Source organism: Grampus griseus (assembly GCF_964374135.1).
Source record: "Grampus griseus genome assembly, chromosome: 3".
In the NCBI taxonomy this organism is placed as follows: Eukaryota; Metazoa; Chordata; class Mammalia; order Artiodactyla; family Delphinidae; genus Grampus; species Grampus griseus.
This window is the reverse complement of record NC_139019.1, coordinates 164,354,474-164,478,289: the sequence shown is the minus strand read 5'-3', so window position 1 is coordinate 164,478,289 and position 123,816 is coordinate 164,354,474. Positions and strand designations below refer to the sequence as shown.

Here is a 123,816-nt window from a genome sequence, read left to right as displayed (position 1 = left end):
TTCCTTGAGATAGGAAAAGTGGTTGAGAGGGAGCACAGTAGGGAGCTTTGAGTGCTGACTGGCAAGGGTTACCTGCACACAGGAATGCAAGGGTCATCGCTTCTTCCAGGTATGTGTAACCTTAACCTACCCCATATCAGGGGCTACTTGGTTCAACAATTAGCTGTCTTTCCCTTCTCCTCTTTCTTCTGCTCTGCTTTGAACACTCTCCTTTCACCCTTGGGTTATGGTTTCCTTCCTCACCACCCTCTTCAAACTACGCTCTCAAATATCCCTAAAATTGTCCTTACGGTCAAATCCAATGAGCTGTTCATCTCCCTCTTCACAGGTCTTGTTTTGTAACTGATATTCTCTCCTCCTTGATAACTTCTGTGACCTAGCACTGCCCTGATTTTCCTCTGCCTCTCTTGCTATTCTTTCTTTCTCCTCCTTTTGCCTTTTCCTGAATACTAATAATAATAACCAAAATTTTCAAGCACTCACTATGCACCTTGCATATTAATCCATTTAATTCTCATAATGGGCTCATAAGGTGGGTACTAATATTATTTCCATCTTATAGATGAGAAAAACTGGAGCACAGAGAGGTTATGTTACTCGTCCAAGGTCACACAGATTGTAAATGGCAGAACCAGGATTTGAATCCAAGCCTCCTGGCTTCAGATCTTTGTTAATATGCCTTTGGGTTTTTTCCTTCTCTTTTTCTACTCTCTCTCCCTAGAGGAATCTTAAGATCCCATGGCTTCAACAACCACATCTGTGCAGGTAGCTCTCCAACTCTGAAATCCCTTCCATTCTCTGGCTCCAGATCAAATAACAATATCAATAGCTACAATATCAACCAAAGCTAACATATGTTGAGCACCTGGTATCAGGCTAAGATGTTCTATATTCATTATCGCACAGTACCTCCACATTACAGATGTAAAATGGCATCACAGAAATGGTGCTCAAAACCTCACACTTATTTAGTTGCAGAGGCAGGTAATAGATCATAAAGTCTATCAAAATAATATAAGCTACTTGAAGGCAAAGGTCCCCTCACTTTTGCAGCCCGTTCTGCAACATCTTACATATAAGAGGTATCCAGTATATATCTGTGGGGTCAAATTTAAGTGAGAGAGCGTGCAATTTTTTATATATCAATTATGCCTCAGTAAAGCTAAAAAACTCTTTTAATGAGAGAAGCTCAAAAAAGATGTTTCCTGCTTTGGGGCAACTGCAGGCAGAGTCCTGGAAACTTCTGAGATGGATTATTTGTGAATTTCAGTTATCCATGACCTCTCTGACCACATCACTAGATGGAACAGACAGTGTAGTAGAATGAGTATCAGGTGAAGAATTTAAAAATAGAATTCTAGTGCAAATAAAATGATAATAGAGGCAGTTAGCATTTATGGAGTGATTTCAGCCAGACATTGTGCTTTACACAATTCCCTCATTTATGTCATCACTCCAACCCCAGGAGGCAGGCAATGCTATCACCCTGTTTCATATATGGAAACTTAGAGTAGTTAAGCAACCTGCTCCAATTTGCACGACTGGTGTCTGAGGTACTTGACCCCTGGGGACCTCTTTTCTCATTAACAAAAAGAGTCAGCTGATGATTTCTAAAGCCTCTTAGAACTCTGGGATTCTGGCATGCCAATGACTCTTCGAGAGCTCTAACTTAAGACTCATGCCTGTATTATTGAGCACAGGATTGCTGGCTGGGCTGGAAGGACACCTTGAAGACTAGCCTTGAGGAAATGTGATGGTACCCAGACTGCCTGAGTTTTAGGAACCAGGAAGTACTTTTCAGCCATATGTTTTGCTAGCTGCCTCTGCAAGCTATAGTCATCATTGGGGCAGCTGTAATGTTAGTGTAGCTGCTGCAAATTAATCATCATACAAAGTAGGAAAAAGGGAAATTTAAATGTATTAAGAAATATTCCAGGATCCTGCCATTAAGCGGTTCACATCCCAGCTGAGAATATATTCATTGGACCACTGGAAATATTCAAAATGCTCCATGAAAGCAGTTGCATAAGTAATTGATCACGGGACAGACCTGGCAATTTAGAATAAGAGCCTGGGAGGAGGAGTAACAGCCCCCACCAAAGATGTCAACATCCCCTGAAACATGTGGATATGTTACCTCGTATATACAGGGGAGGTAAAAATTCTCCTCTACCCTCTTATGGTCTCTAGCTGGGAATAAGAATTAAATTGACATAAGATAGATTAATAGGAGAGAAGCATAAACATTTAATTAAATTTGAACATGTACATGGGAGCCTTCACAAGAAAATGAAGACCCAAAGAAGTGACCAGAGCACAAAGTTTTGTACCTTTTAGACAAAGAAATGATAAATGTGTGAGGAAACAAGACAGACAAAGGGATTGGGGCTAGATGCAATAAATTGTGAGGAAGTGACTAGGAGATACAGAGGAGGGGAAAGTATTGGAAGATAGGGTTATTTTAGTAAGTTTGTTTGTACAGATCTGTTTCAAGGTCCATTCACAGTCTCTGGGAGTAAAGATGCTCTTCTCATCCTGGTACAGGGAGGGCACCTTTCTTGTGGGAAATTATGGCCAGTTTTTAGGTAGAAAAGGGTAGATCATAAAGGTCGTCCTGCATCTTCTGCCTCTCAATTGCCTCCAGCTCAAAATAATGAATATGCCAAAGTGGAATATTTTGGGGTGGCATGTCCTGAACCCCATCACATGGTCAAAGGGACTTTGCAGATGTGCTAAAGATCTTGAGATGAGCAGATTATCCTGGATTATACTGGTGGGTCCAATATAATCACAAGGGTCCTCATCAGAGAGAGACAAGAGACCAGAAAGGAGAGACGTTGCTATGCCACTGGCTTTGAAGATGGACCAAGGGGCCGTGAGCCAAGGAAGGTGGGCAGCCTCTAAAAGCTGCAAAAAGCAAGGAGATGGATTCTCCCCTAGAGCTTCCAAATCAGCCCTACTAACACCTTGATTTTAGCCCAATGAGAGTGATTTTTGACAGAATTGAATTTTCTACGCAATTGTAAGGGAATATATTTCTGGTTTTTTAAGCCACTAAATTCAGTTTTTTTTTGTTGTTGTTGTTGTTGTTGTTTTTTCGGTACGCGGGCTTCTCACTGTTGTGACCTCTCCCGTTGCGGAGCACAGTCTCCGGACGCGCAGGCTCAGCGGCCATAGTTCATGGGCCCAGCCGCTCCGCGGCATGTGGGATCCTCCCGACTTGGGGCATGAACCCGTGTCCCCTGCATCAGCAGGCGGACTCTCAACCACTGCGCCACCAGGGAAGCCCCCATTTATTTATTTTTGTTTTTATTTCCATTTCTCTAGGAGGTGGGTCAAAAAGAATCTTGCTGTGATTGATGTCATAGAGTGTTCTGCCTATGCTTTTCTCTAAGAGTTTGATAGTGTCTGGCCTTACATTTAGGTCTTTAATCCAATTTGAGTTTATTTTTGTGTATGGTGTTAAGGAGTAATGATGAAAAAACTGAAAGTGATATTAAGAAAACACTCCCATTTACCATTGCAACAAAAAGAATAAAGTACCTAGGAATAAACCTCCTGAAGGAGACAAAAGACCTGTATGCAGAAAATTATAAGACACTGATGAAAGGAATTAAAGATGATACAAAGAGATAGAGAGATATACCATGTTCTTGGATTGGAAGAATCAACATTGTGAAAATAACTCTACTACCCAAAGCAATCTACAGACTCAGTGCAATCCCTATCAAACTACCACTGGCATTTTTCACAGAACTAGAACAAAAAATTTCACAATTTGTATGGAAACACAAAAAGACCCTGAATAGCCAAAGCAATCTTGAGAAAGAAAAACAGAGCTGGAGGAATCAGGCTCCCTGACTTCAGACTATACTACAAAGCCACAGTAATCAAGAGAGTATGGTACAGGCACAAAAACAGAAATATAGATCAATGGAACAGGATAGAAAGCCCAGAGATAAACCCACGCATATATGGTCATCTTATCTTTGATAAAGGAGGCAAGAATATACAATGGAGAAAAGACAGCCTCTTCAATAAGTGGTGCTAGGAAAACTGGACAGCTACATGTAAAAGAATGAAATTAGAGCACCTTCTTTTTTTTTATTCCATGTGTTTTTATTTTAAAATAAAGGACAAAACATACATCATATTATTTTACATATACTTACAAATAGTTTTCTGCAGATATTATTGCTTTTATTGTTTGATTGAGTGTGAGTCATTTTTAAAAGTTCTCACATTTCTGTCCAAGGCAGTGTTTGGCTGACAGCAGTTACTCTTTCTATATATTTGAGATATTTTATGGGAATTAAAAACTTAAGAATTTATGTCATTTGTGTTCTCTTTCTCATGAATATTTTAATGATCTGATTTAGTAACCCCTTCACACTAAGATCACTCATTTTTTTAAAAAGCTATATATCAGGTTTTTCTAGTTTATAATATAAAATAATTTAGATTAGAATGTGTAAATCATTGTGTAATTTCAATATTTCCAACTACAGATTTACTATGGAAATAGCACTCATAGTCAGCTTTCTGGTTTTGTTTTTCTTTGTTTTGTTTACCATTTAAACTTTTTGTCTTATATTGGAGTATAGCCGATTAACAATGTTGTGATAGTTTCAGGTGCACAGCAAAGCGACTCAGCCATTCATAAACATGTATCCATTCTCCCCCAAACTCTCCTAGTTTATAAGATAAATTCAACTAAAATATCATTAAAACAAACAGAAGCCATAATTTGGTGGCTCAGAAAAAAATAATTTTGAAGTTGAAGTTAATAAATGCCAAACATAAACTTTTCCCTGCTAAAAATAACACTAGAGATAGTACAAAGAATATTATAGGATGATGGTTGAATGACTTTTAAGCTTTTAAAAGAGTCTCAGTGATGCAATTTTAGTTATATTGGAAAGTATTTTTATTCTTTATAAACCAGTTATTATTCCTTATGTCTAAATTTCTGGTTGAGAGAAGAAAACATTTGTATATGTCTCCAAACTGGGTCATTTCTATATTTTGCAATTCTCTGTTTTAAAAAATTGCAATTAAAAGGAAAAGTCAGAAGTATAACCTGAAGAGCAGGAAAGATTAAATATTTAATGCTGTTCCCTAGAGTTTTTCTTCCCAAATTGTCCCTCCAGTTCATAATTCTTTCATAAGGATTTTGAATGTTCACATGTTTATTATTAAACATTATTTCAGGGGACAGTAATTTAATTACTATCATGAGTATAATTTTTCAATATACTATTTTTTATTTCAGAATCTTTTGCAAAGCATTGTTTAAAACGGTGCATGCAAACGAAATCTCCAAACTCCTTAGCAACTAGATGCTCTCAAAATTACTTCCAAAAACCAAAATCTGCCAGTAGATATTTGCTAAAAATTAATTTTTCTAGTATTCACCTTCTAAAGTCGTTAGAAAGCTGAAGTATGTTCATGTACCTAAAATGTTTAGAACAATGCCTGGCATGTGGTAAGAGCTCAATTCCTCTTGGATATTGTGGAGGCTGCCCTTAGAACTTTGCCCAATTTCCCCCACCCAGGATATCCTCTCCCCAAGACATGAGTCTCTCTCTTCAAGAGAAATTTCACTGATGTGCTCATAGGCAGGATGGAGGGATGTTTTCATCACAGGGCATGCCGCATTTTAACCCCAAAATTCCCATCTCCTCCAAGTCTTGCTCCACAGACACCAGCCACCACATCTTCTGAACCTCCCCAAGGAAGCCAAGACATCCCCCCCACCCATTTCACCAGACTCTCAGCCTCGAGTCCTCCAATCCCAGTCCTTTACCAACAGGAATCAAAGTTTACCAGCTCCACCAAACTAGTCCACCCTCACCCAACCTGTCATCCAACTTGGTAACCTGACACCTTCCATGACCAGGACCCACTTTCTTTTTTTATTTTGGCTTTATTGAGGTGTAATTGACATACAAAAAAATTGCACACATTTAATGCATACATCTTGATGAGTTTGGACATAAGGATACACCATACACCCATGATATCATCCCCACAATCAAGATATTAAGTATATCTATCACTTCCAAAATGTTCATTATTTGTGGAAATGTTTTTCTTTTTCTTCTTTCTTTTTTTGTAAAATGACTAACATGAGATCTATCCTTTTAGCATATTTTGAAGTATACAACACCAAGTTGTTAAACGTATTTGCTATGTTTTACAGCAGACCTCTAGAACGTATTCATCTTATATAGCAAAAACTGTATACCCATTGAAAAAGAATGCCCTGGTAACTGCCATTCTATTCTCTTCTGTGAGTTTGACTCCTTTTCATATAAGAGAAATCATACAGTATTTGTCCTTCTGTGTCTGGTTTCACTTCACTTAGAGTAATGTCCTCTAGATTCATCTATGTTGCTGTAAATGGCAAGACTGCCTTATTTTTTAAGGTTGAATAACATTCCATTGTGTGTGTGTGTATATATATATATATATATATATATATATATATATATATATATATACCACATTTTTTATCCGTTCATCTGCAGGACCCACTTTCTTAGGAGGTAACCAATGTTGCAAATAAGGTTACTAGTCACTGGACCTGTGCACACTAGAAGAGCCACATTGGTTGTTCATATTGAAATGTTTCCACACCATGTGTAAATAATTGTTTCCCAGAATCAGCTCCCAGGACACTCCTGCCAGCCCAGACCCTTTCCTGGGACCCCATCGACTGCCTCACAATTCAGCAGCTGAAAGATTAACACCTGCTGCCTCAGAGAGGGTCTCCAATGTCCATTCTGATTGGTTGGTTCCTGAAACATACCAGTTGTTAAATATTTTGTATATTGTACTTGCAAGTGGCAAATTATTCTAGACATTACTATGTTATAAGAGAATGAAAAGAAGGTAAGGAGAGAACTAACAATCAGAGTGGTGTAAGATTTATTAAGAAAGGAAGAGAAAAGCCACCCATCTATCCAGCACCTTCGGGTCTTTGCAGAAGCAAGAACATGGCTGATGATACCACCAGATGTTGGGAAGGTTTGGGGAAGAAGAAAATAGCACTTTAGCAGCCACAGTAGAAGTAGCCTTCACATAGAGGCAGCCTTCATCTTTCAAAAAGGCAGAAACAATACTTCCCTTCCAAGACATGTTTCTGGAATTTTGTCTATCCTCCATCAAGAGAAAGACTCTGGTTCTGGTCCACTTGAATCTGGGTGGACATGTGACTTTCTTGTAACCAAGAGAATACGGTGGAATGGAGCTGCATGACTTCCTGGACTGGATCTTGAGAGGAGATGTAGACTGGTTGGCCAGAACCCTCATGCTTAGAGCTCTGAAGCTGCCTGACCAAGGCTGACATGATGGGAGGAAGCCCAAACTACCCTAGGCCCTGAGACTACATGAAGCCATGTCCAGCCGGTTCCCAGATGCTCCAGCCCCATCACTGTCTAACAGCAACTGTATAGGAAGCTCCAAGCCAGAACTATTCAGCTGAGCCTTTCCCAGATTCCCAAATCATAGAAACCACAAGAGATAATAAAATGAATGTCTGCATTTTGTGATAGTTGTTATTCAGCAATAGATAACTGATACCCAGCCCTTGGAGAATATCCTAGAATCTTTCCTCAATCGTTTCATGTCTCCCTTCTGCTTCCCTGTTCCAGGACTCTGCTTTCTGCTAAGCTTGTCAGGAGTCGTGGCTCAGAAAACCAAAGGTGAGTACTTAAAGCCTGACTTTTCCATAGCCAGAGATCAGGGAGGGTGTAGACCAATAAGGCACCTGGGCCCACTCACATCCTCCAACAAGACAGAGGAAGGGGGCTACTTCTGGGAACAGAAATGGGGCAGGTTTCCTCCTATAATTCTTTTTAAGTCATCATTTCATCAAATTTGGGTATATTTTAAGTTATCTTTTTTTTTTATTTTACTGTTATTTGTCTATTTATTTGTTTTTAGTAACCACAGCATGACCAAGGTAGAGGTAGAACAGTGAATAAAACACACCAATTCTCATGAAGTAAACATTCTGGTGAGGAGAGACAGAGCATGATGAAAATCATTTCATTCCGATCACAAGCAAGTCAACAAAAAATGAGCAAGTTCATTCCAGGTTAACTTTAATCCCTTGGCGATCTCACTAGATTCTGAATCAACAAGCCTAGGGTGGAGCCTGATATTCTACATTTCTAGCTAAAAGCTAGGGATGCATTCTGAGTTGCCAGGCTCTGCACATTTTCCCCCCATCATGTTCCCTGCCTCCACTCTGTGTGAACCCTGGACAGCTCCCAGAATTCTCCACTAGACTTAAGCTTGAGATATTTCCTCAGCCCCTGTTATTTCCATTCATTTTCAAGGGGCCTCAAATTAAGATCCTTAGTGATCTCCATCTAAATGAAGTTACACATAGTGTTACAAAGATAACATGTACCCTTATCACCATATACCTTCTGTGGTACCCTACGAATTCAAATTTTTGTAATCATAGCTGACATTTAATATGTTCCAGGCACTGCCTGAAGAACTTTATACGTATTAATTCACTTACTCCTCACATTAACCCATTTTACAGATGAGGAAGTTGAGGCACAGAGAGGGTAGGACACTTGTGCAAAGACACACGGGTAGTAAGTGGTGGAGCCAGAATCAAACGCAGTGTCCCAGGTCTTAACCAAGTCATTCCCCTTTTATATATTCTGCAATGATCTTGAGAATAACACAGTTATATTGCATTGAAATATTTGTGTTAAAATTAACTTGTTTAATGCCAACCTCAGTCCTTTATCATGCATAAGAATCACACTTTTTTCTGTAGCTTGGTATCTTTTAACTTTTTAATGTACTGACGTCTCACAAAAGGAAAAAGGTGCAGCTTCCTCAGCCTTGAGAGGCCTTTGCTCAGAGGCAAAACCAAATGATAACAGGAGAGATTTTGACTCTGGTGACATCTGACCTGCCTCTCTTCTCCTTGCAGGGACCTGTCATTCGTGTCCCCCACATTCTTCCTGTGTCAATGCCACTCACTGTACCTGCAACCATGGATACATTTCTGAATCCAGGCAGAGATACTTCACATTCCCCTTGGAGACATGTAAAGGTAAAGGGATAATTTTCAAATCACCTAGAGGTAGATATGGAAAGAAGGCAGGATAAGGGCTTTGAGGGGGTAACAATAATATGCAATACTGAAACCTCTGCCAACTCAACCTTCACCAAGAAAGAAATTCTTCCATGAAGTCAGAAAAGTGGGCTCTTCCAGAACTTAGTTAGGTCTCAATTCTCTCCTCCATAATGTAAGGATAATAATGCTGACCTCATGATAGCAGTAAGGGGTTTGAATAAGGTAATAATAAATGTAACTATACTTCATGAATCATAAAGCATTGTGTAATTTTTTGTACAATTTTTTAAGGAGATAGATTATGTACTGAAGTCATGGCAAAGAAAGAATAAAAGCTTGGGCAGAAACTTTTTTTAATATAAAGTCTGTGGTCACCTAAGATGCAAGATGCTGCCTCAACTCAATAATTTAAATGTCCAATCCTATGGAAGAATGAACACTCTAGAGCTGAGTAAATATTAGGTTTTTCCCCTTTCCTACTTTTCAACATCCCTCCCGGTTGGAAGCCTACAGTTGGGAGTAAGGTGTATAATTGGTTTCTTTCCTCTTTCCCCACCCAACATTCTACTTTCCTTCACCCAATCTTGCAAGAGTTGTAACCTGGCAGGGAGATGAGGAAAGGGGAGCAGGGAAGTTTTTCCTTGACAATACTATTGTTGCTATTTAGTCTCTATGTTCCTGAGATATAGCACTTTCAGTCGTGACAGCTTTTGTGGGTTATTTGAGGACAATTCCCCAATCACTCCCCTGAAATTCCCCTGATAACAGCAAATTCATCCCTACACCTTACTCATCCTGGAGGAATCCTGTGTCTTCTTTAGCTTCTCCCTGATAAAGTCCATTTGCCACTCCATGTGGCCCTCTCTGAAAGAAACTAAGCAACCCCACACCCAAAACTTCTCACACATGACCCACATCTAGCTCTTGGGAGATATTCACTCACTCTTTGCCCAAGAAACTTGAGATGAGCAGGTACAGCAGATCTCTTTTCTGCCCAAGTGGCTCAGTATTTAGATTTTTCAGGAGGAAACAGGCACCAATCAACTGGGTCCCCATAAAATGCAAAGACAGTGTAATTAGCTGAATGAATTCCTTAAAATCCCTCTCTTGGATTAAGCTGAAGAGAAAAGCACCCACACACACTTCTCCTCTTGGGTGGAAGTAGAGGGGCTCACAGGACAGCATCAGCTCTCTCCAAATAAATCCTTCCTCTCTTACTTACCAACTCTTTTTAAACCTCACATGAATGAAGGCTATAAAAATCACACGGCCAGATCCCAGACATCTCCTTCTTTGCAAATATAGCATCATGGCTTGTTCCTCACTTGAAATGCTCCCCTTGTGCTTTTTCTAATGGTAGACCATGAATTATCTTTCCAGTTCCTACTGATTCAATGGGCTTATTCTAATTTTCTATTTCTTCTTGGAATAATATTTATTATTTATAAGAAATCACTTATTTTCCCTAATTTTTAAATTTGTGACCATAAAGTTACATACAGCATTCTCTTATGGTTATTTTAATCACCTCCTTGAAACTGTGGTATGTTCCCCTTCTTGCTATTTTCCGTCAGGTTTTTTTTCATCAAACTTGTGTGGGTTTATCTGTCTTATTGGTCTTTTGAATTTTTTATCCTTTCTACTATGTTTTTTGTTTTCTATTTTATTGATTTCAGCTTTAATCTCTTCTTAATTTCTTTTTTCTGGGTTCTTAAAATGAATACTTAGATGCTTTATTTTGTCACCTTTCTTTCTTAAAAATAAAGACATATAAGATTATAAATTTTCCTGAGTATAGGTTTAGATATATTCTACAGGATGAAGTATTCTTCTTATTGATCTGTGGATGGTTTGTAATTTCCTTTTGATGTTTTGCTACTCCAAGAATTATGTGGGAGGGTGCTTCCTCATTTCCAAAAGTTAAGATTTTTTGTACATTTTTGCATTATATATTCCTAATTTTATTAGATAATTAAAGAATCATTTCTACTTTTAAAAAATTTATTAGAATTTTTAAACTAATGGCTGAAAATCTCTACTTTATAAGTTTTTATTAGAGATATCTTTGTGGAAGCATATGATTGATTTTATGAAAGAAAGTATATATTTTATTTTCAAGGAATATAAAATTCTTTCTCTCTGCATAGGCTTCTATCTTCTATTTCAGTCTCTATTTCTGTGTGTGTGTGTGTGTGTGTGTGTGTGTGTGCGCGCGCACATGAGTGCCTTTGTCTGTCTCTCTGACTTTCTGTATATGTGTATTTATTAATTTTATTTACTCATTAATTTCCCCATATCTTTACTTCTTATCCACTAGATCTTTCCTCTGTTTGTATGTGCTTATTGATTGTGATATCCAGTTCTTCTCTACTCTTATTTATTTTTTATCTACTAGTTCCGAGAGAAGTAAATTGAATATCTGAGTATAATCGTATTTTGATTGCTTCTTACATTTCTACTTGTTTGTGCTTTCTGTATTTATCTGTGTTGTTTGGTGCATACATATTTGTGAATGGAATATAATTTTCTTCATAAAATGTGTTAAGTATCAATACATAGTTTCCCTCTTTACCTTGTTTTACATATTTGTGAATGGAATATAATTTTCTTCATAAAATGTGTTAAGTATCAATACATAGTTTCCCTCTTTACCTTTACATAGTTTCCCTCTTTACCTTAAATTCCACTGAGTCTGATATTAATATTATACATTGTTTTATTTCTGTTTGAATTCTCCTAGTATCTCTTTGTGCACCTCTTTATTTCCAATATTATCAATCTCCTGAAAACAGTATATAGTTGGGTGTCATTTTTTAGCCCATTGTTCCGCTTACCTACTGCTGCATAATAAAACCCAAACTTATTGGCATAAAACAACCATTTTATTATGCTCATATGGGTCAGGAATTCAGACAAGCAAAACAGTGATGGCTCTTCTCTGCCCCTTGATATCTTAGGCCTCAGATAAAAGGCTCAAATGGCTGGTGGTGACTCAAACAGTTGAGGGTTAGAATTATCTGAAAGCACCTCTCCTCACATGTCTGTGCCTGGGATGGGATAACGCAAACACTGGAATCATCTAGGATTGTCAGCTGGAGCCCCTATGCTAGATCTCTCCATGTAGCTTCGGCTTCTCACAGTTGATGGTTGAATTCTAAGAGGTAATGTCTCAGCATGGAGTTTCCAGAGAGTGAGGCTTCCAAGAGACTCAGGCAGAATTGCACGTTTTTTATGACCTTGTCTCAAAGTCCCATTGTAACACTTCTGCAATAGTCTTCTTCTTTTTTTTTTTTTGCGGTATGCGGGTCTCTCACCGTTGCGACCTCTCCCGTTGTGGAGCACAGGCTCAGGACGCGCAGGCCCAGCGGCCATGTCTCACGGGCCTAGCCACTCCGCGGCATGTGGGATCCTCCCAGACCGGGGCACGAATCCGTGTCCCCTGCATCAGCAGGCGGACTCCCAACCACTGCACCACCAGGGAAACCCTGCAATAGTCTTTTGACTAAAGCAGTCCTGAGCACACTTGGACACAAAGAGATAAGACAATGTGCCCACATCTCAATGGAAAGAGTGTCAAATAATTTGACAGTTTTGAAACTGTCACACTCAATATTCTAGTCTCTATTTTTTTCTCTTTTTTCCTAGTCTCTATTTTAATAGAAGATTTCCATTTATATTTAATGTATATTAGTCCATTTATATTTAGTGTAATGACTGACACAGTTACTCCCACGGTCTTACTTTACATTTATTATTAATTTTATATTATTATGATTTCCTCATTTGCCTTTTTCTTTTTTTTTGCATAGGATTTTTTTAACGTCTTTATTGGAGTATAATTGCTTTACAACTATGTGTTAGTTTCTGCTTTATAACAAAGTGAATCAGCTACACATATACATACATTCCCATGTCTCTTCCCTCTTGCATCTCCCTCCCTCCCACCCTCCCTATCCCACCCCTCTAGGTGGTCACAAAGCACCGAGTTGATCTCCCTGTGCAGCTGCTTCCCACTAGCCTTTTTCTTATTTGTGTTTGTTTTATCAAGTTGCTATTAGTTCCATTTTTCCCTTTACTTATTTAGAATTTCTACTATACTTTTCATCCTATTAATGGTTACTTTCTCTTTTCTTAATTTCATAATCAAACACATATTTCTCTCCTAATATTTGAAACACTCATCAATTATTTTTCCCACCAGGTTGCATTGTTTTCCCTACCAAGATGCTTAATTTTACCCTTACTTCCCCTCCCCCAGTAAAGAGATGACATCCTTAAAATACTCTCATTTTACTCCTCTCCTTTCCTCCTCTTCCCTCCAATCCCCCCCCCCCATGAATGTTAATTTTATTTCAATGTTCATTGTGAAACCCTGCTTCCTCTTCCCTTCATCTTCCTCCAAGTTGAGGTTTCTGTACTTGCTAATTTAATACTTGTTAACTTGTTGTTTGCTTGGAGCATTTCTTTGCATGTTTTCTTCACATTGGGTACATGGGTAATATCCCTCTCAATTATTGTATAACCTCACCTTTCTTTTACTCTAACCAGTAGATTCTATCTTGGCTGTGTAGAGAATTTTTTAACTCCATCCTCTTACCCCAGTAATCCATCGATACATATCCCAGTAATCACAGAAACCGTCTTCAAGTTTATAGGTTTGCAGTTGGGAATTCCAGTACCAGATTGAGTCTCATTCCTTTGTAGTGAATTGTAACTACTTTCTATCTCACATTTTGTAAAGTTTTTCTCAGGAGACCATCCTTACTTTTCATTGGTTAAGTGTATGTCACAGGACAACCCTATCTGAAAGGGAGGCTGAGAAAGAGAGCACCTGAGAAACTGGAACAAGATTGCCATGCTTGGCCTCCCAAACAAGGAATAGCTATTGAATAAGCAACAGCATCAGCCACACTATGTCACACTCTGCAAATCCTAAATTCCCTGTTTCCTGTAACAGACAGGGAAATCCCACATTTTTACTTCCCACTTGACATCATTGTAAAGGGGCTACAGTGACCCTGAAGACTGGAGACATATTGATTTAACAAAAATATTCTAACTCAATTAGTTAGTTTAGCAGATGTATTAATCTGCTCAGGTTCCTATAACAAAATACCACAGGCTGGTGGCTTAAACCACAGAAATTTACTTTATAACAGTTTTGGAGGCTGGAAGAAGTCCATTATCAAAGTTCTGGCAGATTCTGTTTCTAGTGAGACCTGCCTTCTTGCTGTATCTTCACATGGTCTTTCCTCACTGGGCATAAGGGCAGAAACAATGGTTTGGAGTAGCACTCCTGTGTCTCTTCTTATGAGGATGCTACTCCTATCAGATCAGGGCCCCTTTCTTATGATCTCATTTAACGTCAATTACCTCCTAAGAGGCCCCATCGCCAAAAACAGCCACGCTAGGAGTTAGGGCTTCAACATATGAACTGGGGGTAGGGGGGAGATACAAACATGGTCAGTATCCCATCTATATGCCCTTGGCATTTTTCATTCCTTTGTACACCAAGTCCTAGGCTTTCTCTGGCTACTGAAGACCACTCAGTCCACACTCAGGACAAATGGAAGTACTGGAGGGTTTACATTCCCTGGGAACATTCCTCCACCAATAAATAAGATTTTGTGGATAAATACCCCAGCTCCCTCACCCCTCAGGTAGGCTTACCTGAAGTGCATGCTCTACACTGCCTCTCAGAGGTTCCCAGAGGAATTGAGCCTCAGTCGCCCACAGTAGAAATTTCCTGGATAATACCCCCTTTATTTTCTGCCTTCCCTTCCCTGTTTCATTTCACCATTTCCATTCCAGTGTTTTCTGGGACCATCTCCCAAATAAAGTACTTGAACTTGAATCCTTGTCTCAATGTCTGCTTCTTGGAGAACCCAACCAAAATCAACGAAGAAAGGACAGAACAAAGACAACCATTACCTTAACTGAGTTGTTTTGGAAAGCCAGGATAGACCCTGATGGAAAGGATATAGCTTCTGGCACATATTTAGATGTTCAATAAATCTTTGTCAAATGAATAACCAAATTTCTCCTTTGTGTTCCAGATATTGATGAATGTACACCACCCATTAGTATATATTGTGGTGTGAATGCTGAATGTCAGAATACCAAAGGAAGTTTCTACTGTCACTGTAAGGCTGGATATGAAGCCCTCTCTGGGAAAGCACAATTCAATAATTCCAATGAGAACACTTGTCAGAGTAAGAAAATTCTTGTCTTCTTGTCTCCTTTCTAATTTTTAATTGAGTCTAACACCAGAAAATATATACTTGTGGTGGGGCCAGGACATGTCTATTTTCTGGAGGGAAATGGGTGATGGAAAGAGGAGGGGAAAAGGAAAGAAGGAAGTTTAGAGAAATAATGGGGTTAAGAAGCCAAGTGAGGGAGTTCCCTGGTGGTCCACTGGTTAGGACTGGGCCCTTTCACTACCATGTCCCTGGGTTCAATCCCTGGTCGGGGAACTAAATCCCACAAGCAGTGCAGTGTGGCAAAAACAAAAAAAGAAGAAGGCAAGTTGGAGATGGAGGTGACAGGGTTGTGGCTGAGAGAAGATTCTTTGAATTGCAAAGTAAAGAAACCCACTCAGGCTAACTTAAGCAGAAAAGATGGGTTTATGATAAAGATGCGTGGAAACGTCTTGGAACTCAATGGCAATAATACAGCTGGGACTATGGAATGAACTGAAGCTGGGGACCAAACACTGTCAGGGCACCCCAGTCTCTCATACTCTGGGTCTGCTCCTTTCCTCTCTTTCATTGCAAACTGCCTTTTCTGACTCCTTGTCCACAAGACAGGAAATCTGGCCACCAACAGCTCCAAATCTTACCATTTTTATTGATCCAACCACCCAAAGAAGGGTCAATTGATTCTCTCTTGGACATAATTGCATATTACTTGGAAATGTACAAATTGGCCCAATTTGAGTCATATGCCTACCCTCAGATCTGTGACCTTGGATAAGCATGATCACTGTCATAGAAATCATATAGATGGAGAAGATCTATACATAAGAAAATGGGACTTGGCAGACTATCCATGAGGTATTGACTACAGTTGAAATCATAAGAGAGAGGGTCTTTAAAGCTAAATTCTAGGAAACTGATTTGTGGAGAAACAATAATACTGATAGATAATATTTATTTCATTTGTACTATGTGCCAGGTACAACACCAAGTGCTTTACATTCATTATTTCATTTATTACATGAGGTAAGCACTGTTATTACAGATAAAGAAACTGAAGCGGGCTTCCCTGGTGGCGCAGTGGTTGAGAGTCCGCCTGCCGATGCAGGGGACACAGGTTCGTGCCCCAGTCTGGGAAGATCCCACATGCCGCAGAGCGGCTGGGCCCGTGAGCCATGACCGCTGAGCCTGCACGTCCGGAGCCTGTGCTCTGCAACGGGAGAGGCCACAACAGTGAGAGGCCCACGTACCGCAAAAAAAAAAAAGAAAGAAAGAAACTGAAGCACCCAAAAGTTAAGTAACTTGTTCAAGGTCTGCCAACTAATAAGATGATTTTTAAGATGATAGGCTTAGGTCAGCCTATATTGAGAGTCCACACTCAGCCACTTGCTACACTGCAACATGGGTCTCAGGGAAGCCATAAGAGGGACAACACATGTTTTTTTGGTGCAATAATAATAATAATAGTAATAATCAGTTATTCCTCTTTATCAGTCAAGATCAAGCCTGGAAAACAGAAACACACTAGGTCTTTTAAACATAAGTAATTTCATATAGAGAATTGGTGCTGGTGAAGGAAGAGCTGAGAAGTCAAAAGGACAGTGAAGCAACCCAGGGATTAGCAAGAGCAGAAATCTGTAGCCATCCTGTACCTAGGGGGACAGAAGAGGAAGTGGTGTTAGCAGGATCCAAAAGCTGGGTCCATCTGATGAGAGCTGGAAATTTGGAAGATATACAGCCCTCAGAGGGCTATTGCAGGGATTAAATGAGATAGTACCATTTAAAGCATTTAGTGCAGTACCTATAAGTATTTGCTAATATTGCTAGCTTTTCATCTGATTCTCAGGAAAACCAAACTACATTAACACCCCTGCTCCTGTTAGAAAGGTCTGGGAAAGTTCAGGTTTCTCTTTAATATCAAAAGTATGTTGTCCACCAATGGGAGGTGCTCCTGCAAGATTCAGGCCCAGGTTACGCTATTTCCCCAAGTCTCAAGCTGGAGCCCACACCAGGGTCTTGGAGCTGCACGTGCTCCAAGTGTGAGACTGAGGTCCAGGTGGGGAAGGTGACAGAAATGAGCATGGGGTGCGTAGGAAGGGGTTGCTGTGCCATAAGTCCACCACTAATTCAGACAATCAATAAATAGTTGTTACATGAATTAATGAGTAAATGAGTGAAAGAATATGATTGAAGCCAAAGTGAATTAGCGTTTTACTAGGCAGCAGGCACCTCTGTTGACAATGTATAAACAGGCTGAGATTTTGCCTGGGTTATGATGTTAATCTGTTAAACTCACCTTATCTAACAAGAAAGAGAAATGCCTTAGTTATTTTCCTAATCTTAAGACATTTTCTAATTTTAATAGCTCTTTTATATGGATTGAGTCCATCCAGGGTTAGTTATCACCAAGGTTGGTAGGTCCAAGAAAGCCCTCACAAAAAATGTATACCGCTTTCAGCCAAAAGCATGTTTTTCTACAATGAACGTGGTTTCCAATAACAAACATTTTCAGACTCAGGCTGTAAGTAAAAGTTCTTGAACTCTTAAGACAAAACCTTCAATGTACAGGAAAACTCTTTGCTCTTTTTAGCAAATAGACTCAGCTGAAAACCAAGACACAGAATAAGTATAGATTTAACCTCAGTATGATGGTAACAGGTATGTAAACATTTGCTAGACTTTTCTCGTCTTTCTAAAATAGAGATGATTATCCTCACAACGTACAATACAAGAAGCAATATACCAAGGTCCCATTAACAGCTGAAGATCATAAACTGACATTCTAGTCTCAGTTATAATTCCCAGCCAGGCTGAATTTTAAAACCTGAAGCACCTAATTTTCTGTTTCCTCAGCCATTTCAGTTATAATGTTCAGCCAGGTCTGAATGAAAGAATTTGGAGCTTGCAAATTTCCACTTCCTCTATGCTAAGGTATCTCTACCACAGCAGTATTGACATTTGGGCCCCATAATTCTTTGTGGTCAGAAGCCATTCTGTGCACTGTAGGGTGTTGAGCAGCATCCCAGGCCTCCACCCACTAGATGCCTGTAGCATCCCCCACCCCAAGTCATGAGTGACCACCAAAAATATCTCCAGCCATTGCCAGGGTCCCCTGGAGGCAAAATAAGTTGAAAAGCACTGCTCTATGCCACAACAGGGAATTTGGACTCTGATCCCCCAAAAGAGCAAATGACCTTGTCAGGAAACATAAAGTGTATGAGTTCAGACCTTCTAGATGCAAAGTTACCCACCTTACCTGCCAACCTCTCCACCCTTTAACTTTCAATTCCGACAGTAACATCCTTTGTTGTCTCTTTCAGAAACCACCCCCCCAGAGACAACCAGTGGCATGAAAGAGGTGAGTGGAAGCTGAATCCTGGAACCTAGTCAGGTAACAAATATTTACAAATCTCGAAGCTAGCAAATGGAGGTGAATACTATATATTATATGTGTGCTATATGTCATATACCATATATATGATAATATAAAATATATGATATATATTATGACAACATATTTTGATATATGTTAATTATAATATGTGTTAATTATATTATTATAATGTTATCTAATATGTATTATGTATAACTATGATATATACATGTACATCACTATGTTTATTGCTACATACCTCACTATAGAGATAGATAGATACAGCATGTATGTGAATAAGGGTGTATGTGTATATATATATAGGTATGTGTGTGTCTGCCCCCTAAAGAGAAGATCTATCCCAAACCAAGAAAGACAGACTAAGCAAGACTGTATTAGGATATGCTGAGCTGTTGTAACAAAGAGGCCCAAATATCCAATGGCTTTAAAAAGATAGATTTTTATTATTTTCTGACTTATCAGTCCAGAGGCAAGGAATCCAGGCTGGTGAAGGGATTCTGCTCCATGAGTCCATTAAGTGTGCCCATGGTCTTTCCATACTGTTACTCCATCATCCCCTGGCATCTTGTCCTCAACTGCATAGCCAAAGCTGGGTTGCTGCAATGCTGCATTTGTACTGGTGGACAGAGGGAAGAGGGTGCTCAGGGCAAGTTCTCGGGAGTACAAGGTGAAGAGGGGAGAGTAGAGAGAGGGCCTGTCTCCTCATCTACTCACTACATGATATGCTAATAATGTCAGGATAACTTCCTTGGAGACATGTCTTTTTTCTTTCTTTTTTTTTTGGATGCATTGGGTCTTCATTGCTGTGCACAGGCTTTCTCTAGTTGTGGAGAGCAGGGGCTGCTCTTGGTTGTGGTGTGCAGCCTTCTTATTGCAGTGGCTTCTTTTGTTGCAGAGCATGGACTCTAGGCACACGGGCTCAGTAGTTGTGGCTCATAGGCTCTAGAGTGCAGGCTCAGTAGTTGTGGCTCACAGGCTCTAGAGCGCAGGCTCAGTAGTTGTGGTGCATGGGCTTAGTTGCTCTGCAGCATGTGGGATCTTCCCGGACAAGGGCTCGGACCCATGTCCTCTGCATTGGCAGGCAGAGTCTTAACCACTGCGCCACAAGGGAAGTCCCTAGAGACATGTCTTAAGGTGACAACCCAGAAGTCGCATATATCATAGCCAAACCTAGCTGCAAGGGAGGCTGGGACAATATGGTCTGTGGTTGGGTAGCATGGCCCAGATAAAATTTGAGGAATTCATTCAATTATTAAAAGTAAGAGGGGGAAATGGATATTGTAGGACAATTAAGAGAGAGAAACCAAAAAGATGCCTGATAGGTAGTAATCATTTAGTGTCTGTAAACTGACTCTGAATTTTAACAAAAAGAATGATCCATGTCTCTGAGAATCTATAGTCTAGCAGAATGGACTTGTCCCTTATTTGCCCTACTCCCCACCCTCACCCTGCTCTACTCCAGAGAAACTGTTCATGCCTTGCCCTCCCAAGCTCCAGGCCTCCAAGTACATGCTGTTCTCTCAACCTGAAACTCCTTTTTCCAGTTCCTCACCTGGCTGGTTCCTCCCATTCTTCCTTACTCAAGACTCAATTCAGGGGACTTCCCTGGTGGTGCAGTGGTTAAGAATCCACCTGCCAATGCAGGGGACACATGTTCGAGCCCTGGTCCGGGAAGATCCCACATGCTGCAGAGCAACTAAGCCCATGTGCCACAACTACTGAGCCTGCGCTCTAGAGCCTATGAGCCTATGAGCTTAGTTCCCTGGTCTGGGAACTAAGATCCCACACGCCTCGAGGCAACTAAGTCCGTGCACCACATCTACTGAGCCTGTGCTCTAGAGCCTGCATGCCACAACTACTGAAACCCGCACACCTAGAGCCCATGCTCTGCAACAAGAGGAGCCACCACAATGAGAAGCACGCACACCGCAACAAAGAGTAGCCCCCGCTCGCCACAACTAGGGAAAGCCCACGCGCAGCAATGAAGACCCAACGCAGCCAATAAATAAATAATTAATTAATTAATTTAAAAAAGACTCAATTCAGGTGTCGTGTCCTCCTGGATGGCCTCCCTAAACTCCTCCATCTTAGTTAATATCCCCCCACTATGTTCTTACAGTAGGGGATGTGGGGTTTAGAAGTGTAGAAAGAGGTTTGAATCCCAGCACCACAATGGCAAGTGATCCAGAGAAACAGAACCAATAGGGGAAAAGATATAAAGAGATTTGTTATAAGGAATTGGCTGACAGGCCCCAAAATCTGCAGTCGACAAGCTGAAGACCCAGAAGAGTTGATTGTGTAGTTCCAGTTTGAATCCAGAGGTCTGAGACCCAGGAAGAGCCGATGTTTCAGTTCGAGTTTGAAGGAAGAAAACAATGTCTCAGCTCAAGGCTGGAACTGTCAGGCAGGCAGGAGGAAAATCCCTTCCTCAGAGTTCTTATTCTAGTCAGGCCTCCAACTGACGGGATGATCCCCAGCCACAACAGGAAGGACAATCTGCTTTACTTCATCTATCCATTCAGATGTTAAGTTCATCCAGAAACACCCTCACAGACACACCCAGAATGATGCTTGACCAATATCTGTGTAACCCATTACCCAGTTAAGCTGAAACATAAAATTAACCATCACGCTCTTCAAGATCAATTTACTCATCTGTAAGACAGGGGTGGTAATGGCACCCTTGGATAGATGAGCAGTTTAGATGAGATAATATATGTGTAGTATTTAGCACAGTGCCTGACCCAGAATACATGTTCCATCTATGTTATCCATCATTATCTCCATCAGACTGATAATATTTACATGGTGTGCTGTCACCCTCTAGACAGTGAGCTTCTTGAGGGCAGGAATCAGACCAAGCCCACATTGGGAGTTCAGCAACTGTTCATTGAAGTAATGAACAAATAATCATGTTATCAACAGGAGCATTTCTTTATAAAATGTCATTGCCACGTTCCTCAAAAAATTAAACATAGAATTACCAGGTGACACGGCAATTCCTAGGAATATACCCAAGAGAACTGAAAGCAGGGACCCAAACCTATACCCGGACAAAAGTATATTTCCAAAAGATACATACATCCTTATTTCATAGCAGCACTATTCACAATAGCCAAGACATGGAAACAACCTAAATGTCCATTGACAGATGAATGAAGAAGATGTGGTATATATATACAATGGAATACTACTCAGTCATAAAAAGAATGAAATAATGCCATTTGCAGCAACATGCATGGACCTAGAGATGATCATACTAAGTGAAGTCAGTCAGACAGAGAAAGACAAATACCATATGATATCACTTGCATGTAGAATCTAAAGTATGACACAAATGAACTTATTTACAAAACAGAAACAGACTCATAGACATAGAGAACAGACTTTTGATTGCCAAGGAGGGGGGAGGGCAGTAAGGGAGGTACGGAAAGTGAGTTTGGGATTAGCAGATGCAAACTATTATATATATTGTAGAATGGATAAACAACAAGGTCTTACTTTATAGCACACAGAACTATATTCAGTATCCTGTGATAAACCATAATGGAAAAGAATATGAAAAAGAATGTATATAAAACTAAATCACTTCGCTGTACAGGAGAAATTAACACATTGTAAATCAACAATACTTCAATAAAATAAAGAAAAAGAAGAAAAAAAGAAGAAAGAAGAAAGCAGGGACCCAAATAGATACTTGCACACCTATGTTCTTAGCAGCACTATTCACAATAGCCAAAAGGCAGAAATGGCCCCAATGACCATCAACAGATGAATGGATGAATAAAATGTGGTATATCCATACAGTGGAATATTATTCAGCCATAAAAAATTGAAATTCTGATTCCCACTACGACATGGATGACCTTAAAAACATTGTGTTTAGTGAAAGAAGTCAGACACAAAAGATCACATCGTGTATGATTCCATTTATATGAAATGTCCAGAATAGGCAAGTCCATGGAAACAGAAAGCAGATTCGTGCTTTCCAGAGGCTTGGGGAAGGGAGAATGGGGAGTAACTCTTTAATGGGTTTTATCTGGGGATGATGGAAATGTTTTAGAACTACATAGAGGTGATGATTCCACAACATCATGAATGTCCTAAATTGTCACTAACTTGATCCCCTGGGGATCAAAATCACCCCCAGTTAAGAACCACTGGTCTATTTCTAGAAACCTTACCACTTCCTTGTTGGTAAAAGATGTTCATAATAACTAACACTTATATGGTGTTTACCAGGCACAGACACTGTTCTAAAAACGTAACATCTCTTCACTTATTTAATCTTCCCCAAAACTCTATGGGGTCTTAGTTCTGTCCTCATTCTAAACAGGGTATCTGAGGCACAGAGCGATTGAGTGACTTTCCCAAGGTTGCTCAGCAGGTGAATGGTGGGGTCAGGAGTTAAACTAGTTGTCTGGCTCCAGCACCTGCTTTCTTGTGTTTTCTTCTGACCCTCTGTCAGATTGGATTTTTTTAAATTCTTTCTCTCTTCAAAATTGCAACAGGTTGTTGAGAATATCGAGTCACTTCTCACCAATGAGACTGTATGGGGAACGGAAAAGACGAAAAACACAACCACGTTCACATCTATTCTCCAGAAAATTGAATCAGTTGTTCTAGAAGCTGCCTTGAAAGCCCCAGACCAAAAACTCCAGAAAGTCCAAAACCGTACTGTGGGTAAGAAGACAATAAGGCATGATACACACAGGGTGTGGTTACTAACTGGGGTCTGGATTGAGCAATTAGAAAAGTAAATAAGTACTGCCTGAGTCCATTAATATAAAATTCTAGAAAATGCAAACTAATCTATAGTAACAGGGAGGAGAGGAAAGGTGAAGGGATGAAAAAAGGGCATGAGAAAAATTTGGAGAAATTGTTGGGGGTGATAGAAATGCTCTCTACCTTGATTGTGGTGGTGGTTTCACAGATGTATACACTCAATGAAACTCATCCAGTTGTACACTCTAATACATGCAATTTTGTGTACATCAATTACACCTCCATAGAGCTGTTTTTAAAAATTGCCAGTGGGGGAATTCCCTGGTGGTCCAGTGGTTAGTACTCAGTGCTTCCACTGCCAGGACCCGGGTGGATCTGGGAACTAATATCCCACAAGCCGCCTGACATGGCCAACAATTTTTTTTAATAAAAATAATTTTAAAAAATTAAAAAAAATTTTAAATAGATAAAAATTGTCAGTGGTTTCTAATCCTGAGTCTGGGATTCTGGCTTGAAGTTAGGTTTTTGGTTTTTTTTCAACCAGTGCTTACATAACTCAACAGCACACGTCACAGGGATGCTACTTAAACCATCCCAGAAGGAACATCTTACGACATATTTTTAAAATAAAAATACTTTTATTAGGGAATTCCTTGGTGGTCCAGTGGTTAGGACTCGGCACTTTCACTGCCGGGACCTGAGTTCGGGGAACTAAGATCCCGCAGCCACGCAGCGCAGCCAAAAAAAGAAATACTTTTACTATACTAGTCATACATATTCATTATATATCTATGTGATGAGATGATATGTCAATTAGCTTGACCTTGGTAATCGTTTCACTATGTATATGTGTGTGTCAAGTCTTCATACTGTACACCGTAAATATATACAATTTTTGTTTTTGAAAATAAAAATAAATAAAATACCATAGCAAAGCCAAGTATTAAATTTTTTTAAAATTAGGAAAAAACATGTACACAAAACTAAATTGAGACCAGCCAAATCTGCCCACAACACAATCCTCCAATCTGATACCCATGTAGTTACATGTCTGATGAAGAGACACATGTTTGTTGTGTATGTTACAATTTACATACGGTTGCACAACCTGCTTTCTCACTCACTACATTACTAACATCTTTCCATGTAAATCATATACATCATCATTACCTATGTTACTGTCTTCAATGGCTTATAGAGTTACATTGTATATATAATTTATTTATATTATATATTTATTTATACTATAATTTATTTATTTCCCTATTCTGGTAAACGCAGGTTGTTACCAAACAACCCTGCGACAAAGACCATTGAAAATTTATCTGTGTGTTTGTTTGATGTTTTCTTAGGATAAATTCATAGAAGAGGAATTGTTAGGTCAAAGGGAAAAAAACATTTTATAGACTTTTGATACATATCACTATATTGGCCTCCAGAAATGCTGTTTGCTGTGCTTTTTATTCAGCTCAGAGATGTCAGTGTATTTGCGTATGCCTAACTAACCATTTTGTTTTACCAACTTGCATGATAAAGTACTTTATACTTTATAAAAATAATAATTTTTTAAATTGCTTTAATAAAATAAAATTCAGTGTCTAACTTTCCTGGGAAACCAGAATCTGCACAATTTCTTTCAAAATTAAACCAGATTACGAGTAACTCTCATCTTTCCTGATTTGGCCAGTTCCTAACTGTTTAATCGATGACCAGTACCCTTACCTCAGGGGCTTCAGTCTTTTCATCTATAAAATGAGATAATAATGCTGCATATAATACACTTACAACCAGGGCTGGTAATTGCTATAACTTTGATTATTCTACTTTCCACTCTTTAGTATTATAAAGTTTTATTTAAATAGTATCATTTTTTATATTCCTATCTACTTTATAATAGTATCATTCTTTAAGTGCTATTTTGTTACTTGCTTCTTTTTAACTTTTTTTAAACGTAAAAAAAGGAGACATAATAAGCCTACTGCACTCATCATCCAGATTGAATAATTTCCAACTCATGACCAGTCTCAGACTGTCTGATTTTTAAGATAAATATTTTCATGAGCTTATTTCCTGCTCTTTTTTTTTTTTCTTTTGGCCATGCCATGTGACTTGCACGATCTTAGTTCCCCCGACCAGGGATCAAACCCTGCAGTGGAAGCGTGGAGTCCTAACCACTGGACCGCCAGGGAATTCCCTTATTTCCTGCTTTTCTGTGACTTCATTTTTATTGGAAGCATAGTTCCCCATTAAAGAGATAAGCCATAACTTATTTAATCAGTTCCTTCTTAAACATTTAGGTCACTTCCCATTTTTCACCATTATCGTCTTTGCTGTTGTGAAATTAGCTACATCTTTCTTGTAGCTAATTCTGTCCTCTTATCCATGATTGTTCTCCTAGAATAAATTCCGAGAAACAGAATTGTTGCTTCAAAGACAATATGCTAGAGAATATTATTTAAGAACTTGGTTTCAGGAGTTAGAGTCGTACTTAAATTCTGAACTTCAGTTTCCTCATCTGAACAATGGTTCCTCATGGCGTTATATGATGCTGTTATAAGATGATGATGTATAAGGATCTTAGTCCAGTGCCTGGCACATCTTAGACATTCAGTAAATTTGAGCTGTTTGTGTAGCTATGCACATTTTTAAAACTTATAATAATGGTAAGCTTGCCCGTTGTTTTTCCTACCAGCTGTTGAAACTCGAGTTGTTACAGACAATTGCTCCACAGGAGTCATCTTCAACTTGAGCACCCTAATGAACTCCATGACTATCCGCTGCAGTGACATCATCCAGGGAAATACACAAGGTACATGTGGTGGCTGCATGCAGAATCCCTAAGACATGCAGAGCAATATCACTGTGTGAGTAGTAAGGAAAGGTCCACAATAGGCTCCTCCCTAATGGGTCTGTTACCCTAAAACTGTGTCATTTGAGTCTTTTCCTTAAAAACAAAAATCTTCTTAAACTAGAGGCTTTCTATTCTTCAGCATGAAAGAGACTTCTTTGCAGTTGAGGGGCTGTTCTACCTGGGTCTCAGTTTAGGTTCACTCAGAAGCAGTCCATGGACAAGTATAAGGAGTTCAGTTGTAATGATTTTATTTGGGAGATGATCCCAGGAAGCATCAGTAGGTGTATCAGTCAGGGTTCTCCAGAGAAACAGAACCAGTGGGGGCTGTGTGTGTGTATGGAGAGAGAGACAGGGACAAAGACAGAGATTTTAAGGAATTAGCTCCTGTGATCGTGGAGGGTAGCAAGTCTAAAATCTAGCCAGCAGGTTGAAGACCCAGGGAAGAGTTGTTGCAGCTTGAGTTGCTCCGCAACAAGAGAAGCCACCGCAATGAGAAGCCCGCGCACCACAACGAAGAGTAGCCCCCACTCTCCACAACTAGAGAAAGCCCGCGCGCAGCAACGAAGACCCAATGCAGCCAAAAATAAAATAAATAAAATAATTTTTTTAAAAAAAGAATACCCAATGTAGGATACCATTTATGTGAATTTTTAAACACAGAAAACAATACTGTATATTATAATGGAAACATGCTTATGTAGTAAAATTACAAATGTATTCATGGAAAGGTCACACTTCCACTTCAAGTCCGTGGTTATTTCTCAAGAAGGAAGAAAGAGAATGAAATAATAGTGGGATCTTTAGCCATATCTAAAACATTTTATTTCTTAAAAAAATACATAATTCTGAAGCCAATACGACAAAACTATAATATATTTTAAATCCGAGTGTAAATGTCTGTATGTCTTTTTTATAGTTTTCTAAGTGTTTGAAATATGTTAAACTTTTTTAGAAAATAAAGATGTTTTCAAAGAATTCATCATTTACCACATGCTTGGCACTGTGCTAGGAGCCCTGTGGTTTCCAAATGAAGTATCCGGTATTAGTTACTCAGTACGTTTAGTGCCTGTTGGAAAAATAGGATTAATCCACAGGAAATAATTAATGGACAGTTGAATTCTCTTTGGCACGGCAGGGACTGCACTTGAAATACGAATTTGGAGAAAGACACATCAAGCTGCCAGAGGATCTAGGGAAGACTTCCCGAGCCAGAGGCTGGGTTGCAGATGGGTCTTTGAGGAGGAGTTGTGAATATTTGGGTAGGAAGAGCAGGAGAGGAAAAGTAAACATCCTAGGCACAGCTGAGCACAGGTGTGGCGATCATGGGAGTCTGTCAGATATGGAGTGGGAAAGGGCAACAGAAGGAATGGTGGCACTTTTTAAGACTCCATTATTCTGTTTCCTCAGGTCCCAGCGCAGTTGCCTTTATTTCATACTCTTCTCTTGGAAACATCATAAATGCAACATTTTTTGAAGAGGTGAATGAGAAAGATCAAGTTTACCTGAACTCCCAGGTAGTGAGTGCCGCTATTGGACCCCAAAGGAACACATCTCTCTCCCAGCCTGTGACTCTAAGTTTTCAGCACGTGCAGGTGGGTGAAAGCTACAATTTGTACTTGCTTAGGTTTCATGGATGTTAGACCAAACAATTTTTAAATACTCCCAAGTCAATCATTCTGGACCTGCACTGTGCAACATCATAGCCAGGAGCCAACTACAGTTATTGAGCATTTGAAATATGGTGAGTCTGTACTGAGATTTTGAAGACTTAGTATTTCCAGGTTTAGATTCAGTATTTCCAGACTTTGAAGACTTAGTAAGAAAAACAATCTGTTAAGCATCTCAATAATTTTACACTGATTACATGTATTGATTTATATTGACATATTAAAAGATATTATTTTGAATATAGTGCTTTAAATAAAATATTTTATTAAAATTAATTTGATCTGTTTCTTTTCCTTTTTTTTTTTTTTTTTTTTTTTTTTCGGTACGCGGGCCTCTCACCGTTGTGGCCTCTCCCGTTGCGGAGCACAGGCTCCGGACGCGCAGGCTCAGCGGCCATGGCTCACGGGCCTAGCCGCTCCGCGGCATGTGGGATCTTCCCGGACCGGGGCACGAGCCCGTGTCCCCTGCATCGGCAGGCGGACTCTCAACCACTGCGCCACCAGGGAAGCCCTCTTTTCCTTTTTTAATGTGGTAGTAGAAATTTTCAAATTACATAAGTGACTCATATGATATTTCTCTTGGGCAGCATCATTCTAGTTCGTGGAATTTTTTTAATTGCCGGTACCTCCTACATCTGTGAAATTTGAACTGAGACATAGTTTTTATTCTTGCACAAAAGCCTGGAATTAATTATTAAGACTACATAATTCAATCAGAAGAAAAATTTTTATATAATTCATTGCCTTTTCCCATTCTCTGCCCAAACTCTTAAAGGCAGGAGGGTTAATAGCCAGACATAGTAACTGTTTAGAAAGTAAGAGTTGAAAGAAATCTTGCCGTTTTTTTGACAACATGGATGAACCTTGAAGACCTTATGGCCAAGTGAAATAAGTCAGACAGAGAAAGACAAATACTGACTGATCTCATATATATGTGGAATCTGTAAAAACAAACTCATAGAAACAAAGGACAGATGGGTGGTTGCCAGCGACAGAAGGTGGGAGAAAGAGGTAATTGTGATCAAATGTTACAAACTTCCAGTTATAAGATGAATAAGTTCTGGGGATGTAATGGAGAGAATAGTGACTCTAGTTAACTCTAGTTAACAATACTGTATGGTATATTTGAAAGTTGCTAAGAGAGTAGCTTTTAAAAGTTTTCACCACAAAATAAAAATTGTAAATATGTGAAGTGATGGATGTTAACTAACCTTGTTGTAATAATCATTTTGCAATATATACATATATCGAATCATTACATACACCTTAAACTTACACAATGTTATATGTCAATTAAATCTCAATAAGGCTGGAAAAAATAAATCAAACTTTTTTTAATTTTTAAGAAAATAAGAATTAAGTGGGAGAAGGTGAGGAAAGGTAGGTTTTCTCCATCTGATGCATAAAATCTAGGAATGGAATTTTTGATGTATGGCATGGAGCAATGGAAGTGGAGCAAGATATCTGGGGATGGTCCAGTGGATTATCAAAGGAGATACAGCCGCCAAATAGGATAGCATCCAACTCACATCCTTGGCCCGATCAAGTGTTGCTATGGACATCCTGGGGGCAAAAAAAAAAAAAAAAAGAGAGATTGAAAACTAACTTCATTGTCTCCTGGTAATGTTTCTTCCCTACACTACCCCTGTCATTGTATGAGCAATTATTGTGTTGTAAGCGGTCAGGGCAGAATTGATGTGAAGACATCAGGGAAATTTGGCTTAGAGAGTATTTGGGAGAAAAATTTAAGTGAGCCTTATACTCTATTTTTATTTGACTCCCGTGTTGGAGGATCAAGTCCTGAAGCCAATGACATCTTGTAAAATTCTGGCTCCCAGAGAGAGGTGGGTTCATTTTCTGTTATGTGGAATCCCAATAGAGTTGGGACTACGCGGACAGGTTCCTGGTGGTCATCCTCTTCACTTAAAATAGAAATTACCTGATCTCTCCTAACCCATGGTGTCACCTCTTTGCACCCCACCAGCATAGACTGACACTCTGAGAGCAGTCCCTCCCAAGGAAGGACATGATGAGCCTGTTCTATTTTCAGATAAAGCCCAGTATCAAAAAGGTCTTCTGCGTCTACTGGAAAGGTACAAAGGAGGGCGGCCACTGGTCCACGGAGGGCTGTTTCCTGATACAAGCAAACAAGACTCACAGCATATGCAATGCCACTCACCTGTCCAGTTTCGCTGTCCTCATGGCCTTCGACACACAGGTATGATGTAAACATTGAATTCCTCAAGCTAATCCTTTTGGAGGCCCTGCTTAGGTGGCCATAAATGCTATAAGGACAATTTTTAAAGAGCGTGTGTCTGGAGTGATTGCAGAAGTGTGCTACTTTAGATAACATGGTTAGAGGAGAATTAACTATTCAGGCTGAAATCTGAATATTAAGTCAGTGGGGTTACAATGTGGGTGAATCTCAAAAATATCATGCTGTGTGAAATAAGTTAGACACAGAGGCCCACATATTGTAGGATTCCAGTTATATGAAATGCCTAGAATAGGCAAATCCATAGAGACAGAACAAATTGATGGTTTCTAGGGGCTGGGAGAAGGGGAGAAGTGGGGGTAACTTCTTAATGGGCATGAGGTTTTATTTTGGGGTGATTCAAATGTTTTGGAACTAGAGAGAGGTGGTGGTTGCACAACACTGTGAATGTACTAAAAGTCACTAAATTGTACTGTGTAAAATGGTTAGTTTTATATTATTTGGATGTTACCTCAATGAAAAAAAAAAAGGTTTCAGGGAAGAGCATCCCAAAAAGAGATACACGTATGTGTCAAGGTCCTGAGAGAGAACAAACTTGGTGTGTTCCAGAAATAAATGTGGTTGGAGCAGAGTGAATGAGAGGGAAGTGGAAAAGTTCAGGTTGGAGAAAAGGGCACAGGGAAAATGCATCAGACTTCAAATGCTATGGTCAGGAGTTTGGATTTCATTCAAATTACAATGGAAAGGCAAGAGAGAATTTGAATCAGGGATGCTGCATACTTATGTTATTAGAAGAAATCTCTGGCTCCTGGGTCAAGAATGGATGGTGGTGCAGCAGGAGTGGACTGGTAGAGAGATGATGGTGGTCAGGATTTGGGTGGCAGCAGCAAAGGTGATGGGAGAAGGTCAGACTGGACACATATCCTAGACGAGGGGTCAGAGTACTGATAACACAGGCTGGGTGACAGCATACAGGAAGTCCTGCATCCCTCCCCTCCTTGCAGAGATGAAGGTGATCTGCCTATGTTGGGATGCCACATTCCAAGGGGTGGGGGAGTATAATCCCAGAGCAGGAAAGGGTGACTGTGATGTCCTCTCTGATGTGTCCCAGGAGAAGGATCCCACACTGACTGTGATCACCTATGTGGGGCTGAGCCTGTCTCTGCTGTGCCTCCTCCTGGCAGCACTCACCTTCCTGCTGTGCAAAGCCATCCAGAGCACCAGCACTTCGCTCCACCTGCAGCTCTCACTCTGCCTCTTCCTGGCCCACCTGCTCTTCCTAACAGCCATCGATAGAACTGAGATCAAGGTACTTGTACTGTCGCAAAATACCCCTGCCCTGCCTCCAGTGTTTGCTGAGTTCATGGAGCCATGCTGCATTGGACACCTTAATAAAATAGCCTTGGGCCCCAGAGGGAGGTTGGGGGAGATGTACCAAGGTGAGTAGTGCTGCCGTTGATTATCAACCACCTTTACCTTCAATGACCTTGGTCTAATACCAGGTGTTCTGAACTCAATGTCAGTATAAAAGAGACGCCCTGGGGCCATGCTCCACCCTGACAATCCCTCCTGGTGACACCTTCCTCCTTCCCCAGGTGCTATGTGCCATCATTGCAGGTGCCTTGCACTATCTCTACCTGGCCTCCTTCACCTGGATGCTGCTGGAGGGCCTGTACCTCTTCCTCACTGCACGCAAACTGACGGTGGTCAACCACTCCAGTATCAACAGGTTCATGAAGAAGCTCATGTTCCCAGTGGGCTACGGAGTCCCGGCTGTGATCGTGACCATTTCCGCAGCATCCAGGCCTCATCTTTATGGAACACCTGATCAGTGAGCTTGACTCTCACCCTGTGCCATGGACATATTTGAGGGCAGTGTTAATAGTGATGATTGGGATATTCACATCAAATGCACTCTACTTTCTCCTTGAGTATAAGGGTTCTAATCTCTTTCCCAGTGAGGCAGGGAAAAATGATGTAAGAGGCTCTGGAAGGGGAGTTTTTTTTTTTTTTTTTTTTTTGCAGTATGTGGGCCTCTCACTGTTGTGGCCTCTCCCGTTGCGGAGCACAGGCTCTGGACGCGCAGGCTCAACGGCCATGGCTCACGGGCCCTGGAAGGGGAGAATTTTGCAGTTAGGTCCCAACTTTATCTCTCCCATAATTTGTGACCTCAAGTCCTTAATTCTCAGTCCCCTCATTAGTGAAATGGGGATAATGGTCACCTCCATGGTCCCACCTTCAGAATACTAGTGTGAAAATTTAACAGGACTGTGCCTGTAAAATGTAGCAGTAACACATGGTAGTGAACAATTAAAGCCTTCATTGTCAGCTGACATTTTCAGGAGACATTGGAAAATTCTCTGTTAGGAAAAGGTGTCATTTCATATCCATTTCATGTGCTTTCTCTGATCTCTCTTTGCGTCCCTTTTCCCATTTTTCCCAGCTGCTGGCTCGACCTGAACCAGAAATTCATCTGGGCTTTCCTCGTCCCCGTCTGTGCCATTATCTGTGTGAGTGAATATGTGGCTCTGATGTTCCTGACCTAAGAAGAAGCACCAGACATGGGTGCAAGATAGCACAAGGGACATATATTTTCTCGGTTGTATGATTTGGTTTTTCCACCTGCTACCAATTCAAACCCATGTTCAGGGAGGTAGGAGTTGTGTACAATTTACAGTGGACATAGTACATCTTAACTTGTATTCTACATGGTCTGTGTCATTCCTGCAGGTGAATTTTGTATTTTTTATCTTGGTTCTTTGGATTTTGAAAAGAAAACTTTCCTCCCTCAACAGTGACGTGTCAACCATCCAGAATCTAAAGTAAGATGAAGCAAGTGGTATTTTCTAACCCTCTTTTCCTCTACTCACTTCCTACTGGTCCCTCCTACATATTGACACAGACATACACCCCACAGCCAGGCTCTAAGGACTAGCAAGACCACTACCATCTTCCACTATCACAATTAATGAGAAGCGGTATTCACTAGAGTACAGGCTAGATTTCTGTGACTCAAAAATGGGAGTGAAATAGAAGTTTATTTCATTCTCACGCCACAGGCCAGAGGTAAACAGTCCAGGGCTAATGGGAAGCTCGGCTCCACAGAGTGATCCAGGGACTCACGTTCTTTCTATTGTGTTGCCCCACCATCCCCTAGGATGTTGTCTTTATCAGTATCCCATATGCAGGAAGGAGTTGACATGAAAGTTGCAAGTTCCACATTTGCTCATATCCCATTGGCTAGACCTTGGTCACATGGTGACACCTAGCTGCAAGGGAGCCTGGGAAATGTAGTCTCTAACTGGGTAGCCCTGTGTCCTTGATAAATCTCAAAAAGCGAAGCGATCTAACACTAAACGGAAGAAGAGGAGAATGGAAGAATACAGCTTTGGCCACACAGCACAAGAGGCAATAGGTTCAGGGAGGATTTAGGTTAAAATATATTTTGTATAATACTATTTCAAAAAACTGGGAACTATGAGTATTTCTTTTATTTTTCAGCATCCATCTTTTTTTTTTTTTTTTTTTTTTTTTTTTTTTTTTTTTTGTGGTACACGGGCCTCTCACTGCTGTGACCTCTCTCATTGCAGAGCACAGGCTCTGGACACGCAGGCTCAGCGGCCGTGGCTCACGGGCCCAGCTGCTCCATGGCATGTGGGATCCTCCTGGACCAGGGCACAAACCTATGTCCCCTGCATTGGCAGGAGGACTCTCAACCACTGCACCACCAGGGAAGACCTCAGCATCCATCTTAATTTGACATGTAATTTGTTGAGGTTTTCATTGTAATCACAACAATAACACATTTGTTATTTGTTCATTACTTGTCAAAAGTTTTCAAAATATATAAAGTTAAAAGTGAAAGTTGCTTACTCCCTCTTTTCCTGCTACTTTTACCTCCCAGGGAATCCAGGGGTAACAAACTGCATGATATGATATGTCTGATATTTTCCCAGGACTTTTTCTGTGCATTTTCTGTAGAACAGACAGACTTACATACAATAGCATCACTACATAAATTGTTCCTCAACTAGCTTTTCTCACTTATGTAATATGATATTTTAAAATTAGGAATATATAGATACAAAAGTAGGGTGACCTTACATCTCAGTTTGCCTGGAATGGTTCCAGGTTATGTTTGTTGATGCATTGTAATTATTAAAAACACTCCTTTTTCATTGAAGCATAGTTGATTACAATGTTCTGTTAGTTTCAGGTGTACAAAAAAGTGATTCAGTTACACACATACATACGTATATTCTTTTTCAGATCCTTTTCCATTATAGGTTATTACAAGATATTGAATGTAGTTCCCCTGAATAGCACACATTTTGACCCCTCCATCTATAAATGATATATAGAGAGAGAGATAAAGAGCTTTATCTTTGCAGTTTTAGAATGCTTTACGTATGTATGGTACTAATTTTGTTCTATATACTGTCCTAAATACTTTACATATGTTAAGGTCTCATTTAATCTTTGCAGCAACCCTATGAAATAGGAGTATTACAAAGATTAGGGAACTGAGTTACAGAAAAGTAGGGATTCCCTGGTGGTGTAGTGGTTAGGACTCAGCGCTTTCACTGTCATGGCCCAGGTTCGATCCCTAGTCAGGGAAATAAGATCTCCCAAGCCACATGATTTAAAAAAAACAACAACAAAAAAAAAAACAAAACACACGCCAGACAGTAACTTGCCCAAGGTCACACAGTTAGTTAGTGCTGCCTTGGATTTAAAGCCAGGCATTCTAGCTCCAGAGTCTTCACCGTTAACAACAATGCTGTAGAAGTATTCATGTCCATCATTAGCTTTTTTACATTATTGATTACTACTTCCCTCAGGATGCTGACACTCAAAGCAACAGCTCAGCTCTTCATCCTGGGATGCACATGGTGTCTGGGCGTCTTGCAGTTGGGCTCAGCTGCCCGTGTCATGGCCTACCTCTTCACCATCATCAACAGCCTTCAGGGTTTCTTCATTTTCTTGGTCTACTGCCTCCTCAGCCAGAAGGTAAACTGTGACCTCTTTCTTTATTGTTTTAAAATTAAGAAACATTTGGAGATACACAGTTTAATAAACATTCAAATCCACATTCTCTAAATTTTCATAGGCACTTGTGAGTAGTGTGTAAACACTCCCTATATGTTCTCTACTGTGAGATGCTATTGATTGTAAGAAATATTAATTTATTAATGGCTTTCAGAAAGTAAATAATTGCTGCATCAAGGAAATACCATGTTTTTCTTCAACTATCCCATGCGTAATAGTCATCTATTGCCATGTAACAAACAACCTAAAAAATCTCAGTGGCTTAAACACAAATATTTATTTTTCTCATTCTGGAGTCTGCAGGTTGACTGGGGTTCAGCTGATCTTGGCTGGGCTCAGCTTGACCTGGCTCCAGGATGAAGATCATGTTCAGGTCTGTTCTTTGTGACCCTGAGGCTTGGGAGAAAAGGGAGCATCTCCCTAACATAAGTTCTTCTTATAACAATGGCAAAATCACAAGAAGGCAAGCTCTACTGAGCAAGGCCATTTCAAGGTGATTCTGTTTGCATCACCTCCACCAATATTTCATTGGCCAAATAAGATCCCATGTCCAAGCCCAAAGTCAATTGGAGAAAAACACTCCATTCACCACGAAGCTAAGACAGGGTGTAATGCTACTACAGAAGAGTGAATAACTGAGATCAATAAAGCAATCTACCACACCACTTAACATGAATTCTTAAACACATTTCCATGTGATGTATATCCTCTCTACTAATGTTTTAATAGCTCTATAATGAAATTACATAATGATATAGTTTTTCTAACATTTGATCATGAACATTTTCAAATATACGAAAAAGTTGAAAGAATTATGTAGTGAACATGCAATACCGATCACCTAGATTCTGTAAGTAACGTTGTGCTATGTTTGCTTAATCACATATCTGTCCATATACCTACCCTTCCATTCATCTACCCATCCATCCACATGTACAGCCAAAGAAAACTGTAAGCAACTCTTCTCAGTGGATGTATGCACTTGAGTGAGCACCATGCAAAAGACTTATTTGTACTCTTCCCCCAGTTCATCTCAGTGCCTGAGGCATCTCACAGTGTGAGCCTCCAGTTTTTCAAGATATATATTTTGTATTCAATATGGCTACTAAGCACAAGCCAATTCATGTGTCTGCAGCTGAACAAAAGAAACAGTGTGCGTCTGACACTTGGGAAATACTGGCTGCTGTGGGCTTGTTGAGATAAATCTCTAAGATGGTTCCTTACTAAGGGGTGCTCAGGGGTAATATGAACTGCATGCTGGATCTAGAAATGAACCCCAGGCAAGATGCTACCGTGCTGTATACTACTGAACCACGTTGACATACTTCTACTTAGATTTAGTTAAGTTATACTCATCTATAGAACAGGATACTATGCAACTATTAAATATAATGTAAAAGACTGAAACCCCAATGAAACTTGGATCTACATGATCCAGGCCAGGAGGTGCAATGGCCAAATAAAGATATTCCAGCAGCCAGAAGAAATACAAAATCACCCAAGTTCTTTATTTGTACTTCTCAAATACCATGAAGAAGACACATAGTCCAGCTGAGCTTTGTTGAGCTCGGCCACTAAGATTTTGAGGTCGTTTATTACTGCAGCAAAACATGTCCTGACTGATATACTTCTTCCTCTTCCTTCTCCTCTTCCTCCTCCCTCCTTCTCCTCCTCTTCCTCTTCTCTCTCTCTCTCTCTCTCTCTCTCTTTCTCGCGCGCGCGTGCGCTCCTTCCTCTCTCCCTCTTTTCCTCACTCTGCATCCACACGCCCAAAGAACCAAACTAGGAAAGGAAGAACAGCTCCTCTGAGGATAAGAGAGAGGAAGAAACTGAGCCGACAGAGCAGCCACTCCCTAGAGAACAAAGGATGAGCATAGGCATAGACCATTCAAATGTTAATTTTTGTCTGGGCACAAGAATACTTTATGACCGGAAGGATATTCAAAATATATTAGTGAATATATGTGGAATCTAAAATATGATACAAACGAACTTATTTACAAAACTGAAACAGACTCACAGACATAGAAAACAAACATTTTTACCAAAAAGGGAAAGGATGGGCAGGGAGGGATAAGTTAGGAGTTTGGGATTAGCAGACACAAATTATCATATATAAAATAGATTAAAAACGAGGACCTACTGTATAGCACAGGGAACTATATTCAATATCTTGTAATAAACCATGATGAAAAAAATGTGTAAAAGAATATATACATATGTATGTTTAAATGAATCACTTTGCTATACACCAGAAACTAACACAACATTGTAAACCAAATATACATCAATAAAATACATAATTTTTAAATTTTTAAAAATATATTAGTGAAAGAGTAAGTTTCAAAACATTGCTCCAGAAGGGTTCTATTTTGTTTATATAACATATATAAATATTCATTTCTTATGCTATGTTATCTAGTTATTCACGTGTGGGTAATGGTGTATATGGAAACACCACTTATTCTCAAGCAATTTTGCCACTCCCGGGGGGACATTTATCAATGTCTGGGGACACTTTTGATTGTCACAACTAGGGGAAAAGGTACTACTGACAATTAGTTGGTAGAGGCCAGAGTTACTGCTAAACATCCTACGGTTAATAAGATAGTCCCCACTACAAAGGATGATCCAACTCAAAATGTCAGTAGTGCCAAAGTTGGAAACCTTGGTGTAGCAAATGTTGTTGATGACTCTCTCATATCACTTTGGCATTATATTCTACATGCCCAGGGTTGCTTATTGTAAACACCTGTGACTCTGTGCCTGTGGGCTTCTTACTGCCCACAGGACATGCCTGCTTTATACACAGGGCAAGCTGGTGGTGCCAGAGAGTAATGGCCCTTGAGAGCAGCCATCAACCAATGACTGATGGGAGCTGGTAGATAGTTGCCCCAGCTCCCTTGTCCCTGAGGTGGGATGACTCTGAGGTGTGTCCTCTGTTGTCTCCAGAGCCCCCGAGTGGCACTGAACCCCAGATGTCCACAATGGAAAGGATTATGCATCCTTTACTAGCTGCCTTCCCTTCTCAATCTCACTTCCCCACTGATCTACTGGTGTTTCCTGGGATCACCCCTCGAAAGAACTCTTTGCACTAGAACCCTTGTCTCAAGGTCTGCCTCTGGGGGACCCCAAACCAAGACACATGGAAGGATACCACCAAAACATGATCAGTGATTTTTCGCTAGATTGAGCAACTATGTGTGACTTCTATTTTCTTCCTTTGCATATGCATATTTTGTTGAGTTTCTACAACAAATGAAAAAATTATTGTGATAAAGTATATATAACAAAATTTATCATTTTAACCATGCTTAAGTGTACAGATCAGTGGCATTAAATACATTCACATTGTCATGCAACAATCACCACCATCCATTCTAGAACTTTTTTTTTTTTTTTTTTTTTTTTGCGGTACGCAGGCCTCTCACTGTTGTGGCCTCTCCCGTTGCGGAGCACAGGCTCCGGATGCACAGGCTCAGTGGCCATGGCTCACGGGCCCAGCCACTCCGCGGTATGTGGGATCTTCCCAGACCGGGGCACCAACCCGTGCCCCCTGCATCGGCAGGCGGACTCTCAACCACTGCGCCACCAGGGAAGCCCCTAGAACTTTTTGATCATCCCAAACTGTACCCCTTAGGCAATAATGCCCCATTCTCCCCTGCCAAGCCCCTGGTAACCAGTATTCTACTTTGTCTCAATTAATTTGACTATTATAAGGATCTCATTCATGTGGAATCATACAATATTTGTCCTTTTGTGTCTGGCGCATATATTTCACTCAGTGTAATGTCTTCAAGGTTCACCCATGTTATAGCATGTGTCAGAATTTTATTCCTTTTTAAGGAATAAATAACATTCCATTGTATGCATATATCACATTTTGTAGGAAAAGTTTTTCATAATGTCTCTCTCGTCTTTCTCACTCACTGACTTTTCTCTTCTCCATTGTTAACAAAAACAATCCTAGCCTTTCCTTTGATGTTCCAGGTCCGAAAGTGGTTTGGTGAGATCATCAAATTTAAATCTGAGCCTGAGACTCATACACTTTCCAGCAGGTTTGGTCCTGACTCAAAACCCAGTGAGGTAAGAAGACTTGTGACTTATTCTAATGTTTTACCCCTTGACACTCCGAACTTCCTCTCCATGTCTTAGTACAAACTCCCTTTCTTGCAGGGTATGGAGAAGAGTTCTTTTCCTGATGACCTGATTTGCATTCCTCATTCCCATCATACTGTTTCTCAGTGACTCTTCCTTGCCCGCTAACAGTGCTTAAGCTGGCTGTTCAATATATTCCTGTCATTTAAAGTATGGGTACAGCACCACTACCATCTAATGTAGAATCCTTTAGCGGGAGACTTACAATCATAGACATAGCAGAGTGGTCATCATCCCCTGAACTCTCACTGTCTAAAGAGAGGTGGACTTGAGCCCCATGGAGTTAGTGGATACCACAGAAAGGATCCAGGAGAGGAACCCCACCCCAGATGCTCCACATACCTATAGAGGAGGAGTGCATGTGATAATGGGACCTTCCTGGGAGAGGAAATGGTCCTGTTAGAAAGGGAACCTCTCTGGAACTTGGTTGCTGGATTTTCGTCTGTTCTTCCATTGAGCTAACTCAGGACCAATGCACTGAGGAATAAGCTCCCAGTACTATCTGAGACTTCTCTCCACAGTTGTCCCCTAATTGCTCTTTTAGAAAAATGGGAGAATATACTTGTAAGAAACCATGTCACTAGATGAGCCAGATGGGCTCCAAAGCTCAAAATCCATAAAAATCCTCCCAATCTCATTTGGTTTTATGCCTTCCATGTACATGCCTACCACATCTGCTAGCCAAAGAGTCTTAGAATATGTTGTTTTTAAGCTAAACAAAACTGAGAAATTTCTGATACATTGTCTTCTACATTTCTTGAGAAAATATGGGATTTTCTTCAGCCGTGGAAATATTGAGGTCACTGAAGAAACATCTATTCCATACTGGAGGGAGGGAAAGGGAATTCATTCTAAATCTTTCCAAAAGAACCAAGAGGAAAATGGAACCATTTTTAGGACAAAAGTTTTAGGACAGTCACGTCAGCTGATTGGAAAATTTTTTAATATATATTAAGCTTAATCATTCTCAATAAGAGTAAAATTGTGGTAGGTGCTAACCATTGGCTGTGACCTTTGAAACGTTTCCCAGACAATCCAAAATAATAAAGCTGCCAGCACTCCAGCTACTGGTTTCCCACAATGAATAAGAAAGCTTTATTATTATTATTATTATTATTGTTTAACATTGTGGAACTTGAATGAGTATATCTTTTGAAAGGGAATTATATATTATATATTTATATATGATATATTATATATTTAAAATATATTTTATATGTAGCTGCATTTAAGAAATACATTTGCTTTAATTAAAAGAATTTCTGAAGCTTTTATTTTTTATGCACAGAGTATGAGTAAAAAGCTAACAAAACCCTCTGTCCTTTACAGACAAATTTGGTCTTGGGTTAACTTTCTAGCTCTGTTCCCCAGACATTTGATAACATTGGAAGGTCAGCTGTATAACCAGGGAATACTGTTTATGGGAAAAGTCATATGCTTGACTGGGTGGGAAATTCTGTGAATGAACCATAAATACCAGGAAGGAAGGCATAGCTTTGGACTTCCTGCATACAGTGACTCTTATAACTGAGTCAGGAATTCCTATCCTCATTGGCTGTTGTACAAGATATTTGTTCCTCTGGGGGGCCTGAGGCATCTAAACCAAGCTGGAGCTTGTAGGGGGCAAAGAGAGTATTTGTTGAGTTCTACAATGTGTAAGACACTATGGTAGGCAGTGGATGTACAAAAAGCAATAAGACCAACACAGTACCTGCCTTCAAGGAGCTTAGAGTCTAGCCTTTCTTTATGGACAAAAACCAACATCCAGGGGGCTGAAATTCTAGAGTAGGATACTATATCCAAACTTTTTTTCAAAAAAAGAATTCTTCAACCTGGATTTTTGAGAAGTCCTCCCACTGTAAGCTAAAGAAGGCCACACCTTTCCTAGGATTCCAAAATGCTAGGATATCATGCCATCATTGCCTGCTGGATGGAGATTTCTGGCTTTAACCCACTCCTGCTGTTTCTTTCTGTTTTGTTGTCATTCATTCGTTCGTTCGTTCGTTTGTTTGTTTGTTTGTTCTATCCTTACATCTACCTTTAATCTAAACGTCTTGTTGGGGGGGGGGCATGTTTTCCAGGACAAGTGAAAATACTAAAACTAGAACATTCAGCTCCTCATGGAAAGCCATACATGTGGATCTGGTTGGCATCATAAAGAATGAAGGTGGGGACAAGAAGAATCATTATACATGTCATTCCTGGAGAGGAAATGCTTAACCTTTACTTCCTGAAGTGTTTGTTCTGCATAATGTACTTTCAATAAATGTGTATTCAATTGGACTTCTCTTCACTGATGTGTTCAATCCATGCTTGTTCCTGGATACACAAATCATGACCATTGCAAATATTCCCTGGACTTTTTGTAAATAAAGAAGCCCTTTTCAAGGCCTTTTTTCAGTTTCTTACTCTCTCTCCTCCTAAACTTGCTCTAAACTATGAGTTTAAACTAAACGAGTTTAAACTCATTGAGTCCCTCAAACCATCAGCTTCTTCCAAACCATCATCTTTACCTCCTCTCTTATCCAGGCTAAATCTCGTGATCAACGATGTCAAATGATCCTCTCCCATGCTCTCAACACCATTGCTTCCTCATTCTGATTCTACATTTAGCTGGGAATACCCAAATCCAGGACTGATCCAATCATGGCAGGCACTGTGGATTGTCTACTCAGCAGCCATCACCACCATCACATGTTCCTTGTTGACAGAACCTTGATTGTTTTCATATTGGGGATAGCACTGTACCTGGGTCCAGAGGTCCATTGAGATTGGTCTCAGCCCAGTGATTCTCAACTGGAGGTGATTTATCCCCACCATTAGGGACATTTGGCAATGTCTAGAGACATTTTTGGTTGTCATGACTGGGGCAAGGGGGGATGCTACTGACACCGAAGTGACAGATGCCAGGGATGCTGTTGAATATCCTACAATACACAAGACAGCCCCCACACATACAGCAAAGAACTGTCCATCCCTAAATATCAGTAGTTCTGAGGTTGAGAAACCTCCCAAACCATTTGCGATGGGCATTTGGATCAATTCTACCCACTGAGATATAAGAAACACCTACTGGAACATATATTCTGTCCTTGATAAAAACAAATACAAATTCAAGAAGAGCTTGCCGATTACTTCCTAGTTTTAGCTGCTATCATATAATAATATGAGGCTTGGAGAGAAGATATCATGGAAATACTAAGGGTGGAAGAGTGAAAAGACAGAAATAATCTGGGCTTTTATGACACTGTTGGGTTGCTGAACCAACCCTTGAACTTTTTCATATGTAAGACAAATAAACTCCTTTTGTTAAGCCAGTTGGGTCAGGTTATCTGTTACTTGCAGTCCAAAGCATCCTTCCTTATGAACCAATCATGTCTCTTCTCTGCTCCCCATCAAGGCAGTGAGCTCTCAGAATCACTCAGCTAGGAGCCAATACAAATGTGTGTTTTCTGGTCTAAACAAGACCTTCCAGGCTACCTGGAACTCACTCTTCCTCTCCCTGGTCAACTTCCCCACATGGGGAGTTCTAGTTTTTCAGTTCTTTCCCCAATCTGCATCCTCTTTCTCTATATAAGGTAGAAGACTGTCTCCTACTTCACAGAGAAAATAAACACCAGCTTATGAAAACTCCCTCAACTTTCTGACATCCCTTACAATTATACCCACATCCACACTCATCCTTGATTCCTTCCCCCACTGATTCTCATCATCTCCTCCATTCTTCCACAATGGCAGAGAGGGTCCCTCTTCTTGTTTGAAACTAACCTCCACCGCTGTGCTTTGGATCTTGTCTCCTCCTGCCTCTTTGGGGACCTTTCTCCATTGATTATCTCCTCTCTCCCTGAGTCTTCCATCTCTCTCACATCCTCACATTCCTCAGTGGCATTTAAATATGCTAAAGATGGATGAGCGGGACTTTCCTGGTGGTCCAGTGGTTAAGAATCCACCTTCCAATGCAGCAGACACGGGTTCGATCCCTGGTCGGGGAACTGAGATCCCACATGCTGCATGGCAACTAAGCCCACGTTTGCAGCTACTGAGCCTGCGTACTCTGGAGCCCATGCACCACAACTAGAGAGCTTGCATGCTACAACTACTGAGACTGCGCACTCTAGAGCCCGCGCACCACGACTAGAGAGAAGAGCCTGTGTGGCAACAAAGAGCCCATGCACCACAATGAAAGATCCCGCATGCCACAACTAAGACCCAACACAGTCAAATAAATAAATAGATAAATAAATAAATACTTTTTTTAAAAATGGAGGAGCAAACTTTTTCTGTAAAGGGCCAGGTATTTTAGACTTTTCAGGCTAGATATAGTGATAGATAGGAAGATAGGTGATAGATAGACAGACAGACATAAATACATTTGTGTGATATGTGTGTAAAGGGATATATGTGTATATCACTTTAGAAATACAAAAACCATCCCTAGCTCACTGGCCATACAAAAACAGGCTGCAGGAAGGATTTGAGACACACACACACAATGCTATAGTTTGCTGGCCCCCATGATAAAGAAAGAGAGATGGCAGATTCTAGGAAAATGGCCATCTGCACACATCTCAGTTCCCCTCCACGCTCTACCTTAATATATCTGCCTCTTTGAACCAAAAGTCTGCTGGGACCCATGGCAGCTGGGTGGGCATGAGAGTGATATCTCTGGGGGGAATCCCCAAAGGGAAATCTGGGGTTGAAATGTCTCCCCTAGGCACCAGGTGGAAAGTTCCAAGGTAAGCTGAAGAATGCTCTGGGTGGAAGTCAGACAGTTCATCCTATGAAGAGTCTGATCCACCAGGGTCCACAGACATCCTGGGATAAGGTCAGCATCACTCCTGTGTGTGTGTGTGTCTGATCCATCTGGCTCCCAAGGACTCCAAAAGGAGCTCTGCTCCTGAATCTAGAAGAAAGCAAGGAGATTGGGGAGCAAGGAGGCACCTCTGCACACCTGCCTAGTGCACACATAGACCCCTGCAGGGAAGAATCCATCTCCTTTCATCACTTGGGAAACTGTCACCACTTAGAGTTCTCAACCCCCACATCTGAGCCCCAAAGAAAAATGACAGCCCGTGAGAGGCCCCCAACAGCCAAAAAGAGGATGGTCCAACATAATTGTCACCCAGGAAAATCGAGCTGCTGGAGTAGACAGACAACAACTTTAAACAAGAATAATAAAAAAGAAGAATGCAAGGAGGTTCAAGTACAGCACCAAAACATTCTATGGAACCAAATAAAAAGGGAATAAATAAAAAGATGAATTTTACTGGATGAATTAAAGAAGAGGATGAGACAAATTAGTGAGTTAGAAGACCATGTGGAAGAAATATCTCAAAAAAAAAAGAAAAAAACAGAGCAAAAAAAATGCCAAAAGATGAAAATCATGAAGGAAAATGATCAGTCTTGGAGACCCAGGAGATCTACTATGGGAATAGTTGGGGGTAGAGGTTGGAAGAGTAGGGAGGAAGTATGTTCAGGTCTCTTCCACCCCAGAAGTTCCCCCTGCTACAATAACCATTCTATCTACTTCTCTTCATAGCCAAAATTCTAGAAAATTTGTTTACACCCTGCTGTGCCCACTTCCTCCCACCCTTCACTGCTCAGCCCACCGCAGTCTGATTTCTGCTTCCAACACACCCAAGAATGACTCAATGTCCCAAATACTTCCGCAGTGCTAAGTTCACTGATGGCTTCTCAGTCTTTTCTAACTTGACCTTTGGGTCACATTTCACTCTGTTGGTCCTCCTTTCTTCTCTTTTTTGACAATCAATTATTTTTAGGTATTTTTTCCAACTTTATTGAGATATAATTAACAAACAAAATTTGTATATATTTAAGGTGTACAACATGATGATTTTATCTATGTATGCATTATTCCCTTTCCTTCTTGAAGCATTCTCTTCTCCTGGCTTCTCTAACACCACACTGTCCTCCTATAAGTGTGGTCAACTCATCCCAGTTCGCCCTGGACTTTCCCAGATTTGGCACTAAAAGTCCTGCATCCCAGAAACCCCTCCATCCCAGGAAAATCAGAATCATATTGCAATCTCATCTTCTCCTGTCCCATAGTGTCTTAGTTTGGGTTCCCCCAGGAGCAAATTCTGAAACAAGGATTCTAATGCAAGTAGTTTATTTTGGAGGCGATCCCGGTGAACACCAGCAGGGTTGCAAAGAAGTGAATCAGGGGAAGAAAGGAAGCCAATACAAGATGGGAGCTTAATCCCAGCAGGGACCTCTGGGCAATCACTTGGGACCTGCATCTCAGACTCATCTCACCTGAGGGATGAGGGAGCTGGGGCATGGGTATACCAAGTTCAGGCTTTGGTCGAGGATTGTTCCGGGAAGCATTTTCCCCCTGATGCTTCTCACCTGCCTTCTGCCAGATAAGGTGTTTTTCCAGTGGCAGCTGCTGGCCAACAGAAGTCACTGAAAATGTGAGGACTAAGGATATAAGCAGGGCATGACCACATCTGCTACATACAAGATTCTATCCTTGACCCAAGAGACGTTCTTAGAACTTGGCAGGAGTTCATGAACCACCTAAATTTAACTGTGTTGTTAGCATAAGTACTTTTTCTTCCCCATCTCTAGTAACGATAACTCCTTCTTTCCTGCTAATGAAGCGGAAAACCTGGAGTCATTCTTTAGGCTTCTCTTTCTCTCACACCCGACATCCAATTCATCAGCAAATCTCACTCGCTGTATCTTCAAAATAGATCTAGAATTCTTCCTGCCTTCACAATTAGCTCCCTGGTCCCCATCATCCCTCACCTGCGTTATTGTAATAGCCCCAGGAGAGCCACAGAGATGATTTATCAACAGACTCAGAATCCAACTCCTGCTCTCCTACCTCAGTCCAGGATGTCTGTTCTATCATATCATGTTGTTCCTTTCCTATAACTGTGGGCTGAGGCAAGAGCCACAGGGTTAGAGTTTTCAGAGATAATTCAGGTTTACGGACAGTCCCTTGAATGGCAGCAGGTGCTACAGAGAGAGATCAACCACTGGAGGCACAGACTGAGTCCAAATACCATCTCTGCCACTTATCCACTAAATGACAATGGACAGGCCATGAGACCCCTCTGGGCCTCAGTTTTCCCAGCTATAAAATGGGGTTGGTAATTATTCCAACCTCACAAAATCATCATGAAGATTAAATGAGAGCTACTCCATCTATCTAGTGCATAATATATGCTTGACTAATCATGGCTTTTTTTTTTAACCACCAAGAATGCCCAACCTTTGGTCCCCTAGACCCAAAGAGGTAAAGAGAGCTTTCCCTGGTGGCACAGTGGTTAAGAATCCACCTTCCAATACAGGGGACACAGGTTCAAGCCCTGGTCTTGGAAGATCCCACATGCTGCAGAGCAGCTAAGCCCGTGCGCCACAATTACTGAAGCCTGCACGCCTAGAGCCCATGATCCACAACAAAAGAAGACACCGCAATGAGAAGCCTCCGCACCGCAACAAAGAGTAGCCCCCGCTCGCCGCAATTAGAGAAAGCCCAATGGCAGCAAGGAAGACCCAATGCAGCCAAAAATAAATTAATTAAATAATTTTTTTTTAAAAAAAAGAGGTAAAGAGGACCTCCTTCATGTTTTCCTCTCTACCTGAAATTAGACAATCATGAGAGATGCAGAAGGGAGATAGGTTTGGACCAGCTCCACTATGGACCACTCCCCCACAGCATGACTCAGAGATGTGACCACAGCGCTCCTGCTTCCCCATTTCTCAGCACACATATTCGGGGAAACTGAAGTTTCCTCTTCCTCTTCTGACAAAAACAGTTTCTTGGGCCAAAGTTCCCCTGGGTAGAGGGCTTAGAACAGGATGCCCACCCACTCTGCAGTCTATGGGCCATATGGAGGGTTAGTTTCGATACTGATGAGTTGGGGGGCAGGTGTGGAGGTGGGAGGAGACAAGTACAGAGGGAACAGGAAGTGAGGTGAATGCCAATCCCCTGCTCCCACTGCTTCCCCTGCTCAGAGTCTCCTTGCCTTAATCACCCCCCCCCACCCCCGCTCTCAGTCAAAACAGGAACTATTGTGCTATTAGTCAAGGGCACTTGTTGATCAATAAATTGACTGGCTTGTACCCACCCCTGGACACAAACGCAGGGATTGTCTAAAGAGATTGATGTGTTGAGTTGTGCTCAGCTGGGGGTAGTACCAGCCCTCTAGGGGGTGTTTTTGTTTTGTTTTTTGTTTTGTTTTTTGCGGTACGCGGGTCTCTCACTGTTGTGGCCTCTCCCGTTGCGGGCCGCAGGCTCCGGACGCACAGGCCCAGCGGCCATGGCTCATGGGCCCAGCCGCTCTGCGGCATGTGGGATCTTCCCGGACCAGGGCACGAACCCGTGTCCCCTGCATCGGCAGGCGAACTCTCAACCACTGCGCCACCAGGGAAACCCTAGGGAGTGTTTTTGATTAGCACAATGACTGGGAAGGACACCTCTGGCATTTAGTGGGTTGAATTGTGCACCCCCCTCCCAAAATTCACATGTTAAAGCCTTAACCCCCAGCCCACATAACCTCAGAATGTGGAGACTTTGGAGATAAAGTGTCCAAAGAGGTAATTAAATTAAATCATGTCATCAGGGTGGGCTCTAATCCAATATGTCTGGTGTCCTTAAAAGAAGAAGACAATGGGAATTCCCTGGTGGTCCAGCGGTTAGGACTCCTCACTTTCACTGCAGGGGCCCAGGTTCAATCCCTGGTCGGGGAACTAAGATCCCTCAAGCCGTGCCGTGCGATCAAAAATAAATAAATATTTTTTAGAAAAAAAGAAGATGAGATTATGACACAGACACTTACAAAGGGAAAACCACGTGAAGACACAGAGAGAAGACAGCCCATCTACAAGCCAAGGAGAGAGAGCTCACCAGAAACCAGCCACGCCAACACCTTGATCTCAGACTTCCATCCTCCAGAAATGCGAGACAATGCATTTCTGTTGTTTAAGCCAGTTGATGGCATTTTATTATGGCAGCCCCAGCAAACTGGCACAGTGGGCAAGGACCACACAATGAACTGGCATTTTGAGAAGCTTTAACATAACTCATAAGTCAAGTGAATTCCTTCATCAAAGAGCTTTACAGACCAACAAACAGCCTAAAGGCACATGTGGGTAGATATCGCCATTGTCCTGAGGATCTGACCAAGACGTGGCCTGCCACACTGGATGATTCAGCTGGTCTGTCTTTCTAGAAGTTCCATGTCTTGGCAGAGGTCTGATGCCACCACTTAGCTTGGGCAGACCTCACCCAGGACATCGAAAAAGCTTCATGTCAGGAATAATTTTGCCCCACCTGCTTCCCAGAAGCTGGTCCGCATCAAGTAGGCAGTAAGGGATCCCAGTCCCAGCATATCATGGTCCAGAGGAGCCAGGGTATTTTCTGTTCCAGCTCAATCAGTGCCAGACCTGGAGCTCCCAGAATCAGTATCATTTCCTAAGAGCCAGGGACTTGGTGACTTTCCTCCAGACCCCAGAACTGGGAGACCATTACCAAGACCTGGTGTCTCTCCAGCTCACCATCCGCTATAGACTGAGTTTTATGTCCCCCCCCCAAAAAAAAACTCATATGTTAAATTCCAACCCCCAATGTGATGCTATTAGGAGGTTGGGACTTTGGGAGTGATTAGGTCATGGAGGTGGAGCCCTCATTAATGGGATTAGTGTCTTTATAAAAGGGACCGCAGAGAGCTCTCGCCCCTCTCAGGATGTGAGGACTCGGTGAGAAGATGGCATCTATGAACCAGGAAGCAGGTCGTCACTAAACACTGAATCTCCCTGAGCCTTGATCCTGGGCTTACGAGCTTCCAGAACTTTGAGAAATAAATGTCTGTTATTTATAAGCCATCCACTCTACAGTATTCTGTTACAGCAGGCTGAACAGACTAAGACACCATCCAACTGAACAAGCCCTCACGTCCTCGCCCTAGAAACGATCTGACTTGCACCCCAGGGAACTCGCTACATCCAGGCTGCTGGTTCCATCTTGGGCACGTCCACATCAGTTCTCAGAGGGCAGGAGGTTCTCATGTCCAAAAGCCAAGGGGTACCGGGTACGGACCCCCACCCAACCTCAGCTCTTGGGTTCAACAGGAACATTTCCGCTCACAAATCCAATATGTAGTTTTGTCGCAAGAGAGGTCATTCCAGGTGCCACCTTTGTTCATGCTGGCACAGTCCTCATCATGGAGGTTGTTGGGTTCCTGTGGGTCCCAAAAGCTGGATAAAGGAAAAAGTGCATATAGGGAGGGATGAATAGGTGGAGCACAGGGGGTTTTTCAGGGCAGTGAAACTATTATTCTATATGATACTGTGATGGTAGATACATGACATCATGCATTTGTCAAAACCCATAGAATGTACAGCACAAAGAGCGAACCCTAATGTAAACTATGGACTTTAGTCCATAATAATGTATCTATATTGGTTCATCATTTGTAACAAATGCACCACACTAATGCAAGGTGTTAATAATAGAAAAAAAAGTGTGAGGGACAGAAGGAATATGGGAACTACTTCTCTGTACCTTCTTCTCAATTTTTCTGTAAATCTAAAACTGCTCTAAAAAATAAAGTCTGACTCAGACATAAAAAAAGAATGAAATTTTGCCATTTGCAACAACATGCATGGACTTGGAGGGTATTGTGCTGAGTGAAATAAGTCAGACAGGAAAAGACAAATACTATATGATATCACTTATATGTGGAATCTAATAAATACAACTAACTAGTGAATACAACAACAAAGAAACAGACTCACAGATATAGAGAACCAACTAGTGGTTACAAGTGGGGAGAGGAAAGTGGGGAGGGGCAATACAGGGGTAGGAGAGAAAGAGGTACAAGTCATTAGGTATAAATAAGCTACAAGGATATATTTTACAACACAGGGAATATAGCCAATATTTTATAATAACTATAAATGGAGTATAACCTTTAAAAATTGTGAATCACTATATTATACCCCTGTGACTTATATAATACTGTACATCAACTATACTTCAATTAAAAATAATAATAAAAGAAAACAGAAAAAAGAATAAAGTTTATTAATTAAAAAAAAAAGACTATCGGGAAAAAAAAGAAAAAGAAAGGCCTTCATTGTTCAGGGCTCTTTCTGCCATCCAAATCTTTTCTCAGCCTTTCAGAATTACCTAAACATGCTGCATGATCCCCTTCACCTCAGCAGCTTGTCTGTTCTAACTCAGCCTCACCACCTGTTCACCAGAAATTCTCCCAGCCCCTGAATCAGTTTCCTGCATCTGGTCAGTTTCTGCTTCCTCTTCCAAAGAACACTTCTGTTATACCACATTCCTCCCAACCTTCTAGGTATTGTAATGTCTTAGGTCATGTTCCCTTAAAGCAGAGCCAGATTTGGCAATTCGGGTGCAGAGGATTTATTAAGGGCTGTTCTCAGGAGATAGGGAGTGAGAGAAACAGGATGTGGCAGCAGATAGAATTGAGCAAGGATGTAGGTTCAGCCTGATCTAGCCTCAGCCTGATCCCACAGGAAACTCTGAAATTTGAATAGCACCACAGAGTTATTCCAACTTGAAACAAGGGGTCCAGGCTTCTCTTAACTGGTCACTGTCTGTGGCATGACCCCAATGGGAGTGGAGTAACCTCCTAGCTGAACAGGCTTCCATTCAGCTGAAGCCAACTCTCTGGAGAAAGCATAACTGTGAACTTTTAGCAGTCAATGCCCCCTGCTGGAGGGAGCCCTCACCAGCCCCATGAAGGGATATGAGCTGAGCACCTGCAGTGCCACACCATGCCATGACACCTCAATTTGCAGAGCTCTGCCTCCTTCCAGGAATCTTTAATAAAAAATAAAATCCCCAGACAAAACACTAATATCTCTAATATAGAAAGAGCTCCTAGAGATCAGTAAGAAAAAGACCAAAACCACAATATAAAAAAATACACAAAAGATATGAATAGATAATTCACAGAAAAGTTAATACATGTGGCTATTAAACATATGAAAATACACCCAACCTCAGGGATAAGAGAAATGCAAATTAATACTACACTGGGTTTCCATTTTTCACCTACATATAAACCAACAAAATTCCAAAAGTTTGATGAATGTGTGGGCAAAAAATTATAGTCAAGCTGGTGAGAGAATAAATTGGTATAACCAGTATGGGGGACAATTTGTTAATATTTATTTAAAATACAAATACATACACTCCTTGAGAAAGTAAAGCATAATGGCTAAGAGCATAGAGTTTTAAGCCAGGTTGGGTGGCACTGCCACCTGCTAGCTGTCTGACCTTGGGAAGGTTGCTTAACCTCTCTGTGCCTCATTTTCCATACCTTCAAAATGGAGATAATAATGGTACTCACTTTACAGAATTATTAAGAAGATTAAATAAATGAGCTAATATAAAGAGTGCCCAAAAAATGAGATCCTGTTCATCCTTTTAGCAAATCAAAATCTTCCTCTCCCTCTTGCCCTATAGCCATGCCTCCTTTTCCTTTTTCTCCCCCCAACCATTGGTCTGGGGACTTGATATGTTTGAGCAGTTGTGCTAAAGGTTGAGACGTTTCAATGGAAAAATTTTTCAATGGAAAAATTTTTCAATGGAAAAATTTTTCAATGGAAAAATTAAAGTACAGGCACCAGAAGTCCTATCAGAAAAAAAAGCACCCTTGTGCCTCCCAGTCCAGCTCAGCCTGGAATTCTAAAGAATCTGCTGGTTTGGACTTCACAAGGACTTACAAGGAAGAGAGATCCCAAGAGCCCTGGATACTTGCCTGAAAGTGATGGGTGACCCATCCAGCCACCTCCAGTCCCCTTCACGGTTTTTGTCGTTCAGCCCCAACCAGTATACCCGAGGAGAGCCATGAGCCTTGGCCACAAAGTTCTGCAAGTACAAACTTCATTCAGCCATCAGCTCTTCTACACACCCTCTGCTCTGTCCCACACACATTTAGGGCTTGTGAGTGCCACCCCAATACCCTTCCCTGTCCCCATGGCCTGCAGAACAAGATCAACGCATTCCTCCCACTTGAGCATGTTCAGTGGTAATAGTCATGCCACCTTCTTGCAAAACCTATGAACCACTCTGTGCCTCAGTTTCCACCTCTGTAAAATGGGACAATAGTAGCTACCTCCTCATAGAGTTATTGAGAGGGTTGAATGAATTAGCATGCATAAAGAGCTTGAAAGAGTGTCTGACATGCAGTAAGTACTATGACATCTTAACATTTAACATTATACAATTTAAGGAACATTTTAATAATAATAAGTGATATCTTGATTTCCCTGGTACTTTCACGCCACCCTGCAGTCCTCATCTGCATCCAGGCAGAAGAACTTGGGTGGCGGGGGAAGGAAAGGAATGGGGATTCCTGGCTTTTATATTTCCAAAGCCCAGGCCTTTGGGAGAAAAGAAAGGACTTGGGCAAGATACAAAAGATTAGGAAGAAAATGAAAATATCATGATTTAAAGCAACTCCTCTCCAGGCAAACTGATTTATGGTAAGGGAAACCAGATAAGTAGTTCCCTAGGGTGGGGGTGGCGTGACTGGGAAAGGGGCATGAAAGAACTCCCTGGGTGGTAGAAACATTGTAAATCTTGACTGGGTTGACAGTTACACAGGTGTATACATATGCCAAAACTCAGTGAATGTACACTTAAGATCTGTGCATTTTACTGTATGCAAATCATATCTCATTCACTCAACCTTATTCAAGACCAAGATTCCCTAAAAGGTAGAGAGGAAAGATTGCAATATGAAGGAAATTATGGACATGTAGACATGGTGGGTGCCAGAAAGAGGGCTCTGCATTTCATTCCCTGGTAGAGTCCGAGGTGATGGCCAAAACCTCAGATGGGTATGAAAACTCTAAAAAGTAGAGTGTACCTCGACCCTGTTGCCTGGGTAAAGCCCCAGAGAAGTATCAGGAAAGCAGAAAGAGAAAAGAGCTGCTTGGTCCATCAAATTAGAATAGTGCCTAGCACATAGTAGGTGCTCAAAAATTGTTCGTTGAATTAATAAGTTAATAAGTGATCTACACACTTTGCACAGATATCTCATTTGAACTTCATTATGACCTACTGAAGCAAGGATTGTTAACCCCATTTTATAGATGAGAAAATTGAGGCAGAGAGAAGTTAAGTAATTTGTCCAGGATCATTCATCCAGTGGATGCCCCAGTGGATACCAGCTTGGAGTAAAGACCTTGAGGACCAGACATGTACTACCCTCTGCCTTGACCCCATATAAGCTGTTCCTACTCAGAAGAAAGATAGAAGATCTCAACTGACAGATAAAATTTCCACCCTCCTGGTATAATGGGAGCTCAAAAGAGGCAGGAAATGAGTTATTTAAAGAAAACAAAGTTATATTTGTTATGCACCTGAGTTTAGGGAGTATGACTTATACCTCCCCATCATCTTATTACATCTAATTAAATTACATCATCTAATTTAATCTCAAAAAAAACCCCTCTGTACTACCTACTCATACAAATGATGCTATGAAACAGAAAGATTTTTTCAAAATAGAGGGAAAAAAATAGGATGGTAGGCCTAAATCTAACCAAATCAATAATTACATTAAATGTAAATGGTCTTAAAACACCAATTAAAAGCCAGAGATTGTCAGATTGAATTTAAAATATATATGTAAGACCCCACTATATGCTATCTACAAGAAAACTACTTTTTTTTTTTTTTTTTTTTTGCAGTACACGGGCCTCTCACTGCTGTGGCCTCTCCCATTGCAGAGCATAGGCTCCAGATGCGCAGGCCCAGTGGCCATGGCTCACGGGCCCAGCCACTCCGTGGCATGTGGGATCCTCCCGGACCAGGGCATGAACCTGCGTCCCCTGCATCAGCAGGCGGATCCCCAACCACTGCACCACCAGGGAAGCCAGAAATCTACTTTTAAAATAATGACATAGACAGGTTAAAAATAAAAGGATGGGAAAAGATAAATCATGCAAACACTAATCAAATAGTGCTATGAAGCTTATGGCCAAGAACATGGACTTTGAAACCAGCTTCCTGGGCTCAAATCCTAGCTCTGACACTTACTAGTTGTAATAAGCAAGTTGCTTAAGTGAAATATGCCTCAGTTTCCTCATCTGTGAAGTACTGATATGTAATGATATATACTGTGTACAAATGGTCTTACCACCTAGCTTTGGTAGTATTAAGTCATTAAAGTTATTTACACATATTCCAATTCTCCTTCTACATAAACATTGATGAAACCATCTTTCCCTGCATCTTAAAGCATAGCAGTGCCCATGGGACTTTCTTTGTGAGTGCACATAGGTAGAAGTTTTAAAAGTCAGTGTATGACTTGCCTCATACACTTCCATCATTGAGCTATAGGGACTGTCTGTTACTTCAGCATAACATAACGTCTCCTGACTCACACACTAATTTATAGAGCTGTTGTTAGAATTATGTGAATGCATGTAAGATGTTTAGAATACAGCCTAGAGAATAGAAAGTGCTACCTAAGAGATAACCATTATATTATATATCCATGTTAGAGGGAAAACTGAGACTCAGAGAGGATAAGTAAACACAATCAGGATTTGAACTCAAGCAAAGCATACCCCCTTAACCTTCATATTAAAAGTTTTAGTGGGGACTTCCATGGTGGCGCAGTGGTTAAGAATCTGCCTGCCAATGCAGGGGACACGGGTTAGATCCCTGGTCCGGGAAGATCCCACATGCCATGGAGCAGCTAAGCCCGTGCACCACAACTACTAAGCCTGCGCTCTAGAGCCCATGAGCCACAACTACTGAAGCCCACATATTCTAGGGTCCGTGTGCTGCAACTACTGAGCCTGTGTGCTGCAACTACTGAAGCCCGCATGCCTAGAGCCCATGCTCTGCAAGGGAAGCCACTGCAATGAGAAGCCTGCACACCACAATGAAGAGTAGCCCCTGCTTGCCGCAACTACAGAAACCCCATGTGCAGCAATGAAGACCCAACATAGCCAAAAATATTTTTTAATTAAAAATAAATTAAAAAAATAAAACATATTATTAAAAAAGAAAAAGTTTTAGTGACTCAAAAGCAATTCCAATTTCTCTACATCCAGGCCTGGGAAGGATATTTAAATCCTAGAAGAGAGGCAGGCTGGCCCTGCTGGTTCTCAAGGGCTTGGTAGGGACAGCTCACCTGCTCAGCAAAGTTACTGATGATGACCAAGTGAGAGTAATTCTCCTGGCAGAACTTCCTGGCTTCATCCCATGACTTGGTGCTTGGAGAGAAGTAGTAACACTTACCCTGAAAAGGGAGCCAGCCCTCAGGGCAGGTGACCCTGGTACAGTCTGGGGACAGGATAGGATTCTGTCAGAGTGGGCCCAGAACCAGAGTAATGTACATAGTATGCCATGTACAATTGTGCAGGCTATGCACTGCTCCACTCCAGGTGGGCACCACTCACATAGATTACACTGAGAATCACTTCCATGGATTTATGCAGTGTAGCAGCTCTGCCATGTCCCCCATCTCAGGGAAGTTCCCCAAGTCCCACTCACCTAATAAGCCCCGAAGTTCCAGCAGGGACTGGTTGGTGTCAGCTCTTACTCGTTCAATGTCCTTCTTCAGGCCGGCTAGCCCCGCCATGCCAGTCACTGTCAGCAGGGATGGGCTGTAGGGTTAGAGACCCAAACCCCCACCTACCCACCTACCCATCACTGACTGCAGACACACCAGAGAACAGCAAGAGCTGTGTTCCCCCACTGCACCCATGTTCTACTGGGTGGTGGTAAAACTCAAAAACACATGCTCAGTGCCCAAGAAGAGCCCTAATGTGACTCCAAGGAGAGATTAATCCCTGAGGCATGGGGAAGAGTAAAGATGGTGGGCTTCTTGCAGGAGGTGGGTTTTAAAGGAAAATGGTGATTCCGTATCTCTAAGGGGATGGGGAGGCTCAGTAGGCAGGAGCCACCTTGGAAGCAAAGGTCCAGAGACAAGCATGTTGGGAAAGACTGGTGCAGTAGAGGTCAAGCAGAACCTCACAGGAGCTTGAGCTCAAAGGGGGAAGAGGTCTGGTGTCTGGGTCCTTAAATGCAAAGCTAAAGGTTTTGTGTTGGACTCCGGGCAGTGAGAAGCCATTGATGGGTTTTGACTGGAAGAGTGGCTTGGTCTGAAGTGTGGGGTGAAGGATTGTGGAATGGAGCAATTTTCAGACTTCAGGAATCATACTGAAAGCCTCTTCTACAACTAATGTATGTGTTCCCACTACTTTCACACAAATTTGCCCTCTCCCAATACTCCCCAGGGCCACCACTAGATGGCCCTTCAGTTGGACAAGACAGAAATCTTAGATAGAGAGATGATAGACAGACAGATAGATAACATATACGTTATCCTTGACACTCTTCCCTCTCACTCACCACCATTCCCACTCACTCATCCCCAGTCTGGTCAATTTTACCTCCTAAATCTTTCCACTCCACCTACTACTCTTCATCCCCACAACCACAACTCTTATCCAAGCATCCATCATCTCTCAATTACCCAATTTCACCATTCTCCTCCCTTGTACTTATGTCGCCTCCTACCACAGGGCCTTTGCACATGCCTAAGACCCTGAACTCCTTACCAAGTTAACTCCTCTCCCTTCACACAGCTATAGTACCATTTCCCTAGCGAAACTCTATATGACACTCTCAAAGATAAGGTCAAGACCCCTTGTTAGATTTTTTCATAGAATTGCCTTCCTCTTCCTTTGGACTATTCATCAAAACTTGGAATTTTACCCTCATTTGGATGATAATTTGGTAAATGGCTGTCTATGCTTGTACTGTCCAACAGAAACAAGATGTGAACCACATAGGTAATTTTAAATTTTCTAGTGTTTTAAAAGTCAAAAGAAAGTAAAATTAATTTGAATGCCATTTTTGTTTATCTCAATATATCCAAAATATTAGCATTTCAGTGTATAATCAATATTAAAGATTATCATTATTATTGATATATTTGACATTATTTTGTAGCAAATCTTTGACATATGTATCTTTTGGTTGGGTTTTTTGGTTTGTTTTGTGGTTTTGGTTTTTTTGTTTTGGCCGTGCCACGTGGCTTGTAGGATCTTAGTTCCCCAAGCAGGATCAAACCCGGGCCCAAGGCAGTGAAAGCGCTGAGTCCTAACCACTGGACCTCCAGGGAATTCCCATGAAATCTGTATGTATTTTTTTTTAAGATTTTTTTCGATGTGGACCATTTTCAAAGTATTGAATTTGTTACACTATTGCTTCTGTTTTACATTTTTGTTTTTTTGGCTGCGAGGCATGTGGAATCTTAGTTTCCCGACCAGGGATGGAACCCGCACTCCCTGCACTAGAAGGCGAAGTCTTAACCACTGGACTGCCAGGGAAGCCCCCCGTATGTATTATAGGCTTACAGTATATCTCAATCCAAAATGACCACATTTCAAGTGCTCAACAACCACAGTGACTCATGGTCGCCATATTGGACAGTGGAGGTCTAGACACACACACACACACACTCCACAGGGACAGGGACTATGTCTGATGTGTTCACCATCTTACCCACCCATCCCCCACCCTGCTACCTAGCACAGTGCCTAGCAAAGATGGCATTGGGGTTGGTCATGTTCGTGCTCAATACGCATGGTTTGAAGGGATGATTGAAAGCACTCACCATTTGCTCGCCATGCCATCTGCTGAAAGGTTAACATCCTCAGCTCTTCCACCACCTCCCGGTCTATGAGAAGGAGTCCAGCTTGAGCCCAAGTCCTCCCATACCCCTTCCCCAATTTCTCTGCATGCCCCATCCTCACCTTACTCACATTTAATCAGGGTAACAGCCAGACCAGTGCAGCCCATGAGCAGTGACACCACCACCAGCAGACACACGTACACCATCAGTCTCTCCTCCTGGTAACACCTAAGACCTCCGGACTTCTGACTGATCCAGGGCACTGGAGTGGCTGGGGGGAAGAGATGGGGACAGAGAGACTGATGCTGGTGCTTCAGATGGTGAGGAATGGACCCTTGAGCTTTCCTCCAAGAGCAGGGGGGGCAAATGACTATGGTCATGACTATATCACCAGGTGGGGTCAGCAAGAGAATATCAGGGAGAGAAAATGCTAAAGAAGCCCAGAGCATTTGTGGAATATACAATACGCCACACATTCTGTCACACCCTTATTATTTTACTGGCTCCTCCCCCTTATGACGTAGATATAAATAGTATTCCCATTTTGCAAATAAGTGAACTGAGGGCTTGGAGAGGTCATGCATAACTTGGACCCAGCTCTTCTCTTAACATTTAGGATGCACTCCAGCAGCCCCTGCCCAAGCTGCTCCCCGGTGGCCCAAGCTGTGGACCCTTGCATCTGGGGCAGAGAACATTTCCCATAACTTATAGGCAAGCGGGAGGTAGGGCTTGAAGAGTACCTGGTGGATATCCTGGGTCCCTGGGGGTCTGGTTTAGACTCAGAAAGGAGGAGCTTCTGAAAGGAAATGTTTCTCTACGAGGGTCTCACTCCAGAGCTATAGGTCTCAAATACACTGGCCACCATGAGAGGGGAGATAGAGGTAAACCTAAAGGACTTACTGGCTATAGGCAGCTGGGATGGAGGATGTACAAGATCAGTGCCTGGGAGAAAGGCAAGAGAGGTTTATTCAGAAGTCACTGAAACACTTCGTCTTCCAAGATCAACAACCTCCCCCCAAGCCCTCTGATTTGTTCTTTGGTCAGAATTGGGGGACTGGAGGGAGGACTTCCAAGTGTCCGCTCTCAGGCTTCGTAATGGGTATTCCCACTGCTCACCCAGTTGAGGAGTTGTGCAGGTGACAGGGGTGAGGTTCAGGCCTGGAAGGGGTCAGAAAGACAACAGTCATGCAGAGCAGGGCTTCAGCCAAGTGAACAGGAAGGTCCCAGCCCTAGATGCTCACCTGTGCTCTTCAGGAGCTTGCAGGGAAGTGGGGGGTTCTCTGTTTTCTTTCCTGAGGAGGAAGGAATGGTTGCTCAGGCCCAGATCAGGATAAAGCCAGCACTGGGTCTCCTGTACCCCCAGCCCCAGCTCACCTGCCCTTGGAGGCCTTGGTGGAGCCGTCCAACCTGGCGAAGAGAAGCTCAGCATTACAGCCGGTCCAAGGATGGGAATGAGGTGGAAAGGCAGTGATGGAAACAGGATTGACATGTACGCACTGTTATATTTCAAATAGATGACTGGGACTTCCCTGGTGGTGCAGTGGTTAAGAATCCACCTTCCAATGCAGGGGGCGCTGGTTTGATCCCTGGTTGGGGAACTAAGATCCCACATGCCGTGGGGCAACTAAGCCTGCGTACTGCAACTACTGAGCCCGCACCCTCTGGAGCCCATGCGCCACAAATAGAGAGGCCACGCACTACAACTACTGAACCCACGTTCTCTAGAGCCTGCATGCCACAACTAGAGAGAGGCCTGTACGCTGCAATGAAGAGCCCGCACACCACAAGGAAGATCCCGCAGGCCACAACTAAGACCCAGTGCAGTCAAATAAATAAATAAATATTTTCAAATAAATAAATAAAAATAAAATAGATGACCAGCAATGACCTATTGTAAAATTAATTAATTTATTATTTTTTTTAAAAAAAGAGGGACTTCCCAAGCGGTCCAGTGGTTAGGACTCTGCACTTCCACTGCTGGGGGCACAGGTTCAATCCCTGGTCAGGGAACTAAGATCCCGCATGCCGCATAGTGTGGCCAAAAAAAAGAAAACAGAAACAGGATTGAGATTGCAATGGAGGGTTAGGGATGGGGTTGTGCATGAGAATGGAATTGGGCTTAGGGATAGGGACAGGATTAAGATACAGTGACCAACCATCCTGAATGACCCAGGACTTTCCTAATTTTAAAACAGGAAGTCCCACATTCCAAGAAATCTTTCATCTCTGCACAAACTGGGACAGTTGATCCCCCTAAGTTAAAGACACAAGTGAGTTTGGGTATGGGAATAGAGTCAAGGTTAAGGTTGGGATGAGGGTTTGGATTGAGATGATGGGGTTGAAGAAGGGTCAGGGATAGTGATGGACATGGGAGTAGGTTTGTGATTCAGAGTGTAGTTGGGGTGAAGAATGGGGCTGTAGCTGCATTGGGGAATGGGGGAGAAGTTGAGGTTGGGTTGTAGTTGTGTTGGGGCTTGGGTGATAGTTTTGATTTGGACAGGAGATGGGTTGGAGATGGGGCTGCATTTGGAGATGGGAGTGGGACCTAAATTTGGGGAAGGGGTGGCCTTGAAGACAGCGATGGGGTGGGTCTTCGGGTTGGGCTTGGGGACCATGCTGGGACCAAGATGGATTTGGAGACGGACAGGCAAAAAGCAGAGCCCAGGGGCTTCCCCTGGTGGGAGTTTACTCAGGGAAACCTCAAAGCCTCCACTGTTTTTTTTTCGTTTGGCCCTGCCACGCAGCTTGCGAGATCTCAGTTCCCCAACCAGGGGTGAAACCCAAGCCATGGCAGTAAAAGCACCCAGTCCCAACCACTGGACCCAAAGCCTCCACTTTTATATACACTTATTGGACTCTTGTTGAGTCCCTGGCCAGGCATGGCCCACCCAAGTCTAAAGGCAAATTTGGGCCCTGGGTGTGAATGCGAAGAGGTTGGAGAGACAACAGTCCACTCACAGCTTCTGAAATACTGGCTTTCATGTCTCGGGGCCTTTGCATCCACCTGTTCTTTTCTGGGCTTCTCTTCTTAACAAACTCCTGTTCATCCCTCAAGTCTCACTCCAATGTCCCCTCATCTGACCCCGAATCCTCCCACTAGTGCAGGCAGACCCCTCAATTACCCTCAGGATTTCCCCAATTTCATAATCCCTCCCCTCTCAGACCTGCTCACCCAAGACTATGACCAAAACTGCCTCCCGCATCAGACTGAGAGACCCTCAGGTGGACGCATGGATACTCCCACCATCATGGTGCCCAGTATGGGCAGGCTGACCATGTATGTCTGCAGTGCCCAGCTAGTTCCCCCTGGGGAGTCTGTTCCCCAACCTCATCCCTCAAATCACACATCTCTTCACCTGGCCTCTGAGAGGTCCTCTTACCTGGCTTGGGAGGAAGGTCCTTGTACGGTGGTGCCGTGTTCTCATAATCATCATCATCGTCCTCTTCTCTGGGCCCTTCCAGAGGAAAGGCAAGTGAGAGCCCAGCCCATTCCCTCCTCTGTCCCTCACACCCTGGTCTCTGGCCCCAAGGTGGGAATACTGTAACCTGGGTCCTGACCACCCCTGGTCCCCAGCCCATGCCTGGCCAGGGCCATACCTGGCAGGTCCCTGCACCCAGAGTTAGTATACAGGGTGCACATGACTGCAGCTAACACAGGAGCCTGAGAAGAAGCAGGCAGAGCTCGACAGCTTCTTCTCCTTGTGTCCTCAACTCAGGTGACTAGGGTTTTTCTCAGTTCCTTTTTTCTTTAAAAGTCAAGAACATGCAAATCTATCTTGAGGGGAACACCACAGACCGCACACACACACACACACACACACACACTTATTCTTCTCCCCAGTTTGGATTCATGCATAGAAATAACAATGACAACAGCTCCTGCATTTGAGTTCCTACATGGCACCAAGCCCTGGGTGAAAAATAGATAAGCTCCTTCCTTCATGAAACTTCAATCGAGACAGGAGAGACAATAAACCTATAAAGAAATATAGAAATAAGCAATATGGTTTGGTTTTTTATTTCCAATAGTAACTAAGTATTATCTTAAAATAAAATAAAACAGGGTAAAGGGATAGGATGGGGGCTAATGTAGAGAGGTGGTCAGGGGAGGCCTCCCAGAGGGGTTGACATTTACAACAAGACGTTAAAGTAATCGCTGCTAAGGACTCCCACATTCACAGTGAAGTTTTAGGCTCACTGTGGCTACGTAACAAATTACCCCAAAACTTCATGACTTAAAAAAACAGTAGGGGGCTTCCCTGGTGGCTCTAGTGGTTGAAAGTCCGCCTGCCGATGCAGGGGACACAGGTTCGTGCCCCGGTCCGGGAAGATCCCACATGCTGTGGAGCGGCTGGGCCCGTGAGCCATGGCCACTGAGCCTGCGCGTCCGGAGCCTGTGCTCCACAACGGGAGAGGCCACAATAGTGAGAGGCCTGCGTACCGCAAAAAAAAAAAAAAAAAAAACAGTAGGCATGTATTATCTCACAGTCTCTGAGGCTCAGGGATTCAAGAGCAGCTGTGTGGTTCTGGCTCGGGATCTCTCATAAGGTTTCAGTCAAGATGTTGCCCAGGGTTGCGGTCATCAGAAAGCTGGGCTGGGGCTAGAGGATCTCCTCCACGATGGTACACTCCCATGGCTGTTGGCAGGAGGCCTCAGTTCCTCGCCATGTGAGCCTCTCCCAAGGGCTGATTGAGTATCCTCACAACATGGCATAGGCCAACATGGAAGCCACAAAGCCTTGTATGATCTAGCCTCACAAATCACAAACTATGATCTCTACTATATCTATCACATGGACCAGCTTTGAGTCACTGTGGGAGGAAACCACACGAGGACATAAATACCAACAGGTAGGCATCATCTGGAGGCCATCTTGAAGGCTGCCTACCACAGTCATATGCACAGAACTTGCAAAGGAGTGTTTTTCATCCTGAACTTGACATCGACTGGAGGGTATTTAAAAAGTGAAAGTTAAAGAGAGAGAGAGAGAGATCTGTCTACCCTACGGGGAAACCAAGGGATGAGGTTTTGATTCACACCCAAAACAGCATGAAGTGAAATGACGGACATAGGGGAAAGGGCTGCAATAGGAGTGGCTGCGTCTTTTGGTACATCAAGGATGTGGGAGTTTCCTGTGAGCCTCGTGAAAGAGGTGGAATAACCAGACTGAGGCCCAAGAAAGCAGCCTGCCTATGTTTCTCAAAACAACCACCATCAGCCTTTGGGGCCAACAGCTCTAGAATCATCCGTGACGCCTCCCTTCTCTCTCATTCCACGGCTGTGGCACATTACGTTTTCAAAAGATGGCTGCAACAATACCTCATGTCCTACACGTTCTGATGCAAGGTGACCATGCCACTCCATCAAGAAGTAGAGTCTAATTATCCTCCCTTTAAATCTGGGCTTGCCTTAGTGACTCTCTTATAACCAACAAAATGTGGCACAAGGGACAGCTGCCACGCAGCTTCCACCTGGCTCTGTCAGAACATGTGCTCCCAGCTGACATTTTGTGAGGAAGCCCAAGCCACATGGAGGTGCTTGGCTCAACAATCCCAGTTGAGGCCAGATTTCGAGTCATCCCAGCCCAGGTGCCAGACATATACGTGAAGGCACCTCCCAATGATTCCAGCCCCCAGGAGAGTTAGAGTCACCTCCAGCCCTTTGGGTCTTCCCATCCAAGGCCCCAGACGTCATAGAGCAGAAACAAGCTGTCCCTACCATGCTCTGTCCCACAGAATCCATGAGCAGATGAAGTGATTATTTTATGCCACCACATTTGGGGTGGTTTCTTGACACCCTAGATAACTGGAAATGTGACCAATCTGTTAGTAATTCTGGTTGGCTCCACCTTCACAGTATATCCAGCATCTGAGTCCTTTTCACCTCCTGGTCTTAGCCATCATCCTCTTTCACCTGGATTGCAGTAATAGCCTCCACCTAGATCTACCCACTTCTGCCCTTGCCCCCTTTATGGAGGCAAACTCATAGAAGCAGGGAGATGGTTGCCCATGGCTGGAGGGAGGGAAAAAATGGGTAGATGTTGGTCAATGGGTACAAAGTTTCAGTTGGGCAAGATGAATATGTTCTAGAAAACTACAATGTGACTATAGTTGACAACATTGTATTGTGTACTGGAAACCTGCTAAGAGGGTAGATCTTGGGTGTTCTTAACACAAAAAAAGAATAAATAAAAGGAAAATGTTAACTCTGAAGTGATGGATATGTTGACTGGCTTGGTTGTGGTGAATATTTCACAATACACATGTATATTGGGTTATCAGGTTGTACACCTTAAATACATACAATTTTGACTGTCAAGAATATCTCAGGACTTCCCTGGTGGTGCAGTGGTTAAGAATCCTCCTGCCAAGGCAGGGGACACAGGTTCGAGCCTTGTCCGGGAAGATCCCACATGCCGCGGAGCAAATAAGCCCGTGTGCCACAACTATTGAGCCTGTGCTCTAGAGCCCACAAGCCACAACTACCGAGCCCGCGTGCCACAACTACTGAAGCCCACGCACCTAGAGCCCGTGATCCGCAACAAGAGAAGCCACTGCAATGAGAAGCCCACGCACCGCAATGAAGAGTAGCCCCCCACTCGCCGCAACTAGAGAGAAAAGCCCGTGCACAGCAACAAAGACCCAACGCGACAAATTAATTAATTAATTTAATTTGAAAAAAACAATACCTCAGTAAAGCTGGAAGAAAAACAACCATAACTGTTTTTATTTAAACTTTTGATAATTTCTTTACCACAATTTTCTTTCACTTTTTTTTTAAACATTGCATTAATATATAATTTTTCTTGGGAAAAAAATAGAGTCTGAAATCAAGGTGTGGGCAGGGCCATGCTCCCTCCAAAGGCACTAGGGGAGGATCCTTTTTGCCTCTCCAGCTTCTAGGGTTTCCTGGCAGTCTTTGGCTTGTGGCCACATCGCTCCAATCTCCGCCTCAGTCTTCACATGCCTTTTTCTCTGTGCATCTCTGTGTCTCAACTCTAGATGCTATGCTGGTGGTTTTGAAGATGCAGGAAGGGGCCATGAGCCAAGGAAGGCAGCTCTAGAAGCTGGAAAAGGCTAGAAAACAGATTCGCCCATTCTCAAAGCCTCTGAGGGAGAGTGGTCCTGCTGATAACTTGGTTTCAGCCACATGAAACAACTTTGAACTTCTGACCTCCAGAACTATAAAAGAATTCATTTCCGTTGTTTTAAACCACTAAATTTGTGGTAATTTGTTACAGCAAGCATAGCATATTACATACCCCAAAGGGCAAGACCCCAATTACTCTTTTGAGGGGTTTTCCATTAAAGTAAAAGGAAATGCAACTCAGATTGGCTTAAACAACAAGGAAATCCCGTCAGGCCCGTCCATGTACAAGTTAGAAAATTGGGCGGGGTCGCTGTAACGGAGATTCAGAACAAGAGTGGCTTAAATGAGATGGAATTTATTTCTCACCTCACAGTCTCAATATAAGCAATCCACAGTCTCCGCCAGCGGAAACTCTTCCCCAGCACATGCGGAGGGGGGTGGCCCCAGCCCTATTTGAGGTGGGAGGGCAGCAGCAGACCAGCCTCCCTCTCCAGGAAAAGCTCACCCCAGGGGCTGGGCTTCCCCCCGCTCCGTTCCCATGATGTAACATCCTGAACCTCTCCCACCTGCATGAGGTGTGGGTGTGCTGTTCCCATTCTACAGATGGGGAAATGGAGACTTGTCTGAGAAGGAAGAGTCTGTCTGCCCAGCAAATACTTACTGAGCATACACAACAAGTATCAGATTCCAGATGGATATGGCGGGGTCAGGGTGGACGGATAGGGAAGGGACGGGGGGATACACCAACCAAGAGGACTGATAGCATCTCTAGCCATCAAGGGCATCCTTTAAGGTGGGTGGGCCTGGGCAAGGTAAGTGTGGTGAAGGTTGGATGGTCTCACTATGTGAGGGTGACGGCCACATGGCCAAGGCCATGTCTCGAGACTTGGCACACAGTAGGTGTGCAGGAACTGGTAGTGAAATCCAGTCCTGTCAACTGGGTATAATAACATAAAGCCATGGGCCCAGGCTGACCCGGCTCTGCCCCATTCTTGCTACGTGACCTCAGGGAAGTAGAACAACATCTCTGAGCAGAGGTCTCCTGATATGTCCAATGGAGATTGGGGATTCAGTTGTTCATTCATCTATTCAACAGATATGTACTGACCACCTACTATGTGTTAGGCTCTGTTCTACGTACTAGGGAGACATCGGTGAATAACAATAAAAATCCCTACCCTTGGGTTTAGAAACAGGGAGAGATATAATGAATAAAATAAACAAATACCTTATATAGAGAACAAACTAGTGGTTACCAGTGGGGAGAGGGAAAGAGGGGAGGGGCAAAATAGGGGTAGAGGATTAAGAGATACAAACTACTATGAATAAAATAAATAAGAAACAGGATATATTGTACAGCACAGGGAAATTAGCAATTATTTTGTAATAACTTTAAATGGAGTATAATCTATAAAAATATTGAATCACTATGTTGTACACTTGAAACTAATATAATATTGTAAATCAACTATACTTCAATAAAAAAACATACCTTAGAAATGTTGTTAGATGGGCATAAGCAGAAAAAAGAAGAAAAATAAAGCAGACAAGAGGAATCAGGTGTGCATGGGGCGGGACTGTTGCAATAGTAAAGATCACAGAATGGAAATGATACAAAGCATGGTCTTGGACCAGAACCAAAGTATACTAGAAATCACAGAATGATATCTGGAAAATCCATACGTATTTGGAAATTAAATCATGGGTCAGACAGGAAGTCAAAACTAAAAATAGTTTTGACTGAATGAAAGTGAAAACGTACCCTATCAAAATATGTGGGGTGCAGCTAAAGCAGTGCCAAGAGGGAACTGTAGGGCATTAAACACTTATGTTTAAGGAGGTGATGGGGGAGTTCCCTGGCGGTCCAGTGGTTAGGACTCAGCACTCTCACTGCTGTGGTTCTGGTGGGGGAACTAAGATCCCACAAGCCGCAAAGCACTAGGTGTGACCAAAAATAAATAAATAAATAAATAAGGTGATTGGGTCTATTTGAACGTTGCAAATAGAGTTTTTTTCTTTCTTTCTTTTTCAAGTAACAGTTTTGGGAACATCTTTCTTATCTGTGTTTCTAGGCACTTCTCTACATGCATTACAGAACTGTCTGCACATCCATTCACTAAAGTAATACTGTTCACAACTGGATGACCAAGGAACACTCAAAAAAAAAAAAACGTTTTTATACATGAGCTGTTAAATACACTTCTACATGCAATGAAAAATGGTCAGCACGTTATTTACTGATGTAAGACTCATCTAATCTTGCTGAGCAATTAGCACTCTTAGAACCACCTTGTGTGTCTACAAACACTTCCTTATATGCATTACAGAACATATACCTGATCCATGCCCTGAAATAACACTGCTTTCACAGAGTATCTCTTGAAAGTTCTCATTACAAGAAAAAAAAAAAAAAAGGGTAACGGTGCCGTAATGGATGGATGTTAATAAGACTTAATTTTAATTTAATAAGACCATTTCACAATATATACAAACATTGCATCATGTTGTACACCTGAAACTAATATAATGTTATATGTGAATTATATATCAATTTTAAAAGAAGGAGGGGGGAGGAAGGGGGGGAGGAGAAGGAGGTGATCAGGAAAGACCTGACAGTTGAAATCAACTGAAGAAGGTGGGGTAAAGCCCTGTACCTATCTGGAAGAAAAGCATTCTAGTCTGTGCAAAGGCCCTGAGGACAGCAAGCTCCTGGTGTCTTCGAGAAACAGGGAGTCTGAGATCCAATGTCCCCTTCTCAGTGAAACTTTCTAAAACTGAAGTTCCAAGCCCACCCTTCTCCATACACTCCATTCATTACGTTTGTCCTTAACAGTTATCACCATCTTATCACACACATTGTGTCCAATAGGATGTTTGTTGAATGAATGAGTGACGGTCCTGCCCACCAAACCCTAAGGCCAGGCCACTCCAGGCTCGCTGGTCCTCCACCACCAGCCAGCAGCCCGACACGCAGGCAGCAGAATCCCGGGGCAGCTCCTGGATTACAGGCGCGCCTCTGGTCACTACCACGGACCGAGGCCAGGTCTTCCCCAGGGACTGTCTAGGCCAAGCTAATTTATTTTTCCTCCTCTCCGGAACTAAAGTACCCAGAGCTTCCGACCTCCCATGCAGCGGACCGAGGCGAGGCGCAAACTCCGCCCAGAATGTTCTTCTCCATCCCCGGCCCCACCTGGGGCCTCCGAGGCTGTTCCGCCCACAAAATGCTAATGCAGCCGCTGCCCGGGGCAGAGCAGAAGCCTCTGCGCAGATGGCAGTGGCCCGGGAAAGAGGAAGGAGGGGCGGGGAAGCTGTGGGCAGTGATGCAGGGCACCTGGGGATGCGGGCGGGGAACACAGTAAGGTCTCATCAGATGGTTGGTAGAAGAAGAAAAACAGGAAGACTGTGGGGCACGGGTGACTGAGGCCCGGCCCCTCCCTCACCCCTGAATACCACCCTCACTCTAATGTTATCCCCCCTCAGATCTCCAACTCTGAGTATGGACAGACCAAGCTGAAGCATCTGCGTCCAGGGACCTCAGGACAGATGTAGGTCCACATCCCCACCCACCCAGAGTCATCCCTGGCTTGGACCTCTTCATCCTCTAGTGAAACGACTGGTCGTGGGAGTCCCCTCTGGTGGGCCTTCTAGTTAGAGAGCGCCACCCAGATGAAAGTGATAATAGCGCATGCGCGTACTGGATACCTCCTAGGTGCCCGGCAGGAAGCGCTTTTCAGGCAACCATCAACTGGTTGACCGACTGGTTCTTCCAAACCACCCTGTTCATTTATTCATTTGTTGATTTTTGACAAGTATTTACTAAACCCCCGCTGTGTGCCAGTACCCTTCTAGGTGCAGAAATACAGCGGTGAACAAGACAGGTAAAATTCCCTGCTCTGCAGAGCTGACCTTCAAGAGGAGAGACCAACAGTTAACAAGTTAAATACTAAGTCAAATATATAGATCTCAGGTTAGAGGGCAGTAAGTGCTAATAAGGAAAATAAAACCATGAAGGGGGTGGGAGCTGTTTAGTAGGGACCCATTTTACAGATGAGTAAACTGCATCTCTGAAAGGGAAGTCACTTCCCAAGATCACGCAGGGAGAGTGAGCTGGCACCGTGATTTGCCACTCTGGGTCTCCTCCCAGCTCTGGCCTCTAGGTGAGCAGCTGACACACAGAAAAAGAGAGGCAGAGGGGAGACACACAGAACAGGGTAGGGCTGCCTGGTATAGCCGTGCAGGTTGGGCACTGCACAACTCCAGGAGTGCCATTCACAAAGACAAGAACGTGCATGTTGTCCCCTGGAGTCAGGAAGTGCGCAAGGATCACAAATCTATACCACGTTCTGGGGACAGAACTTCCTGGAAAGGAAGTCTCAATCACCATCGGTCTATCCTCCATGGCTTGCGTTACTGAACCAGGTGTGTTTGCCAGATGCCCAGCAAGCCAAACCTGAGACACCAATTTTGCAGCAGAGAAAGGGTTCACTCACAAGGCAGCCAAGCAAGATGGGAGAACATATCTCAACTCCACCTCCCTGAAGGTGAGGGGCTCGGGATATTTATGGAATAAAGCTGAGGCTTGGGGAGCATGGGGAAAGGTGATTAGAGATCTTTTCTTTTAAGTGAGGTAATCATCATTCTACTCAGGCCAATGTAAGCTACATGCTTCTCCACGGGATGCAAGTCCAGAAAATGGCAGGGTTAGCCTGCTCTGAGGGTGGAGTTTTGAGTCCTCTGACGTCAAAAGGACACTGATTGGACACCTGTGCAGACCCAGTTGGCGGGTGGGTGGTCCCAACCACTCTTAACTGGCTTGAGCTCAGACTGGACACAGCTGACTCCAAGTTCCTGAAAAACAACCCTGGTAGACATCTTATTGTTTAGGCTACGTGACACTTGGAGGACATGCAAGTTTTTATAAAAACAATGAAAGCAAGCTTGATCCGTGAAGGGACGTTACAGTTCACTACTTATTAAGCAAGTTACAGTTTAATGGATCTAACTGATGACTTTCTGTTTCACTTGCCTTTTTGAGTTACCAATATATCATGGCTACGTCCCTGTGTCAGCACATGAAAATCTAGCTCAGTAGTTCTCCCAAGGTTGGTCCCCGGACCAGCAATATCTCTGTCACCTGGGAAATGCAGATTCTGGGGCTCCAGACCTCCTGAGTCAAATGCTTTCAGGTTGGGTGTGGCTTTTGCTCCACATAAATGGGGAGCCACGGGAGGGTTTCAGCAGAGGAAGGACATGATCCAATTTCTGTTTTGACAGGTGCAACCCGAGGGTGAGAGATTAAGGAAGGTGGGGGCCGGGAGAAGCCTACTGCAGTTGTACTGGAGATATGGCCATGACCTGGATGGGGCTGGTGGCCATTGGAGGGGGTAGGAATGGGTTGTGTTCTTTATCGGTTTCTACAGTGCAACCAAAGAAATTTGCCACTGATTTGGATGGCTGGAGTGAGAGGACTAGAGTTGAGTATGACCAAAAGGTTTGGGGCCTGACACCTGGAAAAAATGGAGCAGACATTGCCCAAGACAGGAAGACAGAGGGAGGAACAGATTTAGGAGAGAGCAGAGAGAAATCAGGAGTGTCGTTTGAGCGTGTGTTATAGACTGTTTGTATCTCCCCACCACCACCACCAAAAAAAAAAAAAAAAAAAATTCATATGTTGAAATCTAATCCCCAATGTGATAGTATTAGGAGGTGAGGCCTTTGGGAAGTGATTAAGTCATGGGGGTGGAGCCTCACAAATGGGATTAGTGCCCTTAGAAGAAGAGACATGGGAGCAAGCTCACCCCCTTTCCACCATGTGAGGACACAATGAGAAGCTGGCCGTCTGCAACCCAGAAGAGGACCCTTGATGGAACCCAACCATGCTGGCACCCTGATCTTGGATTTCCCACCTCCAGAACTGTGAGAAATAAATTTCTATTGTTTATAAGCCTTTATTATAGCAGCTCAAACGGAATAAGCATGTGAAGGTGCCCAGTCAGTGGCTGGATATATTCATGTGTCGGCATTTCAGGGGAGAAGACATATCTAGAGACAAATTTGGGGGTTATCCATCTATAAGGTGGTGTATTCATTTCCTAAGGCTGCTCGACAAATGACCACAAACTGGGTGGCTTAACGCAACAGAAATTTGTTCTCTCACAGTTCTGGAGGCCCGAAGTCTGAAATCATGTTGTCGGCAGAGCTGTGCTCCCTCCAAAGGCTCTAGGGGAGATTCTGCTCCTTGCCTCCTTCAGCCTCTGGTGGCTCCAGGTGTTCCTTGGCTTGTGGCCGCATCACTCCAATTTCTGCCTCTGTCTTCACACGACCTTCTCTCTTTCTCTGTCTCCTCTTCTGTTGATGTCAAATCTCCCTCCATCTTTCTCTTATAAGAACACTTATTGCATTGGAGGCCTACTTGGCCTACGATCTCATCTCAATACCCTTCATTACATTTGCAAAGGCACGTTTTCCAAATAAGGTCACATTCACAGGTTCCCAGGATTAGGGTATGGACATACCTTTTTAAGGGGGCAGCACTCTTTAACCCACTACAGATTGTATTTAAAGCCCTTCGTAGGACGCGTGTGAGTGGAGAGAGATACCCTCCACCCCCACTCTTTTCTTCTTGTTCACCTCTGTGTCCTCAAGTTCTGACACAGCCATTCATAATAGAGGGATGTAGTAGTAACAATAAGTAACACTTATCTAATGCTATGTGCTAAGCACTGCTATAAGTACTTCATATAATTAACACATTTAATGCTTAAAACATTAAAATTGAAATCTCGATTTTACAAAGAGCTAAAGGCACTCACCCAGACCAAACAAATAGGGTTCTATTCCAGGACATCTGTTCTCTCAAACAGCAGGAAACCCCCTTGGCCCAAGTAGAGGAATCTGGCTTGCTTTAGAGAATCTCACATATTACAAACACAAAATAAATTTACTGAAGAACACCAGATGCTGCTGTCACCTGATATCCTGTGTTTGGAGCTGGCATAAAACAACCGTAACTCTAAACATGACATCTCTCGGTATCAATGCCACTCAGGCCTCCAGGGAGCACTTCCCCGCCACTCTGGCTGATGCCCTCCTGTGTCTGAGTGTGATTCTGGTTGTGCCGCTGCCAGTGCTGGAAACAGATGCTGCTTTGGGGTGTGTAGGGGACTTGAGCACCAGACAAGTTTAGGTAGGAGAAAAGACAAATTATCTTGTGTATTTGTTTCCTAGGGCTGCCATAACAAGGTACCACAAACTAGGTGGCTTAGAACAAGAAAAATTTATAGTCTCACGGTTCTGGAGGCTGCAAGTCCAAAATAAGGTGTGAGCAGGGCCATGCTTACTCCCAAGTCTCTGGGGGAGGATCCTTCCTGGCCTGGGATCCTTGGTGTTCATATGCTTGTAGATGCATCACTCCAGTCTCTGCCTCCAGCGTCATGTGATGCTCTGTGTGCATGTCTGTGTCCAAATTTCCCTCTTATAAGGACATCAGTCATTGGATTAGGACCCACCCGAGTCCATCATGACCTCATCTTAACTTGATTACATCTGCAAAGACCCTACTTTCAAATAAGATCACATTCACAGGTTCCCAGGGGTTAGGATTTCAACTTATTTGGGGGAGGGGGGGTGGACACAATTCAACCCACAACACCTTGTCAAATGAAATCTAATCATGCAGCATCCAAGTATCATTTCCCAGCACGGCCAAGCACCCAGTGAAAGGCTTCTCTTTTGTGTTCCAATGTGCAGGATTCCAGAGAGAGTAACAAATTAACACAGCATTTGTTACAGCTGCACATTGGGTCAAGAAGTATTTGGCAGTATTACCAATGTATTATACTTTTAAATATACATGTGTAGAAGCTCTAATGTAACAGGGGTGAAATGTAATACTCATTCTTTACAGGGGCAACTACAGGGATACTACAATCACAGCTCGTTTTATTTTTACAAAGTACTAAATTGGATTTATTTAAAATCTCAGCTTATAAATAGTTTATAAATAACTTTTATTTGCTTATTTAAATTAAACTTAATTAAAATGCTTATTTTAAATAATTTTATTTAAACTTTTGATATTTGCTAATTATGTCAGCTCTGTGCAGGGTTTTTTATGACAAATTCGAAAGTTTTAGAATAAAGACTTTTTTGAAATACGACATAAGAATAATTTTCATTTGCGCTCTAGCTTCGGGAGAAGCTAGAAATACGACATAAGAATAATTTTCATTTGTGCTCTAGCTTCAGGAGACCAGAGGCGCCCAGGGAGGGTGGGAGGAAGCCCCAGGCTCACATCGTCCACCCTCTCCTGCCCAGATGGATTTCCAGAAGCAGGGAGGCCCCCTCTGGCGATCACCAGAGTAGGAGGCGCGCACCTTACTATCTCAGCCCAACCGCAAGGTGGCGCCAGAGATACCTGAAGTCCTCCGGAGTCGTTCATCTCTATGATCCCCGCTGCGGCCTGAGCAACCCGGAAGCCGTCGCTGGCCAAGGAGTGCTTCCGGGTAGGAGCTGGGTGACCCTGTCTGCTGCAGGAACCTGCGGCGACAGCAACCATGGGGGCGCACCTAGGTCGGCGTTACCTGGGCGATGCATCGGTGGAGCCCGACCCCCTGCGGATGCCCACCTTCCCGCCAGACTACGGCTTCCCCGGGCGCAAAGAACGCGGTGAGTCCCAGTGCGCAGGCGCGGCCGGCGGGAGTTTGGGGTGGGCGCCGGAACCCCTGAACCCCGGGGTCGGCTGGGCTCGAGCGTCATGCACTGTGTCTGGGTTCAGCCCTGACCTCGGCCCGGAGGAGTCCAGGGGGCGCGCGTGACCCTGCCTGAGTGTGGAGGCATTCCAGGCAGAAGGCACTGTTTGAACAAAAAGCCCGGGGGCAAAAGAGAGTGGCGACACAGGACCTAATGAGGCGGTAGTCCTGGAGTGAGTGGGGAACTATGGGAGGGTTTATCGCGGAAGGGATGTGCTTATTGTACCTCTGTCCAGATGTCGCTATTTTTAGGTATGCTAGAGAAAACACGAGGGGGGCTCACGCCGCACATACTGTTCTGCACGTTGCTTTTTTTATTCGTTAATATCACAAGCATATCGAGCGCCAGTCCTGGACCAAGTCCCGAGTTGGGCACCGAGGATGCAGCAGGCACTGACTAAGGGGGAACTCACAGCCCTGTAGGGAAGACAAAGGAACCTGGCGGATCTTGATGATGGCCCCTGGGAGTATCAAGGCGGGCTTTTAGGAGACTATGACTGGAAGCGAGGCCTGCGGGAGATGCGGAGGAGTTGGCCCCACCGAGACCAAGGAGAGGGGAGAGCTAGTGCTTCAAAGCAGAGGAGGGACACGATCAGATTTGCTTTATCAAAAGGTCACGTTGGCTGCCAGGTGGGCGACGACTTGGAGACAGAGAGATCCCTAAGGGAATGGGGTGGTGCAGAGAGGTGTGGATTTAGGAGAATGTTGGGAGGTATGGTCCTATGGTGTCTCGAGTCCTTGTAGTTCCTTTAGCCCCACTGGAACCTGCAGTCCATCAGTACCCCCACCTCCTTATCCTGTCAGTACTTCCCACTGCCCCTCACACCCTGCTTTCCCATTAATGTTTTGCAAACACCCAGAGCCGCCCCACCCCATCCCCTCCTCTGTCTTGCTTAACCAGAACCCTGGTTAAAGCCAGCTCTCCTCCGTGGCTCCTGTCCCTGTGCAGCTGAACATCGTGGGAGAAAAACACCCATCCTCCCTGACTGGTCTCCCAATTGCTCCCCCAGTTGACTCTTCATGCTGCTGTTTTCCTGTCACATTCCCTGGCCCTTCGCTCTCTCGGGCTCCTTCCTAGACCATGGTCTCACGCCTTCTCTCTCAGACCCTAGCACCTCCTTTCAGCTAGTCACTTTGTATCCTCTTAAGAAAATAGAAGCAGCCAAAAGAGCTCTTGTGGGCTCCCTTCATCCCTGCTTCCTACACACCCTGGACTCCACCTTCTCTCCTGTTAGCCCAGATGATCTGCCCCGGCTTTAGCTAAGCCTCTGCTCCAGGTGAGCCCTCTGATGCCCTCCATCCCAACCACTCTCCCTCTCTTGCAAGGTTGGTTCAACCACTCTCCCTCTCTTGCAAGGTTGGTTTTCCCATCAACATGCAAATACGCTGTTATTTCTGCTGTCGTAATATCTTCTCCTGGGGCTTCCCTGGTGGTGCCGTGGTTAAGAATCCGCCTGCCAATGCAGGGGGCATGGGTTCGAGCCCTGGTCCAGGAAGATCCCACATGCCGCAGAACAACTAAGCCCGTGCACCATAGCTACTGAGCCCGCGCTCTAGAGCCCGCGAGCCACAACTGCTGAAGCCCGTGCGCCTAGAGCCCGTGCTCCGCAACAAGAGAAGCCCCCGCAATGAGAAGCCCGCACACCGCGACGAAGCCCGCACGCAGCAACGAAGACCTGACACAGCCAATAAATAAATAAATAAATAAAATTAAAAAAAAAAAATTTTTTGGGGGGGGGGTTGTGTCGGGTCTTCGTTTCTGTGCGAGGGCTTTCTCTAGTTTTGGCAAGCGGGGGCCACTCTTCATCGCGGGCCTCCCACTATCGTGGCCTCTCTTGTTGTGGAGCACAGGCTCCAGACAGGCTCCAGACGTGCAGGCTCAGTAGTTGTGGCCCAGATTCTCAGGTCTAACTCCACTATGGCAGCAGCAGGCACGGCTGGTCGCTGGCACTTCCTGGGAGCCCCTCTTCACGTGGTTCCAAGACCCCACAGCTCCCGCCCACCTCCCTGCCTTGTAAATGCCAAGGCGCCCCACTGCGTGGGTCTCTCCTGTCTCCACCCACTCCCACCACTCCCTGGAGGTCTTTGCTAGTCCTCTGGTTTCAAATGGCTGCTGTGCACCAGTGCTGGAGTTTTTATCTCCAGCTGGGCCTTGACCCTGAACCCCAGACTCATGGACCTCACTGCCTGCTTGGCATCTCCACTCCACATTTAACGGGCATCTTGCACTCAGCAGGCCTGAAACAGAGCTCCTGACCTCCCCTACCAACCCTGTGCCTCCCTCCAGCGCTGACCACCACATGCTCAGGCCGAAACCCCTGAGGCATCCCGCCTGTCCTCCCACTTCAGGGCCTTTGCACCTGCTGTTCCGCTCTTGGGGATGCCTTACCCGGGTGTCTATGTGACCCACTCCCTCACCTTCGTATGCCACCTTTTGACGGCCCCCTCCATCTAAAGTTGTGACCCACCTCCCCACACTGCCTCTCTCTCTCCCTTATTTTCCTCCCTAATACTTAGCATTGTCAGGCATCCTACAACATCTAGCTCTACCTGTTTGTTCTGTGTCTCCCTCCAAGAGCAGGGTGGGATCCTTGCCTGGCATGTTCCCTTGTATATCCCCAGCACCTAGCACACAGTTGGTACTCCATAAATCCTGGCTACTGACTGACTCATCAGGCTGGAGCATCAGGTGTGAAGTGCCACCTTGACATGGAAGCTATCAGGGGCTGCAGGTGGACACAAGGCCTGGGACTCAACGATATACGGGGTGGAGACGGAAGCCATGAATTAGAATGAGTGGACGGCTCTTAGCAAGAACCACCGGAAGCCAAGGCTTAATGTTTGGGCAGCTTAATGTTTGGACAGCCATAGAGATGGCAGGAAACCTGGGGAGGGTGTGGCAGAGAGGGGGGGCACGGGAAGAGAATGTTCGAGAAAGGAGGAGCATCTAGGACCAAGAAAGATGGGGTAAGATGGGGGGGCAGGGGTTCCCTTGAGGATGCAGGAAGGTTAGGTCCTGTGTGCCCCGTGCTAGGTGGGGACAGAGCTCAGGATCACCAGCACAGCGGGCGCGGGCTGGGGTGTGTGCCCACGATTACTGACGGCCCCCAGATGGGCCCCAGTTGAAGTGAAGGTTGATTTCATCCCCGTGGGGTTTACCAGGTGGGTGGGGCAGCAGGACGAGGATTATTAGTTCAGCTTTCTATGAGGCGGGCAGAAGCTGTGCCTCCACTGAGAGGACAGAGCTGGGATCCAGGTCCCCCAGGCAGACACACAGACGCACACACACCTCTGCAGGGTGGGGCTGTCTGGGGAGTGACCCCAGGGGGAGGGGAGGCAAGAATCTAGCGTGGATTTCGAGGTGCTCGGTGATGGCGGGAGAGGGACCCTGCCCATCTGGGCCTCAGTGTTGGGGGTTGCTTTCGTGCAAATTAGAAAGCTATTCCTGGCCCTGGCTGAGCCCCACCCGTCCCCCCCGCAGAGATGGTGGCCACTCAGCAGGAGATGAATGACGCACAGCTGGTGCTCCAGCAGCGGGACTACTGCGCCCACTACCTCATCCGGTTCCTCAAGTGCAAGCGCGACAGCTTCCCCAACCTCCTGGCCTGCAAGCACGAGCAGCACGACTGGGACTACTGCGAGCACCTCGAGTGAGCCCCACGCCTGCCCCGAGCCCTCACCCGGCCAGGCCCCACCTCAGTAGAAAGAGGAATCCCAAAGGGGCTGTGGGGTGGGGCGGGCTGCTTTGAGGTGCCTACAGGAGTGGCCACGCCTAGTTCAGGTGGGAGGCCCAGCTCTTGCTCTGGGCTCACTGGTGTCCACCCCAGGGGAGGGGGCAGACCCCAGAGTTACATCACAGGCACGCAGGTCTTCCCTACCTGCGACCCCCTCAGAGTCCCATCAGCTCCCCAGGCTACCCCTCCCTCCTTGTACTCTGCCTGCAGCTACGTGAAGCGCATGAAGGAGTTTGAGCGGGAGCGGCGGCTGCTCCAGCGGAAGAAGAGGCGGGAGCAGAGGGAGGCCAGAGGCCAGGGGTCCGGTGACGTGGGCCCTGAGGTGGCCCTGTAGCGGCCCCGCCTACCACCCTGTAGACCAGTCAAAAAAATAAAAGCCTCCAGGGCCCTCAGCCCAAGCTCCGCCTCTTTCTTTGGTGTGCTGATCCCCGAACCGACCCCCAAAAGAAACACCGCTGAGTCTCAGTCCAGCTGGGCAGGCAGGTTTTATTCCAGACGCTGGAGAGCAGTGGTTCCCACTCCTCGCCCAGAATGACACTGGGGCGGGGGGACACGAGCCTGGCTGGCTGAGCCTGGGTGAGGGGATGCCATTCAGAGCAGGAAGGGGATGATGGGCATGCGCAGGGGCGGGTAGTCTCGGAACTCCTTCAGGTAGCTGCGGTGCTTGCCCTTGGCCCAGATGGTCATCTGGGTGAAGCCCACCAGGGAGAAGAGGGCCACTGTGGGGTGGAGCAGGGGAGTCAGGGAGGGAGGGCTGCACACAGCAGGGACGGGCGGGGCCCCCTGGGGAATGGGCAGCGGGCTCACCTGGGAGGCACTGTGTCATGATGGCAAAGCCAATCCAGGACCCCACCTGTGGGCAGAGCAGGCAGGGTGAAGGCGGGCAGGGCTGGGCAGCCCCAGCTGTTCTAGTAAGGGGATGGGAACCACACGCCAGAGCTAGAGGGGCCTGGAGTAAGGGGGCACTACACGATGAAGCTGCCCCTCAGTCCCCAACAGCCACAAGCCCAGCTGGACACCTCCCAGGCCCCCAGAGGCCACAGTCTCTCCATTTCCAAATGTTCCAAGTTCAAACTGCAGAAGCAGCTACGGAGCCAGGCACCGCCCCCTCCTAGAAGCTAGCCCTCCACATGGGACCCCAAGCCCCAGGAGGGAGAGGAGAGGAGGGCAGACCCTCACCTCGTAGGTGTAATTGGGACAAGACACCAGCAGGAAGAGCCATGTGAAGGGGTTCTTGGTGGGGTATGGGATCTTCCTGGTCTTAGACCCTGGGAGGACAGGACAGGAGTGAGACCCGCTGGCTCAGCCTGCCCAGGTGGCCATCCCCCCTGCCCGGAGCAGGCCACTCACCAGCTGGCCGCAGGTCCCGCAGGGCCATGTGGATGGAGAAGTTGCCGAGCTGGCAGATCTGTTAGAGAAGCAGGGTCAGCTCGGAGCCGCCCCCCAAACTCCCCGCACCCTGTCATCCGTCCCAGCCCGCTTACCACAAAGATGGCGAGCGCCAGTTTAACCTGCTGAGCTCCGTAGGCTGAAGAGGAAGCAGAGAAGGGAAGCCCGTGAGGGGAGAGCCTGGGTGAAGGGGTGTTCAAAGGGGGAGCAGGGTCCAAGGCCACTTACTTGGCGGTGTGTAGAGAGGGTGGTTGATGTAATAGGCCATCCACGCGGCGAAGCCCCAGTAGTAGGTGCAGTTCTGAAAGGGAGCAGGGCCGGGATGGAGCCTGGCCCAATGGAGGGCAGGACCCAGGTGAGGGGGACCAGGGAGGGTAGGGCCGGGGGTGAAGGACCTGGACAGGCAGCTGGGGGCTCACCTTGAAGATGTTGCGCAACGGCATGGTGCCGTGGGAGAAGCGATGCACGAAGAGCGTCTCCAGCAGGCGCTTGATGTAATGGAATGAGTGGCAGATGCAGGCAAGGCTGGGGGCGGGGGAGCCAGTTCAGCGGGGGCAGGTCCGCAGGCCTTCCCCTCCCCCTGCCACCTCCTCCCACCCGGCCCCACTCACTGTACCACCGTGTGCCGACTGGACGTGAAGTCATATTTGTGGCCATAGATGAAGGGCACCCGGAAGTAGAAGAGCAGATAGATGAAAAGGGGACCGGCGTACTCTGTCAGGAAGACCTGGGGAGGGGAGAGGTGAGTCACCCCAACGCGGCAGATGGGAGACGAGGCTGCTGGGAGAGGGGTCTGCACGCACCGTTACCCAGCTGATCTGGGCCCCCAGGTCCCGGAAGTAGAGGGTGGCCGTGGTGCCCACGGGCAGCTTCTGCAGAACATCCTCATCCTTCAGGGACTTGCCCTCTGCGGAGAGTCGGGCCAGGGCTCAGGGCCTGCCTGGGCCTTCGCCCAGGGCCACCCAGGAGCCCGGGGACAGCCAAGCAGACAGCTGTACTCACTGGGGTCCAGGCGGAGGGACTGGCGGGCGGGGTACCACTGTGGATCTGTAGGGAGAGTAGGGTGTCACAGCACACAGCCTGATGGGGCCCAGGGTCCCTACAGCTCCTCCGGCCCCCGGGCAAGATCTCTGAAGTTTGTGTGGCTCCAGAACACAGACCGGAAGAGCAGGCAAAGCGGGATGTTGTCCTTCCCAAAGCCCAGCAAGGGCGTTCCTGTTGATGGCCACACGGGGGCGGGTGCCCCAGGCAAGCCCAGAGAAGCCTGGGCCACACTGGGGTTATCTCTGCAGGCCCTTGCGGGAGAGGCATGTAGGACAGGGTCCTACCTAGAGGCCCCTGCCCAGAGGGGTCGCGGGGGCAGTGTGGCTGGGCCCTGGACTTACGGCTCTTGGTGAAAAGGTTCTTGATCTCAGCAATGGTGGCTTGGGGCTCCACCTGGGGGAAACACAGGCCAGGCACCAGTAAGCCGTGGGCGGGGAGCCCGGGACCCAGAATCCCTCTTGGTGAAGTGGGATGGACTGGGGTCCCAGGCAACTGCTATGGGAGGGGGGAGCCGACAAGGCAGCCATGGGCCTGAGGGCCATTTTAACCAGGCAGCCAGGTCACCCCTGGACTGGCTGGGAGATGGTGTGAGCATGGGAAGCCAGGCCCACCTCGCCTCTCCTCTCCACCCCCAGCCGCAACTCCCCCCAGAGAAAAGGCCCTCAACCTGTTCCAGACCTCCCTGGGATGGGACGAACCCCTTCCCCTGGCCTGGCCTCGGAGTGGGGCCGGTCTCAGGACTCCACCTCCTTCCCAGGCCCCAGAGCCATGCAGGGTCCACTGAGGCTGCTTCACCTCCTCTCACACTGGGAGGCCAGCTCCCGGCCACACCCAGGGGCCAGGGTGCTCTACCCTGAGCGGCAAGCCGGCTGGGGCAGGCCCAGGGACAGTACGCCTCCTGCACACCCTGAAGGGCAGGGGCTGGGTGTCAGGACCCAGGTGGAGGGGCACTCCCATCTCCCTGGTCGCAGGCCCAGCACCCTCGGGCCAGCGCAGTCTGCACTGCGGTCCTACCTTGTCCAGGAAGCACAGCTTCTCCCGGGTCTTTGCGTCCAGAATCTCCACCTCAAAGAAGAGAACGGCCTTTTTAGGTTTCTTGATCGTCTTGGGGGGCATGGGCCGGGGGAGGCCATTGAGGCCAAAGACGGGGCCAAGGCCCTGGCTGGTCTCCCGGGCCACCACGCTCACGCTCAGGTCCATGCCTGCCCCGCTCTGCCCGCTGCGGCCAGAGGCCCCAGCTGCCGGCCGTCAGCCCCCACCACAGACCTCCCCACGCGAAGTGCTCTGGGCCGGGCCGGCGAGATCAAATTCTGCCGCGGTGCTGGAAGGCAGCCCGGGCCTGCCTTGGCTCGGCCAGCTTCTGTGCAGATGTAACCCGAGTGGCCCAACAGCCACGGCCCAACTAAATATATAACTGCCCCACACTGAGCCCCCCAGGAGCCATGCCACAGACCTCCTGGGAGGGGGCACCTGGGGGCAGCCCTCCAAGGGCTGAGTTGCCCTGACTGTAAGGCTTTCGAGGGGACACGGACCCCCAACAGCACGGGGGGGAAGGGAGATCCCCAGAAGAGGCATGGAGGTGCCTCCTGGCCTCCCTGCCCAGTGCAGAGCAAGGGCCTGTCACCAGGAGCAGGGTGAGAGGCCAACGGGCCGCCCAGGCCCCAGCTCAGGCGCACAGAGTTCACTGGGCTTGGAGAAATCCCAGCTATTTTGAGAATCCGCGAGATAGATCATCCATTTCCCCTTCTGAGCTGTAAGACACACTCCGGATTATTGCCTTGTGCATCTGTGTTCCCAGGGAGGTGACAGATTCCGGCGTTATTGGTGCAGAGAGCCTCTCTCTAAGTGTGGAACGGGTCAGGAAACCAGGAAGTTTCCAGCAAGCGCCCCCAGCCTAGGCCAAGACCTTGGCTCACACCTCCCCGGCCTCCCTCTCCACCCAGTTCTCACTAGGTCCACCCAGGCCTCGTTCAAGGCCACCTCCAGGGCAGTCTTCCCACCATGTCAGCCCAACATAGCACCCTCGTCCAGGCCCTGAGCCCCCCAAAGCCCAGGGCAGACAGCCTGGGCACCCCCACCCCACTCCACTCTCCCTGAGCCCCAGGCAGTGGTGGGACCAGTGGTGCAAAGGGGCAGTGCTGGGAGGGAGGAAGCCCCCAGGGGGACGTGACCCACCCATCCTAAGCGGGTCCGAGAAGCCACCTGGGCCAGCTGAGAATGGTGTGAACTGCTGGTGGAGCTGGAGTGAGGCCCAGTAGGGCCCGAGCCCACCACGCAGGCCTGAGGGCCCCAGTGTAGGGCTTGACGCAGATCTTATTAGACATGGGGACGTGGCAGGCAGGGCTGGGTCTGACCCCAAGTCGGCCACTGGGCAGCAGGTGCTGAGGACCCTTCCCGCCTGGCAGGCCCTCAGTCAGAGACAGCATGGAGAAAAGGAGATCTTAGAGCCCCAGGGCAGGGCCCCAGACAGGGCTCTCTGAGGGCACGCCCACCCACCTAGGGCCACGCCCCCCAGGAGGAAAGGGCTCCCCTCACACACACTCCACCACCAGTGGGAGAGGCAGGGGGCGTGGTGGGCAGCACACAGGACTGAATCCGGCCCTGCCACGCTGTCACTGGGTGACTCTGGCGCTGTCACTTCTCTCTGAGCCTCAGGCCGGAGGCAGGTAGGAAAGTGTGTACCTCGAGGGGCTGGCGTGGTACCTGACAGATGGGAAGTGCTCCCCAAACCTCAGGCTGTGAGGACAGGCTTGACGGGACCCTGGGCGCCTGCGATGAAGGGAAGGGGATGGGCCTGGGTTCAGATCCCGGCTCCCCTACTGGCCAGGGGGTCGCTGCAGCACACTGGCCTGTTTGCCCACCTATGCTCTACCCACCCCACGTCATGGACGGAGGGCAGGAGAGAGCCCAGAGCCCAAGAATTCCTGGCCGATGCTACTGTCACCACGCTAGAGAGTGCGCCTGCTGTCAACTGGGGGCTCTGCATAGCCACGTGGCCTTGGGGGTCAGGTTACTGAACCCCTCTGAGTCATGGGGATAACAAGGCCAGACAGAAGGGCCAGAAAGAGGGCGCTGCTCACACTACCCCGAGTGTCTGGCCCCACCAAGGGGACTCGGAGGAGGGAAGGGGTACAGGCAGAATGTGCCCAAAAAGGCGAGGATAGCACCGCCCCGAGCAGGCAAAGGGCCTGCTGCCCTGTGGCGGCAGGTATATTAATAGTTCCTGGGTCCCAGGCGGGCAGTGCCCACATGCCTTCGGAGCTCGTGTGGTCCGCAGGAAGGCTGCACCACGTCTATTGGGAGAGCAGGCCTCCGAGTTCCTGCTGAACCACTCACAGCTTAAAATACAACCAGCCCCTCTCCCTGCCGGCCAGCTGCTGGGGGAGGGCTGAAACCCTACCCTCTCCCCCCAACCTGGGCACCAGACCAGAACCCAGGAGGAGAGTATGGGACGTCGGGGCCCCGACTGGCTGCTGGGAAAGGAAGCTGGGCAGCAGGAGGGGACGGCCGGGACAGGGGCCACCCTCCCAGCAGCCGCTGCTGCAGCTGCTACGGCTGCCACCGCCACCAACACACCCAGGCCAGCCCGAGGCTGCAGAGGAGCAGCGGCGCCCTCACAGAGGTAAGCCCGGCCCGTGCGGCAGCACTCAAGGCCCCGGGGCCACTGGGGAGTGGGCTGCCCCAGCTCAAGGCCGCTGTGACAGGTTTGGTCCTCATTTCCCATTTCCTGTCCCCAAATCTCCACCACAGGAGAGGTCTGAAAGGCCCTGGGCAGGGCAAGGGGGTGGGGATGCGGTGCCGGGGGGAGCCACAGGGCCTCTCTACCATCGTACAACTGCCTGTGCCTCTCTAATTATTTCAGAAAAGAAAATTTTTAAATTTTAAAAGCCAAGTGGCAAGAAAAAAAATAAAAAATAAATAAAAATTATACATATATATATATATATATATATATATATATATATTTAGGTGAGAGAAGCCAGGTACAAAGGGGTCACATGTTTATGTGAAATGCCCCAAATAGGTAAATGGAAGGAGACAGAAAGCAGACTGGTGGCTGCCAAGGATGGGGTGAGGGGAGATGGGAGTGGCAACTAATGGGGACCGGGACTCCTTCTGGGGTGATGAAAAGGTTGTGGAACTAGACAGAGACGGGGGTTGCACAACACTGTGAATTAAATTCCCTTTTAAATGGCTAATTGTACGTCACGTGAATTTTACCTCAATAAATCTTTTTTTTTAAAGGGTGGGGCTAGCAAACCGGTCCCGATTACCCATAGAGAGAAAAGGTCGAGGGGCAGGGAGCAGCAGAGGCTAGCCACACCTCCACCCCACCCGATGAGGGCCTAAATATGGGGGAGCCCATCACGCACTTCCCAATCTTCAGTCCCTGAGCTTACCCCCTACTCCCCACCCCGCCCTGCTCTGCGCCCCAGCACACTCCCGTCCCTACGCTTGTCACACACACTCACACACCCCTGAGCCTGCCCGGGCCTGAGGCCAGCCTGGGGTGGGGGCCCAGGATAGGCCCAGGACTGGGGTGAGGGGCACAGGTGGCTGCTGGGCAGAGCCCCAGGCAGGGGTCCTGAGCACAGAAGGGGAGGTAGCAGGCTCAGGCCCTACCCCAGAGAGAAGGCAGGCAAGGGGCAGGGGAGGAGTGAGTGGTGGGACTTTCTGAAGGAGCCGGGGACAGCTCTTCCTGTCCCCGTGGAGGGAAGGGGCTGGGGGGACAAGGGGGCGGTGATATGTTCGAAGGATGAATGAAGCAAAGCCCGTGAGGGTGTCACTGACTTGAAGTCCGGGCACTGGCCACAGGCAGGGGGTGTGGCCCCAAAGCCTCCGGCACTGTGGCCAGACAGAGGGCAAGGACAGGCAGGAGCCCTGGCCTGGGGCACAGGACGCTGGCTCTACGATGACAGTTCCCCAGCCTGGGAGGAATTCTCACCCAGAGGCCCCAGATTCCAGGGCCCAGCCAAGGGCAACTCATGGCACCATGAGGTCAGGGCTGGACAAGGGGCAGGGCACAGCCCACCCCGCAGGCTGCAGCCCTGCCCCACCCAGAGGGGAGTACCCAGAGCTACTGCCGGGCAGCAGGGCCCACACGCTTCACTGCCTTCATGGGAATAAATATGGTGCTGATCAAGGTAGCCATAGTAGAAAGGGGGGTGCCCACTTTCTGAGCACCTGTTTCAAGCTAGCATGGGTGCCCAGAGCCTCAGGGAGACAAGGCTCCTGGGATGGTCCCCACGTGGCAGATGAGAAAACCAGGGCTCAAGAGTAGGAGAGGGCTTCCCTGGTGGTGTAGTGGTTGAGGGTCCGCCTGCCGATGCAGGGGACACGGGTTCGTGCCCCAGTCCGAGAAGATCCCATGTGCCGCGGAGCGGCTGGGCCCGTGAGCCATGGCCACTGAGCCCGCGTGTCCGGAGGCTGTGCTCCGCAACGGGAGAGGCCACAACAGTGAGAGGCCCGCGTACCGCAAAAAAAAAAAAGAGTAGGAGAGGCTAAGGGCCTTTGCACATGCTGTTCTCACTGCCTGAATCGCTCTCCCCCAGACCCCGCAGGGCTCCTCCCTAACCTCGTCAGTGAGGCCCTTCCTGACTGTCAACTTAAAATAGCAACCCAGACATTTACCGTCTGCCTCCCACTGGATGGTCAGCTCCAGAGGGCAGGGACTGTCCCGTCCTCAGTCACTTCCCAGCACCCAGGACAGAGCCTGGCGAGGAGCTGTTCTCCATAAGCACCTGCGAGAGGCACCTTGCCTCAAAGCCCCCACCCCACCACCCTCTGAGCCAAGGCCTTTCCCTCACTCCTCCTTCACCACACTTGGGGGGATGGGGGCCTGCCCACCACACCAGACCCCAGAGCAGAGGTGGGCGCCCCAGTGCAGGAGCTGCTGCAGGAGGGCTTTCCCTAGCCTGGGCCGGCGGCCTCGCTCCAGGGAAGCCTCTGTGAGGCCTGCAGACACACCCACCCAGCTCCGGTGACCCTGTGCCGCCCAGCATTCTGGCTGCCAGACCCTCCTCCAAGGAGCGGGGCACTGCTCACCAACGGAAAGGGTCTCTGGTAGGCCAGCTCTGGCTTCTAGGGAACCCTGTCTCTCTTCACCAGCATCCCCAACACAGAAGGGGCTCCACACCGACGGGCTCCACACACCCTGGGCCCTTGGAGGCGGCAGCAACACAGGCACAGCGGCCCCTCACAAGGAGGCTCTGAGGTCAAAAAGACTCACCTATTTCCTGGCTGTGTGGCCCTGGACGAGTAACCCAACCTCTCTGAGCCTCCATTTCCTTATCTACAAAGTGGGCTGCCCCCACCTTCTATCTCACAGGGTCACTGTAAGATTTACACATAATAACAACCACCATTCTGGTCTGTGTGAGGTCCGGGGCGGGGGGTGCTAGTGCCCGCGGGTGCCCGAACAGAGAACAGCGGCACGTTCTGCACCAAGAATTGTGGGGAAAGACAGAGAACAGGGGGCGGGGGGGTCAGGAGTTGGGAGGAGGGCCATTTTAGACAGCGTGGTCAGGGAAGGCCTCCCTGAGAAAGTACACAAACATGTCCAGTCTAGGATAATTCTTATAAAGAATAAATGTTATCAGACCGATACTAGCGAAATAGAAGTGGCAGACGCACAGGGAGCCAGGCCCCTCCTCCTCCCTGAGTCCTCACCACGATCATGAAGGGGCCCAACCACACCAAGGTCAGAGAGGTGATGCAAGGAGCTGATGACAGTGAGCCTGAACCCTAACAATAGCAAGACACGTGCGGATGGCAGAGGCTGGGCTGTGGCGAGCGTCCCTACTGTAGTTCATCACCGCCCCAGCCGGGGCGGCAGCCGCCGAGACTGCCCCGCTCTCCACTGCCCCCTTGTGGCCGCGGCCTCTGCTCCCACCAGCTGGAAGGGTGTGCACAGCAGCTGGAGCTCCAGGTGAATGAACCGGGCACATCTGGTGCAGGATGGGAGCAAGAGAGTGAACACTAACTCTGGCTCTGCCACTCACCAGCCAAGAGGCCTCGGGGAGCCACTGCCTCACGCTCCTTCCTTCATGCATTCATCCTTTCCTGCCTCCCCTCTTCCCCTGGGCACTGCAGTGAACAAACCCCTGCCTTCACAGAAGCTGCATTCCAGGCGTGGGCTGGGGGTGGGTAGGGACACACAATAAATAGTGGCATGTTTTGCACCAAGAGCTGTGGAGACAAAAAGAGAAAGGTGGCAGGGGTGGGGTGGGGGAGTATGGCCGTTTTAGACAGAGCGGTCAAGGAAGGCCTCCCTGAGGAAGGGGCATCTAAAAAGGCCAGTGGAACTGAGGGAACAAGTCGTGCATACATCCAGGGGAAATGTGTTCCAGGCAGAGGGAACAGCCACTGCAAAGGCCCTGAGACTGGACTGTGCCTGGCATGTTTAAGCAGCAGACCACTGTGGCAGGAGCAGAGTGTGGAGGGGGAGAGCAGGAAGACATAAACAGGGAAGTGATGGGGCAGATCTTGCAGGGGATTGTGGGCCACAGGGAGGACTCTGGCTTTTACGCTGAGTGAGGTGGGAGCCATGGAGGGTTCTTGAGCAGAGGAAGGATGTGACCTGACTCAGCTGTTCCTAGGCAGCCCCGTGGGAAATGGGAGACCAGGGCAGAAGCAATGATGAGGGCAGGAGTAGGGAGATGGCCATGGAGTGGGTGAGAAGTGGACAGACTATGAAGATGGAAGTGACAAGATGTGCTGATGGTTTGGATGTGGGGATGGGGGGCAGGGGTGGGTCTGAGGTTCTGACCTGAGCCTCAGAAGGGAGAAGCACCAAGGAGGAGGGCGGCAGGAAGGGTAGGCACCGCCTGAGCCCAGGCTGGAAGTTTGCAACTGCTGCTCTCCCCTGTGGGAGCTGCTGCACAGGCGGGGCACCTGGGGCCCAGGCACCAGTGCCCAGAAAGCCTCCCAAGCCAGGAGCCTGGGCCCCTCTCAAGCTTCAGTTTCCCCATTTTCATAAACACAGCCAGGCCCGGTGTTCCTCAGGCCCCTCCCACCTGTAAACGAGACGCAGTGGCCTCATGGCAGAGTCAACATCCCCGGGCCTGGGACAGGGGCGGGCACGGGCCTGAGAGTCAGCTTGGACTCCTGGTCACCCTCACCACCTCCCGCTTCCATGCGTCCTAAGATGGAACCTGCCCAATGGGTATGGGTTAGAACCGCAGCTGCTTCCCAAATGCCTCTCCTCACCCTCTCCTTTCAATCCCACGGCAGCCGAGGGAGCTGGAGCCATTAACTCCATTTCACAGATGGGGAAGCTGAGTTCCAAGGGGTGAGGAGTGCACGCAGCTCATGCAGCAGTAAACTCCTGAGCCCACACCCCCACCACACGCCGGCCTCTGGGGCTGCACCCCCAGCCAGCGCGCCCCGCAGAGGCCCCCACGCAGTGAGGGTGCAGTACAGCGCACCCTGCCTAGAGCAGGCTCGCTGGGACCCCACGGGGTCCGCCTGCCAGAAAAGGGCTCTTCAACCGGGATGCCTTGTGCTGGGCAGCCTGGCACAACCCAGTGAGTGCCTGCAGGGGAGTGTGGGCTCCGGTGGGTGACATCTCCCGAGGCGGGGGCACAAGAGGCCTGGCTGAGGGTACAAGCCCTGCTCAGTGCAGCCTAGAACTCCAGGCAAAGATGCAGAGGGCCCAACAGGTCCGTCAGCCGGCCGACCCGGGCACTCTCGGCCCCCAGAGCGCCCACACGGGGCACGGGAGGGCGGAGGCCCGGCCTTGAGCAGCACGTGCCAGACTGGCTCAGCCGCTTCACAAATGCAGAGGCTTGAGCATGTTCGCCTGCGCTCCGCGGCTCAGCACTTTCAGCTCCCTCTCCCTTCCACTTTCCAGAAATATCGAAGTCACACTACTCTTGCCAGGGCAGCTGAGAAGAGCTGCCAGGACGCCAGCACAGGCCACACCTGCTCGGCCAGAAATACCTCCTTCCCCAGTGGCCTCACTCATGACCCCATTTCTCCTGGGGGGACTGCACAGCCTCCCTGAGGTGCCACAGTGGTTGGGGGGTGGGGGAATGTTGCCCAGGGGAGAAGGGGCAAGAGAGAGACTGACCACCCACTCCCAGGTCCTCAACCAGCCGGCTCCTGCCTCCCACCCCTGGTAGCCAGAGGAGAAGTGGCAGGGTCTGAATGCCAATGTCCCTAGGCTCTGGGATCCGGGGCCAGGAGAAGCTGGCAGAGCCCCAGGCAGCCCAGTAGCATCCAGCCTTGAAAGACATTCTTCGGGTGCTCGGGTGCCCCGGCTGGTTGCTGTGACCACAGGAGGCCCAAGATGAAGGAGATGCTGGGCCAACACAGCAGGACTCTGGGTCTTGGGCCTGAGAGGGCCATGCTCTTTGACCAGCTGTTTGCTGGTTGCCCACAGCCCACACACCTCCCTGGGCAGTTACCGGCCTCTGGGGCCTCCAGGGGGCGCTGTCCTGGACAGAGCTGGGCTGCAAGGGCCTATTCCATTGGAAGTGCCGTCACTAGTATCGTCTATCAGATGCTTACTTTGGGCCAAGAACTGTGCTAAGACCTTTACCTGCACAACTCACCTAGCCTCACCTGCGCCTGTAAGCTAAGGACTGTGACCCCAGTTAGGTGGCTCAGAAAACCAGGGCTCGGAAACCAGGGGGCCCTTGCCCAAGGCACGTAGCCCAAGGAAGTACCAGAGCCAGCACCGACCCCGCCTACCCGGGCCCAAAGTCTCTCACTGCTCAGCGTCACAAAGTAATACCTCCTCCACTCTGGAGAACAGGGCCAAATGCTAACAGAAAACAAGGAGGAACAAACCCTGGACCCAATTATCTGGAAGGCAGCCCCCCACCCCCAGCTTCCCTGCTGACATTACAACTCCAGCACACCTAGTCTCCAGAGGTCTGAACAATGCAGAACATGTCACCTCCACAAGGAGCGCCCTTGAGAGGTTGAGTCTGCTTGTCCCCGGGCCCCAGCATCCCTTGGCCCCAGCAGAGTCTGGCCATACCAAGGGCGAAAGGCCTGTCACCCCGATACCACCCAGAGGGGCTCAGGCAAGATTAGCAGCTCTCTCGACACTTCCTGCATGGTTTCCTGCCCCAGGCTAAAGCCACCAATGAGCCTGGAAAACCAGTGCCATAGGGGTGGGGGGCTCCCCCAACCCTGAGCGAGAGGCGGTGCTGCAGAGGCCAAAGTCAGACAACCTCCCTGCCTGAGCCCTGTCTTCTCCATCTGGTAAATGGGAATGTTTGTAAGAGGACCTGACAGAGATGATTCCCGTGGCGGATGTGGCTAAGAACCCCGCCTAGTGGTCCTGAACCCTGCCTGCTTATGAAACCCACCGGAAGAGCCCTGGCCTGGACAACTCAGACAAGGAGATCGGGATCTCTGATGGAGGGCCAGGCATCCACAGCTTCAAAAGCTCCCAGGTGACAGATGGAGGTGGCCAACTCAACCCGGACTCCCTTCCTCAAACAGGGTCCTGCCCTTTCGATGATGCCCAAAGCCCTTACCACAGCTGACGGACACTGACTGACGTGCCCTCCCAGACCCTTCCAGCGGAGCCTCAGCCAACCCCCTTGGTTGCTCTGTACCCCGTCCCTGCTCCCTTCCCCAGCACCAGCCAGCAGGGTGCCAGCAGCCAGCCTCCCCCAGCTCATGCTGGCCTGCTAGGTTTGCATTGTCACCCCACTTTACAGACGAGGCAGCCAAGGCTCAGGAGCCCCGAGGACACGAGTTACAAGCTCCAGGGGCAGGGCCCTGCCTGCTTTTGCTCCTTAGAACTGAACGCTCTTCCTCCAGGGCTGCCCCCTAGCCCCAGACCCCCGGAAGATGGCCCAGATCTGCACCCCTGCACCCCTGGCCGGGTCAAGGTTGGTGACCACATCCGGTCTCTCTCCATCTCTGGGCAGGAAGGCACTGTCAAAGCTGGAAGAGGTGGTGAGGCTGAGCTCTGCGGACACAGGCTGACTGGAGCGGCAGAAGGCGCTCATCCAGGCCGACCTACGCGCCCAGCACGCCCAGCCCAGGTTGCAGCAGGCAGGTCAGTCTACACCGGGGGAGTGCCACTTGCATGGGACCCAGGTGGCCAGCCTTCTACCCGCAGCAGCAGCTACCACCTCCTGCACGCTCACAACGTGCAGGCAGGGAGGCAAGTCCTCGACACAAATTATCTCCTTTCCTATGAATCCCCTTCTCCAGGTGAGGACACTGAGGCTCACTCATTCACTGCATAAACAGTGACTGAATACCTGCTACATGCCAGGCACTGGGAAGGACTCTGGGGGTTCGGCCCTGGAAGGAGAGAAAAAAAATCCTTGCCCATCACTTTCACAGGGAACAAAGACAATAAAATAGTCACACACGATATGTGCCATGGGAAAAACAAATCAGGAAAAGGGGACAGGGAGGGACAGGTGAAGGGAGCTGGCAGCTTCGTGTAAAGTGGTCAAGAAAGGCCTCCCTCGGGCTTCCCTGGTGGCGCAGTGGCTGGGAGTCCGCCTGCCGATGCAGGGGACGCGGGTTCGTGCCCCGGTCCGGGAGGATCCCACATGCCGTGGAGCGGCTGGGCCCGTGAGCCGTGGCCGCTGAGCCTGCGCGTCCGGAGCCTGTGCTCCGCAACGGGAGAGACCACAACAGTGAGAGGCCCGCGTACCGCAAAAAAAAAAAAAGAAAGGCCTCCCTGAGGGGATGTTGAGCCAAGCCCTGAAGGCAGTTAATTAAGGAAAGGGCAGTTGAGAGATCTGAGAGCATGTAGGCAGAGGAATGGCCTGTGCAAAGGCCCTGAGGTGCAGCATGCTTGGTGTGCTCAAGCAACAGAGCCGAGGCCCCTGTGGCTGGGGGCAGGGTGGGTAGGAAGAAAGAAGGAGGTGAGGGCAGGGAGGTGATGGGTCATACAGGGTCTCCTGGGCCAGGTGAGGACTGTGGCTTCTACTCTGAGTGAGGTGGGAGCCACAGAGGGTTCTGGGCAGAGGAGGGATGTGACCTGGCTTGGGTTCTTAAAGGATCCCTCTGGACTATAGGGGAATAAGGATGGAAGCAGGAACACCAATAACAAGTTATCAAGATAGGGGCTTCCCTGGTGGCACAGTGGTTGAGAATCCACCTGTCAATGCAGAAGACACGGGTTCGAGCCCTGGTCTGGGACGATCCCACATGCCACGGAGCAACTAAGCCCGTGCGCCACAACTACTGAAGCCTGCGCTCCTAGAGCCCGTGCTCCGCAACAAGAGAAGCCACCACAATGAGCAGCCCGTGCACTGCAACGAAGAGTAGCCCCCACTCGCCGCAACTAGAGAAAAGCCCGCACACAGCAACGAAGACCCAACGCAGCCATAAATAAATAAATAAATTTATTTATTTATTTTAGAAAGAGACGTTATCAAGATAAAGGATGGCTTAGACCAAGGGGTCAGCAAACTGTGGCCTACAGGCCCAATCTGGGCCACCACCTGTTTTTGTACAAGCTAAGATGGTTCTTACATTTTTAAACAGTTGGAAAAAATCAGAAGCCTATTTTATGGCACATAGGAATCATACAGAATTCAAATTTCAGCACCCACAAACAAAGTTGCATTGGAACACGGTCACGCTCGCTGGTTGACGTATTGTCTAGGGCTGCTTTTGTGACAGCGGCAGAGTTGAGAAGCTGTCACAGAGATTGTATGGCCTGCAAAGCCTAAGATATTCATCATGTGGCTCTTCACGGGTAAAGCCTGCCAGTCCCTGGCCCGGGCCGGGTGATGGCAGCAGTACCGATAAGAAGTGGTTGTATGCCACATGTATTCTGAAGGCAGAGGTACAGGACTTGCTGACTGCTGGACATGAGGTGTGAGGGAAAGAGCTGAGTCAAACAGCCGGGGGCCTGGTGACGAGAAGACTGGAACTGCCATTCACCGGCAGGGGTTGGGGGGCAGCACAGGTTGGTGGTGGGGAATCCAGCCTCAGTTTTGGACAATGTTGAGTCTGAAATGCCCATTGAACATTCCCAAAGAGATCCAGCTCACTGAAAAACACCACCCCTCCTCCCTGGGATCACATGAAAACATCTGTAAGCGAGCAAACTCAGCGCTCTTCGAACGCTTTTTGGTCATGTATCCCTAAAATAATTTTGCAAATTGCATGTCCCCCCCCGCAAAAAAAGATTCTTAAGTTGACAGCTAATATTTTGTGGGGTTTTTTTGTTGTTGCTTTTTTTGCGGTACGCGGGCCTCTCACTGTTGTGGCCTCTCCCGTTGCGGAGCACAGGCTCCGGACACGCAGTCTCAGCGGCCATGGCTCACGGGCCCAGCCGCTCCGCGGCACGTGGGATCCTCCCGGACCGGGGCACGAACCTGTGTCCCCTGCATCGGCAGGCGGACTCTCAACCACTGCGCCACCAGGGAAGCCCGACACCTAATATTTTTTACCTGAGCTTGAATAGTTGCAAAAGATGTCACTTCTGGCCAACTGCAGATATTGGAAATTTTATGCCAACATTTACGGGGCTCTGTTAAATCTCACCAGAGTCTAAATACTTGAATAATATCATACCTACCATCATTTCCTTTAAAAGGAAAAAGCTATACACAAGCTCTTTAATATTTGCTCCTTTTTTGCCTTGAAGTTGAATTCTGTTCCTGTTCCCCTCCCCCATGGAATTGCATCCAAATACACGCTTGTGACTGAAGGTTATTACTCAGCATCCTACCTATTCCTCAAATTGAAATTAAATTTCTTAAAAACATTTTCAGGACCTAAGGCTCTACGTGTAAAGAGAACATCCTTCAGGATGAGTTATCATTACGATATCTGCTAAACATACATCATAAACATAAATCATAAATCATCGACAACTGTGACTAAACATTAACCATAAACAGTAAGCTATTGGCACTGCCTCTCTCAGTGGGATGGAAGCGCCCTTTTTCGCAATTAGTTCATGTAGCCAAGGCGAATATTTCTTATTGCTAGAATGAGCTACAGCTTTTATTCTGACATTTCTTTATTTTCTTTTTTTTAAAGTAAACACTAAGAAACCCAGTTCACATAAATAAGCAGATGAGGATGGACAGAGTTTTGTTAAAGCAAAAAAAAAAAAAATCCCAATTCTGGGAACTCCTTCCCAGTTACTGGCCCAAAGTCTCACAGTGATCTAGTATCAAAAATATCTGTAAGGATCTTCCAGCTGACTAGCCCATTAGGCACCACTCCACTGTTTTTCTGAAAGCAGTGACTTGGGACCTGGTCCCCAAGGCCTGGTGTTGCTTACTTGCTCACCCCCATGCAGGTCCCCAAGAGCATACAGCGTGGCAGGCATTACCCAGTCAGGGTGGGAGACCCAGACCCCACCTCCCAGTCCAGTCTCAGGCCCAGGCGCCGCCCGTCTTCCAAGGCTCTACATGGCCCAGAGGAGCTCTGAGTAAGCCCATCAGACCTTCTAGTACATAAGTCAGAGGGCTCTACCCAAGGATGGCTGCGGCCACCTACTGCAGGGCAATCCTGTTCCCTGTGCTCCTCGGAGACGCCGGGCCCAGGCCCGGGAACTCACAGAGCCCTGGAAACAGTGTCCGGTGCCCAAGGAGAGCTAGGACGTGCTTGCTACACAGAGACCTGCAAAGGACTCAACCACATGTGGAGGTCATCTGGAACCCCCCCAAGAGCCTTTTCTGCTGACTGAGAAGTTCCTGTTCTTCATCTGCTGAGCAAACCGAGCCCTTGATATGCCAGGCCTGTGCTAGGGGGCTGGGCTCGATGATGAACAGAAAGACCTAGGTGTGACAGCAGCATGCTGGGCGGTGATCCAGGTGCTGGGATACAATAGCCAAGCCCCCCCTCCCCCGACTGGGCCTGCTCACGCTCAAGGGGAACATGGGCAAAGAATCTGTTATGTAACATGAGGTCAGGGTGTACCAGTTGCTGGAAGAAAAGAGCTGGGCAGGGAGCCCAGAGGGCCACAGGAGGTGGTCAGGAAAGGCCTCTCTAAGGAAATGCGATTTGAGCCAGCGTGAGGCTCCCTGAGGAAAGTGCAAAAGGCCTGAGGCAGCACAGAGCTCGGCAGGGCTCAGGAACATCAAAAGACTGGAGCACAGCGTACTTGAGGGCACGCAGCTGTGGAGGAAGCTGGAGTGGAGGCCAAGACAAGTACTTTGGGTTTGAGCGTCCAGGGATGGGAAGTTGCTGGAATGCCACAACCTGGTCTGGTTTGAGAAGGAGCCCTCTCGCTGCTGAGGACAAACATGGAAGCAGAGACGGCAGGCCTGAGACCCTGATGGCTTTGATTAGAGCATGAAGGTGGCAAGCAGTGAAAAAGACACCCTAATTCCTAGATCTAAAGTGCCACTGATTTAAAACAAGCTGCCATTTGTGGGTGGGGGGGGGGGACGACACATATGGCAACATAAAATAAATAGGTAGAGGGACTTCCCTGGTGGTGCAGTGGTTAAGAATCTGCCCGCCAATGCAGGGGACACGGGTTCAATCCCTGGTCTGGGAAGATCCCACATGCCGCGGAGAAACTAAGCCCGTGCGCCACAACTACTGAGCCTGAGCTCTAGAGCTCGTGAGCCACAACTACTGAGCCCACGTGCCGCAACTACTGAAGCCCACGTGCCTAGAGCCCTTGTTCCGCAACAAGAGAAGCCACCACAATGAGAAGCCCGCGCACCGCAACAAAGAGTAGCCCCCGCTCACGGCCACTAGAGAAAGCCCGCGCGCAGCAACGAAGACCCAATGCAGACAAAAATAAATAAATTTTAAATAAATAGGTAGACACAAATCGTAAGATGTATCCCAACTTAAGGAACATGAAAATGCCAAAGGGAAAAAAATGCATGCACGTCTTGGGACAAAGAGAGGAGAGTAGTAACAAGTGAAAGAGGATTTTGGCAGAGGAAGGCAGGGTTTCTGGAATATTTAACAGGCCTAGCCACGTCTATAAAGGGTAAGGTAGTTTAAGAGAAAATACTCCGCTGCAGCTGTTGAGAGAGGGGTGTAGGAGGCACCTTGGTTGTCTCCACAGGCCAAGGCCCTCCGAGCCTCTCCCAGCCCCACAGGTCTCAGCTCGCTCGGCTCTACTGGCTCTGGCAGAGACAGGGAGGTGAAGTAAGGGGAAATGAGTCCCGGCATCTTCACAAAGACACCCTTCCCCGTGATTTCTTCACGGGGAAGAAAGGGAAAGCACCCTTCCCCGTGCTTTCTCCTGGTGCAGGTTTCCAGGCCCAGCTGGAGAGACTGGAAATGGTACCATCCAGGGGCCCCAGGTGAGCCAGGATGTGGTGTTCAGAACGTGCACAGTTCCCGGGCCCGCTTCTCAGATGGCGCCTGGATGAGCCTGGCGGGAGATATTACTGGGGCCTGTCGGTCGTGGTCGGCGCTTCCTGCAGGATCCCCATCTCATCCTTACATGAAAACTCAGAGTTCAAGTAACTCTGGGTCAAAAATGGGGGGGAAAAAGTGGCCAAATTCCAAAGTACCGAAAGATGAGCAGAAGCCCACACTAACGCACCAGAGCTACACATGCTCACGGCCAAACCCATGGGTTCCAGGGAACGGCCAGGCACCCCAAAAGCGTGAGGCACCCTCCTGGGACCCTCCTGCTCGTTGGGTTGCGGTGCCTTTTGTGCGGGCACCGACGATGTGCCTAACCGACTGCGTGAGCCCGCCCTGCCTGTATGTGTAGGTCTCTTAACAGGCAAACACACAGTCACTAGATCCACGTCAGGGTGACAGAGGAGAACCTCACACAAACAGCTATCAGAAGGTGCTACGTGCTACGCGGAGAACCGAAACAGGAGGGCTGACAAGTGTGGCCTGGGTGGGTCAGAGGGAGCCCTTCAGAGGAGGTGACATTCGAGCTGAGACCTGAATGACAGGATTCGCTGACAGGACGAGGACAGCCACCTCTCCAGAAACTGTCCCAGCACTGGGATTTCCCCGGCCTCAACCCCAGCCCGTCCTCTGTGGATCCCCCCTCCAGCCAGGAGATTCCGTGAGACTTGATTCTCTGCAGTGGAGAGGATTCAACAATACACTGTTTCAGACTCTACGTATCTCCCCAAGAATTCTGCTATTACCCTCACGCACAAAGAGACATGCTCCCTCAACCCCACCTCCTGAGAAGCGTCAATTCGGCAACTCCCCCAACCCACCCTTCTCCTTCTGAGTTAGCTTCTTGAGGTGTCCTGGGAGACAGCTTCTCCTCACAAGACTGCGAGCTGCAGCTCTTGGACCCCCTCAAGTTCAGCCTGCTTCCTGCTGCTCTGTAAAGCCCCAAATGCTAGGGTTAAACTGCCCTCCCCGCCCACTTGAGAGATCCACTCCCACCCTGAGGACAGGCACCGTTCCCTCGGGCCCAGTTCCCTCACAACTGCCATTGTCCCCAGCCAGTGCTCCCTGGTCCTTTTAAAGAGGGAAAAAAAAGAATTCAGAAGGCCCTGGGAGATGGCACAAACCCTGCAGTCTCCCGGGCTGCCTGAATGGCCCATGACTTCTGCTTACATAAGAGCCTGGTTCGAGCAGGGACAGGACTGTGCCAGCCTGCCAATCCCCACGAGCTACTGAGAGGCCCTTTATCCCCCAGATGGCTGGGAGACGCTCGTGGCCCATCTCTAAGTAACCGTGGGACTGGGCGTGGGGGGTGGGGTGGGGGGGGTGAGCCCCAAACACCACCCACAGCGCCCTTGTCCGTAATGAGAACTCTCCCTCATGTTTACATAACACACACCATAGTGGGAGGGCCCCCCCCCCAAGGACTTAGCAATAAACTGCCCTCTGAAAGTTAAACTTTTAGGTAAAATCAACAGGAAAAAGAAACTTCCATCACCGTTGGGACAAAGTCCACAGGTGTCTGGGTGTCTACAAAGGCTTGCCTGGCCAGCCTCATCTCTAGACGTGGGACAACCACGGAGTCTGGCCTCCAGGCCTCTGCACAAGCTGTTCTCATCCCTTCCCAGAAGACCTCCTCTTTCAGGCCTCAGCTTAGATGAAGACACCCTGAGGGGAGAGGCTGTGGTTCGTTCAGCCCAGTATTCCTGGCGTATGACAGGTATAGAGGAAAAAAAAAATATATATATATATATATGTTGGAAGGAATGAACTAATAAATAGACGATGGACTGGAAAACAGGTGAGCAGAGTCCACCACGGAGGAGTGTCCAGACCAGCAGAACCTGCCAGCGACCTGTGCAACAACGACGGGCAGGCCCACGTGCAGTCTTGGAGGCTCCCGTCTCAGCATGCCCAGGTTCCAGAACGAGGGGGACAACAGGGAACAAGACACTTGTGGCCAGGGTGGACCCAGGGCTTACGACCACCCCGTAAAGCCAACTTCCCTAGGTTGGGACCACTAAGGACAGGTCGCACGGGGCCACCTGAGCCCAACACATGCAACACTGGACTCACCCAGGTCCCTGCAGCAGGCCCCCACTCACCCTTCTACTACTCCCTGTGAGCCTGACCGCAGGGAGAAGACGCATTCACCTACCCATTCGGAAGCTGCAGGAACAAGACACCAAGAGCCCCTGCCCTCAGGGAGCTCAGAATCTGTCGGGGTAGAAAGACCATCAAGTTCCCAAATGAAAACACAACCACAGCCCAAGGAGGGCCAGAGGAGAGGAACAGAGTGCCGGGGTCACACTCCAGACAGGATGGTCAGGGGAGGCCTCTCTGAAAGACGCTGAAGCTGGGCTCTCAATAACAAGAAGGGAGCAGGGACGTCCCTTGTGGTCCAGTGGTTGAGAATCCGCCTTCCAATGCAGGGGGCGCGGGTTCGATCCCTGGTCAGGGAACTAAGATCCCACATGCCGCGGGGCAACTAAGCCTGCACGCCGCAACTACTGAGCCCGCACGCTCTGGAGCCCACGTGCCACAACGAGAGAGAAGCGCACTCACTGCAATGAAGAGCCCGCACACCGCAATGGAAGATCCCACGTGCCACAAATAAGACCCAGTGCAGCCAACAATAATAAATAAATAAATATATTTTTTTAAAAAGACAAAAAAACAAGAAGGGAGCAGGCATGGGAAAAAACAGAGGGAAGATCATTTCTGGCTGAAGGAAGCGCCTATGCACGGGGCAGGGATGTGGATGTAGATGTTTGAGACAAAAGCAGGACACCAATGAGTGAGCAGAGCAGGGGGTAGAGGAGGACCAGAAGACTCTGAGGGGAGTGTTTTCAGGCGGGGAGTGCTAAGATCCTCCGCGCTACACGGGAGAGACCCTGTGGCTGCTGCTGGGTGGGGAACACAGCCAGGAGGGGCAAGAACAGAAGTGGTGCACTTGTGAGTACGAAGGCTGTGACAGGCATCAGAAGACCAGGCCCACTGTGAGCACCTGCCTCTTGGAATGGTTCTTTGTCACCAAAGTTAAAAAGTGGCTTCTGGGGAGTTCCCTGGTGGCCTAGGGATTAGGATTCGGCACTCTCAGTGCGGAGGCCCGGGTTCAATCTCTGGTTGAGGAACCATCCCGCACGCCGCGCAGCACAGCCAAAATACAGAAAAGAAAAAGGTGGGTTCTGACTGGGCTTTGACCTCACTGAGGGTCGTCCCATAGAGGAGGACGGAGCAGATCATCCCAAAATGTGACTTTAGTGTACGTGATGGTATATCAGAAAGGATCTTTGGCATCTGGGCTTCTTCCTCCATCTTCTGGGCATACTGTTTAGCAAGAATCCATCTCCATGGGCCTTGTTCACTGACAAGTCATGATGCGTTCAAAACAGGCCACATGCAGGGCTTCCCTGGTGGCTCAGGGGTTAAGAATCCACCTGCCAATGCACAGGACACGGGTCTGAGCCCTGGTCCAAGAAGATCCCACATGCCGCGGAGCAAATAAGCCCATGCACCACAACTACTGAGCCTGCGCTCTAGAGCCCGCGAGCCACAACTACTGAGCCTGTGCTCCACAACTACCGAAGCCCATGCGCCTAGAGCCCGTGCTCTGCAACAAGAGAAGCCACCACAATGAGAAGCCCACGCACCGCAACAAAGAGTAGCCCCAATTAGAGGAAGCCCGCACGCAGCAATGAAGACCCAACGCAGCCAAAAATAAAATTAATTAATTAATTTAAAAAATTTTTTTAAAAAAGGACACATGCAGAAAGCATTTCAGGTGGCATCACTATGCAGATCTGTCTTTATCCACCTAACCATTTATCCTTATCCGCCTAATGATTTATCCCTTGACTATGGGCCAGGAAGCGTGCTGGGCACTTCACTCTCCTCAGTGGCCCTCCGAGACAGGTGTCTTTATCCTGGCTTCATGGATGAGAAAACTGAACTGTCCCGAGACAGTTAAGAAACCGTCCCGAGAGCAGACCCAGTGGCTTGCAAAGGCCACGGCCACTCGGCCACACATCATTCCTTCCTCAGGGCATGAATGCCTGGGCCAACCCACAGTGAAGCCCACTTTGAATCTAGTAGAACCCAGGCTCTGCCGCTCACTAGCTGTGTGACCTGGGGTACATCTCTTCGCTCCTCTGGGCCCTGGTTTCCCCATCTGTCAAATAGGGATAAGAGGACTTTCCCTGGTGGTGCAGTGGTTAAGAATCCGCCTGCCAATGCAGGGGACACCGGTTCGATCCCTGGTCTGGGAAGATCCCACATGCCAGGGAGCAACTAAGCCTGTGCGCCACAACTACTGAAGCCTGCGCTCTAGAGCCTGCGAGCCACGACTACTGAGTCCACATGCCTAGAGCCTGTGCCCCGCAACAAGAGAAGCCACCGCAATGAGAAGCCTGCGCGCCGAAACGAAGAGCAGCCCCCGCTCGCCGCAACTAGAGAAAGCCCACGTGCAGCAAGAAGACCCAATGCAGCCAAAAATAAATTAAAAATTAAAAAAAATATAGGGATAAGAATAGTACCAACTTCATAGTTTACTGTGAGGGGTAAATGAGTTAATTGATAAAAAGCACTTAGAGTGAGCACTGTATCAGTAGTGACTTTCATCATGATACTCTGGCTGTGCCCAGGTTATTAAAACATCCTCAGCTGCCACTGTCGGTATCAGCAAGAGGGTGTTAAGACCTCACCTGAACTTGACCAACCAGCCCAAGGTCTCGGGCTTTTCTCATCCTCATCCAGCCAAGACTGTCAGTGAAAGTACAGGGTTTCCCAAACAAACTCAACTGCGTTAACAAGACAGGTAGTCTTTGGGGAGCACAGTCCCCACCCCTCCACGCAGGGCTGTCAACCCTCCACCTTTTTCACTCCACAGGAACCAGTTATTCAAGAGGCTCCGCTAGGCTCAGGGTTCCCTGTCCGCACCCCAGTGCCCCACCAGTGGGCTCTAACAGCTGCCCTGCCCTGCACCCGCCCAGCCACACCCAGCACTCAGCTTCTCCCGCCCACCTCCTCCACCCAGGCCCCGCCACTGGAGTCAGACAAACCGGAGGCCAAGGTCCAGCTCCACTGCTTCCTGGCTCTGTGACCTTGAGCAACTTAACCGACTTCTCTGAGCCTCAGTTTCCTTACCTGTAAAGTAGAAGTTAACACTGGTGCCCACCAGATCAGGTGTTCACAGGACTCAATAAACTCTGGTCGCTGTTATTACCAGCACTGCCAGCATCACCAGCAATGCCGCGGCTCTGGCTCTTCTACGGATGAGGAATCAGACAGACCTGGGTCTGGATCCTGTCTCCACTATGCTGTAATCTTGGACAAGTTCCTTCACCATTCTGAGCCTCTGCTTCTTTATCCACAAAACGAAGAGACAAGGCGTACCCACCTCTCAGGGTTTTTGGAAGGACATGAGAAGTGTGCCCTGTCGCTGAAATTATTATCCAGCAACAAAAAGTAACCCAGAAAGAGGGGGATCATAACTGGGCTCCCATCCTGCCTGCAAACGCAAAATCAATCCCAAAAGCGTTTTCTGAAGGACTGTTGGATGCAGCCTGCAGAAAGGTGTGAGTGAGAGATCAAGCAAGTCCCATCTCAGAGCACAACACTTTCCTACAAACAGGCACCAAATTTAAGTGCAAAAGTCAGAGACCAGCATATTAAAACAGCGCTTGATGGCCAAAAGAACCCACATTATCCCTCACCTTCTACTTCAGAAGGACACAAGAATTCAGAAGAAAAAAGTATAGGAAACAACAGACACTTAGGATGCCACCTCCCAGGTTAAACAGATATTTATATTTCACTCTATTTACATCAGATTCCCTTAAAAAAAAAACAGCTGAAACCTTCCCTATGCCTTTTCCTCCCCCTCCATCTCTACCCAAGCAACGGTTCCTCTAACTACTGTGTAATTCCCATACATCTCTCATCTCATATTACAATTTATCCTTTAATTAGGTGTATGTCCATAAACAACACACATAAGTCTCATTTGGCATGTTTTTTAAATTTATAAAATCTTCTGCTATTTGCTTTTCTTCCACTCTACAGGATGTTCAGAGATTTATTAAAGGACCAGGAAATCAAACTAGATTGTTTTTCATATAATGGAATCGTGCACAACAGTTAAAATAAATGAACCAGAGCTACATGTAGCACCTCTCCTTTTATGCATACCCCTTGAGGATATATTTCCAGCAATTTCATAATGTTCTTTATTGCTGGCCTTTGCTGTCACAATTAAACAGATTTTGCTCCAAGGAGCTCAGAGAGATTAAGTAACCTGCGCTGGGTCACAATTATTTAGTGAGTGGCAGTGCCAGGCCTGTCCAAAGCCCATGCACCTATGGCGCCATTACACGTGAGTCTACGTTCTCCTTAATCTTCACCTTCCACCCAGTTTTCCGGCTCTAAACAATTGCCTCTTGACCAGAACTCTTGCTTCCAGAACTTTCGCGTACTTACTCCTGTGGAGAAAACTGAAGCAAGAACCGTATTGGTCGAGGATTATTCACAAGATGAGAACCAATAGAGCTACCCTTTTTTGGGGGGGGAGGGGATGGAAGATCCTAAATGGGGCAGTGGGGACCCCGCGAGGATGAGGCTGCCTTGCCTCCGGGAACCCAGCTGTGGGAACTGGGCAGTGACCTGGGCCCAAGAAGGCTGAGAGGGACTGATCATTCCAGGAATTAACAGACTCACAAGATATAGCAACTATTTTTGAGCTGCCACTGGGATCATCACTTTGACCTCTCATCTGCAATGGCAAAACAAAATTAAAAAAAAAAAAAAATCCTATAGCCTCGGATAAGCAGTTCCCTTATCGATGTTGCTCTGATCCCAAGACAATCCCAAGGCCTGCTCTGCCTTCCGAGGAACTGCTTCAGCCAAAGCCCGAGAGTCACCTGTTCTACCTGCTTTGTCTCAGTTAGGCCACTGAAGGGACACATCGTCCTCTCAAGACCATAGAAGGGAGAATGGCAGTGTCAGCAAACTGTCATCACAGCAGCAGCCCATCTCCCCGCCGGCTGGAACCCTACCTGCCAAAAACATCAGATATCAACCCTCACTAACTCACTGTGTCACTGAGCAAGTCCTGCACCTTTCTGAGCAGCATCTCTATCGCTTGTAAATTACACGTCATAATCTCCAAGGTCTCTCTCAGAGTCAAAAAGGTCTTTCTGGTGGGTGTTAATCACTCAGTGGATAGGGGGTCGCTTGGGGGTGGAAGGATGGACTTAGTCCCCAACAGAAATACATTCTTTGCTATGGATAATTGACACCTTTTTCTCAAACTGTTAAATGTGAGGGAAAGAATCTCTGCTATTTTTATTAGTCTGCAGCAAACATCCAGCGCTGATCGGCCTTAACACAACATTGTAAAACAACTATACCCCAATAATAATTTTTAAAAGAAAAAGCTGATCGGCATGCCGTGCAAACTGGGCTGGGAGACCACTGCTCCTCCTGTACGGAAACTCTGTAGCTATGACCTCAGTGCTTACTGGGCAAATGTTAGCAGAGAATGATAACAGAGAACACAGCAAATTAACAATTTTATTTTCTTTCTCCAAGGTCACTTTGAACAGTGGGTTTGAAGCCCCTCCCTCCTTCTGGGAGGGAAAGGGTTTGAGTAAAGTAGAGCATGTTCTCCAGTCCAAGCCATGGGCCTCAGGCTGTGCCCAGCTTCCCGGAACAAAAGTGCCCACCCCAAGGGTCCTCTGGGGCCTACTTTATCTGCCTGCCAACTAGCAAAACTAACTCCATTTTGTAAAAGACCACACGTATCTTCCATCGTGCATCTTTCAAAGTGAATGTGGCTTTTTCTCCAGGGTTGCACAGAGGTTTTGAGAGGGAAAACTGTATTAGGAGAACTTTATTAGAAGAACTTCAATCTATAATCATAAAGTTGAATGAAGCATGAGATTATTGAATCCTACCTCCTCATTTCTGAGCCATGTCAAAAATGACTAAGGACTTCTGGGTTAAAGGTTTCAAAATATTCTGGGTAAATTACCGCCAAAAGTAATAATAGTAGTAGTAGTAGTAGTAGTAGTAGTAAAAGGGGTGGGCAGAAACAGTGGTATTCCACTGGTGAATAAAAACAAGAAATCTCTCCTTGTACTTACATGAGCCACCTAACATGATCAAATTCACAGAGGCAGAAAGTAGAATGACAGTTGCCAGAGGCTGGGCAGAGAAGAGAAAGGGGGTTAGTGTTTAACGAGTACAGAGTACATCTTTCAGTTATGCAAGATGAAAAGAACAGAGTTCTGGAGATGGATGGTGGTGATGGCTGCACAACAATGTGAATGTACTTAATGCCACTGAACTGTACTTTTAAAAATGGTTAAGGTAGGGCTTCCCTGGTAGCGCAGTGGTTGAGAGTCCGCCTGCTGATGCAGGGGACACGAGTTCGTGCCCTGGTCCGGGAAGATCCCACATGCCGCGGAGCGGCTGGGCCCGTGAGCCATGGCCGCTGAGCCTGCGCGTCCGAAGCCTGTGCTCCGCAATGGGAGAGGCCACAACAGTGAGAGGCCCGCGTACCGCAAAAAAAAAAAAAAAAAAAAAAAAAAAAATGGTTAAGGTAAATTTTATGTGTATTTTACCACAATTTCTTTAATTGGGGAAGGGAAAAAAAACAACCAAGAAACCTCTCAACCTGCTCATTTTCATTTGGGGACCAGCATGGCATAGTGGTTAGCAACTGAGACTCTGGAGTCCTGAGTTTCTCTCTCTGTTCTGCATTTACTAGCTCAGGACCTTTGAGCAAGTCATCTGACATCTCTGAGACTGTTTCTCCATCTACAAAAACAAGAATAATTAATAGTCTCCTACCTCACAGGGGTGTGAAGATAAGAAAACAACGTAACAGAATCTCACGAGCACAAAAGTAAGCACTCTTCAAATTATCCTTATTAATTTAATAATAAATTAGTTTATTATTTAATGTTACTTATAAAGCAGCAATAATTAATTAAATTATTAACATTATATTATCAGCTAGGTCGGTAAGTGCATCAGAACACTTCGTTTTAAGGGAAAGAGGCCCGAGTTAGGAGTCAGAAGACCTAGACTTCAAGACTGGTTATGGGTGTGAGATTTCTCCTCGGTGACACGCAGGGGTTGACTGAGATGATCTCTTATATTAACAGAAAACAAAGATCAGCTTTGCTGGTCGGCGGGAGCCAGCACTGGAGCTACACCTTCTCCGCCTAAGCCGCTCAGAGAGACGTCCCGGGCGAGGAAGGGATCCAAAGATCAAGCCTCTCTGGGCTGATTGCAAAGCCCCTTCCAAAGCCCGAAGCAGAGGCAGGGTGCAAGGTTTGTGCAAGACACCCTCAGACTGCAAGCAAGGGTTTCACACCCTCGCTCCTCCCCTGCCAAAGTCTGCAACTCATCCCGCGGGGGGAGCTACAAGGAACCTGTAAGCTTCCCAGGTCCTGCAGAGACCCCAAGAAAAGGCAACCCCAAAACAGCCTGGGTTGCAGAATTAGAAGTACCTCCCCCGCATATGCGCACTGCGATTTACGAGTGGCCCCGGGGCACAACGCGCGCCTACTGCGCCTGCGCCTTCCGGCTCGGCACAGGGAGAGAAAGGGGGGGGTTCCCGTTGTCTCACGAAGAAAAAAATGGGTCTGCGGCGGTCGCTCGGCCCCCGTTTCTTCGTTTCTTACCTCAGAGTGCTTCATGGCTCCCTCACACGGCGGCTACTGCTCCTGCTGCTGCAGCTACCTGCGCGCAACACTGCAAGGGATACCTCACACGCTCACGACCTCCCCGCGAGACTAACCGCGGCTCCGCGTCCGCCCCGCTCCTCCCTGCCGCGCGCGCCCCTCCAGCCAATCAGCGCACGGGGCGCCCACTTCGCCCTCGCCCAGCAGGGCAGGTCCGAACGAGAAATAGCCGCTCTCGCCACGGGGCTAGCCAATCAGCTTGCAAGACCCACCGAGGGGGCGGAGCGCGGGCAAGAGGGAGGGGAGTCGGTAGAAAGAAGGGGCTTGGCTACCCACCAATCAAAGGGGGCCTCGGCGCCGCGAGCCCCCCCCCCAGCCCCGCCCCTTGGTGGCGTCGCTGTGGAAACCAAGGGAAGCGAAGGTTACTGCAAGGCGTGGGGGAGGGAGCTAGCAGTTGAGTGACGTAGAAGGCAGCGTTCGCGTCGTGGGCAGCTCGACTGGATGAATTCCGAGGTGGGCGGCCCCCGGGGGATACCGGGGAGCAACGGGAGAGGGATGGGGGTTGGAGGCATGGGCTGGGGCACCTGGATGGAGAGGCCTTTCTGGCTAGGGGACCCGTATCTGTCATGAATGGGAGGAAAGGAAAGGGGAAATGGGTGGTGAAAAGCCTTCTGGAACCGCCCCCAACCTGTAACCATTCTGGGGCTGTCTTCACTCCCTTTTCAATGCAAGCCCCCGCGCCACCTTCCTCGACTCGAGGGGCACGGAGGCCACATTTGTCTCTACCTGCACGGGCCAGTATGGTCACCGCTGGCCACATGTGTCTAGTGAGCCCTTGAAATGTGGCTAGTCAAAACTGAGATGTGCTGTAAACATAAAACACAAACCGATTTCAAAGAGTACGAAAAGGAAAATGTAAAAAAAAAACAAAAAACCTCATTAATCACCTTTTATGTTGATTACACGTTGAAATGATGTTATTTTGGATATATTGGATTCAAATACATTATTAAAATTAAATTCCCCTGTTTCTTTTTACTTCTTTAATGTGCCTGTTGGAACATTTAAAATCAAACACAGCTGGCGGTTGTGCCTCTCACACTAGCTCTACTGGACAGTGCTGGTTTGGGGTCATGCCATGCTTTTGTTCCATTGATTGTCATTGGGAGGCTGGTTTCCACCACACACACACACACACACACACTCATGCACACTTAAGACAGGACCTGGCACACTCCCTCACCTTATCTACTTTCTCCTGATTCCAGACCCTGCCCCTGAGCCTTCATCAACTGTTGAACCCTTCAGAATTCAGAGACCTGGCATCAGGGACATGGTGAGAAGTCCTCAACGATAGATCTCTGATTCACAGGAGAGCAGGGCAGGGAGAAGGTGAGTCAATGCTCGCACTTAGTCATCCAGGTTAGGCTCTAGAGACTTCTGAAGCTACAGCTTATGGGGACCCCTGTCTCCAAGTAAAGGAAGCTAAGGCTGTGGTCTTCAGAAATTCATTACCTTTTTCATCGGACCTATCTGGGCAAAACAGATGAAAACATAGTGTTTTATACTTGTACTTTCTCTTGTACAGATCTCTTCCTGTTAGCAGTTGTGGGGCTCACAGTATCTGGAGATCCTTTATGTACCGACAGGCCTCATTCCCTGGCCTCATGGAGGGGGATGGGGGACTACTCGCTCAGAGGCCACAAGTTTAAATCGTACGAAGTTGAGTTACTTGAGGTGTCTACTTCTGAGATGCTGAGGGGGCAGGGTTGAACCCCTAAAACCCAGCCATGTTTTGCTACTTTGCCAGTTCTGCCAATTTCCAGCTTCTCCAATGTGGTCTGAGTAAGCATGTCTTCCCTATCACTGGGTTCCAGCTAGGCAAGGCGTCTGGTGTCCAAATAGATGTCATTTTTGGAGATTCCACACACATTCCTACAGACTCAGAACATTCTGGAATTTCCCTTTCGAGACTGCTTCCCTGAGCCCTGAACTCACTCAACAGGCACCAAATAATTTTGTGAACCTACTATGCTGTGTGCCAGCCGAGGCATAAAAATAATTTCCGTCCCTCTCCTCACCTACAAGAAATGCATAGAAAGGCATGATCCAGCCTGCAAAGAAGTCCTTTGTTTTTGATGGGTATTACAGGTGTGAGGACCCCTTGTTGGCCTCACCTGGCTTCCAGTAATCAGTCTGCCAGCAGAAACCAAATCTACCCTCAGAATGAAGACTGGCCACTTTGTTCAAGCCATTCATGACACTGTACCACAGCTCTGACTATACCTGTTGGTAGGGACAGCTAGATTGTCCAGCACAGTGGCTGATTCATAATGGTGACAAGTAAATACATTTGGTATTTGCTGAGTCAAATGTGATAAGTCCCTTAGAGCAGTTTCCAAAGGGGAAATTCTATTTCCCACATGCAAGTAAGATAAGATCTTGATTCTTCCAGGAACCTGGCTTGGCTTGTTTTTGGGTGTGTGATCAAGCTGATTCAGAGCTGTGTGAGGGAAGGTAAAGCCTATAGCAGACAAGCCAGGGCTGGTTAGCAACTTTCCACTGTGTCAGGAGCCCCAGAGAGAGGTTTCCCAAGTTCTATCTTGTCTGCCTTTTTAATTTTTATTTTTAAGTCCATGGGATTTATTTTCTTTCTTCTTATTGACGTATAATTTACATACAGTAAAATTCACCTTTTTTAGTGTACAGTTCTGAATAAATACAGACATGTAACCACCACCACAGTCAAGATACAGAACATTTCCATCATCCCCCCAAATTCCCCTGTATCCCTTTGCAGCAGATCCCAGCCCCTGGCAACCACTGATCCAATTTCTGCATCAATACTCTTGCCTTTTCCAGAGGTCCTTTAAAATGGAATCACACAGTAAATAGACTTTTGAATCTGGCTTCTTTCATTAACATAATGCATTTGAGGCTCCTCTGCATTGTTTCCTGTGTCAGTAGCTCAGTTTTTTTTATGGCCGAATAGTATTCCATCATGTTGCCAGATCACAGTTTATTCATTCACCCACTGAAGGATATTTAGGTTTTAATGGCTGTTGGTAATGACAAATAAAGCCTTGATAACCATTTGCTCATGGGTTTTTATGTGAACATAGGTTTTTATTTCACATGGGTATTCCACCAGGGGAAGATTGTTAGCTTGTATGGCTGTAATGCTTTTGAAGTTCTTTTTCGTGAAGAGAAGAGTTGAAAAAAATGGCGATGCTTTTTTAAAAAAAATTAAGTCTTTATCATCATCTGAATCACATCTTAACATAAGCTGAGTGCTTACCATAAATACTCAGTATGCTACACAGTTTACACGTCAGCATTTTATTCACTGGGTGACCTCAGGCAAGTCACATGACCTCTCAGAGCCTCAGTTTCCCTACCGGTAAAACAGAGGTAATGATAGTCCAAGCTCATAGGATTATTGTCAGGATTAAATGAGTTAATACAGATCAAGTGCTTGGAACCGGCTTGACACAGAGTAGGACCATGTCAGTGTTAGCTATTATTATGATGTTCATTTCCTGGCCCCTCTCAAATTCATCCACATAGCAACCCTGGGAGGTAAGATCTACCCTTATCCCATTTTATGGAGGACATACCTAGCAATTCGAGAGGTAGAGCAAGTTGTGCAAGATCACACAGGCAGTAAATAAGTAAATAGTGGGTCCAGGATTTCAACGGAGGCTGACCGACTCCAGACTCACCTGCTTAGTTCTTTTTATTTTTTAATTTATTTTTGGCTGTGTTGGGTCTTCGTTGCTGCGCGCGGGCTTTCTCTGGTTGCAGTGAGCGGGGGCTGCTTTTTGTTGCGGTGCGCGGGCTTCTCATTGCGGTGGCTTCTCTTGTTGCGGTGCGCGGGCTCTAGGGCATGCAGGCTTCAGTAGTTGTGACTCGTGGGCTCTAAGAGCGCAGGCTCAGTAGTAGTAGTTGCTCCGTGGCATGTGGGAGCTTCCTGGACCAGGGATCGAACCTGTGTCCCCTGCATTGGCAGGTGGATTCTCAACCATCGCGCCACCAGGGAAGTCCTGCTTAGTTCTTACATTAGGGTTCTATTGGATACCAAAGAAACAGAACCAGTAGGATATATGTGTTTGTGAGTGTGTCTGTGTATTAAGAGATTTATTTCAGGCATTGGCTCACACGATTGTGGGGGCTGGCAAGGCAAGTCTGAAATCTGTAGGGCAGACCAGCAGGCTGGAAACTCTTGGCCAGGAATTGATGCTTCATCCTCAGGGAAACCTCAGTATTTGCTTTTAAGGCCTTCGGCAGTGAGAGCGCAGAACCCTAACCACTGCACTGCCAGGGAATTCCCTCAGTTTGCTTTTGAAGCCTTTCAACTGATTGGATGAGGTCCACCCACAATACCAATGGTCATCTCCTGTACTTAGAGTCAACTGATTATAGATGTTAACCTAACCACATCTACAAAACACCTTCACAGCAGCACTTAGTGTTTAATTGAATAACTGGGTACAACTGCCTGGCCAAGTCGATGCATACAACTACCCATCACATCTTCTCTTCTTCTCTGAGTTGAGAGCTCAAACCTGTGCTGAGATTTCTGCAGAGGCCACTTTTCCAATAACATTCCAAAGTGCCCAGTGAGTGTCCAGGTCAAAGAATCATAGCCATAAGAAGAGATGTTGAGTTTTTGTTTTTTTCTTTTGTGGGGGGGTTGAACAATTAAAACTTCCTGAACATGACCCAGGCTCGCTCAAGGAAGGGAGAGTTCCCAGCTCTCAGGTTGCCCCTAAACACAAGGACACCCTTCACATGATGTTTTTGGCCCACTCAGGGCTATGTGAAGACCCTTGGAGGCTGCCACATCTGTTAACTCTTAAATTTATAAGTGTGAGGAAATCCACAAGCTCTGAGTTTTTCCCCATGGTGACTCTCCCGCTATCTGTTTATGTAGCTTTTAAAAAAATCAAACTCTCTCCCCTCCACGATTGGTTCAGGAACCCTGCAGTGCTGTGCCTCTGGGCACCCAGCCCAGACTCATCCTCCCAGGTCAGCTGGTGTGTGTCCTAGTCCAGAGTCCTTACTGACACGGTTACCCTGGGGTCGGGGTGGCCAGGGATGGCCGGAATCCCCCTGCTAGACAGCAGGGGAAGGCCATGGCATCTTTCTCAGGAGTTCCAGCCTGCACAAGGGCAGTAGCTACCAGAAGCTTTTTGCCAGGAAGCGGGTGGCTCAGCAGCCCACCATTCAACCAGATGGCTACTCACCCCTTTGACAGCACTTCCTCTAGGCCAGGCCTGTCCTGGGCACTTCACAAATGTTGAATCAACGTCAACTTCAAAGCCCTATGAGGCAGGTACAACTACTACCCCCATTGTACAGATAAGGAAGCTAAAGGCCCTGGAAGGCTCAGTAACCAGCCCAAGATCACACAGCCAGGAAGAGCTGGAACCAAGAATGAAACCGGGCTGTCTGGCTCCAGAGCCAGTGTCACACCGCCCAGACCTCCCAAGCAGTTCTTCCAGGAAACTCTCCCCTTCACAGGGCACCACCACCTACCCACCCCTCTTCCCTTCTCAGGTGGTACCCCTTTCTGAGCCTTCTTACCCCGTCAGCCCTGCCCTTGACCACAGACACCCGAGACTCTCAGAGCCGAAAGGGATCATGTTGCCCACAGATGAGGAAACAGAGGTCTTGAGAGGTGTATGACACGCCCATGTCTCCCCCAAATCATAAAGGTAGTGGGGAGGGGAAAAAGAAGGTGTATTAAAAACAGCCAGGAATATTTACGAAGCGTCGGTTCCAGACACGTTTCTGCCACTAGAGACCCAGCACTGACAAGACCCAGTCCCTGCCCTCGTGGTGGTCGCAGGCTGGGAGAAGGGTGACATTTAGCATGAAAACCAAGGAACAGGGTAATTTCAAATTTCAGTGGCAGGGGTTCTTGAGAATACGGTAAACTGAAAGACTTAAGGAGCTGGACTGAGAAGACCTCTCCAGGGAGATGAACTTTGGTCCCGGGTGCTCACCTCGCTTTACAGGGTACTGTATAGGTGAGGACAGGGGCAGTACCGGGGCTCCCAAGTGCATTCTACCCACAGCCGGTAGAAGAAGGCGGGTGGATAATTTTAGTCCCAGAAGCAGGGTGGGTGTCTGGGGCAATGAAAGATTAGGTAACTCCCCCGCCCCGAGACTCCTGGCAGGAACTGATTCCCACGCCCTGTGAGATAAGAGCAGGCACGTTTGCTTCTGCTACGGAAGGGGCGGGGCCTTCTCCGACCCCGCCCCTTCCCGGAGCAGCGCGTCGTAACCTATTGACCCAGGCAGGGGGCGGGCTGCGCGGCCGGCCGGGTCGTCAGGAGCAGTAAAGCAAAATCTCTATTGGTTCCCGCGGGGGGTGGGCGGGGCCTCCGTCTCCCGGGGGCGTGCGCCACGGGGAGGCGTTGCCGAGGGCGGAGCGGGAAGGGGCGTGGCCGCGCGCAGGGGGCTGTTGGCGGCGCTGCCCCGCCCCGGATGTTGCGCGTCGCAGCCTGGGCGGCGGCGATTGGTCGAAACTGCGTAGGGGGCGGGGAGGAAGGTTCTGGAGTGGGCTGGCGGGCTCTGGAAGCTTCCGCCGGGCGGGTATATAGACTCCGGGAGCGGGGGGCGGCGGAGCCGGGGGACGGCTACAGCTGGGCGGCGAGCGGCAGGCGCAGGCAATGGGCAAGGACTATTACCAGACGCTGGGCCTGGCCCGCGGTGCGTCGGATGAGGAGATCAAGAGGGCCTACCGTCGCCAGGCGCTGCGTTACCACCCGGACAAGAACAAGGAGCCCGGCGCCGAGGAGAAGTTCAAGGAGATCGCCGAGGCCTACGACGTGCTCAGCGACCCGCGCAAGCGCGAGATCTTCGACCGCTATGGGGAGGAAGGTAGTGTGCGCGCTCGCGGCCGGGGGCGCGGCCCCGTCTTTTGACAGGCGGAGAAACCGAGGCACAGCGGCCACGCTGCGGCGTCCCGGGGAGTGGGGGACGCCCCGGCCCCCGGGGGCGAGCAGCCCCCGCCCTCTGGCCACACGGGCCTCCGGTCTCGGATAGGCGGCCGCCCGATGGGAGGAGCAGCCCTGGCTGCGCTGCTCGCCCAGAAGCTTCTAGTATGTCTGGGACTGCCCCTCCCTGGACTCCCGCCTCCGCCCACGGCCCCGATCGGTCCGGGGTGCTGAAGGAGAGGGTTCGGAGGCCTAGCTTGAGTGGTGGCATTGTGGCCCCGCGGGCCCTAGGCTCACCTGGGCGAGGTGCAGGGCGGGGCCTCTGGCTGAGCGCCGGGCACAGCCTGCGTGTAGTGAGCCTGCAAACGAGAGTGACAGTTAATGCCGAGCGACCTCCCGGAGCTCTCCGAGGGTGGAGTGAGGTAATCCCTGTAAAGTGCTTACTTGGCTCCGTGCCGTGCCGGGCACGTAGTCGGCCGTCAAGGTGTATGGAGCAATGGGGCCTGTCTCTGCCCAGCCTCCCCGGGGTAGCTCTCTTCAGGGAAAAAGAAAGCGTTCTTGGTGTCCAGTTGTCCGTTGATGACTCAGGCTGGCTTCTGGGCTTGGTCTTAAGAAATAAGTGACTTTTTATATAAGAATGATGGTAGTAAGTGCCAGGGTGTGAGAATTTGAAAGTCTCCGTTTACAGTTTCACCTTCATCTCTACTCCCCCACACGTCTCTAGCCCTAAAGTATTTAAGAGTAAACATTTAGTGAAAATTGATCCTGGGTTGTGCTTTTTTCATCGGATCTGTTAGTGAATTCTTTGTACTCCTTGTAACATTGCAGGAAGGATGGGTTACTCAGGTGTGAGGATCTGGGTGACCGCAAGAGATATGGCCATCTCAGAGCTTGAGCCTTTCACTACTGTCATGCCACAATGAACTACCTACCTTGGGGAGTAAGGGTTCTGTTTTTGCCGCTGCAAGTGGGAGGTAAAAGCTTGGGGTTCTTCGTTATTCTTCCCAGACAGGCTAAAAAAATCCCTCCCGCAATGACTTCTAAGCTTTTTTCCTTAAGGAAAGCTCCTGGAGAGCTAAGCTCCTAGCCAGCCATCTGATTTCTTCTGCTTTTGCTTTTCAGGCCTAAAGGGCAGTGGCCCCAGTGGCGGGAGCAGCGGTGGTGCTAACGGTACCTCTTTCAGCTACACATTCCATGGAGACCCTCACGCCATGTTTGCTGAGTTCTTCGGTGGCCGAAATCCCTTTGACACCTTTTTTGGGCAGCGCAACGGGGAGGAAGGCATGGACATCGATGACCCATTCTCAGGCTTCCCCATGGGCATGGGTGGCTTCACCAACATGAACTTTGGCCGCTCCCGCCCTGCCCAAGAGCCCACCCGAAGGAAGCAAGATCCCCCTGTCACCCATGACCTCAGGGTATCACTTGAAGAGATCTATAGCGGCTGTACCAAGAAAATGAAAATCTCTCATAAGCGGCTGAACCCTGATGGAAAGAGCATTCGCAACGAAGACAAAATCTTGACCATTGAAGTGAAGCGGGGGTGGAAAGAAGGGACCAAAATCACCTTCCCCAAGGAAGGAGACCAGACCTCCAACAACATTCCAGCCGACATCGTCTTTGTTTTAAAGGACAAGCCACACAATATCTTTAAGAGAGATGGCTCTGATGTCATTTACCCAGCCAGGATCACCCTTCGGGAGGTAAGGCACTAGGCAGGGCAACGTCTGTGGAGGGAGAAGGCTGCTTTTTGACACAGTTCAGTATTTGCTTGACACATATTTCTGAGCTCTTGGTGTGTGCCAGGCTTGAGAGGTGCAGTAGCAACAAGACTTTCCAGGGCTCTGTTTTTCCAGAGCTTCTGTGCTGGTGACCTGGGTGGATCTGGGGGCAGGGTCTTAGCTACAAAGGCCTCGTGGTGCTTACCTTACATTAAACAGCCTCTGGGCAGGATGTGAGCTTCCGAAGCTACTCTCTATCTAACGTTGTCCATTTGCTTTCCAAGGCTCTGTGTGGCTGTACAGTGAATGTCCCAACTCTGGACGGCAGGACCATACCTGTTGTATTCAAAGATGTCATCAGGCCTGGCATGCGGCGAAAAGTTCCTGGAGAAGGACTTCCTCTCCCCAAAATGCCCGAGAAACGTGGAGACCTTATTATTGAGTTTGAAGTGATCTTCCCCGAGAGGATTCCCCAGACGTCAAGAACCGTTCTTGAGCAGGTTCTTCCGATATAGTCAACTGTGTTCCCCAAGGATTGACCAGGGACCTTTCCAGAGCTCAAGGATTTCCAGACTGTTCCACCAGCTGTGGACCCGCGAGAGGGCGGGAGGGCCCAGGGCGGGCTTTCGTACTGCTGAATGTTTTCCAGAGAATATATTACACAATCTTTTAAAGTCGTGCACTAGACTTAAGTGGTTTTTCGAGCGATAGGGTGGCAGGTGGTGGGGACAGCAGGAAAAGGCAGTCCAGTCTGCCCCGCTGGGTCCTGCCGCCCTCCGGGATGGGCCTACACCCTCCTCCCCCAGGCCCTGCCCAGGGGGAGAGGCAGACCCACAGCTGGACTTGATCCCTCTGTAGTCCCTTTGCTTGCAGATGTTAGACGTGGTATGGACCTGCCTTCTTGGTTACCAGGTCTTGTACACTCCTCAGTTTCTGTTGTGTAATCAGTTCATGTTTTATTCTGTATTTGTCTCCCACGTCTTACTCTTCCCCTGAAGAATCCCGTCTTTTCTCTTGCCATCTCAAATTGAGAACCTAGACTATTTTTGCCGAACTGCCTGGCTGGCTCCCACAAGCAATACCTCTCTCTCGTTCCAGCAAGACCAAGGGAGCCGGCCTCCAGTGAGCGAGCAACTTGAGCAGCTGCCTCTCCCTCGAGCGTCTGGGGCCCTGGCCGGAGCAGGGGGTCCTCTCAACCCCTGGCTCCAAGGCTGGGCGCGCTCACTTTCCTTTTCTGTAAGGCAATCTTTTGGCACACCTGGGATTTACCAGTGGCCCAGGTGATTTTTCATTTAACGGACTTTGGACTCTCAAAAGGATCTGATCCTTTTGCATTTTGCACAGCCCTAGGTATAATCCCTTTTGATAAAAGGGTCTTTGCTTCTGATTACAGGAGCACTGTGGAACGTCTGTAAATATGTTTTTATAATTCCGTGTAAAGTTGGTGTGCACTCAAATGAAACCAGTCCACAGCAGCTGCTGCTCTCTGTAAGGGGCCATGATGGAATTCGGAAGGAACCTGGTGGGGGCGGGGGGAGGCATGTAGGAACAAGTATCTGTTCCTTGCAGGCCAGTCTGGTGCTCAGACCTTTAGACTCATTGTAAGTTGCCACTGCCAACACAAGACCAAAGTGTGTGACTTGTCAGTGTGCAGTGTGACAGCATTAAAGACTGATGCTAAACCTCAGGGGAGCGGTCCTGTGACTCTGTTTGAGGGCTCTGCTGACGGGCTGGGGTGGGGTCTGGGCAGCCCTCCAAAGGCGGCCAGGATGGGTGGGTGGGAGGGAGGGGTGAGCAGAAGGCAGGAGTCCTCTGCAAGGGAGAGAGAAGTCACCCTCCTTGAGCTGGATGTGGTGTGGATAACAGCAACCCACAGGGCTCGATCCAGGCATCCGGAGAGCCCAGTGGACTCAGCTTGCTTTCTGTGAAGGTTGGGGCCAGAGTTAAGCAGGTCCCCTCCCAATATTCCAAGGTCTGGTTGCTGGGGCCAAAGGGAGGTGGATGTATCTCCCCCCACTCCTTACTCGCTAGAACAGGCTGGTGTCAGGCAGACCCTGGCCAAACCAGACTAGGATTCCAACCCAGGTGCCCTGGTGAAGACCTGTTTCCTGCCCTCCCTTTATCTGCAGGCCACTGAAACTGCTTTTACTTTGCAACTCTTTTTAAGGAACTGGTTTTATTTTAAGGTAAGTAATTACACAGGCGGAAAACAATGTATTGCTATTTTGCTACGAAACGTCTTGATGTAAAAACTTAAATAACACCATGTTTAACGTCAACGTAGGAGTGGCTTTCCCTTCCCACTGAAAGAATTTAACCACTGAAAACAGTCTAAGAGCAGTGCTGTCCAAGAGAACTTTCTTCAGTGATGGGAATGTTTTATGTCTTTTAAAACAGAAATTCTTTAAGATTCAATAGAAGTTGCTTGGTAGCTGCAGCCACACGTGGTTAGCGGTGACTTGGGTAAGACCTGGGTGTCTTAGAAGGGCAGCCATGTGGAGCCCAGAGAGGCCATCCTAGTTGGGAGGTGACCCCTGGAGTATCAGAGCCAAAAGGGACCTTATCACAAGATTTCTTCACTGAACCAGGGACCAAGATGACATTTACTGCAGAATTGGCCCTGGCCTTGGTTGGGGTCACAGACCCCCAGGGCTGCCAATCCCCCCGCCCCCGTCTCCCTCATTACATAGCAGGCGCCTGTGAACTTCATATCCAAGGGCCACCAGCACGAACGTGCACAAAGCCTTAATGTGTCACAGTTCTGGTAACTTATTTAGAACAATAACCTAACCAGGGCGGTGGATGGGGCAGTGTGAGTCTAGGAAAATGTTCACAGTGAAAAAGACAGAAAGGACCCTAGTGGACAGAAAGCCTGCCCCTCAGATGTACAGCTTTTGCCCACGCTGGACACGGTTGTGTGTGTCAAGTGTCTGCTTGTCTGCAAGTGGACCTCTCCTCCTCCTTAGCTTCCAGTTAATGGATCTTTTTTACTTTCCCATGCTGCCTATCTGACCACGTTTCAGAGTTCCTTCCATGTCGGTGCATGTGGAGCTGCCTCTTTTTCGGGCCCACTTCATCTTTATCCATCGCACCAGGAGTGTCGCATTGATGCAAACAGTAGAAAACTCAAAATTTACATTCGGCCTGTGGTGAAAAGTCGAGTCCCCTCCCTCCTCAGAACCACTGTAGACAAGCCATGGCATTAGAATATTTTTCCTTTTTTAAAAATGTTTTTTGTGCGTCCTCCCAGAGAGAGTCTGCTTATATAAGCATAAGCATAATTTCTAAATGTTCAGTTTCAATTTTTGGCTATGTAATCGCAGTACCAAATTTACAAGGGCACATAGAGTTAAAAATTCTCCCTCCCACCCTGCTTTTGAGTCCACCCCCAGTGAATGTTCCCAGTGTCTCCTGTGCATTTCCTTCTGAGATGCTGCACGAATATATTTTTCTTTTTTTATACAAGTGGTACATACTGTATGCTATGTGTTTTTTTTTTTTCCTCACATGTCATGGAAATAGCTTCCTCACTTCTGTTTTTCTACACATCGATTCTGCCAGGCCTGCTCAGGTGGGTGTGAAGATCTAGTTCAATGTTTGATGGCCCCTACCTCTCCTCTATCATTGCTCCTGCTTCTAGGTTTGAATCTCAGCTCGATCACTTTCTAGCTGTGTGACCTTGAGCAAGTGACTTAACCTCTCTGTGCCTCAGTTTCTTCAAGTGTAAAATAGGCATAATAATAGTACTTCTAGGGTTGTAAGGATTTTCAGATATAGATATATAAGCACACAACGGGGCCTGGCACACAACAAGCACTGTGTCAGTTATCTTTGTATCCCAATGTGAAAGTTTCTCAGCCCACAACTGGTAACTCTAAAGACTGAGGTGAGTCCAGGGTCTTCTGGGTCAGTGCTCTCGGGTCAGGTCCAGGAACCAAATCCCCAGGCAAGCCCCTGAGACCCACAGCTCCACCCCAGCCCTCACCCAACTTGAGGAAACTGTACCTAAAGCAGGCTCACTCCCATGCTGTCTTGTCACCACCTGCTCACTCGGCAGCAGCAGTGGAGCATCAGGCTCTAGGACTGAGCAGCCCTGGGTTTGATTCCCAGCTCTGCCACTCTGCAGCTGTGTGTTCTTGGGCAAGTGACTTCACTTCTCTGAGTCTCAGTGGCCTCCTTTAAAAACAGGGCTAATGAAGGTACAGACTTCATAGAGGTGTGAAAACTGGGCAAGGTGGGGCATTGGGAAGGCAAAAGAACGTGGTATTAAGAACTTGGCTTCTGGAGCGTGACTGTGCTGAGTTCGAATTCTGCTCACTGCATTCCCCTGGACAAATAACAAACCTCTCAGAGCCTCAGTCTCCTCCCATGTGAAACAGGACTAATCATAGCCACTCCCAACTTTCTCACTCCCCCAGAGCCAGAACTCAGACAGCTAACCCCTGAGAAGAACTTCACACAGGCCTGGCATGGAGCAAGTGGGCAATTAACACAAACACATATTTCTAAGGCAGTTGGGGTAAACCTGCCCCAGGTCTCCTTAAATATTAATTATTCTCATTAGTTGTTAATCATTGAAGGACCCAGCATAGTGCCTGACACATAACAAGCATTGTCTATTCAGTAAATATTTATTGAATACCTACAGTGTGCCCAGTCCTCTTCCTGATGCTGGCGACACAGCAGTGAACAAAACTGGCAAAGACTCCTGCCTTTGCAGAGCTGACAGTCTAGTGAGTGGAGTGAGAAAGAAGAAAATTAAGAATAAATAAATCATCTAACATGCTAGACTGTGATGAGAGTGATGGAGAAATATAAAGCAAGTGGGTAGGGAGTGTTGGGTGCAGTTTTAAGTAACATGGTCAGTGAATGCCTCACAGGGAAGGTGACATTTGAACAAAGTGTTGAAGGAGGTAAGGGGATATCCATGTGAATACTGAGGGAAGGACCTTCCAGGCAGAAGGAACAGCCTGTGAAAAGGCCCTGAAGCAGGAGCATGCCTGAGTTTAAGGTACAGCCAGGAGAGCAAGGGGTGAGTGGGAGGTGAAGGCAGGGCAGACGGTGCAGGGCCTGCTGGGCCACTGGAGAACTTTGGCTTTTCCTGAGTGAGGCAGGAGCTTGCAAAGGTTTTGGTTTTTGCTTTGTCTTAATTTTCCTTTGTTTAGGGGGTGGGTGGGGAAGGGGGGAGACTGTCATTTGATTGTATAACTTCAAGTCCCTGAGCTATATCATCAGTCTCTTGAAATTTCAACGCACCAACCTTCCATTTCCAAATAGCACAAAGCAAACAATAAGCATCTATTTTCTATTAAAATCTAGTCCTTAAAAGTACAGAAATTCACGCTCCCTCCCACGGACCTGAGAATGCTTTCACAGCCTGCTGATTCCATGCTTGGTGGCAGAGGGGGACGTGGTGGTGTCTGATTTCTTCTGAGTTCTCAAACTCTATGATTATTCAGTAAGACAACTTCCCTCTTCGTCATGAAGAGAGGAGCGATAGCCTTGGGAACACTCCAGAAGGTCCTCCTTCTGAGCAACCTGAGTTTCCTTGAGGTCACCAACCATGCCCTAATAATCTTAGCATCACTGGCACCCAGGGCTGCCCTTGGCCCAGAACTGACACTCTGAGTGTTTGTTGAATGAGTAATCGGGTGACAAAGTGGACCTGCAACACTTGCCATATCACGGCTCGTGTCACGGAGTGTGCAGAGGAACACACCCAGCCCTGAGGTCTGCTGGTGGGTACCCCCAGCAAGGGGTCCCCCATACCCTACTGCTTCCAGTTCCCACCTGGAAGAAGTGGATATTCTGTCTGGCTCCAGGAAAGCCCCTATTTCCTAGGATCCTGTTTCCACTTCAGGATTCATGTATTAGTCATTGGGCACAGTTCCTGAAGGCCAGCTCAACACTAGGCCCCAGGGGACCCAGTGAGAGGCAAACAAAGCCATCGGGGAGGCGGGGAGAGGGGGGTGGCGCGGGGGGAACTCGTGGAGCTCACAGTCTTCCAGGAAACACAGACCTCTGTTTTAGTTTCCTGCGGCTGCTGTAACAAAGTACAACAAACTGGGTGGCCTGAAACAACAGGAATTTATTCTCTTGCAGTTCAGGCAGCCGGGAGGCCAAAACTAAGATTTCAACAGGGTTGGTTCCTTCTGGAGGCTCCGAAGGAGAAACTGTTCCATGCACCTCTCCTGGCTTCTCGTGGTTGCCAACAATCCTTGGCGTTCCTTGGATTGTGGCTAATCACTCCAATCCCTGCCTCTGTCTTCACGAGGCCATCTCCCCTTCCTGTGTCTGTGTCCTCTTTTCTGTCTCTTATAAGGACACGTTGGATTCAGGGCCCATTTAAATCCAGGATGACCTCACCTTGAGATCCTTAATTTAATTACTTCTGCAAGACCCTCATGCCAAATAAGGTCACATTCACAGGTTCAGGCACACGGGCATATATCTTCTGGGGGTCCACCATTCAGCCTGTGATAGCAGGCAAAGTAAGTACTTCCCACGACCGGAGAGCTTGGAGAGAGGATGCATGGTGGGCCCCGGGCGCACAGGCCAAGGGATAGGAGCTTGTCAGGGTGCAGAGATGGGCCATTGGAGCTGCGGCCCTGTGGATGAGGCTCCTAGACAGACCAGGGGCGTGGACCAAGCAAGGTTGAGCTCAGAAGCATGAGGCCCTTGAGGCCTGGTGTGGGTGAAACAGAGAGAGCAGGAGAGAGTAAAGTGGAGCGTGCCCAGGAATGAGACAGGCCCAGAGTCAGGGCCCTTCTGAGACTGGCCCCCATGCTTGAGGCAGAGGAGAAGCCAGTTGAAAGACCTTGAGTCAGGAGGGACACGGCATGATTTGCTTTTGCCTGGAAGTTGGAGCGGACGTCTGGCTGGTTTGTCTCAACAGGGGCTCAACTTTCCTTGGGAAGATTATGCTGGGCATCAGTGTGGCCAGGCCTGACTCCAGATGAAATAGTTCATCAAAGTATTTTAAAGGCACATGGCTTTTTTGTGGGGGTCATCAGCAGAGGAAGGGTGAGAACTGACCTAGGTGCTCACAGGTGCCTTCTGGGTGCTGTAGGGCTTGGGGGGAGGGGGAATAGACCTGGGGATGATCCAGGGTGGAGCTGGGAGATCAGGGAGAAATTGGCTGTGGGAGGTGATGGGGCTGGACCAGGTGGTGACCAAGGAGGTGGTAGGAAATGACTGGAGATGTATTTTGAAAGGAGATCTACCCATTGGCCCTCCAGAGAGCAGCACTATTGTTGGGTTTTATGGTGACTTCCTGAAATCCAGCACCCAAAGGCAGCTGCTGGCACTGGGGCTGAGACTTGGGGCCACAGGACCTAGCCCAGTCAAGCCTACCTCCTCTGCTTCCCCTCAAGGCCCATCCCGCTGAGTCAGTCCAGTCCTGCCAAGCTAATAGGGGGAGTCAAACCACAGGCCACAAAGAGCCAGGCTCAAACTCTGAGATCACTCTGGCCGAGGCAACGTCTCTCAGCAATGTCCTTCCTGGGTCTAACCTGTCCCGCACATCTCGGGAGCAGGCCTCACATGCAACCTACACCTCCAGAGGGATGTCATAAGTGCTGGGGGAGGAGATAAAGCATCACACCCATGAGCTGCTGTACAACTTTGAACCCAGTGGCTCCCCTTCTTTGAGCCTCAGTCACCTCCTCTGTAAAATGGGGGAGATATCCAGTGCAATTACTCCTGAAAGGCAGCCAGCACATGGCCTGGCACACAGTAAGGGATAATAAATGTATCTATTTCTATCATGTTTCTGTTATGAAGACTGTGTTATTCACCACAACAGTTTAATAATAGCAGCTGGTGTTCACTGAGCAATTACTATCTGCCCAGCACCATTTTGAGGCATTTGACACAGAATAGTTCATTTATCCTAGTATAATCATAATGACTTTAGGAAGGGGGTCCTGTTATGATCACCATTTTACAGAAGAGGCAACTGGGTATACAGGGGGAAGGGGCTCACCCTGGGTCCCACAGCTGGTGAGCAGTGCAGGTTATGGAGAAATATGACTGTATCCTACCCCACAACGTGAGATGAACTAGAGGTGGAAAAAAGACAAAGGATAAGAAAAACCATAGAATGGGTTAAAAAAAAAACTGTGATTTAAGGGTACAAAGGGCCTCCGTAATGAAATGTCGCAGGCACAAACCACAAAATGTATATGTTCTATTACAGTGAAATTTAAAATTTCTTTCCAGTGGGACTTCCCTGGTGGTGCAGCGGCTAAGACTCCCCACTCCCAAAGCAGGAGGCCTGGGTTCGATCCCTGGTCAGGGAACTAGATCCCACATGCTGCAGCTAAAAGATCCCTCATGCCACTACTGAAGATCCCGCATGCCGCAACGAAGATCCCAGATGCGGCGGCAACAAAAATCCCACGTGCCGCAACTAAGACTCAGCACAGCCAAATAAATAAATGAATATTTTTTTAAAAATTTCTTTCCAACGAAGGATAACATGGACAAAGTGAATCGGCACATGACACAGTGGTAGACCACATCTGCAATGTCTAACACTGTATCCACCTCACATGGTTGTTAGGAGAGCTAAACTGTTTAATAAATATAAAGTTCTTAGATCAGTGCCTGGCACATAGGAAGCTCTGCCTAAACATTATCTATCATTATTGAAACTGACAAGGGTTCAATAATCCAGTGCTATCTAATAGAACTATGCAAGCCCATATGTGACTTTACATTTTCTAGTAGCCACATTAACATAGTAAAAAGAAACAGGTAAAAATAATTTTAATAATACTTTTTATTTAGCCCAGTATACCCAAATTATTGTCATCTTGACATGTAATCAGTATAGAAACTAATTAACGAGATGCGTTATTTTACATCCTCTTTTCATTCTACTAAGTCTTAGAAATCCAGAATGTATTTTATGCTTACAGCACATCTCAATTGGTATTAACCATATTTCAAGTGCTCAATAACCACATGTGGAGAGCGGAGTGTCACATTAGACAGATCATATTGGACAATGCAGATCTAGACTCTGTGAGGAACACGTGCAAACCAACAAGAAAAAGATAGCAACCCAAAGTGCAAAATGGGCAAAGAGTATGAACAGGCAATTTACAGAAGAGGAGAACCTGAAGGCCATCATGCAAA

At 47.3% G+C, this 123,816-nt stretch overlaps 5 protein-coding genes and 1 long non-coding RNA gene across 7 annotated transcripts; 4 read left to right on the top strand and 2 right to left on the bottom strand.

The window, feature by feature from the left end:
• Nucleotides 1-7,627: 7,627 nt before the first annotated feature.
• ADGRE3 (adhesion G protein-coupled receptor E3) lies at nt 7,628-41,734 on the top strand (the record flags this gene model as incomplete). The annotated part of the gene is made up of 15 exons (XM_082651567.1): nt 7,628-7,706; nt 8,963-9,085; nt 15,166-15,321; nt 18,624-18,661; nt 23,209-23,380; nt 26,115-26,231; nt 27,681-27,865; nt 29,991-30,158; nt 31,267-31,464; nt 31,751-31,986; nt 32,599-32,665; nt 32,886-32,977; nt 34,997-35,165; nt 39,195-39,290; nt 41,444-41,734. 15 exons carry the CDS (start codon nt 7,628-7,630, stop codon nt 41,450-41,452), a joined length of 1,905 nt encoding a protein of 634 aa, XP_082507693.1. The 3' UTR covers nt 41,453-41,734.
• Nucleotides 41,735-49,456: 7,722 nt separating this feature from the next.
• CLEC17A (C-type lectin domain containing 17A) lies at nt 49,457-61,715 on the bottom strand (the record flags this gene model as incomplete). The annotated part of the gene is made up of 12 exons (XM_082652104.1): nt 61,631-61,715; nt 61,414-61,488; nt 59,408-59,440; nt 59,275-59,325; nt 59,150-59,191; nt 58,934-58,975; nt 58,164-58,304; nt 58,016-58,078; nt 55,885-55,980; nt 55,523-55,674; nt 52,130-52,239; nt 49,457-49,589 (listed from the first exon to the last, which is right to left on the bottom strand). The coding sequence occupies exons 1-12, from the start codon at nt 61,671-61,673 to the stop codon at nt 49,457-49,459; spliced, it is 981 nt and encodes a 326-aa protein (XP_082508230.1). The 5' UTR covers nt 61,674-61,715.
• An 11,895-nt stretch (nt 61,716-73,610) lies between these two features.
• NDUFB7 (NADH:ubiquinone oxidoreductase subunit B7) lies at nt 73,611-78,005 on the top strand. The gene is made up of 3 exons (XM_082651822.1): nt 73,611-73,790; nt 77,355-77,523; nt 77,818-78,005. The coding sequence occupies exons 1-3, from the start codon at nt 73,679-73,681 to the stop codon at nt 77,939-77,941; spliced, it is 405 nt and encodes a 134-aa protein (XP_082507948.1). The 5' UTR covers nt 73,611-73,678; the 3' UTR covers nt 77,942-78,005.
• Nucleotides 78,006-78,073: 68 nt separating this feature from the next.
• Nucleotides 78,074-106,335, bottom strand: TECR (trans-2,3-enoyl-CoA reductase). 2 transcript variants are annotated; one of them, XM_082650558.1, is made up of 13 exons: nt 106,011-106,335; nt 81,055-81,105; nt 80,382-80,433; nt 79,999-80,043; nt 79,800-79,903; nt 79,608-79,723; nt 79,416-79,521; nt 79,225-79,297; nt 79,092-79,135; nt 78,958-79,015; nt 78,787-78,875; nt 78,415-78,460; nt 78,074-78,326 (listed from the first exon to the last, which is right to left on the bottom strand). In XM_082650558.1, the coding sequence occupies exons 1-13, from the start codon at nt 106,023-106,025 to the stop codon at nt 78,199-78,201; spliced, it is 927 nt and encodes a 308-aa protein (XP_082506684.1). In that variant the 5' UTR covers nt 106,026-106,335; the 3' UTR covers nt 78,074-78,198. The 2 variants fall into 2 exon arrangements, with proteins under 2 accessions (XP_082506684.1, XP_082506683.1); XM_082650557.1 differs by lacking the exon at nt 106,011-106,335 and having other exon boundaries at nt 81,055-81,324.
• On the top strand, nt 83,528-106,003 carry LOC309820065. Its single transcript, XR_014296483.1, has 4 exons — nt 83,528-83,662; nt 90,930-91,060; nt 105,089-105,226; nt 105,489-106,003. It is a non-coding gene; the product is annotated as an uncharacterized lncRNA (long non-coding RNA).
• Nucleotides 106,336-112,642: 6,307 nt separating the features above from the next.
• Nucleotides 112,643-116,324, top strand: DNAJB1 (DnaJ heat shock protein family (Hsp40) member B1). Its single transcript, XM_082651619.1, has 3 exons — nt 112,643-112,898; nt 114,077-114,657; nt 114,960-116,324. Exons 1-3 carry the CDS (start codon nt 112,688-112,690, stop codon nt 115,188-115,190), a joined length of 1,023 nt encoding a protein of 340 aa, XP_082507745.1. The 5' UTR covers nt 112,643-112,687; the 3' UTR covers nt 115,191-116,324.
• The last annotated feature ends 7,492 nt before the right edge of the window (nt 116,325-123,816 follow it).

Coding starts and splice junctions, on each gene's coding strand:
- NDUFB7 (XM_082651822.1), top strand. CDS start 73,679: ATGGGGGCGCACCTAGGTCGGCGTTACCTGGGCGATGCATCGGTGGAG. Junction 73,791..77,354: donor CCCCGGGCGCAAAGAACGCG/GTGAGTCCCAGT, acceptor TCCCCCCCGCAG/AGATGGTGGCCACTCAGCAG. Junction 77,524..77,817: donor GACTACTGCGAGCACCTCGA/GTGAGCCCCACG, acceptor CTCTGCCTGCAG/CTACGTGAAGCGCATGAAGG.
- TECR (XM_082650557.1), bottom strand. CDS start 81,240: ATGGACCTGAGCGTGAGCGTGGTGGCCCGGGAGACCAGCCAGGGCCTT. Junction 79,136..79,224: donor CCCTCTCTACACACCGCCAA/GTAAGTGGCCTT, acceptor CTTCCTCTTCAG/CCTACGGAGCTCAGCAGGTT. Junction 78,461..78,786: donor GTCCCAATTACACCTACGAG/GTGAGGGTCTGC, acceptor CTCTGCCCACAG/GTGGGGTCCTGGATTGGCTT.
- DNAJB1 (XM_082651619.1), top strand. CDS start 112,688: ATGGGCAAGGACTATTACCAGACGCTGGGCCTGGCCCGCGGTGCGTCG. Junction 112,899..114,076: donor CGACCGCTATGGGGAGGAAG/GTAGTGTGCGCG, acceptor TTTGCTTTTCAG/GCCTAAAGGGCAGTGGCCCC. Junction 114,658..114,959: donor CCAGGATCACCCTTCGGGAG/GTAAGGCACTAG, acceptor TTGCTTTCCAAG/GCTCTGTGTGGCTGTACAGT.